The 132,438-nt window shown below is 58.7% G+C and overlaps 10 protein-coding genes and 1 long non-coding RNA gene across 20 annotated transcripts; 6 read left to right on the plus strand and 5 right to left on the minus strand.

The window, feature by feature from the left end:
• Nucleotides 1-4,013: 4,013 nt before the first annotated feature.
• LOC102571142 (IgGFc-binding protein) lies at nt 4,014-18,086 on the minus strand. Its single transcript, XM_014603392.3, has 12 exons — nt 18,016-18,086; nt 17,511-17,664; nt 17,357-17,419; nt 15,409-16,650; nt 13,074-13,414; nt 10,918-11,491; nt 10,043-10,641; nt 9,062-9,629; nt 6,914-7,509; nt 5,911-6,481; nt 5,403-5,602; nt 4,014-4,491 (listed from the first exon to the last, which is right to left on the minus strand). Exons 1-12 carry the CDS (start codon nt 18,061-18,063, stop codon nt 4,333-4,335), a joined length of 5,115 nt encoding a protein of 1,704 aa, XP_014458878.1. The 5' UTR covers nt 18,064-18,086; the 3' UTR covers nt 4,014-4,332.
• Nucleotides 18,087-19,952: 1,866 nt separating this feature from the next.
• LOC102567399 (sulfotransferase 2B1) lies at nt 19,953-23,828 on the plus strand. Its single transcript, XM_006273306.4, has 6 exons — nt 19,953-20,320; nt 21,301-21,509; nt 22,245-22,371; nt 22,702-22,796; nt 22,928-23,108; nt 23,229-23,828. Exons 1-6 carry the CDS (start codon nt 20,185-20,187, stop codon nt 23,336-23,338), a joined length of 858 nt encoding a protein of 285 aa, XP_006273368.1. The 5' UTR covers nt 19,953-20,184; the 3' UTR covers nt 23,339-23,828.
• A 3,873-nt stretch (nt 23,829-27,701) lies between these two features.
• On the plus strand, nt 27,702-32,992 carry LOC102567166 (sulfotransferase 2B1). 4 transcript variants are annotated; one of them, XM_059718968.1, is made up of 7 exons: nt 28,384-28,631; nt 30,034-30,173; nt 30,281-30,489; nt 30,834-30,960; nt 31,156-31,250; nt 32,041-32,221; nt 32,441-32,992. In XM_059718968.1, exons 1-7 carry the CDS (start codon nt 28,465-28,467, stop codon nt 32,548-32,550), a joined length of 1,029 nt encoding a protein of 342 aa, XP_059574951.1. In that variant the 5' UTR covers nt 28,384-28,464; the 3' UTR covers nt 32,551-32,992. The 4 variants fall into 4 exon arrangements, with proteins under 4 accessions (XP_059574953.1, XP_059574951.1, XP_006273367.2 ...); XM_006273305.4 differs by having other exon boundaries at nt 28,407-28,659; XM_059718969.1 differs by having other exon boundaries at nt 28,580-28,663.
• A 10,078-nt stretch (nt 32,993-43,070) lies between these two features.
• LOC102566944 (sulfotransferase 2B1) lies at nt 43,071-53,795 on the plus strand. Of its 2 annotated transcripts, none has more exons than XM_014603395.3 (7): nt 43,071-43,185; nt 44,396-44,537; nt 44,665-44,873; nt 45,495-45,621; nt 45,780-45,874; nt 47,109-47,289; nt 52,591-53,795. In XM_014603395.3, exons 2-7 carry the CDS (start codon nt 44,402-44,404, stop codon nt 52,698-52,700), a joined length of 858 nt encoding a protein of 285 aa, XP_014458881.2. In that variant the 5' UTR covers nt 43,071-43,185; nt 44,396-44,401; the 3' UTR covers nt 52,701-53,795. The 2 variants fall into 2 exon arrangements, with proteins under 2 accessions (XP_014458881.2, XP_059574956.1); XM_059718973.1 differs by lacking the exon at nt 52,591-53,795 and adding an exon at nt 48,506-49,246.
• Nucleotides 53,796-62,729: 8,934 nt separating this feature from the next.
• Nucleotides 62,730-66,286, minus strand: SCN1B (sodium voltage-gated channel beta subunit 1). Its single transcript, XM_014603391.3, has 6 exons — nt 65,947-66,286; nt 65,119-65,285; nt 64,721-64,961; nt 63,924-64,065; nt 63,708-63,812; nt 62,730-63,399 (listed from the first exon to the last, which is right to left on the minus strand). The coding sequence occupies exons 1-5, from the start codon at nt 65,987-65,989 to the stop codon at nt 63,746-63,748; spliced, it is 660 nt and encodes a 219-aa protein (XP_014458877.1). The 5' UTR covers nt 65,990-66,286; the 3' UTR covers nt 62,730-63,399; nt 63,708-63,745.
• A 743-nt stretch (nt 66,287-67,029) lies between these two features.
• GRAMD1A (GRAM domain containing 1A) lies at nt 67,030-74,659 on the minus strand. 5 transcript variants are annotated; one of them, XM_059718904.1, is made up of 18 exons: nt 74,279-74,659; nt 73,980-74,163; nt 73,794-73,814; nt 73,317-73,401; nt 72,967-73,070; nt 72,785-72,880; nt 72,623-72,703; nt 72,414-72,514; nt 71,795-71,924; nt 71,211-71,670; nt 70,343-70,461; nt 70,095-70,237; nt 69,872-69,975; nt 69,452-69,619; nt 69,256-69,343; nt 68,110-68,217; nt 67,849-68,026; nt 67,030-67,701 (listed from the first exon to the last, which is right to left on the minus strand). In XM_059718904.1, exons 1-18 carry the CDS (start codon nt 74,353-74,355, stop codon nt 67,615-67,617), a joined length of 2,334 nt encoding a protein of 777 aa, XP_059574887.1. In that variant the 5' UTR covers nt 74,356-74,659; the 3' UTR covers nt 67,030-67,614. The 5 variants fall into 5 exon arrangements, 4 of the variants coding, with proteins under 4 accessions (XP_059574887.1, XP_059574886.1, XP_059574888.1 ...); XM_059718903.1 differs by having other exon boundaries at nt 71,211-71,667; nt 71,795-71,927; nt 74,279-74,658; XM_059718905.1 differs by having other exon boundaries at nt 67,906-68,026; nt 71,795-71,927; nt 74,279-74,656.
• A 3,733-nt stretch (nt 74,660-78,392) lies between these two features.
• LOC106737549 (ly6/PLAUR domain-containing protein 5) lies at nt 78,393-83,490 on the plus strand. The gene is made up of 5 exons (XM_014603397.3): nt 78,393-78,555; nt 78,801-78,932; nt 80,664-80,840; nt 81,226-81,372; nt 82,643-83,490. The coding sequence occupies exons 1-5, from the start codon at nt 78,489-78,491 to the stop codon at nt 82,870-82,872; spliced, it is 753 nt and encodes a 250-aa protein (XP_014458883.2). The 5' UTR covers nt 78,393-78,488; the 3' UTR covers nt 82,873-83,490.
• Nucleotides 83,491-87,557: 4,067 nt separating this feature from the next.
• PSMC4 (proteasome 26S subunit, ATPase 4) lies at nt 87,558-92,771 on the minus strand. The gene is made up of 11 exons (XM_014603388.3): nt 92,664-92,771; nt 91,862-91,960; nt 91,501-91,687; nt 90,902-91,048; nt 90,569-90,678; nt 90,368-90,461; nt 90,020-90,187; nt 88,732-88,808; nt 88,427-88,595; nt 88,079-88,134; nt 87,558-87,731 (listed from the first exon to the last, which is right to left on the minus strand). Exons 1-11 carry the CDS (start codon nt 92,697-92,699, stop codon nt 87,618-87,620), a joined length of 1,257 nt encoding a protein of 418 aa, XP_014458874.1. The 5' UTR covers nt 92,700-92,771; the 3' UTR covers nt 87,558-87,617.
• A 3,698-nt stretch (nt 92,772-96,469) lies between these two features.
• On the minus strand, nt 96,470-104,716 carry LOC102567870 (retinitis pigmentosa 1-like 1 protein). Its single transcript, XM_019489745.2, has 7 exons — nt 104,498-104,716; nt 103,355-104,243; nt 100,364-101,391; nt 100,149-100,275; nt 99,106-99,606; nt 97,087-97,244; nt 96,470-96,742 (listed from the first exon to the last, which is right to left on the minus strand). The coding sequence occupies exons 1-7, from the start codon at nt 104,600-104,602 to the stop codon at nt 96,734-96,736; spliced, it is 2,817 nt and encodes a 938-aa protein (XP_019345290.1). The 5' UTR covers nt 104,603-104,716; the 3' UTR covers nt 96,470-96,733.
• Nucleotides 104,717-104,816: 100 nt separating this feature from the next.
• On the plus strand, nt 104,817-110,197 carry LOC102567632 (uncharacterized). Of its 2 annotated transcripts, XM_014603387.3 has the most exons (7): nt 104,819-104,909; nt 105,332-105,923; nt 106,197-107,209; nt 107,365-107,491; nt 107,700-108,194; nt 109,174-109,331; nt 109,495-110,197. In XM_014603387.3, the coding sequence occupies exons 2-7, from the start codon at nt 105,353-105,355 to the stop codon at nt 109,501-109,503; spliced, it is 2,373 nt and encodes a 790-aa protein (XP_014458873.1). In that variant the 5' UTR covers nt 104,819-104,909; nt 105,332-105,352; the 3' UTR covers nt 109,504-110,197. The 2 variants fall into 2 exon arrangements, with proteins under 2 accessions (XP_019345292.1, XP_014458873.1); XM_019489747.2 differs by lacking the exon at nt 107,700-108,194 and having other exon boundaries at nt 104,817-104,909.
• Nucleotides 110,198-121,688: 11,491 nt separating this feature from the next.
• Nucleotides 121,689-123,372, plus strand: LOC132245848 (uncharacterized). The gene is made up of 2 exons (XR_009457578.1): nt 121,689-122,846; nt 123,238-123,372. It is a non-coding gene; the product is annotated as an uncharacterized LOC132245848 (long non-coding RNA).
• The last annotated feature ends 9,066 nt before the right edge of the window (nt 123,373-132,438 follow it).

Here is a 132,438-nt window from a genome sequence, read left to right on the forward strand (position 1 = left end):
GACTGGGCAAGACTTTGGTCAGAGATGTCCTCCAGTGGCATGGTGTGGGGTGGTCCAAAAAGGATTTCCATCTGTAATCCCAGCCCAAAAACTAGTTCCTTATTGGAGCCTATATATTTAGTACAGTGGGCATGGGGGGGCTGTCAGCTGGCAATCTGGCATGCGCAAACTGTGCTTTAGGCTGGGCAGGTCTGCACTCACAGTTCTTCAGGACAGTTCCCTGGTGGCATTTACATGAATTTTGGGGTGGCCCAAGAAGTATTTTCCCCCATAATTCCATCCTTATCTGATCTTCATTTAGGGCTCTGTACTTGAAAGAAGATATTATTTTACATATTCATTAGCAAATATGCCTAGCTAGTGAAATTCTCTGTCCTTAGAATGTGTTATTCCTGAATAACATGCTTCTCTTTGGTACAGATTAGCTTGGAAACAGGAACTGGAAACTGGGAATAAGAAACTGGGAATGAGAAACCGACTTCAGCCTCGTGTATGTGTGTGGGTATGGGATGTATGTGAAGTGTGTCTGGCAGGGGTGAGGTGTGTGTGGGTACAGTGGGGGTGTAAGAGTGGATGTATGTGGGACCTATGTTGGAGGTATAGGTGGTGTGTGTGGGTATGGTGGGGTATGTGGTTGGGGTGTGGGGTGAGTGTGTGAGTATGATGTGTAGGGTGTTGGGGGGGCTTTCCCCTCCGCTCTGTATGACATGGCTAAGTCTAACCCCTCTGCAGGTAGGGGAAGGGGAGGGTGATTCACACTGCCCGCTGCAGGAGAGCAGCTGCTGCCCACGGGCAGCAAGAGAAGCCCCTAGCAGGGGAGGGGGGAGCTGAGCCTGGCCTGGCTGCACCTGGCCTCTTCCGCTCTCCTGGTCTCTGTCCCACACCTGCCCTGTGGGCTACAGCCAAGCCAGCGCTGGCTTCTGCTACTGCTGCTGCCACTCCTGCTGCTGCTCCTACCTCACCTGCCTGTTCCGTCTCTGTCCAGCCAGGCTTCGTGAGCATCCAAGCTCCTTCATGTCCCCCACCACCATCCACGTGCTCCCCTGCCCAGCCATGCTTGAGCAGGACCAAACCAAGGTGCAGGCAGAGCCCACCCCACTCCCCTCAATGCTGGAACTTCGCCTCCCTCCCTGCTGCTCCCAGCGCTGCAGCAGGGCCAGGAGAAGGAGTTGTTGGAGGCTGGGAACCCAGCAGTTCCCTGGGCAGCGGCAGCAGCAGCCTGCCTGGAAGCTGTGTCTGCTGCTGCCCCAGGCAGGCGCAGATGGGACTCAGCCCTATGTGAGCTCAGCAGGGGCAGCAACTGGCAGGGCTGGATACAATTAGTTGGTGGGTGCCAGCCTGCAGGCTGGATCCAATCAGCTGGCAGGCTGGATCCAATCAGCTGGCAGGCTGGATGTGGCCCATGGGGCCATATTTTGCCCACTCCTGTTTTAAATCCTGAAGCCTTTCCCCATATAACCCAAAAGGAACTGGAGAGGCTGAAGGCCACACTAGAGAAAGGAGACCACCTCACTGTGGCAGCAGCAAATGCTCAAGAGATGCAGGATCCCATAGAAAACATTGGTCTCCCTGTTGCCATCACATGGATCCCAAATTCTGGCAAGTCGTCCTCCATCAAGGCCGTCCACAGTCTGGACTACGAAGACAAGGGTGACTGACATAGGAGTGAGAGAAACTACATCTGAGCCTGCTCCTGTCCCCCACCCCCAGTACTCCAAAGTGAAGCTTCTGCTTTGTGCCCACCTCAGTGCAGCTGGGCTGCAATCCTCGAGGCAAACCAAGAGAACTACAGTAGCAGCGTGTGGGTGGGAGGGGTGGCATGCACACAAGTTTTCCTTGTCTCAAGGTGGTCCTTTATCAAATACGATTCTTCCAAGCTGCGGGACACTCTTCTGGACAAGTGCCCCAGTCAGACGTGAGCAGAGGGAATAAGAGTGGGAACCAGGACTCCTTGTTCCTGGCTTGGCTGTTCAAGGAAAACTGGCTAAATGTGAGAACATGGGGCCTGGAGGGGTCAGCCTCTCCTTACAAGTCATGCCCCCAGCCCCTGAACCATCTCTGTTGCCCTCTGCTGGACTCTCCACCTTGTCCACATCCTTTCTTTAGTGGGGGGCTCATAACTGGACATGGGACGTCCAGTTATGTGGCCTCACCAGTGCTGAATAAGGGGGAAGACTCACTTCCCTCCATCTGCTAGCAACATTCCTACCAATGCAACAGCACGTAAACAGTAGACAATCAGTTGGTTGTCTTCTTAGCCTTCATTAGCCTTCTTTGCCACAAGGTCACACCGTTGGCTCATATTCAGCTTCTTGTCCACTGTCACCCCCAGGTCCTTTTCCGAAGAGCTGCTTAGTCAGTCAGCCCCCAGCCTGTACTGGTGCATGGGATGTCTCGTCCTAAGTGCAGGAGTTTGCACTTATCCTTGTTGAACCTCACGAGATTTCTTTGGACCCAACCCTCCAATGTGTCTAGGTCACTCTGAATCCTAGCCCTGCCCTGCAGCATATCTACTCCTCCCCGCAGCTTGATGTCATCTGCAAATTTGCTGAGGGTGTAACCCATCCCATCTTCCAGATGGTTGATGTTCAAACTGCTTTTAACATTTTGAATATAAAAGGCCAGGGCAGTCAGGTTTGGGTGTTCTGGCCCTGTCTTCTAACACTATAAAGTTCCTAAGGGGGTTGATACAGTAACAGAAAGTTGAGTGAATGAAGCTGAGAGCTTAGGGCTCACCATGACTTGTGCAACTCTAAGAGGAGGGGATCCCCAGCTCAGGCAGCATAAGGGGAGGCTCCAGATTGGGATGGCATTGCATTTTACCACGCAACCAGAGAGGGCTGAGGGCTGATGATATATGGATTCCTTGAGTGGGTCCAGTCTGAGCCTGTTACCCACTGGGTCCTAAAGAGCTTGTACGGTAGGGTGCTGGCAGGTCAGGTAGGAGCCTGCATTTCCCAGATCCTGAAAGAGCTGAGCCTGCTTCTAGAACTGCTCCAGCAATGGTTGGCTGCAACAAAGAACAACAGTGGAGCAGGGCCCCAGTGGCAGGGAGACAAGGGAAACCTTGGGTTAGGAGCTGCACTAGCTCTACAGACTGCACCGTGCACCCTGCCTGGGACAGAGCAAGAACCCTGAACCTACTGTTAGCAGTGAGTTGAGGGGGCACTGATTGGTGACTGCGGGCTCTTCCATCTGTCTGGCCCTTTCCCCCTTTAACAAATCCCCTTATAGTTTGCTGTTGCTTGGGAGTGGGGCAGTTTGCTCACATGGGAACACCCAGGCAGAAATGATTTCCCAAGGTTCCTGCGTGGGGGCTCTAGCTAAGATAATAAGTTTGTGTAACAACCCCCCTGCTCTGCCCCCAAGGTCAACTGGGCTCTTGTTGCTGCCAACTGATGTCTGGCAGAAGGGTTACATGGACAAAGACCAAAAGGCATACAACAATTTGGGAACAAAGAGGCCTTGAACTGCTGGATGATGAAACCACAGCCCTGAATGTCCAAACCAGACCCTGGACTGCCTGGTCAGTAGGACGGGGAGCAGGACTCACTGGCAGCGACTAGTGCATTGCTAGCTATGGGCATGTGCACTTAGCTGCTAAATAAACCTACGTGTGTGGAGTGGATCTCCTGGCTCTTGAGCTGTCTGTCTCTCACAACCCACTGGTTCCCTAGTCTAAGGGTTCCCCAAATCCCAGCAGAACCATGCAGGGGGTGGAGGTGATGGCTGCGGGACATGATGCTGCCCCTGAATCTAGAAAGCTGTTACAGATCTGGTCTCAGATCCAAGGAGCATGAGGCATCAGAGGGCATGTGGAAAGGCCAGGATCTCTGCAGGCACCTCTCTGCCAGCTCCCTGACAAAGCTGTGTTTCTGAGACCCCCCTGAATGGTCTGGGCTGCATCCTCATGCACCTCACCCTTCCAGCCACCTCCGCCTCCTTCTTCCCTCCCCCAGACATGCCCCTTCTGTAAGGGCAATACCAAGGAAAAACTTGCTCAACTTTGCCTCTTTCCAGAGAAGCTGAGTGGCTTTGACCCTCCTGTTTATTCTCCTAAGGAAGCAAAGCTGAGTCAATATTAGCAGGGCCAAACCACCACCCCTGAATGAGTGCAGGAGGCATCTGCTGTTTGCACAAAGGGTCAAAACCCTGGAGACAAGACCTTTCCGTGTGGCAAGCAGCCAGCCCCAATTGCAGCTTTGCTGAGGGTTGGTACAATGTGGGGTGTCACTCCAGAGGGCAAAGGCACAGGCAGGAGCAGGAGGGGAAGCAGCAGGCAGTCATGGAGAGACTAGTAGAGGTGATGCTGCTCTCCTGGCTAGAACAGGCTCACGGTGCCAGAGTGGCTCCCTTCCGGCAGGCACGCACGCCATTCTCCATGGCACAGGTCTCTCCCAGTGCGCAGGCCATGCTTTCGCAGAGAAGTATGGCCCTGTTGGTGCAGGTACAGGCCTCTGAGCAGTTGGCTGATAGGACTGTGTCCAGGGACTGTGGGGAGAGGAAAGAGAGGCATCACTGGGGTGAGGACACCAAGTAGCTCACAGCAGAGCAGTGCAAACACAAGGCAAGTGTGTTCGGCAGCCAAACTGAGACCTAAAGGGAAAAGACAATTTTAGGCTGTATCAAAGGGAAACGACCAAAAAAAAAATCATTTAATTTTGGATCAACACCAAAAGAAGAAGTTGTGTTTTATTTGTGAGAAAGGTTGTTCGCTCGTTAGACTGCAGTTATTCAGGAGGCAGGTAGAAATGCACCTTCACAGACCAGCTAAATGAGATGCATAGAGAGAGAGCACAAGCTTTTGTGGCCTGAAGCTCTCTGTACATCTCACTTCAGCCCTCTCTATATACATTATTTAGTTAGTCTACCAAGAAGCATCTCCATGCAGCCTGCTTTCATTTCTGAGTCACGTTACCTTTTCAAAAGCCATTTTTCTTTGCTTAAGGTCAAGTAAATAATATTTTAAAAAGGCTTTGAAACAAAAATGTCAAGGGCTTCACTGGAAAAAAAAGGTGAAGAAGAAAAATGTCAGGGTTTCCACGAGGACCGAAGCCACCTGTCTAAAGTGTTGTGGTGCTTTTCAAAGTTTCCCCCTATGTCTTTTCTGGCTGAAGCCCTTCACATGTTCCACCTGGATCCCTGAAAGGTCCCCACCTCCAGCAGCAAGTCACCCAGGCCACAGGCTCCCTTGGCCAGAGGCCTCATTGTTCAGAAAATCTGGAGGGTGTTCAGAGCTCAGTTTCCAGCGGGGTCCCAGACTCCATGTGGGACATGGGGCAAATCATGGCACTGCCCTGAGGCACTGCTTTGGAGTCATCCGCTGCCCCGTGCCCAGAGGAAGGATACTCCCTGCCTCTCCCTTGTGCTGGGACCAGCCAGGACAGCCCCTGTGCACATACCTGAATATATCTTCTGCCATGGAAACAGCCACAGCCCTCCGGAAGCATGCACTTCTCCCCATCGAACAGTGTCCCTGCTTCACACTGGCAGCCTTCGAAGCACTTCCCTGTGCACGGGGGCAGGCTGACCAGGCTGGCGCAAGTAAGGCGGCAGGAGTGGGTGCAGAGGTTGTAGTCGCTTCTGCTTGGGCAGCTGAGGGCTGGAGGTGATATCTATGAGATGCAGAGCTCAGGGACATGGGTATGCCCTCACACCCCCTCACCCTGAGCCTCTGCCCAGTCCGGTCATGTCATCATGGTTCTTGGTGGCTAGCTGAGACACTCTCTACTGCTACCCAACCTCCTGTAGCTCGAGGGGACCCAAGGTCAACCCCTGGTGCTGACCCCATGGGGACAAGCATTCCTCTTGCCTTTCCCTGGCATCTGGTTCTGAACCCCCAGCCCACTTTAAGGACAGCAAAAGCAAAGCCAAGAAGCAGGGAGTGTGGGGAACAGGCTGGAGACTCACGGCAGAAGGAGGTGGATCTCCAGGTCCCGATCTGGGCTCCAGCAGCCTGGCAGGCAGCTGCATAGGCCTGGAGGCTCCGGCAGAGGGTCTCCCGTGCCCCGTCAGCAGCACACAAGTCATAGAGACAGTAGCCAAAGTAGGCAGCAGGGCTGACCAGTGCGTGACAGTGGCTGAAGGGCCCAGATGCAGCCTGTATCAGTCCACAGGAGCCCTCAGCCCGGTATGGTGCTGTCCGGGCATCATCGCACATGGGGCATCGCTCACCGCAGCCATCAATGCATGCAGCGCCATCGCTGGGCACCTTCCATGAGGCCCCAAACTCGTCCACGCTCCGTGCACTCGTGCCATCGGGCAGCAGCAAGTCGTCGCTCTTGTCGTCATTGAAGTTACCACACAAGCCACACATGTGGCCCTGGTAGGTGCCGGGGACGGTCACCAGGACATAGGAGGAGGTGTCGTACAGGACACGGAGCCCAGAGGCTGTCTGGACGATGATGTTGTTCCCCTCTTGATTGGCCCAGAGCTCGTTGTTGTCTGACACGAGCGGTAGAGTGTGGAGCTCCCCGTCCACCTGTGCCAACGGGAGGGGAATGTGCCAGTCACTGGCAGCTGCGACATGGCCTGAGACAAGGACTTACCATCACCCAGCACCCCTGAAAGCAGCACCAGGTTACAGTGCAGACCCTCCAGCCAGCACAGGTCACTACCCAGGGATTGGGCTATCAGTAGCGTGAAGGCATGGCATGTGCCTCAGGCACTGCCCAAGGGAGGACACTGAAATAGAGCTGGGTGTGTCTCCTGTTCCCATCCCCCTTCCCCCTGCACCCTGCACCTTCTCTGTGACAGCATGGAGGGCCAAGCCACAAGGTGTAGGAGAGGCCAGGGCTTTGGTGCTGCTGTGGGAGAGCTCACCTCCTTTTCCAACTGCTGGATATCAGGGACAGGGTGCTGATGGCCACCCAGGGACAACTCCAGCCACTTCGGCCCCACTGCAAGGACTTACCGTGACTGTCCACCGTCTTCCCTGCTCCATGATGACAGTGTAGCCCTGAACAGAGACCAGCACCGACCCAACCAGGGCCACGCGGCCATCTCCAGGGCTCTGGTTCTGCACCACCACAGAGAAGTTCCCCAGTCTGGCATTCCCGTAGCACACACGGGCCAAGGTGTAGGTGCAGGACCCCTGGAAGTCAAAGGTGCGGCCATCGAAGGTGAGGTAGTGGGAGCTGCCAGCCATGGTGCACTCACTGTGGCGGACTGAATAGCAACCCAGGGTGCCCCTCTCCATGCGGCACTCCTCACCGGCACCACAGGGGGCTGGCCGGCACACGACGGCCCCGCCGCCCTCGCAGCGGCACCACTGCTGGCACGTGGTGCCGATGAAGAACTCCTGCCCATGGCTGTAGTAGCGGCCCTCGTGGAGGCAGCCACACTGCCCAGCCGGCACACACTGGTCCCCACTCAGGACGAACCCGGCGTCACAGAAACACCCTTCAGTGCAGGGGCCGGCACACATGGCCGCAGCGGGGAGACTGTGACAGGTAGCTGGGCAGCTGCTGCCACAGAGCTCGTAGTGCGAGTGCCGGGGGCAGGAGGGGCCTGCAGGGGAAGCAGGAGAACTTGAATGAGCACCCGCCCAGCTGCCCTCCAGACTCACCTTGTCCTCTCGCATCCTGGGAACCTTCCACGGCTCCTCCCAGGGCAGCTGGAGCCCAGGCTGAGCTAGTCTGGGCCAACCCCAAGGTTTCGGGGGGGTTTAAGGACAATTTTTCGTGTTCCAAGCCAAATCAGCCACATCAATTCCAAATCCGTGAGTCATTCAAGAACCATCAGTGGCCCTACTACCAGCAAACATCCACCACCCCACCTGGGGCTGCAGATGCTTCCAGATCATTTGGTGGGCATCATATGTGCAGGCCCAAGCTCAGAGGCTTGGGGTTCGGATACCCCCAAGTTTTGCTTGCCCTCAGCCATATAGCAGCAGGAGCAAGCTAGGGAGGAGTCTCCCATTTCCATAAAGTGGGCATAAAGCCAAGATATTCCCACTAGAAATGAAAGTGGGAGGGTAACTGTACATTACCTCTGCAGGTACTACCCCGTGCTAGAAAAGTGGCTATCTCAAGGTTGGCTTTTGTTTTGTTTTGTTTTTTAAAATATATATATTTTATCTATCTATCTATCTATCTATCTATCTATCTATCTATCTATCTATCTATCTATCTATCTATCGAGATATAGATAGATATAGATATATAGATATCTATAGAGATACACACACACACACATCATCTAGCATAAAACTTTGCATCACGCACCTAAAACCATATTAAGAAACTGCACACCCATTACAATAAATGCACCCACTCCCCTGCACCCCCACACTCCCACCCGCTGCCCTTCCCTAACCCAATCACAGGTCCACAAAGCCCTGGGCCCTCCCTCAGACAGTCAGCACCCTCAGCTGCTTCCTAGGACACCCTCTCTGCTCTCCTGCCAGGGTGAGCCAACTTTCCCCTTGAGTGTGGGGTTTGCTATCCCCTGATCATCTGCATAGCTCACCCCCGCACTCCCCCAGCATAGGTTCAGGCCTTGCTGCTCTCTAAGCTGCTTCAAAGACTGCAGCATCACAGAGCAGGTCACATCTGGTGCAATCCCTGCCTGAGGCAGGGTCTGCCATGTCCAAACCAGCCCAGACAAACCCAGCATCTAAAATGACCATCAACTCTGATGCAGCACCAGACATCACCTCTGAACCTGCCACAGGGAAAGAAGGGGGGCCACAGCCGGCAATGTCCTGCTGCTGTGAAAGGCTGTTAATAGGTGCTCCAGAGACCCCAGGCCAAGGCTGTGCACCCACTACAGTGGAAGGCAAAGTCTCCCAATCTGGATGAGTCTGACTGGGGGGAAAATGCCTTCTGGACCCCAAATCTGGCATTGGTGTGACCCTGAACAGAGAGGCAAGACCCTCTAGCCAGGACCCTGCAGGGTTGATCCCAGCAGGAGCATTAGCACAGCGCGGTTCCCATCCCTACTGCAGCCAGTACCCAGTGCCTCTGGGGGAGACTTAAACCCCGCAACACATGGAGCAAAAAGGGGGCAACCAGCACAGCCCAACACCCGGGGGAAAGCCATTTGGTATTAATCCACTTACTGCAGAACTGCTCAGACCTCCAAGCACTCACTGCTGCCCCAGCTGCCTGGCAAGCAGCTGCGTAACTGGCTATCATCTGGCACATGGGTCCCATCCTCCCACGGAAGAAGCAGTAGTCATACACGCAGTCCTGGAAATAGCCCTCGGGTTTCACCTTGGCGTGACAAGCCCTGAAGGGCCCGTTGTCTGCTAGGATCAGCCCGCAGTCCACCTTCTCTCTCCTCTGCTTCCTCTCCATGGCTGCACGTGGAGAACACACTGGCTCACTAGGCTCCATGCACCCTGGGGTCTCTGCCACCTTCCAGCTCTGCCCAAAGGCTATGGGGTTCATGGTGGCTCTGCCATCCTTCATAGCCTGGTCGTCAGCCTTGTCCCCATTGAAGTTCCCACAGAGGCCGCACACAGTGCTTGCATAAGTGCTGGGCATGGTGACTGTCACTCGGCTCTGCCAGTCGAAGGTGACGGTGAGGCCAAAGTCAGTCTGAATAGCAGCTTCCGGCCCCTTCCGGACCATGATAAGTTTGGCCCCTTCAATACTGTAGGGCAGGTTGGTGAGCAAGCCATTCACCTGTGAGAAAAGGCCCAAGGGTCAGAGACTGACATCTGGCAGCCTCCTGGCCACAAGTCCCAGCACTGCAATGCAGCCGCTTCTGGGGTGTGTGGACTACTGGACGTCTGGGGTTGCTCCAGGGTGATACGGCACAGCGTTTGCTTGACTAAGGTTTGGGTAAGAGAAGAAGAGGGAAGGAAATGACGTGAGCTACTTGAGAAAGCCAAAGGAAGGTGGATTGGAAAGAGCCCGGGCCAAGGTGGCCAGGTCATCTCCATGCAGTTAGTGCTGTGACGCTAGACAAGGCTCATTTGAGACAAGATGGAGCTCACAAAGGGGATGAGTGAAGAGCACCTATTAGGAACACCTTCATATTTTTACCGTAGTAAGTAAGGTTTGTGACACTTTAGCCCCCGCACCCAGGAACTCACCAGGACTCGTCCCGGATGCTCACGGCTGATGGTGATGTTTACCCCGTAGACTCTGACCACCACTGCTTTGGTGAAGGACACAGACATGAGGCCGCGGTTGTCATTCTGCACCAGCACCTGGAAACCCACCAGGTCTCCGCTGTCCTGGCACAGCCCCACAAGCTGGTACAGGCAGCTGCCCTGGAAGTCAAACCTGTGGCCATCGAAGCTGGTGTAGTGGGGGTCCCCAAGGGATGTGCAGGTGCTGTAGTTGGCAGGGTAGCAGCCTTGGATTCCCTTCTCCACCCTACACTGCTCCCCACGTCGGCAAGTCTCCTGCTGGCAGTTCACGCGCCGGGTCTGGGGGTCGCAGACGCAGTGTCTGCTGCAGGCGTCATCCCCCCAGAACTGCTCGCCAGGGCCATAGAGGCGCCCCTCAAACTCACAGCCGCAGCCGGCCTGGGGAATGCACTGCCCAGCATCCAGCACAAAGCCATCCTGGCACTCACAGGTCTCCACACAGGGCAAAGAGCATTTTGTTGGGGCTGCCTGGTCATTGCAGGTGGTGGGACAGGCTGAGCCGCACAGCTTGTACTGGCTGTTGGCTGGGCAGGGCAAGGCTGTGGGAGGGACAAGACAGCAGGGTCAGGGCGAGTGCGTGCTGCTCCTGGACCAGGACACACCTGGGTATGGAGCCACTGAGGCTACGCTGGGGGCTCTGCAGCAGAAGTGTCTCCAGGGACATCCCTGAATCATCAGAGAGCACCAATCCAGGGCCCTAGAGATGGGAAAGCCCCATCACCTGTATCCCCCAGCCCAGAGCAGGGTGTTCCCACCAGCATCTCTTCCACCCCCAGAGCACCCTACAGCATTCCCCTCCCCGGGGTCCAACTCACAGCAGCCCGCAGGCGTCCTCCAGTCAGTGACAGTAATCCCCGCTGCCTGGCACTCTTCGGCGTAGCTCTTCAGTGCCTGGCACAGCGACTCCTGGCTCCCATCAGTCATGCACAGATCGTAGACACAGTTTTTCAAGTAGCTCAGGGGGTCAATCACAGCATGGCACTGGCTGAAAGGGCCACCCACCCCCTGCATAAGCCAGCTGCAGAAGGACTCAGCCTGGTACTTGGCAGCCACATCTGGGGGACAGCTCTTGCAGGGCCCGTGGCAGTCATCCCAGCAGAACCAATCCCCATCGGGAACTTTCCAGCTCTTCCCGAACTCCACGGGGTCAGGAGCCAAGACGCCAGCTGGGGTGGCAAAGTCATCCTGGGGGTCCCCATTGAAGTTCCCACAGAGGCCACAAACGCTCTCCGCAAAGCTGCTGGACAGCTTCACGCCCAGGAAGCTGTTCCAGTCAAAATAGACGATCAGGGAGAAGTCGGTCTTGATGAACAGGGAAGTCCCGCTCTGGTAAGCCCTGAGCTTGCCATTGTGTAGGGTGATGGGCAAGCGAGAGCGCTGGTTGTTCACCTGGGATGAAAGGAAAACAGGCTCTGTCAGTGCACATGAAGGACGGTGGTGCCTGCAGGGGCAATGGGCCACAGCCCAGAGGTACCAGCCAGCATCACAACGCACATCTGGCACCAGCCGCAGGCGGCCAGACATTGCCAATACAACGCATGGCAGCTTGTACCATCCAGTTACCGAAGGGAACCAGGTTCAACTGACATTTTACTCATGCTGAACCTTTCTGCTGCTTAAGAAGAAACTTCCGAGACCAAAGCAAAGGAAACGTACGGTTTCCTCTCAACAATTTCATTTTGGTTTTCAGTGGCAGCCTTTTTGGTTCCCCAACCATTGCTTTTTCCCTGCACTCTTTGCAAGAGATGCAGTGAACGGGGTGATGTTTTGAATGCATCTTTGCTGCAGTTTGTCTGCAGTTTTCCTCCCCATGCAGGGGCAGGAATCCCAGCAAGCTGCTTCAATGCAATATACAACCAGCAACCAGCAATATACCACCACAATAAATCCTAATAGATCAGTGTATCAGGGTACTGGAATGTGCCTGCTCCTTTAAGTGGGGAGACAGTCTGGGAGGCTGCTTGCAGGTGGGGTGGGGAGGGTGGTAATTAAGGACTCACCTGACCCAGCTGCAGCTATATAAGACCTGAGCCTGAGCAGTCAGGCCTTGGGAGTCATGAAGTGGGGAGCTTTCAGAAGCAGAGCTCCTGAATAGTGGCAGAAAACCCCTCTGCAATGCAGGGAGCGAGGGAAGATACCTGGGGCAGAGAGGGACTTAGTTGTATGGGTGGGTGGCTCTGGTTTATGTTAAGCCCAGGGAAGGCTTGAGTGCCTACCAGAGTTCAGGAGGGTCTGTGAGCCAGACCAGGGGTCTGACAGCTTGGAGAGAGGGGCTGCGCTGGGGACTGGGGGTCTGGAGCCCAGAGAGGGGTTGTGTGGGGACCGGGGGTCTAGAGCCCAGAAAGAGGGGCTGTGCAGGGGACTGGGAGCCCAGAGTCCAGAGAGGGGGGCTGTGCGTGGGGCTCCCCAAGAAATGGCGGCCCGAAGGAGACTTGAATTCATCTAATCTGAGTGGTTGAAATCAACCCGGCTCTGGGCTGGGCGCCAGGACCCCTGGGTTCTGTGCCAGGTCTGTAAGTAGATCCAGGTCTGTAAGAGGAGCAGAGTCTAGCTCAGGAGTGGGCAAAAAGTGGCCTGTGGGTTGTATGCAGCCCGCCAGGCCATTCTATCTGGTCCGCGGGGCCCCTAAAAATTTAGAAAATTAATATTTCTCTGCCTCTGGCTGCCTGTCATGCAGTCCTCGATGGCTTGCCAAAACTCAGTAAGTGGCCCTCCACCCAAAATAATTACCTGCCCCTGGGGCTGATTTAAACAGGGAAGCAGGAAGCCTGGGTTGTACCCCAGAGGGAAGTGGGGCCTAGGGGTGACAGCAGTGGATGTGGAGCCAGGGTCTGCCCCATGAAGGACCCGCTGCATGTGGCTAAGGTCAGCTGCCTTCAGCAAAGCACAGTAAGGATGCTGGGGGTGGAATATGCCAGGTAAGGCTGACACCCCACTTACTCCTTCTCTTTTACAGCCATGCCAGACTCACCCGTACAAACCCAGTCTCATAGCGGACCGCCGAGATGGTGAAGTTGTAGACCCGGACAGTGACATAGCCCACATAGGAGACGTGTGGGTTTCCCCTGTTCTCATTCTTCACCTCGACCGTGAAGGCCGGAAGAGCCCTGTCTGCAGTGCAGGTCTTTACAATGGTGTAGGTGCAGGTGCCCATAAAGTCGTAATAGTGCCCATCAAAGGTCTGATAGTGAGGGTCTCCTGAAAGCGAGCAGCTGGCTGTGGACTCTGCCACGCACACTGCAGCACCATTCACCACCTGGCACTTCTCCTTCTTCCTGCACTGCACCGTGTCACAGGAGGGTTTCTGGAAGGCTGGAAAAACCGCATTGGAAAGGGAAATAGTTCAGAGGGCAGAGAGATCCCCTGTGACATTGCACCCCCTGCACCTCCCCACCAGGCACCGTCCTGCCCCTATGGTGCCCAGTCCTGTAGGGAAGGACAACCCAAGCAGTCATAGGTCTAAAAAGTATGAGCTAGGACTGTATGGAGGTAACCCGAGCTAGGACTGGGTCATGAGGATGGACTCAATAGAAACAGAAGATGGAAGTTGGAAGTCACTGGTGCCACCAGATTAGAAGCTATGGAGGCAAATGTCAAAACCACTAGTTCAACATACTGGTGGAAATGAGGATCCTGATTAAGCAGCTTGATGGAAGGGTGAGTACAAGATGGATGGATGGATGGATGGATGGATGGATGGACGGGGATGCAGATAGATAGATGGGAGGAAGGAAGAGAGGGAGGGAGGGTATGGCTTGGGATGGATTGAAAGAGCAAGGTGTAAGATGGGTGAAGAGACAGGGGCTCACACTTGACCCTCACTGAGGCAAGCTGTAGAAATCTCTGCCATCCTGGTTTGGATGAGGCAGGAAACTACAGGTGATTGTTGATAGAAATATGCATGCGAGCTGTTGGCGAGAGCAGGGAGCTGGAACATAGGGGTGGTTTCCCCTGGAGCCTACTCAATGAAAAGCCTGGGAAAAGGGGCAGCCAGTTCTCATTTCCTCTTCTTAGTGGTGGCAGATGACAGAACAAGGAGCAATGGGCTCAAGTTGCAGCAAGGGAGGTTTAGGTTGAATATTAGGAAATCTTTCTCATGAGGAGGTTGGTGAAGCACTGGAACAGGTTACCCAGAGGAGTGGTGGAGTCTCCGTCTTTGGAGGTGTTTAAGACCTGGCTAGACAAAGCCCTGGCTGGGATGATGTAGTTGGGGCTGGTCCTGTTGGAGCAGGGGGTTGAACTAGATGTGACATCCTGAGGTCCCTTCTAGCCCTATCCCATAGGTGACTGGTAGGGGGTGTGTGGGGGTGCATGTGCCTCCCTGACAGGGCTGGTCCCCCCCCCTTCCCCCATGGCTGCCGCTGATGCCGTCAGCAGGGCCAGTGCCCCCCTGGCAGGGCCGCCACTGCCACTGCCATGGGCAGCTTCTGCGAGTGCTTACCAGCCCTGCCCCCACCACCAGCACCGGCTTCTCCGGGTGCTCGCCAGCCCCATCCCCACTGCTGGTGCCGGCAGCGGCCTCTGCAGGTGTCCCCCCAGATTCAGGCGGCACCAGTCACCCATGCCTCATTCTCCATGCTTCTGTGATTCTGTGAAACGTGGCAGCAGCTATTGCTGCCAGATGACAGCACCAGGTTGGCATAGCCCCCCCGCCATAGCCAAAATTCCCCCATCCACCTATCTTGAAATCTCAGGCCTGGCTTCAGGTCGCATCATCTCTAGAAATGAGAGAAGCACTGACACTCCCAGCTGCCAGAGACATGGAGGGTTGTGACATCCTGGCCAGAGCCAAAAACACCCTTTGCTTTTTTCAATGAAAGGCGAGGTTGTCACATAACTCTCATGACTTCAGGAAGTGGGGATTTAAGGGGGGAAAAGAAAGGTGCCTGGAGTGTTAGAACCAGGAAGCCCAATGCCGTGGCTGGCCTGCATCACTGTGTCCATATAGGGAAGTTCACCCGCATTTTAAACGCAGAAGAGATGTTCCCACAGGGGCAGGGAAGGGGCAGGAACCAGCCTGCACTGGGCAGAGCCCCAAGGACATTTGGCAATGAGCTTCAGTGACACAAAATGGGTTTGGATTTAATTCCAGGAGACGCCTCCTCATGGTAAGAGCTGCAGGCAGTGGAAGCATATGGGTGGCGGGCATCTCCATCAGTGGATGGGCACCTGGCTGGAGTGGGCTAGGAGTGCTAGTCCTGCCTCTCTGGGACTGCACCAGCCTTGTCAAGTCATTCCTAACCCCATAACACCAGCACCACCCTTCCAATAGGGCCTCAAAGCCACCCTGTGCCACATGGACTCACCATCAGTGCAGATGCCCACCGAGCCGTACGAGTCCAGCTGGGTAATGCCAAAGCTGAGGATGCCGAAGGCTGCACTGGGGTGCTCTATGCTGTGGCTGCTGAAATCCCTGCCCAGGCTGTAGGTGCCCCAGAGATAATCCGACTCCTGGATTGTGTGCCACCGGGTGGATCCCAGCAGCCCCTTATCCAGTGTGATGGCCCATACATCCTTTGTCTTGGCCACCAGGGCCACGTAGTTGGTGAACCCTGCCAGCCCAGTGCTGCGGAAGGATGAGCAGAAGCTCGTGATGGGTGGGACATTGGTGAGGAATGGGGAAAAGGTGACGTGGTCCTTCATGCCCCCCAGAGAACAGTAGAGGACCTGGACACTGGCATTGGCTGTGATGGAAAGTGCTGTGGACCCTCCAACGGCCAGCTTGGCCACCTCCCCGGCTGCCACATTCTGGGTCCCAGGGACTTTCCCGCTCCAGTGAGTGATGGCAGTGGGCTGGGATGCTGCGACGTAGACTTGGTTAAGCTTTGCCTCGCTGCTCCCCAGTGGGGGCAGGATGAAGGAGAAGCCCCAGCTGGAGACAGGCAGGAGCTGCTCGATGACATGACTCTGTGTGTTGCCTGACTTCACACAGCCGTGTCCAGACAGGACTGCCACGGGCCGTGAGGAGAGGACCACCGAGCCGGACAAGTCGGCCTGACTTTGCAGCTGAATGGCCTTGTAGGGCAGGAGGTCGATGTTCACCGTGTTCCACGAGTTGTAGGTAGTCCCGTAGATCTTCACCGGGCCCTTGGGGTGGATCTCCACTGTGGTGCCTTCAGGCCCGGCCACAACAGTGAACTGCAGCCAGGAATCTGGCGCTTTCTCTTCAGATGTGGGGGTGACCACATAGTACTTCTGGCCCAAGCTCTCCATAGGGTACAGCACCGTGCTTTCAGAGGACTGGTCTTTCGAGCTTACAGAGAGGACATAGACCATGTGGTCAGCGACCACCACAACTGTTCTGTCGAAGAAGCCTGTCCCCACCATCTCCGTGGAGTCTGGGAGCTCGACGGTCTGGGTCTCGCCCTGGTGGAGGGTGAGGACCTTTTGAAAAGCCATTCCTTTCACTATGACAGTGACCGTCGTGGAAGGGGCGAAGCCAGTGACGAGCAGCTGGAGGCTGACCCGGGCCCTGGGGCTCTGAGAGCACTGCATCTCTGGGAAGGCAGTAAGGAACTGCTTCCCCATGGGGCTGGGGACTGAGCCAGCTGTGGGGTAGAGATGGGTGGAGCATTTATATTAGCCCCCACCCCCATGACTCTTCTGGCACGCCTTGCTCTCCACCCATGGCCCCCTTGCACACCCAGTGGCACCAGCGCCCTTTGCTCCCAACCTCCCAGCACTGGGGTGCCCCAGCTCTGCTCGTGGCCGCTGTTCCCAACCTACCCCCACCTCAACCTCCTTCGCACCAGCTCTGCTGGTGCACCTCCCCACCAAACGGCTTTGCACAATTTCGGTTTGGAAATGAGATGTATAACTCTCAGAGAAGACAATGTTTCTCTAAGCAAAACACTGGAAGGGCTTCAAGCTGGGGCTGGGTCTCCTTGTGCAAACAATAAAGGCCACAACATCGAGCCCTGGCTCAGCCCTGCTGCTGCCCCCATGCTGGGCATGGAGGTGAGTCTAGGGCAGGGTGGTTGGGGTCTGGTAATCCCATGGGCAGTGCTTTTAGCCATGGCATGGTCCTGGGTGTCGTTGGTGTCTGTCTCTGGGGGTGTGACGAGGGATTTGGGGAGTCCCTGTGTAAGGAGTTGCCTTTGAACACAGAACACTGGTCTGTAGTCCAGCAGGGACCTTCCAGCCCTGTGTTCCCAGCCCCCTACCCTCTGCTACCTTGGCTAAGGCTCCCCCAGCTCCTCACACCAGTCCTGCCCCACTTTGAGTCCGCCCAGACCCTGCTCCATTCAAACTCACCGCACGGCACCAGTCCGGCCCAGAACAGCACCAGCAGAAGCATCCTCATTCCCAGTGCCATGGCTGGAAAAGGAAGGACCAGGAGAGGGGTCATTCTTCAGAGAGGGGCCAGGGGTGGCAATACGGTGCCAGGAGATGGGGACACCTACATTACCTTGCAGTTGAAGGGAGGGCAGGGTCATAACCCCTGGGCCCCGTGCCCGGAAGACGGGGTGCAGAGTCAGCAGGGGGTGAGCTTGCAAGGACTGTTCCCACCTCAAGGACGCTATCTCCTCTGTGCAGAGCAGGCAAAGGGAGTCCCCTGAGCCCTGCGGGAAGGAAAGCTGTTCACTTACCTGCCCTGGGCATCTGGCAGGCTGGGACAGGTGCCCAGGAGCTCATATAGGAGCTGAGACAGGGTGAACAGCTGGCAATGAGGGAGGGGTGCCTGGTGCCGGATCCCAGGTTCCTGGAACAGCCTGGGGCCAAGTAGAGAGAGGGGGCAGAGGCCAGGAGTTTCCTCTTGGCACTGCCATGCAGCTGGGAGCTCCTGCTTGGAGGGAGAGTGCGAGGGAGGAGGGAGAGTGCGTGGGGCCTGTGGCTAGGGCAGAGGGTCTGTGCCAGGACAGGCACGCAGCTATTTCATGACTCCCCCAGCCCCATGATCCCCAACACCCAACCTGGTCCTTCCACGTGCTGTGCAGCTGCCTGCACAATCCTAGCACCATGGAGCTCCTCGACCTGGACTCTGGCCAGCTGGACTCTGCCTCCCCAGACAGGGTGGTCACCAGCCAACATCCCCCAGTGCAGTCCCTGGCACAGGGCCCACAGGCCAAGCAAACAGGCAACAGCCACCTGTTCCCTGAAGCAGGTAAATCACACATAAGCCTGGAGACAGAGGCTGTCTTGTGACTGCACGGAGACAACTCCTGGCCCTGGCTGGCTCACACAGGGCTGAAGCTGCCTGGAGCAGGGCTTGCACAAGCCCCTCTGTTCTGGGACTCTGCAGCCAGGGGTCACCCTATCTCTGTTAACTCTGGTGTTCAGGTGAGGGACCTGCCTTACTGCTAGCTCCCACATCTGGAGGCTATGCCAGGCTAGAGTCCAGCAGCCCCAAGCCTGATGTTTGCTCTTTATCCCTATTTTGGGGAGGGACCTGGACAGCAACCTTGTGCTGTGCGGGAGCTGGGCCTGGGCTGCTGGACTCTAACTTTGGGGTCCCCGGGGAGGATTCCTGTTCAGGACCAGGAAGGGGAACTCTGGGCAACATGACGGACTTGAATGTCTGTACATTGGGATGGGGAACAAGGGCACTGCACAGTCCTAACCGTTTCTATAATCCAAACCACATGGACAGGGCAGATCCAGAGCAGAGAGATGCAGTCGTGCCCCTCTTTGACACCTGCTGTGAAACCAATGGTCTGTTAATGAGGTCAAATATTTTCATTAGCATCTACCTGATTCCTGGTGATGTTTCTTCTCGTCCCAGGGATTAATGACCCTCTCTCCTTTTTAATAGTCTCAATGTTGTATTAATCAAGCTTCCCTTTCTTCTGCAGCATTGCTTTGCCAGCCATTCCCTTTCATCTCCCCCTCCTATGTCCCAGCCTGCAGATGGCTTTTACTTTGACCTAAAATCCTTATCTCAGGTACGTGCTCATGTTGACTCAGCTGATCATTAACTTCGACTTGGAAATGACGGGCTTAAAAGTGCTGTTTGCGCTCTGAAGTTCAAGGAGGTTGGACTCTGTTTTATGAGTGATGTGCATTTAACTACCATGATTATGAGACCAACACAATTAATAGACCATAAAATAATCATATTTAAAATAAAACAAAATCTATGAAAATCTACTTCATATCAAAATGCCACACTGAGGCTGATCATGTCTATCTCTAGTGGTATGTCTTTGTATGGAAAATGAATGTGTTTTCCAATGTTGAGCATTTCTTACCTGTAAAGATCAAGGGAAGTCATCACTGGTTTCAATTTAAAATATATATTTAAAAAAGCAGGACCCAGATGACCGGGCCCATCTGGTTGCAATGCTGACAGTCAAACTTTCTGGAAATAACTTCCTGCTGAAATAGGGTGATAGGACTGGGGCATCTCCCTGCTGCTCCCAGCACTCCCCCCTGAAATCCTGCCCTGCCCCAGCCATCTGGGAGTGAAAAGCCGGATATACAGAGCTGGGACCCCACAGAGGTGAGGTCCCAGGCTGTGGCTGGGGACTGCTGGCTGGAAGGTGGATGGGGGATGGAGGAGTCTGACCCCCAGGTGTGGACCCCCACTGCAGGGAGCCCCAGGCAGAGCAGGGGAAGGGGATGGGGATGGAGATGGGAATGGGGATGTGGCCAGGGGCTGCAGTGGGTGACCCCTGTTCTGCCCCTGAGACAGCAGGATGGGGACACAGGGACAGGGAACTAGCCGGTGCACTTCTGATGACCCCAGGACTGTGAGGGAGATGTTTCCCCTGCTCATGGTCCAGCCCAGCACCAGGCCACTGTCAGTGACGCTTGCCTCAGGCCCTGGCGGTTGTTTGCTCTGCCCAGGGTCCAAAGGTGAGGGCTGAATCCCCTCGCTTCCCCAGGGCAAAGTCCACTCCGTGGCTGTGTAGTCACCCTTTGAGTGGCACTGGGCAGCTCCAGGCTGGGGACAGAGTAGGGCTGGCATAGACTGTCACCCCCCTCCCCCTCTGACCCAACAGGGCCCCAGGACTACACTCCTCCGTCCATCCTGCCGCTGTACACAGCACAGCCCACCCCACAAAGCCCTGCCCAGAGCCCTGCTGCACAGCACTCACCGTCCAGTCAGGCCCTGGGGCCCCGTCTCTGCATCTCAGGGCACGATGGCGACTCAGTACTTCACCTACAAGGGTGTCCTCTTCCCCAACCAGGAGTACTCTCCCGAGACCCTAGACTACATAGAGGACCAGTTCCAGGTGCGGGATGATGATGTCTTCAGCATCACCTACCCCAGATCAGGTAGGGAGCAGGCTGGAGAGCATAGGTGGAGGGAGAAAAAATTATTTGGGTAACCCCCCCCCCTCCCCCCAGCAGGTAAGTCTGTGGGGGAAGGGGTGGGGGGAGGGGATCGAGGCGCCCGCAGTGAGGGATGGAGTGGGCAGGGGCTGGGGTGAATGAGGACCCAGCCAGGCTGGGTGGTGGGACAATTAGAGCCCGGGTGGCTCATCCAAGGGCATGGGGGTGCTGCTGCTGCCACGCGTACCCCGGTGGAGGCCTAGGAGGCATGTGTCCCCCCATCTGTGTGTAGGGTGGAGGCAGATGTTGCTGTGTGCTGTGCTTTGCACCTTGCTGCCTTGAGAGCCATGCGACACCACGTGTGTCCTGCTGTGGGGTGGGCAGGGGGCATGGTGCAGCCTGGTGCCAGCAGGCATATTGCGTGTCACCATTCCCAGGGCGGCTGCAGTGGGGCGCAGAGTCCAGCATGCAGCGGCAGCTGCCTCTGCTCCATGCATAGATCGGGGGACATGTGCTTCTGCCGGGGTGCGCACAGCAGCAGGAGCCCCCCCACATGCCTGGACTCCGATTGTCCCACCACCTGGCCTGGCTGGGGCCCCATTCACCTCAGCCCCTGCTCCTGCCCCACTCCGTCCCACACCATGGGGACCTTGATCTGCATCTCCCCCCATCCCAGCCCCTTCTCCTTCGCAGAATCTGCTGGTACTTGCCTGCTGTGCTGGGTAGCCAGTGATCCGCACGTGGGGCTGCGATCCTGGCTGGGTGTGGGGCCCACACCACCCCTGCTGCAGCTGCCCAGAGCCCGTGCCCGGGCTGCCTTACAGCCCTACCTGCTGCCCCACATTTAGGAGGGCTGAGCCCTGTTTGCCCCGGCCTTCCACCACCTGTGCTGGGTAAGAGCCCGGATGCCTGGGCTCCAGCCGAGCTCAGGGAGGGGAATGGGGTGCAGTGGATGCAGGGCAGGGGTAATTCCTTTTCCCCAGGCACCAACTGGATGCTGGAGATCCTGAGCCTGATCCGCTGCGATGGGGACCCCAGCTGGGCGCGCAGTGTGCTGAACTGGAATCGGGCCCCCTGCATCGAGAGCAAACAGGGGCTGGAGGTGGCCCTTAAGTACCCAACGCCACGGCTGCTCAGCTCCCACCTGCCCCTCCAGCTCTTCCCCAGGTCCTTCCAGGGCTCACGGGCCAAGGTGAGCGGGGTGGGAAGGGGGCTGCATGTTGGGAGTGAGGGTCCTGGCTCTCTCAGGTCCAACAACCCCTGCATACATCACAGCTCTGTCTCCAAACCAGCCCAGGTCCCTTCCCCTGATGCCCTTCCTGGGGGGCTCCAACACCTCTGCTTGGGTTTGGTGACCACAGGGCCTAGACTTGCACCCACAGCTCTGGATAGGATGTCTGCAGGGTGGGCACAGCGTCACCCCGGTCTCTGCAGGAAACACTTCACCCCATCCAGCCTGAGAGGATGTCCCACAGGACCCATCCCAGGGGGTCCCAGAGGAGCTGCACTGTGACCCCCTGCAACCTGACACCCCTGGTCACCACCACCTGCTGCCCACCCCATCACCCAGCTCCTTACATGGCACCAGTCCCTGTCATCTCCCAGTGCTTCCCCATGTCCAGACAGATGGGACTCATTGCATTGCTCTTCTCTTGTGTGTCAGGTTGCTGGGCTGGGGAAGCCCCCAGGGGAGCCTGACTCCACCTGCTCTGGGTGACTCCAGGCTTTTGTGGTCCTTTCCTTTGCCTCTTGGAGCTGCCCAGCTCACAGGAACAGGCCTGGATGGGCCCTGGACAGGCTTTCCCTCCCACCCACAGGCACATGCCCCATTGCAGGGCCCTGGGCAGGTCCAGTCACCTCAGGGCACATGGAGGGCAGGGTTCGCAGTGGCTGTAGGAGGTGCTGAGCCCTGTTCCCCATTCCCCAGGTCATCTACACCCTGCGCAACCCCAAGGATGTGCTGACCTCGCTCTACCACTTCTCCAAGGCCCTGCGCCTCTTCAAGGACCCCGGGCCTGTGGACGCCTTCCTGCAGGACTTCCTCAGTGGCAGCCGTGAGCAGTGCCAGGGGGTCTCTCTCTATGCCCAATACATGCAGCCCTGTTTTACCCTGGGTTTCATGGGAGCACCCACTGCATTCAATTTGGGAAGCCCCCTCTCCAACACAGCAGGGTAACAGTGCCCCTGCTCCCCACCCCAGAAGCCCCAGCTCTGTCGAGCGTCTCCAAAAGTCTTTGCATGTCACCCAGCACCTCCCCGGGAGACTCACCACCACCACTGGGGACAGGCCTCCAGGCTCCTCTCACTCTCCGGGCAGGCAATGGCAGGGTGGACTAGTTCTGCAGGCTGTGGGCTACTTTTACAGCTGCTCTCTCCCCATGCAGTCTCCTTTGGCTCCTGGTTCGACCACGTGGCTGGCTGGCTGGGCCTGCAGGGCCAAGAGAACTTCTTCTACATCACCTATGAGGAGCTGCAGCAGGTAGGACCTGCCACAGCTGGGTGAGATGCACTCAACCAGCCCTGACTCCTTGAGGTGCAGTCCTGGGTCTGAGCCCATTGGTACAAGTTCAGCCCTCCCCACGTCAGGCAGAGCTGTTCTCTTCCCCCCAGGACCTCCGGGGCAGTGTGGGGAGGATCTGCCACTTCCTGGGGAAGGAGCTAAGCGAGCAGCAAACATCCTCGGTGGTGGAGAACGCCTCCTTCCAGACCATGCGGGAGAACCAGATGTCCAATGGCTCACAGATCTCCGACACAATCATGGATCACCAGAAGGGGCAGTTTCTTCGGAAAGGTGGGCACCAAGCTGGATGATGGGGAGCTACAGGTCAGGAGTGAGGAGCACCGGCAGAGCTGGGGCGCCCCAGGGGTGGCACCTGAGGTCTGGGCTCTTACATCCTGCCTGGCTCCGCAGGAGTCTGCGGGGACTGGAAGAACCTGCTGTCGGAGGAGCAGAGCCATCGTGTCGATGCCATGTACCGGGAGCGGATGCAGGGGCTGGGCATCACCTTCCCCTGGGACTGACACCCCCCGACTCCTCTGTTCAGCCCCATCCCAGGTCTGAGCCTCCACCGCCCTCCCCTGGGGAAATCACCAGCTGCTGGAGTCTGTGTGAGTGCACAGGGGCCTGGCAGCTCCCCGACAGCCTGCCCCAGAGAGGCAGCTGGTCTGGGTTTGCCTCCCGCCATCCCCATCCGGAGCTCTGGGTCCCTCCCCAGCCCCATTCAGGTCATCCATCAGGAACCAGCAGAGTCAGCTGCTGGCAAAGGCAGATGGATCCTGTTTGAACGCATGTGACATGCACAGCACAGGGCTGTAGGGTGGGACACGGCACTAAGGCATCGTCATCTCTGTTCCTGCCGGCGTGGGCATGACTGCCAGGCTGGATCTGGGGGGCAGTAGTGCAGTTGCACCCCCTTAGACTCCTGCTTCCCCCAGATTTTCTAACTGCTGGAAGGGGCAGAGGCGTTGCTGTTCGGGTACTGCCGAGGGAATAAATTGATTTTGTGGCTCATCTCCCTGATTCCTGCTAATCTTTCTCTACTCCACACATCTGAATGACCCCCTCTCCTTTTTAGTGCTCTTCATGTTCCTCTAATCAAACTATCAATTCTCCTGCAATTCTGCTGCCTGTTTCCCAGTCCTGGGCATGTCCCTCTTCTGCTATATTAGTTTTAGCTCTAGTTAAAAACCTGAACTCTGGTGTGGTCCTATTAACTCAGGCATAGAAATGACTGACAGTGAAGGGTTGGAGGCTCTATCAAGACACTTGAAAGCCTGGATTTTGTTTTATGAATCTACGTAAGAGATGTATCTATTATTAGAGTGACTATGGGACAAATGACACCACATCATTTTCCACTTTTTGCCCATTTCTTGTGGGGTTTTTTTAAATTGGATATATAATCTAGCAAATTAATGCACGGACTAATGACTGTATTGTTTTTGGTTTGGTTGTCTAACCCCCAAAGCATATTAGGAAAGCTTCTAGTCTATCTTTAACTGGAGGAAAATCTGTGCTGTTTTCTTTGTGAGGATGCAGCACACCTCCTGCACCCCACCTGCACTCCTAGATCTGCCTATTTGTAACTGTCCTGTGCAAATGTCCCCAGAGCACCTCCTGCCCTGAGCAGACCCCATGGCCCCCCATGGGAATTAACTGGGTGGCATTGGAAGGGCCAGAGAAGCCTGAACCTCACTTCTGGCAGTGGTACCTCCTCTCACGGGAGCCCCCTGCCACCTCACTGTCCTGGACCCTCTACCTCCTCCAGCCAGCCACATAGCAAGGACCCAGGGCTCACAGGTCTCAACAGCCCAGGGCTGCCTGTAATACATGCAGAGGGTTGCTTCCCTGCAATTTTAAAATAAATTGAAAATATACTTTGCATAAATGTACCACGCTGTTTCCGCTCAGTTCCCTCAGCCTTTCCTCACAAGTCACATGACCCAGCTCCTGAACGCTCTTTATTGCCCTCTACTGGACTCTCTCCAATTTGCCACATCCTTTCTGTAGTGGGGGCCCAAAACTGGACACAGGACTCCAGATGTGCCCCCCCCAGTGCTGAATAGAGGGGAGGAGTCACTTCTCTTGATCCACTGGCAACACACGCACCAATGCAGCCCAGGATGCCATTAGCCTTCTTGGCAACAAGGGCACATTGCTGGCTCATATTCAGCTTCTTGTCCACTGTCACTCCCAGGCCCTTTTCTGCAGAGCTGCTGCGCAGCCAGGCAGCCCCCAGCCTGCACTCATAGATCCATAGATTCATAGATGCTAGGGTCGGAAGGGACCTCAATAGATCATCGAGTCCGACCCCCTGCATAGGCAGGAAAGAGTGCTGGGTTCAGATGACCCCAGCTAGATGGTTATCTAACCCCCTCTTGAAGACCCCCAGGGTAGGGGAGAGCACCACCTCCCTTGGGAGCCCGTTCCAGACCTTGGCCACTCGAACTGTGAAGAAGTTCTTCCTAATGTCCAGTCTAAATCTGCTCTCTGCTAGCTTGTGGCCATTATTTCTTGTAACCCCCGGGGGCGCCTTGGTGAATAAAACCTCACCAATTCCCTTCTGTGCCCCCATGATGAACTTATAGGCAGCCACAAGGTCGCCTCTCAACCTTCTCTTGCGGAGGCTGAAGAGGTCCAGGTGCCCCAGTCTCTCCTCATAGGGCTTGGTCTGCAGGCCCTTAACCATACAAGTGGCCCTTCTCTGGACCCTCTCCAGGTTATCCACATCCCTCTTGAAGTGCGGCGCCCAAAGCTGCACGCAGTACTCCAACTGCGGTCTGACCAGCGCCCGATAGAGGGGAAGTATCACCTCCTTGGATCTATTCGTCATGCATCTGCTGATGCACGATAAAGTGCCATTGGCTTTTCTGATGGCTTCGTCACACTGCCGACTCATGTTCATCTTGGAGTCCACTAGGACTCCAAGATCCCTTTCCACTTCCGTGCCACCCAGCAGGTCATTCCCTAGGCTGTAGGTGTGCTGGACATTTTTCCTCCCTAGGTGCAGCACTTTGCATTTCTCCTTGTTGAACTGCATCCTGTTGTTTTCTGCCCACTTGTCCAACCTGTCCAGATCTGCTTGCAGCTGTTCCCTGCCCTCCGGCGTGTCCACTTCTCCCCACAGCTTTGTGTCATCTGCAAACTTGGACAGAGTACACTTCACTCCCTTGTCCAAGTCGCTGATGAAGACATTGAAGAGTATCGGTCCTAGGACCGAGCCCTGCGGGACCCCACTGCCCACACCCTTCCAGGTCGAGACCGACCCATCCACCACGACTCTCTGGGTGTGACCCTCTAGCCAATTCGCCACCCACCGGACTGTGTAGTCATCCAAGTCACAGCCTCTTAACTTGTTCACCAGTATGGGGTGGGATACCGTATCGAAGGCCTTCCTGAAGTCCAAGTATACGACATCCACCCCTCCTCCTGTGTCCAGGCGTTTCGTAACCTGGTCATAAAAAGAGACTAGATTAGTCAGGCAGGATCTGCCTGCTACGAACCCGTGCTGGTTTCCCCTCAGCATGATTTGTCCTGCCGGGCTCTCACAAATGTGAGCCTTGATAACTTTTTCGAAGACTTTGCCTAGGATGGAGGTGAGACTGACTGGCCTATAGTAGCCCGGGTCCTCCTTCCTCCCCTTCTTGAAAATGGGGACCACATTGGCTCTTTTCCAGTCCTCCGGGACCTGGCCCGTGTGCCACGAGCGTTCAAATATTCCCACCAGTGTCTCTGCAATGACGTCGGCCAGTGCCTTCAGCACCCTCGGATGGAGCTCATCCGGGCGTGCCGACTTAAAGGCATCCAGGTCCTTCAAGTGACTCTGCACCATCTCAGGGTCTACGCCTGGCAGTCTGGCACCTTGCTGCTGCCTCTCTACAACCCCAGTGAGAGACTTGTCGTGCCCCTCGCTTAGGAACACTGAGGCAAAGAACTCATTGAGGAGTTCAGCCTTGTCCCCCCTGTCCATCACCAATTGTTTCTGCCCATTTAGCAGGGGTCCTATTCCTCCCTGGGCCTTCCTGGGCCACTGGTGCATGGGATTGTTCTGTCCTAAATGCAGGACTTTGCACTTGTCCTTGTTGAACCTCATGAGATTTCTGTTGGTCCAATCCTCCAATTTCTCTAGGTCTCTCTGAATCCTAGCCCTACCTTCCAATGTATCTACTACTCCCCCCATCTTGTTGTCATCTGCAAACTTGCTGCAAACTGGCACTCTGCCATCTTCCAGGTCATTGGTGATGATCATGAATATGAACGACTCCTGAGGCTGGGGGGGCATGGCAACCTTCCGCAGGCAGCAGCGGTATCCACCGGGGTGCATGGCAGCAAGGGAGGACTAGGAAGATAAAAGTAACTCTGGAACAACAGAGGGTGAAGTTCTAGCTTTCAATCTCCATCCATAATAATCAGGACTAACTATTTAACCCTATAATTGCCCAGTTACTACACATGGAGCCAGTCATCTCATTACAGAAGGCAATCACGTTGGTGAGGCATGACTTGCACTCATGGTTCAAATTATACTTTGACTCTTGCGGAAAGGCTGCAAAAAAAATGAAATTGGCTCATCGATTCACAATTTCACCTAAGTGAAGGAGCAATCTGATCAGAGACCCCCCCGGCCCCAGGTTCTGATTTTCAAATCGTACAGGGGGGGGATGTCATCTCTTATGGGGGGGTGGGGGGGCTCAGCCTCCCCCCCCCCAGCTCCCCCTTAATTCACACCCTGCTTGCACTTGGTGAATCCATGCTGACTGTTCCTAATCACCTTCTCCTCCAAAGTGCTTAGAAATGGATTTCTTGAGGATCCGCTCCATGATTTTTCCAGGGACTGAGGTGAGGCCGACTGGTCTGTAGTTCCCTGGATCTTTCTTCTTTCCTTTCTTAAAGATGGGCACTATGTTTGCCCTTTTCCAGTCATCCAGGACCTCTCCCGATTGCCGCAAGTTTTCAAAGATGATGGCCAGTGACTCTACAATCACATCAGCTAACTCTCTCAGCACCCTTGGGTGCATCCCATCCAGCCTCATGGACTTGAATATGTCCAGTTTTTTAAATTGTCCCTAATCTGTTCTTTCACCACTGAGGGATGCTCCCCTCTTCCTGCAACTGCGCTGCCTGGTGCAATGGTCTGGAAGCTGCCCTTGCCTGTGAAACCTAAGGTGAAAAAGGCATTGCGCACTTCAGCCTTTTCTCCCTCCCATTACTAGGTTGCCTCCCCCCACCCCCTCCATTCAACAAAGGACCCATTTAGGAAAGCTCAATGAAAGTCACCTCTAGTTTCAACTTGGAAGTTTTAATTCTTTAAAAAATACATGACCTGGGTGACATGGCACCCCTGGATGCTATTCTGACTGTCAAATGTCTCTGGAAGTAGCTTTCTCAGCAAAAACGTCCCCGTTGCAATGGGATGATGTGATAGGAGTGTAGTGACCTCCTGAGGAGGAGGGCAGTTCCTGACAAACTGAACCGGTTCAGAGCCAACAGTGGGTCTGTCCCTGCGCTGGCTTGGCCTGGAGCCATCCAGGGAGGACCAGAGGTTGCTGGGGTAAGGGGCTGAGGGGTGCAGATGTGGGGCACAGCGGCACAGGAGTAATATGTTGTGAAGTGTGTATAATGTGGCTGTGAATGTGTGCCCGCCTACATGTCCCATGACGAAGCAGGAAGAGATTCCATGCATGCCTATCAAGCCAAGCCGCTGGTGGGAAGCGGAAATAAAAGGAAGCTGGAGAAAGCAGCCGACTGGGATAAGAGCCGGGGAGACGTGCAACCAGACTCAGGCTGCAAAGGCAGCTCTGGACCTGCAGACCTGTACGGGGCACCTGTGGGACGACAGCTGGTTTGTAGGAGATGTTTCTGGAGCTGGGGCTGGGAGCGTCACATGTTAAATGAGTGCATTTTTGGGGCCAGCTGTCACAACCTGTGCATGCAACACTGTTCCCTGACTCATCCGTGCCCTTTCTCTTCGGCCCCATGGTACCCTTATACGAAGTTGGCAACCCCAGTTGGCCCATTATGCATGCTGGAGTGCAGTGCCACGTGGGGTGTGCTGCAGGGGTCCAGCTGGGTGCTCGCACAGGGTCTGCCCCAGGCTGCTGGGGGACATGGAAGAGGCGGGAGGGCCTGGCCGAGCCATGGGGCCATGCAGGGACAGGGTGGGGGTGTGAGGGGTAGGAGTGTGAGGGCCGGGTTGTGCCGGGCTGGAGGGGCTGCAGTGCCACAAAGGGAGCAGGAGGCCAGTGGCATTGTCAAGGGATGAGCTAAGCAGCTGTCAGGGCCAAGGCCTGAGGGTGGGGTAGGGAATGGAGGGGACAGGTAGGGCCAAGCCTGCTGTGAGGGGTTTAGTCAGGGTGCCACAGGGGGACATGAAGAGCCAAGGGCTCAGGCCAGAGCATGAGGGAGAACAAAGGTGCCCACGGTGCAGCTCCACTGCCCCTGTTGCCCTCCTGCCCATGGTGCCCTCCCCTGTGGCTGGACAAGAGCCAGCAGGGACGGGCTTCCTGCTGGCTTCAAAGTCCTTCCCAGTCCACATGGGACTGGCAGTGCCAGGCAGGCCCCAAGGGCAAGGGGCACCCACAACACCACGGCCAAGGCAGGCCTGGCAGGGGGGCCAGCTGGGGCAGGGCTGGCTGGAGGGGTCAGGCTGGAGCTGCCCTCGGGCAGGGTCAGGGGCACAGTGCAGCCCTGGGCAGCCGTGCTGGCAGTAGGGCACTCAGAGCAGGAGACACTTAGCTGTGGAGGTCTCCAGCTGCTGCCCAGCTCAGGGACCTCTGGGGTCGGCACAGCACTGGGGTCCAGGCCAGAGCCCCCGGGAGATGTAGGACAGAGCACCTCTGGCCCCAGACCTGACACTCCCTGCCTGCTCCAGGCTCCCCTGGCTGAGCGCAGGCATGGGGAGGGACCAGGCTCCCTTCTCCCTGCCCAGGCTGAAAATCCAGCCCTGCCTGGGGTAAAGACTACTAGTCTGCGACACTGGAGGCCTCTACCTGGGGACCTGGTGCTGGGGGATGCAAGAGCTGCCCTGAGGCATGGTCACCCCATGCCCTCTCAGCCCCCTGACCAGCCCTGTGGTTTCTGGAGGCACAGCTGTCCCATGGGGTCCTGCAGCCAGCAGTGCCCAGACCCCAATACGCCTGATCCGTGCCCTCCATCTGTGCAGCGCGGGCTTACGGCTACCCCCAGCCCCTGTGCCATGTGGTGCTGTGTGTTGCAGGGCGATGGCCACGCAGTACTTCCCCTACAAGGGCGTCCTCTTCCCCTGCTTTGATTATTCCCCCGAGACCCTCAGCTATGTGGAGAGCCAATTCCAGGTGCGGGATGATGACATCTTCAACGTCACCTACCCCAAGTCAGGTAGGGACCAGACTGGAGGGGAACCCAGGTGCCTGGGCTCCAGCCGAGCTCAGGGAGGGGAACGGGGTGCAGTGGGTGCAGGTCAGGGGTGATTCCCTTTCCCCCAGGCACCAACTGGATGCTGGAGATCCTGAGCCTGATTCGGTGTGACGGGGACCCCAGCTGGGTGCGCAGTGTGCTGAACTGGGATCGGGCCCCCTGGATTGAGACCAAGACTGGGTTGGCAACTACCCTGAAGTACCCACCACCCCGGCTGCTCACCTCCCACCTGCCCCTCCAGCTCTTTCCCAGGTCCTTCCAGGGCTCACAGGCCAAGGTGAGGGCCAGGGCTGTGGATCTGGCATGTGGGGCACTAGCAGAGTGGGCAGGTGGCTCCAGCTCCTCTGTGACCTGGCGAGAAAGAGTCAGCTTCCCTGTCTTGTCCAGTTCAGCCCCAATCTCTCCCCCACACCTCTGGGCCAGGCCAGGCCCTGCAAGGCTGGACCAACCCAGCTTGTCCATCAGAGCAGTCCGTAGAGCTGCCCAGTCCCTCCTGGCTCTGCTCTGAGCCCATCTCCTGAGACTGGGAACCAGCCTTGCCCCATGGGGCCAGACAGAGTCTCCCCTTACGGCGCTGACATTGTCCCCAGACCCCACCATGTCCTCCTTGCCTCTCCCCAGGTCATCTACACCCTGCGCAGCCCCAAGGATGTGCTGACCTCGCTCTACCACTTCTCCAAGGCCCTGCGCCTCTACAAGGACCCCGGGCCCGTGGACACCTTCCTGCAGGACTTCCTCAGCGGCAGCTGTGAGCAGTAGCGAGGCCCTGCTCGTGCCCAGCAGGGCTGCTGTGGACCCCGTCCCCGCGCCCTGCCTCTCGCTCCAGCTCTCCCCGGCCCCTCTGCGGTGGGGCTGGCTCCTGTCTCACCCAAGGCGGAAGCTGGGGCCAGGCCAGGCGGCTCCAGGTTGTGGGTGCCCCCCCAGATTCTGCCTCTCCCTGCAGTGCCCTACGGCTCCTGGTTCGACCACGTGGCTGGCTGGCTGGGTCTTCAGGGCCACAAGAACTTCCTCTGCATCACCTACGAGGAGCTGCAGCAGGTATGACCAGGGGATGCCCTGTGTGGCCCTGTGGCTGTCGGGGGGAGGTGCCCTGGGCCAAGGCTCTACGGCTGTTTCTGGTGCAATGGAAGAGATACCCCCGGAGGCCAGCACAGCCCCTCCCCAAGGAGCCCTCCGATCCCCTTCCCCTGCCCCATTTGCTGCTCTGCTTTCTTCTCCCTGCCCTGTGCTCCCTATCCCATCTGCTGTTCTGCTTTCTGCTCCCTGCCTGGTCTGCTGCTCTACTTTCTGCTTCTTCTCCTACCTAATTCTGAGCTGTCTGCCCCCTTCTTAATGTGCCCCATGACACCGGTGCCACCTCTGGCCACCCCTAGAGGGAAGTACAGGGGACAAACACCTGGCCTTGGGGGGTGGATGTGGCCCGCAGCCCTGCCCATATGGATACCAGCCTGCCAACAAATCTGTGGGGTTGTTCAGTGGTCGGCATGGCCCTCGGTGGCCAGGGGCACACAGGGAGTGCATGGACACAGCCCTCACTGACCCCATAGCCCTTGTACCGCCTCCACCACTCTGTGCCCTGGGCAGATCTTCCCAGGGGCAGGAAGGTGTCTGAGGCCTGGGTTTCCGGTGCTGCTGTCAAATGTGTACCTGGGTTGTCCCCACCCTGGCCATGTGCTTCTCCATCACAATAGTTCTTTCCCTTGACAATAAATTAAACTTTCTCTGTTGGGCCCTGCACCCCTCTGCTCATGCCCTGGTTCTGGCATCAGACTGAGCTCTCCCTTGAGGGTTCAGCCCTCTCCAGACTGACCCGGCCTCTCCCCTCCAGGACCCATGGGACAGCGTGCGAAGGATCTGCCACTTCCTGGGGAAGGAGCTAAGTGAACAGCACATCTCTTCAGTGGTGGAGAATGCCTCTTTCCAGACCATGAGGGGGAACAAGATGTCCAATGTCTCACAGCTGCCAGACGAGTACATGGACCACTCAAAGGGGCAGCTCCTGCGGAAAGGTGAGCCCCAGGCAGGGGCCATGGGGGCTACTGCTCAGGAGTGAGAGGCATTGATGGGACATGCCTGGTCTGGCAGGGTCAGGGCTGAGGGGCAGAGCTGAGGGTGTGGAAGCCCAGGACTGGGCCGGAGGGGGCTGCAGGCCACCACTGACCTGAAGCTATGGGGGCCCTGGGGTGTGACTGGGGTCTGGTCTCTCATGTCGCTCTGTGGCTCCTCAGGGGTCTGCGGGGACTGGAAGAACCTGCTGTCAGAGGAGCAGAGCCGTTGTGTCGATGCTGAGTACCGGGAGTGGATGCAGGCGCTGGACATCACCTTCCCCTGGGACTGATGTCCCCATGGGACGCAGCCTGTGCCCATCCCCATCCCCCAGAGGAATCACCAGCTACTGGAGTCTCAGTGAGCATGCAGGGGCTGGAAGCTCCCCCAGGGAGGTGCCAGGTCTGGGTTTGCCTCCCGTCTGTCTGGGTCCTTCCCCGGCCATAAGAGTATCCACCAAGAACCAGCAGAGTTGGCCACTGGTGAATGCTGGTGGACCCAGCACATGGCTCCAGCTGCTCCAAGCCTATCGCACATATGGCACAGTGGGTTTGCCCAGCCCAGCCATGGGCCATGGCCCTGACACAGGCATCACCAGCACCAGTGTCTTGTGCCGGGGTCCCCACAGCTTCTCCTGCCCTAAGCATGAAGGGAAGCCCTCGGGCTCCACCCTCGGACTAAGGGACTTGCTTTGTGCGATGGGGCCTTGGAATAAAGAGTGTGCCTGACTTTTATTTTTTTTTAGAACAATGGTTTTATTGGAAAGGTAAACAGACATTTAACAACCATTTAGATAAGGCAGAAGAGACGCAAGACATCCTCAGGCCCAGGGTGGATGGTGTAGGCCAGACCCCAACACCTCAGAGCCTTTTTCCACAGCTCAAGCCCACAATTTCCTACTTCCCCACATTTACAGTTATTGATTAATACAGTCACTTATTAATGGCATGCATTTATTCACAACCACATTGGGTACACAGTTATGAAAGGGGTGGATCCTGGAGGCCTTCTCCCCCAGCTAAGTAAGGGATTTACGATATGACGCCTTTGCATCTAGCATGGCCTGGGGTGTTATCACTTAGGCTTGGACCCTTGACAAGGAGAGCTGTTCCTCTGGTTCTTCTTCCCACATCCTTGCCGTGAATTAGGTGTTTTTCCTGAATCTGAGGTTGTGATGACAAAGGATTTTACAGACTTCAGCAGGCTTGTTGCAACCCAAGAGGGCCACAACGTGAACAGGTCTGCTATGGCCATTATGGCTGTGGATAACGGGCTTTAATTGCTTCATATGTGTCACTATAGTCAGCTGCCTAAGTCAGTGCTTTCTTGCCTCTGTCAAACAAACCCTGCAGGCCTGGCTTTCCACCAGGTTACCCAAACTTCACTCCAACCCTTAGGGAATGGAGGCTGTGTCCAAGACGGGGGCACTTGAGGCAAGGTCTCTGGTGTGCTCCTTACAGAGCAGACCCCAGACACCCCCATGTGTCTGGGTGTCTGGACACCCTCTCCACACGGCACCCTCAGGATCTCTCCCCCTGTGTAAATGCCTATCCTGCTGGTGTCCCTTCAGGTGACTGGCCTGGTGTGTACCAGAGCCACAGGTGCTGGGCCTGGCTGAGGACAACTGCAGCCTGCAAACTCCTTGGCCGAGATTCAGGGAACTTACTGGCCCTGGCGGCGTGAAGGGAGCCAGCAGGAAGGCAGCCTCTGGGCTGGGGTCTCTGCACTTCTACGCCTGGAGAGCCCTGAATGTCTGGGATGTTGGTGCCCAGCCAGGGCTGGAGCTGGTCACACTGTCTGGAGTCAGTAGCCTCTGCTGCCTGTGCTAAGACCTCTGATTTTGTGCCTCTTTGGAGTGGGGACAGAGGCACTATCATCCCCTCTGCACTAGCTATGGGCGCTCCCAGCCAGGGTTCAGGTCTTTCTGCTCCTCCAGAGCCCCTTCAGCAGTGCCAGCAGACACAGACGGTGCATCGTGCACATCCTACTCTCCTGGCCCCAGGCACTTCTCTGTATCGACTCAGAGAATTTGCTCCTTTTTATCCATGGGTTTAACCTCTGGAAGCTGTGTGCCCACCGGGCTCACCCCTGTCCCCGTTTCTTTCCTGCTGTTACTACTCAGGACCTTTCCCAGAGCTCTTCTGCAACACGTTGCACTCATGCATTTGCTGCCTTTTCTGCATGCATGTAACCCTCCCCCAGCACCAGGGTCAGGCGCTATACCAGATTCAAATCCTCAGGGTGTCAATAGCTTTGGGCTGTCCCCCAGGTAGCTCGGCTGGCTGAGGTGTCCCGCCAAAGAGGGGGTGTGTTCCTCACTCTCACCTTCCCAAGAATCCACCCCCGCCTAAGTAACAGATAGGGGTCTTTATTTTAGCTCTAACTATTTACAGAAAAGAACAGAAAAGACTAGTAACAAATATAATACACGTATATACATAAGTGCATTACATAGGTTCAACAACACCCATCAAAACCCATAACCAAAATATTATCTATAAACCCAACATTAGTGAATAGTCCATCCAACAAGTAATCCCACATACAACAGCCCTATCAAGATATGTCCATTCACAGATTATAGACTCTAAACCTCAGTTCCACTAGGAATTCAGTTCACTCTAATAAAAATTAATGGCAACACTGCTGTTGCTGTGAGTGGTCACCAGATAGCAGTGTGCTCCTATAGGCACCTGAGAAGTAGGGTGCACATTCCCAGTGCTTTCTTTCAAACAGAAACCTCTGTCTGGACAGCAAAAACAAGCACCTTACAAGTACTACGAGGTTAAATGCCTCCCCACCTTCCCTTTCCTTGTGAAACTAGGGCTGCTTAATAGACATTGCCTCCCTTTACTGGCAGGTCTCCTGTTCCTGCAGCCTAAACTCTCCCATGGCCCTGACCCAGCCGCAAGCACAGACTCCCCTTTCCCGGGGCACTTGAGTCCTGAGTTTGCACAGCTCCTCTCCAAGGTAGGGGACTCAGCTCCTTTATGAGCACCACAGCCTGTCCATCTTTCCTGGCGTGTTGGCTTTCCAGAGCAGGCTTTCCATCCCCTCCCTGGGTGGAGAGACTGTCTCAACCCTCTCCCTCAAGTTGGGAAACAGCTCCTTCCCACCTCCCTCTTTCCCACTGTCTCCTGTGTTTATATCCCACACGCAGCCAACCAGACCCCTCCGTTGTGTTTGCAATCCAATCAGCTACATGCAGATTTTTAGGCTTGCACCTTTTTAGAGGTCCCACATGCAAGCCCCTTCCTATCCTTTCTGAAAAGGCTGTAGCATTGCTTCCCTGATCAGCCTGCTGTCTCCGCAGCTGGGCAGCTGTTACGTGCACATCGGGGGATTTGGTCTTGCAGTAGAAGAGAAGATGCCAAACAGAAGGGCCACACCGGGGTGGGAAGAGGGGCCCTGTTCTGCTCTGTGCTGCGTGTGTCACCGGCCTGCCCGTGTAATGTTCTGTGCAAGTTCATTTTAATAGAAAGGTGTGACAGCAGATGGAGCTGACAACTGAATGTGACATGAAACTACAGCTCCTGGACAGCCTGGAGGCAAGGCAGGAAGCAGTGAAAAGCCCAGGAAAGCTGCAGCAGGGCACAGGTCTGAGTGGCAGGGCGAGAGCAGCCAGAGGCATCAGAGCAGCGTGAGACCAAGGATGGCTGGACTGTGGCAGCAGGCCCGAGATGTGCAGATGGTAACTGAGAGCACTCTCAGGACTCAGGCTGGTTCAGTGGCGAACTGACCGCCGGGAGGGCAGGAAGGGGCCATTGCCCCCAGGGACTGGCCCTGGAGTGGGGCACCAGCTGGGCCCTTCAGAGACCTTATTGCACGACATGACTTTAAGTACTGCTATGAGAAGGATGGGGAGGCTGCGGGGAGAGAGGGTTGCAAATGCAAGCATTGGCTCCCAGGCACTGGAGACCCATGGTACATCACAGGGCTGGTTTAGGCACCTCTGGAAGTCTGGGAGGACACGGAGTTACTGAATGTTTGCACCACGGGGCCAGCACATGCTCTGTTACCAGTCCCCAAGTGAAAATGTCACTGTATACCTCTTGTTATCTGTTATTTAATGCATCACCTCCCCTAGTATCTCACAGCCGGTAGTCTACTCAGCACCCTTTACTAGGGACTACCAGGACTGGGATGATTGGTATGACCAGTATAAAAAGGCAGCTGACCTCAGTGGGTGGGATGGCACCACTGAGCTTGAATCCCTGAGCCTGTTGCTTACTGGAAGAGCCAGGGAAACCTACTGTGGGCCCAGCCAAAAAACCAGTGCTTGATAAGGGCCTTCAAGAATGCTCTGCAACCTGAAGATCTTGCTCGGGACCGTGCCATTTTCTTTAACCATAAGAGGATGGCAATGGAGTCGGCACAAGAGTTCAGCCCGGTCCTAAGGTGTGTAGTCATCAAGGCATCTCAGAGGTACCAGACAGGCTGGCTCCCAACCACTTCGTCAGCCATGCCTTCACTGGGGAGTCATAGGGTTAATTTTGGCAGGAAAAGTCCCAGAGTCTGGATGAGGCCATGAAACAAGCCATCAAGACAGCTGGTAAAAAGCTGGGGCTCTAGGTACCCACAACACTGAGGCAAGGGTAGATGGACATGCCAAGGAGGAAAAGTCAGCGGTGCACGTTCCAAACATCACCTTCGCAAACACCAGGGTGAACGGCACCAGCTCAAGAAGTGTATGGAGGCCTAGCCCTACGGCAGACCTCCAGGCCTGTCTAGGCCACAGCGACTAAGGTCCCATTCAGAGGCTCTGCTGGTGCTGCAGCAGCCCTGGTCACTTCTGGAGGGAAGGCCCAGAGAGAAGGCAGCATTCTGGGTGGGGAAACTGAGGCAGGCAACAGAGAGGGACCCATCCACAGCTTGTAAACCCAGGGGCCCACAGCATGAGGTTGTTATCGGTGTCATATGCCTAGAGTGAAAACTAGGAAGGGTTCTGTGCCATTTCCTCCTGGAGTCAGGCGCCCCACAAACCTTTGTATGCAGCTGGAAACCGGGACAAGCTACGGCAGGGACCTTCAACCCCATGGCCCAGTGGTCAAAGCAGCCAATGGGAAAGCGCTCTGCTTCTTGGGAGTATAGCCATGGACTATCGAGGAATGTCCATTCCTTGTGGTGACAGGTGCCCATCAGGACACCTCGTTAAGCACTGGCTTTCTCAAGAAATTCCAGGTCACTATGACTTTTGCACACTGGTCTTGTTCCCTTCTAGGAGGGTGTTTCCCCTGTGCATCCCCGAGGCCGGACTGGAGCATGGGAAGTCTCAGTGGGCACAAATCTAACAATCTCTCCTCAAAGCAAGACCAGCTGAAGAGATGGTGTTGGGGAGATGCCAGGGGCTTGCAAGCCTCAGGAAGCATTAGGATTGCTGGTGGCAGCTTCAACCGGCAAAAGCCGCAGCGGTGAAATGCCAGTGCGAGTTGCCTGTGTATTGACAGAGCCTCACGTCGCCAACCAAGGTACCATAATGGGGACATCTGAGCTCGGAGCAGCCATGCAGCATTCAGACCCGGGGTCAGAGAACTCAGTCACTACAAGGGTACTGAGCTCAGCCCAGAACCAGCACCTGGGAGAACCAGGGGGTCACCTCCCGTGTGCAGCTCCCCGGTCACACATTTATATTCCAATTACTGTATGCACAGTTTTGGTTCGTCAGCCCAGCTCGCCCTTCTGTTGCTGCAGTGGGGGAGGAGGAGCAGTGCAGTGTGGGATGCATGGAGGACCAACCCAACCCCTGCCATGGAGCGCGTAGTATCCACACGTACCACTGGGCCACTACACAGTAAACTCATTCCAGAGCTCTTAATTTTCCCAGCTGTGCTGTTGAATCCTCCAAGGGGTTGCTTTGATCAGGTCCCTGCATCTTACCCTCCGGGGCTTGTCATGAGAGAATGTTTTTGTCTGCAGGGAGATGCCTGTCCTGGTGCCCTGTGGTATTTTGCCTGCAAGCATTAACCAGCTCTTGTGCTCCAGGCAATAAAGTCGTTCAGTAATAAAGGACTTCAGGCTAGGGGAGTTCAACCTGCTTCTATCATTTTCACTCTCCTTTCCATAAAATATCTGACTCCCATTTTATGCTTTCTTTGGAGCGCCATTGGTTGGAAAGGAGCAGACTTTTGCATCTTCCAGGTTAACCAAAGTACACCGGTATACCTGTTCCATCTATTTTGGTTAGTCTATAAGGTACACATCCTCCACTTCAAGCTAACACCACCAGCTATGTCTCTGCTTAAAGACTAAAAGGTGCAGAAAGCCTCCAAGAGCTGCTTAGCATCTGGGGGGTCTGGTCTGTGGGAGCTTCCCCTGACGAACATACACATCTCCTGCATCATCCTTGCCCACCCCTCCACCCTGTCTACTTGTCCCCCCTCACTCTCAGTTCTTCCCTGTCCAGTTTCTTCTCACCACGAGCTCCCCTCCAGCTCCCCATGGTCCCCTCCCAGCCCATGATCATTTCTAGACCACATTTGTTGTGTCCCCTGATGCCACCTTATCACGACCTGTCCTGGATTTGGCCGAAGGGCTCTGGCTTAGGGCCCCCAGCCTTAATGCCATCTTCCTGAGCACCCCTGGGCCAGCCCAGGTGAAGGGGATCATTGCTGAGCACTGCACATGAGCTTCATTTCTTTTATTGGCAAGCGGGGATGGACCTGGCAGCATGTGGTGGCTGACGCATGTGGCAGTAGGTGCCCCTACCTGCAGGCTCTCTGTCACTTCAGTAAGATTCATAGATTCATAGATGTTAGGGTCGGAAGGGACCTCAATGGAACATCGAGTCCGACCCCCTGCATAAGCAGGAAAGAGTGCTGGGTCTAGATGACCCCAGCTAGATACTCATCTAACCTCCTCTTGAAGACCCCCAGGGGAGGGGAGAGCACCACCTCCCTTGGGAGCCCGTTCCAGACCTTGGCCACTCGAACTGTGAAGAAGTTCTTCCTAATGTCTAGTCTAAATCTGCTCTCTGCTAGCTTGTGGCCATTGTTTCTTGTAACCCCCGGGGGCGCCTTGGTGAATAAATCCTCACCAATTCCCTTCTGTGCCCCCATGATGAACTTATAGACAGCCACAAGGTCGCCTCTCAACCTTCTCTTGCGGAGGCTGAAAAGGTCCAGGTTCTCTAGTCTCTCCTCGTAGGGCTTGGTCTGCAGGCCCTTAACCATACGAGTGGCCCTTCTCTGGACCCTCTCCAGGTTATGCATCATAGTTTCTGGATGCTGGCTCCCCACCCTTGGCTGCAGGGTTTTTTAAGGCCTGGTGCTGGGTTGCTTTTCAGGCACCAGAGACTGCAGGAGTCTGGACGCCAATGAGGCCTAAGTGCAGCCATGCTCCAGTGGGTCTTCGTAGACATATGATTCTCATTCCCAGGGCAGTGAATCCATGAGTGCAAAGCCTCCTGGGTCTACTTCATGATTGTTCTTTCCCAGTGTTCAAAACAGGGGAACTGAGGCACGCAGGATTACAGAAACATAAACACTTTACCCAGAAATACTCCAACCAGTCCCATCATCTACCACGGGATCCCTCAGTCGAAAGGCCTGGTCCCTCCACCTCTGAGCCCCCAATCACTGTTCTCACATCCTCTATGGGGTGTCTGGGAGCTACTTGATTGTGAAGAATAAACAGGGTCAATATGGGATTGGCCTTGGCCTGGACACACAATAATCCTGCTTCTTTGAGCCTTTCCTTCTAAGCCATCCATGAGGGGGAAGCATTATATGGAGGGGACCGGGAGGGGTCAGGGCTGAGATGCTGAGGGACTTGTGGGGAGAGGCTTGTGGTATTTTGCCAGGTGAAATGGCAGGAAGGGAGAGGTCAGGTCAGAGGTATGATGAGCTGAAATGAGGGGCTGGGAAGGTGCGGAGGAGGGGTCTGAGCCATGTCAAGCCTAGGGCTGTGTATGGGGGGGAAGGAGGTGCTGGGTGGGCCAGTCCCTGGGTGCTGTAGGAGAAACTGGGGTGATACAGGAGAAACTTGGGGTAAATATGGAGGGACTGGGGGCTGCAAGTGCAGGTCATGGAGGCTGGGCGGCTGGAAGGGCCTGGCCTGGGGCTGTGGGTGTCATGAGGGGCTGTGGAGGCTCTGCCCAGGGTGTTGCAAGGGGACATGAAGGGCTGAGGGGTCAGGCCAGGGTGTGGGGGGAAATGAAGGGGCATGAGGCTCCAGTCGGGGGGCTCAGGGGTCCTGGCAGGGCTGGGAGCATCCTAGTGGCCATGGCAGGTCTACCAATGCCAAAGTGGCACCCATCTCTGTGGCCACCTTCTGCCTTTCCAGCTGCTTTCTGCACCCAGAAGGGGACACTGCCTCTGGTCTGGGGCATGGGGGGCTGATGTGAGCGTGCATCATTGGAGGGGGTATCCCAGCATGCACCACTCCTGCTAGCCCTGAGGGGTGAAGGACCAGCCAGGGGCTGGTATTTGGGGAGGGGGACTGATGCGCATAGACCTGGTTTAGATAGGTGGATGCTGAAGGGTCAGACTAAGACTGGTGACAGCATGCACATGCCATGTGCTGCACACACACACTGAGATGTGCACACATGGGTATGCACACATGCACCACAGACCCCTCCCCACCCCTTGACACAGGAAAGTGCCCAGATGCACCTGAAGCGATGCCCATCAAACACTGTTGGTGCTGCACAGTGACAATTGCTGCTGCCATAAACACTGGTTGTGGTGTAAAGTCTCTGGTCTCTCGAGAGCCTTCTCTGATCAGGGGACAGGGCCCGTGGATGGGGGGAGACCAATGCATGCAACATGCCTTGACTTTAGCCAGGCTTTTGACTTGGTCTTTTATGAGATTCTTTTTCACAAGCTAAGGAAATGCAGGCTAGCTTTATTTGTTCATATGGAAGGACAAAACAAGCTATGAACAGCCTAGACTAGATGAAGGCACCGTAAGGTGGATACATAACTGGTTGTATCATTGTTCTCAAGGCTGCATCACTGTCTAGTTGGGAGGAGGTGTCAAGTGAGGTCCCCCAGGGGTCTGTCCTGGGTCCAACACATTCATTAATGAGGTGGATGATAGGATCGAGTGCACACTTAGCAAATTTGCAGGTGACACCAACGTGGGTGGAGTTGCAGACACTGTGGATGGCAGGGCTGGGGTCACGAATGACCTGGACGGATGCAGAAATGGTCCATGGTAATGAGATGAAATGCAACAAGGACAAGTGTAAAGCCCTGAGCTTGGGATGGAGTCATCACAACACAGATGCAGGCTGGGAAAGGCAGAGGCCAGGCCACAGCACTGCAGAGGAGGACCTCAGGGTCTCAGGAGAAGCAGAACTTGAGCCAGCAGTGTGTGCTGGCCTCACTGGCCCATTGAGCAATACCTGCTGCTCACACAAAGGCATTGACATGAGCAAGCCTCACCAGCAAAACTGACCATTTGTGAACTCCTCACATTAATGCAACTTGGCGTGTGGGCCAGATGTGCCTCCCTACCAAGGGATGCAAGAGAGAAACGACAGTACAAGGTAGGATGGTCCAGTACCAGGATGATAAGGCTGGAACAGGAACAGCCAGGTCAGGAGGTGAAACAAGCCCATGGTACAGGGCGGTTCTAAACATTCAAGGTGCAAAGGGAATGCAAAATGTCATCTGTTTTGATCAGGAGAATTGGAAAGCAGGGGAACTTTGTAGTGGCCTGGAGGAGCCTGCATGGCGCTGTGCCCATGACTTGTCAGGTACAAATGCCTCAACTCCTGGTCTGATGCACTGGTGAGACCAAAATGTGCTAGGGCCAGGCTTGTGAGCAGTAAACCTGGCTGAATCGTAGCCACTGAACTGAGCCTGTCATTCTTTAAGAATGCCCCAGCCAGAGCTAGCCCAGACCTCAGGCATCTTGCACTCCCCCAGGCTCCTCCATCTGTACCTGACCTAACCCCACGGCTGCCCCATGCCCAGCCTGAGCCCCTTGTTTCGTAGTTTCATAGTAGCTAGGGTCAGGAGGGGCCTGAACAGATCATCTAGCCTGACCCCCTGCCATAGGCAGGAATGAATGCTGTGTTCACAAGACCCCAGACAGGTGATCATCCAACCTCCTCTTGAATATGCCCAAGGTCAGGGCGAGGACCACTTCCCTGGGAAGTTGGTTCCAGATTTTGGCCACCCTAACTGTAAAATATTGCTTTCTGATCTCAAACCTAAACCTATTCTCCATCAGCTTATGACCATTGTTCCTTGTCACTCCAGGTGGTGCTGGGGAGAAAAGGGCTCTGCCTATTTGCTGTTGATCCCCCCTGATGAGCTTGTAGGCAGCCACCAGGTCCCCCCTCAGCCTCCTCTTGCTGAGGCTGAAGAAGATTTTCCCCTTGTTAGCTCACTCACCCCAAGTCACCCCAGCTGGGACTTAAACTCACATCTCCCACATGGTAGGTAGACACTCTGGTGGCTTGTCTTGGCCTGCAGGGAGTCTGGGGGCTTGGGGCTCCTCTGTAGTACAGCAGGGGATGGGGGTGCTCCAGAGTCTGCACCCCCAACCCCATGCATCCTGCAGGGCAACACAGGGCCCCTCCCTCTGGGCACCCAGGAGCAGGGTGGCTGCGGGGGTCACAGCTCTGGCAGGTGCTTGCAGGCACCAGGAGCCCTTTGGGCATAGCAGACCTTGACCCTGGGTGTTCTCGGGTGCAGAGGCTGGGAGCAGGACTGTCTGGGAGAAAAGTGAGGCAGGGAGAGAAGCACGCCCCTCCCAGTCAGGAGCTGCTGCAGGATGCTTGGAAGGAGTGGTGGGGGCATGGAGGCTGCCTTTTAGGGAGGGGCAGTGGGGGATGGGCATCGTGGCAATAGGGGAAGGTCACCACCACAGGGTTAATGTTGGCGCCACCCCTGGGGAGTGGCAGGGTCAGGTGCCAGGTGCTGAGTACAAGGTACAGACTAGACAGAGGGGCTGGGGCCAGGGCAGTCTGCAGCTGGTGAGTCGTTGGCAGGGGGTGCAAATGGGAGGCATTTAGCCGTGGGGGTGCCCAGCTCCAGCCCCTGGGCCTGTGCAGCCCTGGGGACCAGGTCCTGCCAGTGCCAGAGCCAAGGGGTGCGAGGGGCGTGGGGAATTGGCCCCCTGTTCTGGAAGCTGGTGAGGTTTGTGGCCCAGGACCAGCCCAGCCCCTGTAGCCCCTTCCCCCTCCCTGGGATTTGCTTTGCTCCCCTCCTGCCTGCTTCTTCCAGCTGCAAATGCAGCCATAGCCAGGGCGAAGTCCAGCAGCTTTAACAGCTGTCTGGGGAAATCCAGGCACCTCCCCCAGAAAGGCTCAGGGCAGCTAAACATAAAGCCACTGATAATAGCTGAGAGATCACGATATGGGGATCCCTGCGTACAGCCAAACACCCCTAGACCTAGCCTGGTTTGGACAGGGAGGCCTCACGCCCTCGCTCCCGGGATGTCCAGCCTTGCCCCATGGGGAGGAAGGGCCAAGCTGCAGCCACGACCTCCCAGGAGTCTGGCAGGAGGCTGCTCTTGGGGTGACCGGTGTTGGCTGGACCCTGGACCCCCAGAGGTGCCTTCACCAGGGGGAGGAGCAGAATGACTCAATTCAATGCAGCAGCCCAGGTTGGTCCTGGGCTGGGGAGACCTGGAGGGTGGGAGCTGCACTGGGTGGACAGTGTTACCACAAATGGTGCTGCCCTGTGGGGAGCAGCTCTCGGCCATGGAGGCTTTCAGAAGCTGGAGCCTGCTGGAATGGCCTCCCCTTTTCTCATTCAGATTCATAAAGTGCAGTCCAGCGTTCGGCATCTTTGCAGCTCACCCCATGCCACCTTAGCACTTTTTTTCATGTTTGTGTTAATGACCCCAGGGCTGTGATACTAAAGGTGCCACTAACAGGGAATCCTGGGCAATGAGGGCTGCAAGGGACCTTGCACATCTAGTGCAACCCCCTGCTTTAAGCAGGACCGGCCCCACTAGACCATCCCGGCAGGGCTTTGTCGAGCTGTGAGTTGCAGCCAGGAACACCTGGAAGCCAGTGCAGTCCCTGGAGCACAGGTCTGTGTGCACCTGGAGACCCAGCCCTGGGAGAACACAGGCACCGTGTCCTGCAGCAGTCACTCAGCACTCTCCTGGTCCCCAGAGCTGCAGCCCAGCGCCCTGCTGCCAGCCACCCAGTCCCAAGACCCTGGCTTATGTTGCAGGGCACGATGGGCACTGAGTACATCACCTACAAGGGCATGCTCTTCCCCCGCTTGGACTACTCCCCAGAGACCATTAGCTACCTGCAAAGTGAGTTCCAGGTGCGGGATGACGACGTCTTCAATGTCACCTATCCCAAATCAGGTAGGAATTGGGCTGGGGGCAGGGGTGGGGAAAGAAGCCTGGATGACTGGGGTCCAGCCCAGCTTGGGGAGGGAGCAGGGGGCAGGGGATGAAGTCTAGGGGGGATTCTCAACTGTTTTCCCCCCAGGCACCAACTGGATGCTGGAGATCCTGAGCCTGATCCGCTGTGATGGGGACCCCAGCTGGGCGCGCAGTGTGCTGAACTGGGATCGGGCCCCCTGGATCGAGTCCAACAATGGGCAGGAGGCGGCCCTGAAGTACCCACCACCCCGGCTGCTCAGCTCCCACATGCCTCTCCAGTTCTTCCCCAGGTCCTTCCAGGGCTCACGGGCCAAGGTGAGGGGCAGTTGGTGCAGGTCGGAGCTTCCTGAGAAGAAGGGGGTCTCCTCAGTATAGGTACAGCAGTGTCTACACTGTACATGTGGATGTACTCTGCACATCCAATGTTGGGTCACGAGGGATGATATTCAACAAGATCAGGCCCAAGAGGATCCTGGAGGGGCTCCCTTGAGCCTGGCACTGCCCAAGCCCCAATCCTTTCCCCACACTGCAGCTTCACCCACAGGGAACAAGCTGGATTTTGCCCTTGGGGTAACCTTGCACCCCCAGGAAATCTTGGTCTCCCCAGACCTTACAGAGGAGCCCTACAGCCATATGGGAATTCACTCCCAAGGTCCACAGTATTTGGGAGCCGCCGTTTCCATGGAATGAAACACTCGAAGGTGTCAGTCACTCAGGGATGACTGCCCATCCAGGCCAGGATGGGTGGTGTGGCTTTTAGAGCAGGAGCTCCAGCCCCTTCCCATGCAGTGAAATCCATAACTAGGATAGAAGAGAGGTTATCAGGACCACGTTGCCAGGCACTCAGGGACCATGGGGCACATGGCAAGGGCAACCCTAGCAGGGACCATAGGAAGGTTTCCCCTGCAGGCACCAACCCCAGGTTCTCTTTCCCAGGTCATCTACACCCTGCGCAGCCCCAAGGACGTGGTGACTTCCTACTACCACTTCACCCACATCATGCATGCATTTAAGGACCATGGGCCCCTGGACGCCTTCCTGCAGGATTTCCTGAGTGGCAATGGTGAGCAGTGCCATGGGGTTGCTCTGCACAGCCAGAGACGTGCAGGACTGTCCTTTCCTGCAACCGAGGGAGAACCCAGGTGTCCTGGCTGCTCTCTGGGAAGGCTGGGGCTGGGCAGGGCAGCTTCAGGTGATTGCAGCTACTTCCTCTCCCTGCAGTGCCCTACGGCTCCTGGTTTGACCACGTGGCTGGCTGGCTGGGCCTGCGAGGCCAGGACAACTTCTTCTACATCACCTATGAAGAGCTGCAACAGGTACGCCTGCAGGCACAGCCAGCCTGGGCCCTGATGTCCATCATGAGTCCCCAAGGCTGCTTCTGGTGCTATACAGGAGGCCAGCCCAGCCCTGCCCAACCCTGGCAGGGAAGGTGTAAGGTGCTGGGTGAGACACGTACCCATGGAGCCCTCCTCATAGCCACTGGGTCCATCTCCCCCAGGCACCCCACCACTCTGCAGGCCTGATACGTGGGTTCAACCCTGCTCCCTCCTGTCCCCTCCTGGGTGTATCTCTGGGTGAGACATCTTCAGCTCCCTGAGCAGTGCAGGGCCAGGGGGAAGCTGAGACCTTGGCAGTGACCAAGCCAAGGAGCTTCCTGAGAGCCAACGGGGCAAGAAATGCTGGAAAAGACAAAGTTCTGTGGCTTTGCCACCTGATGAGTCATCTGGGCAGCACAGACCGTCCCTCCCAGGGACAAAACCGTGCAGACTGGCTTCTGCACAAGGGTTTTCATATCCAACTTGATGTCGGAGTGAAAGGAGGAAACAGACAGAAAAAGGTGCTGAGCTAGTGCTGAATCAGTGAGAACTTGGGGAAATAAGGCAACTGGGCCCATTGAAACAGTTGTGACTGTAAAAGAAAGAGACCTCCTTCTTTTCAGTGTGTGAAAAACCATAATTCACCTGACCCTCCTCCCTCCCTTTCTGCTTCAACTGTCAGGGGCGTTTTAAGCCTCCCCTAGGGCCACTGGGTGCTGGCTGCAGCCCAGGTTGGGGATGGGGACTGGGCTGTGCCAGTGGTCCTACTGGGACCCACCCTGCAGGGTCCTGGCTAGAGGGTCTTGCCCCTGTGCTCAGGCTCAGCCCAACACCATACTGTGGGCAGGAAGGGATTTCCCGCCTGCTCAGACTGGTCCAGACTGGGGGGCATGGCTTCGGCCTGGGGTCTCTGGAGAGTTCATGAACCACCCCCACCCCTAGGCAGCGGCAGGACATTGGTGGCCATGGCCCCACTGCTCTCCCAGGGGCAGGGGCAATGGTGATGCCTGGGGCTTTGTCGGGGTGATGATTGTTTTACTAAGGGCTTAGATGATGGCTTGTCTGGGCTGGTTTGGACAGGGCTGATCCTGCCTCAGGCCAGGGTTAGACTGGATGTGACCCTGCAGGTCTCTGACAGCCCAGCTTCTTCATGATTTTATCACTTCCTGGCCCCACATGAGCCCCCTGACACACTCATGTCTCATGCACCCTCTGATCCAGTGTCTCCCCCCAGGACTTGCGGGGCAGCGTGCAGAGGATCTCCCGCTTCCTGGGGAAGGAGCTGAGTGAGCAGCAGATCTCCTCGGTAGTGGAAAACGCCTCCTTCCAGACCATGCGGAGAAACAAGATGTGCAACTTCTCGGAGGTACCGGACGAGTTCATGGACCACTCGAAGGGGCAGCTCCTGCGGAAAGGTGAGCTCTGGGCTAGTGCACAGGAGGGACGGACCTGCCAGAGCTGTGGGGGGACCTGGGCCTGGGTTGCCAGGGGCTGCAGATCAGGAGTGAGGGGCACCCCAAGACTGCAGGGGCCCTTGAGACTGCATCAAGCTCAAGGCAGCTCACAGCAAGCATATGGAAGAAGATAAAAGGTGCCAGTGACACAAAGACCAATAAACTCACTCTCAGTGAGGCCCCCAACTTGGTGGTGGTGCCAGAGGATTTCAGATTATAGGGTCAGAAGGGACCTATTAGATCATCAAGTCCGACCCCCTGCCCTGGGCATGAGAGAGCGCTGGGTTCAGGTGACCCCAGCCATGTGCTTTTCCAATCTCCTCTTAAGTACCTCCAAGGAAGGGGGCAGCACCACCTCCCTTGGAAGTATACAGGCAGTCCTCGACTTACGGCGATTCACACTTGCGGTGCTCCACCATTTACACCCATGTTATTACTTATGGCACTGGATCCAAGCACTTACGGCGCTACAGGGAAACTTACAATTAGAAAAAGAGGGCAGCAAAACAAATCTCCCTGGATCAGTTCCTCAAAAAGCCATCAGGTGGCCCTAAGTCTCCCCAAAATCTCCCCAAAGAAGCCCTTCTGAATTCCATGACCCCGATGAAGGTGTTCCTTCACCTTCTGGTTGAATAAATGTTATGTGGTTAGTTACTGTATTGCCCTGTTTAATTGATTTATATACAGTACTCTTTAGAAAGCTTTGTACTGTGCAGTGTATATCATTTAAAGTTGATTAAATAGTTGATTTAAATATAATGTTTATGGTCATTTCTATAAAAAGTTGGGCATCAGGCCCTTGATCAGGAACGTAACCCCCCATTATAACATTGTTTCTATGGGAAAATCAGATTCGGCTTGCATCATTTCGACTTACAGCGCCTTTTCCAGGAACATAACCTGCCGTAAGTGCGAGGACTGCCTGTATTCCATATTTTGGCAACCGTCACTGTAAATCATTTTTTCCTGATGTCCAGCCTAAAGTTGTTCTCCTTCAGTTTGTGGCCATTGCTTCTACTTACCCCGATGGGTGCCCTGGTAAACATCATATCCCCTATTGCCTGCTGTCCCCCCTGATGAGCTTGTAGACGGCCACAAGATCACCTCTCAGCCTTCTCTTGTGGAGGCTGAAGAGATTCAGGTCCCTCGATCAGTCCTCATAGGGTTTTTTCTGTAGGCCATTAACCAGATGGGTGGCCCTCCTCTGAACCCTCTCCAGGTTATCTACATCCCACCTGAAGTGCGGCACCCAAAACCGGACGCAGTCCTCCAGCTGCGGCCTGACCAGTGCCGCATAAAGGGGAAGTATCACCTTCCTAAACCTGTTTGTGATTCACCTGCTTATGCAAGGAAGGGTGCGGGTATAGCTTTACCTCCTGCCTCACCACACTGGTGACTCATGCTCCTTCTGGAGGCGACTCCGACTCCGAGATCCCTTCCCGCGGTTGTGCTACTTAAAATGGTCCCTCCCAGGCTGTAGGGGTGTTGATGATTCCTCCTCCCCAGGTGCAGCACACGACACTTACCTTTGTTAAACTGCATCCTATTCTGTTCCGCCCACTTCCCCAGCCTGTCCGGACCTGCCTGGATTTGCTCCCTGCTCTCTAGTTTGTGTACCTCCCCCCATAGTTTGGTGTCGTCAGCAAACTTGGACAGGGTGCTTTCTACTCCCTCGTCCAAGTCACTAATGAAGATATTGAATAGCACCAGTCCCAGGTCAGAGCCTTGGGGAACTGCGCTGCCCACATTTCTCCAGGTAGAAACCGACCAATCCACCACCACTCGCTGGGTGCATCTCATAAGCCAATTTTCCACCCACCAGACTGTGTAATAATCTACATTGCAACTGTTTAGTTTATTCAAAAGGTTTGGGTGTGGCACTGTGTCAAAGGCCTTTTAAAAATCTAAGTATATTACATCTACCTCTGCTCCTTCATCCAAGCATTTTATGACCTGGTCGTAAAAAGAAACCAGGTTAGTCAGGCAGGATCTGCCTGCTTTGAACCCATGCTGGTTGCCCCTTAGCATTATTTTACCCGCTGGTCCCCACACAAATGCGACCCTTAACAATTTTCTCAAAGGTCTTGCCAAGGATAGAAGTGAGACTAACCGGCCTATATTTACCTGGTTCCTCCTTCACCCCCTTCTTGAAAATAGGGACCACATTGGCCCTTTTACAGTCCTCCAGGACCTGTCCTGAGCACCACGAGCGCTCAAACAGTCGCTCCAGTTGTTCTGCTATGACTCCAGCTAATTCCCTAAGTATCCTAGGATGAAGACCAGCAGGGCCTGCTGACTTAAATACATCCAACCCCTCCAGGTGCTCCTTTACTAGGTCAGCGCTAACAATTGGTGGGTTGGTATCTCTCTTGCACTTACCTAAAGTCCCATTGGGATGCATGCTTGTATCCGTGTCCAGGAACACAGATGCAAAGAAATCATTTAGGAGCTCCGCTTTGGCCATCCTATCTGTTACCAGTTGCCCTAGTCCATCTTGAAGGGGCCCTATGGTACCCTGCACTTTCTTTTTGCTTCTTATGTATTTAAAGAATGACTTTTTGTTATCCTTAACTTTTGCTGCCAGCCTAAGCTCCATTTCCATTTCTACTTTGGCTCTCCTCACTGCTTCCCTGCAAGCAGACCTGGCTGCCTGTTCCTCCCAGCAAATGTCTGGGAAGTTGAGGTCACCCAGGACAACCAGGTCCTTTGAACGCGCTGCCTCTGAGAGCTGTCCCAAGAATTCCAGGTCTAACTCATCCCCCTGGTGTGGGGGTCTGTAACAGACCCCCACTACCGAGTCCCTTTCTCTCCGACCCCCCTGTAATCTGACCCATACTACCTCAATTTGCCCTTGTTCTAGGCCCAACTTAACTACAGAAGATGTATATTGCTCCTTAACATAGAGAGCAAGACCCCCCCCCTCACTTTTTTCCCCCTATTCTGTCCTGTCTGTACAGCCTGTAGCCCTCAATGCCCACTGCCCAGTCGTGGGTAGGGTCCCACCAGGTTTCTGTTAGCCCAACCAAGTTGAATTCTTTGTTTGCAAGCAGGAGTGCAAGTTCCTTCTGCTTGTTCCCCATGCTCCTAGCATTAGTATGGAGACATCCAAGACCCACAATAGATGCCCAGGATCAGGGTGGGTGGCCCTGTTGCAGATCTGATGAGCTGCCCCCATAAGATGTGCAGGGCCTGGGCTATGCAGGGACTACTAGGTCCAACCCTGCAGCTTAGGGCACCCCTGGAAGGCTATCAGCACCCAGGGCATATGCAGGAGCATTATGCTCGTGTGCCCCTGGAGACCAACGGTGGGCAGAAAGCGGCTGCTGCATTCTGCACCAGCTGCAGTCTTAGGGGGGCTCCCTGGGCTCTGCCCACCTCTGTCCTGTCTGGATTCAGCTTCGACTTGTTTGCTGCAGTCAAGCACTGGAAAAGGGAGGAAGGCTGCAGGGCTTGGGCTGGGTGACAAGGAGACAGGGCTGGGTGTCATCGGCTTGCTGGTGGCCCTGGAGCAGGAGACCCTTTGCTCTGCTTCTAGCGTGACAGGGAGGCTCAGGGCACAGCAGACAGTCTCTTGCCAGGAGAAAGAAGCTGCAGGCAAAGGTGATGAAGAGGCAAGTCAGAGCACTATGCACCTGGGGATGACAGTGGACAAGCTGAATATGAGCCAGCAGTGTGCCCTTGTTGCCAAGAAGGCTAACAGCATACTAGGCTGCTTTGGTAGAAGTGTTGCCAGTAGGTCCAGGGAAGTGATTATTCCCCTCTATTCAGCACTGGTGATGGCACATCTGGAGTCCTGTGTCCAGTTTTCATAGATTCATAGATTCATAGATGTTAGGGCCGGAAGGGACCTCAATAGATCATCGAGTCCGACCCCCTGCATAAGCAGGAAAGAGTGCTGGGTCTAGATGACCCCAGCTAGATACTCATCTAACCTCCTCTTGAAGACCCCCAGGGTAGGGGAGAGCACCACCTCCCTTGGGAGCCCGTTCCAGACCCTGGCCACTCGAACTGTGAAGTTCTTCCTGATGTCCAATCTAAATCTGCTCTCTGCTAGCTTGTGGCCATTGTTTCTTGTAACCCCTGGGGGCGCCTTGGTGAATAAAACCTCACCAATTCCCTTCTGTGCCCCCGTGATGAACTTATAGGCAGCCACAAGGTCGCCTCTCAACCTTCTCTTGAGAAGGCTGAAAAGGTCCAGGTTCTCTAGTCTCTCCTCGTAGGGCTTGGCCTGCAGGCCCTTAACCATACGAGTGGCCCTTCTCTGGACCCTCTCCAGGTTATCCGCATCCCTCTTGAATTGCGGCGCCCAAAACTGCACGCAGTACTCCAACTGTGGTCTGACCAGCGCCCGATAGAGGGGAAGTATCACCTCCTTGGACCTATTCGTCATGCATCTGCTGATGCACGAGAAAGTGCCATTGGCTTTTTTGATGGCTTTTGGGCCCCCTGCTACAGAAAAGATGTGGCCAAGTGGGAGAACTGGCAACAAAAATGGTTCAGGGGCTGAGGAACATGACTTGTGAGGAGAGGCTGAAAGAACTGGGCTCATGTAGGCTGGAGAAGAGGAAACTGAGTGGGAATTTAATAGCAGCCTTCAACTACCTGCAGGGGGGTTGCAAAGAAGATGGAGCTGGACTGTTCTCCGTGGTGGCAGGTGACAGAACAAGGAGCAACCGTTTTGAGTTGCAACAAGGGAAGCTTAGGTCGGATACTAGGAAAGTCTCTCTCACTAGGAGGTGCTGGAACAGGCTGCCCAGAGAGGTGGTGGAGTCTCCATCCTGGGAGGTGTTTAAGACTCAGCTAGATAAAGCCTCTGCTGGGATGGTCTAGTTGAGGCTGGTCCTGCTTGGAGCGGGGAGGGGGGATGGACTAGATGAGACCTCCTGAGGTCCCTTCCAACCCTCATCTACCATTTGAGGCCTTGGGGTGAAAGCGAGACTCACAATGTCCAGAAAGCTGGCAGAGAGCTGCCAGGCAAACACACACTTAAGGACCTTCCCCAAAAGGGGGAGTTGGAAACCAGCCGCAGCTGTGTGGGAGCCAGGACCAGGCCATGGCTTTTGAGTAGCAGGCAGACAACCGCTGATTTAGAGGGTCTGCCCCCCGCCGCCCTGAAGAGAGGCACTGACGGTCCCCCAGGGCTCTTCAAAGCCAGGGTAGGCAGGGTCCAGTTCAGCACTGGTCACCCACACAGAGCTGTCACAGTGGGTCTCTGGGGGGTGCCCCAGGGACTAGTCTCTCACCTATCTCCTGGCTCTGCAGGGGTCTCTGGGGACTGGAAGAACCTGCTGTCGGAGGAGCAGGGCCGCCGCATCGACACCGTGTACCAGGAGTGGATGCAGGGGCTGGGCATCACCTTCCCCTGGGACTAACATCTCCTCTGTGTGACCCCAGCACAGGTCTGAGCCCCCGCATAGCCCAGAGTGGAGCAGGGAACAGCAGAGGGGAGCTGGAATGGGGGGTGGGGGATACCTACACAAACAAGCGCACACGCACACACACACACACACACACACATGCATGCACATACAAGCACACACGTATGCATGCATGCACAAACATGGACATATATGTACACATGCTCATACACGTGCAATGCACAAAGGACACCCTGGAATGTGTATATACATACATGCATACATATGCATATACATACATGCATATGCACATGCACACATGAACACCCATGTACACATGCACATGCACACGCACACCCACACCTACACATTTATATGTGTACACATGCACATACACACACACATTTGCGCACATGTGCACACACACATCCACAAGTGAACATGTGCATGCACATACAAGCCCACATGTACACATACATGCACACATGTACATACACATACACATGCTTGCACACATGCATGTGCATGCACAAACACATGCACATACATACATGTGTGTGCACATGCAGACAGACACATACACATCCATGCATATGCCTATACTTATCCACACACACACAAACACACACATGCACTCGCATGTACACATGCATGCATGCACACACACACCCCCCTACCCATGCACACATATACGCATACACACACACAGGCACCAGGAGTGTGGGCTGAAGCAGAAAACTGAGTGCCTCCCCTCCCACACCTGCAAGACACCGCTACTAGCAGGGGGAGGCCGGGACATGCCAGCTGCACCCATCTCTCCCCTCCATGCCCCTGCTGAGCAAGCCCAACTGAGTCTTCATCTTGGGGTCAGGCCCAACTTGGGGCTAAGGCCCCACACCAGCACCCAGGAGCTGCAGCTTCCATCCCCAACCAGGACCCTGCCCCTCTCCCCTTACCCAGGCTGTTTTTTCAGGCCTCCCTTTGTGGGGCGAGGGTTCACAACCCAGGCCTGCCCCCAGGCACCCTCTCCTGTTCCTTGCACAAATTGCACTGTTGTTTCCGACTGGGGCATTAACAGCATCATGCCGAAGCTGGCTTGCGTGCCACTCAGCTTTGCCGCCTCTCTGTCTTATGACGTGGATGCACTCGCCGAATTTTATTTGTTCTAGCGTCAGCCAGAGCAAGCATGGAAGCAACAGCATGGCGCTGCGAGGAAGCCATGGGGAGGGACGGCTTCCAACTCTGTCTTTTAAGAGGAGGTTCAAACTAGGTGGAAGGTAGCGAGGAAGCCCTTTGACCCTGTTGACACAAGGTTCATAAACATCCTGGAGCCACAGGGCCTCATGGGACCTGTGGAGGTCACTGGTTTGAACCCTGCCTGAGGCAGGATCAGCCCCATCCAAACCAGCCCAGACACATCCACATTGCAGCCTCTTACCAAAACTACTGCCCAGCTCTGTCTGAGTGAAGGGGCTCCTGTTTCCGGGGTGAGTGCCCATCCCTGTGCTCCGGGCTGGGTGACCGTCCATCCAGGTTTCACTGGGGCTGTTCCAGATCAAACGCCTGTCCCAGGTGTCCTGTCAGTTGGGGCCACTAGACAATGATGCACCGGGGGAAGGGTTTCAATGCCCCCGCTCCAAGCAAACCTACTGATCTCCTTTGCTGCACACCCCACTGCTGCTCTCTCACGTGCTCACCTGAGCCCAGAGAGAGCTGTGCGCTCAGGAGAGCAAGGCAGGGAGACAAGGTCCCATGTGCAGCCCAGAGAAACATGGTATTGCGTATTGCTGGGGCCAAGACCCCACTCAGCCGCCTGCTGCCTCCTCCGTGTTCTGGGATTCAGCCTCTGGGACATGCATGCACAGCCAGTGCGGCGTGTCTCCAGGCTTTTCAACAGGCCACACAATTGTGTGTCCACACACTGGGAGCACAGAAGGGCAAACAGACGTGCCAGCACACTGCCTGCACAGCCAGGCCGGTGTCAGACACAGCAGGACCTCCCTGGGTGCTCTGACGTGGGACGTGGCCCTTCCGTTTGGCACTTTCTTTTCTATTGCGAGACCAAATCCCCCAATGCACGTGCAGAAAAGGCAGTGAACGCCTGAGTGCAATGTGTTGCAGAAGACCCAGTGAAACTCTGGGAAAGGCCCTGAGTAGTAACAGCAGGACAGAAACAGGGATGGGGGTGAGCTCAGTGGGCACACAGCTTGCGGGGGTTAAAGCCGTGGCCAAAAAGGAGCAAATTCTCTGAGTTGATACGGAGAAGTCCCCAGGGCCAAGAGAGCCGGGACGTGTGTGATGCACTGTCTGCATCTGCTGGCACTGCTGAAGGGCTCAGAGGACTTCGGAGAAGCAAAGACCTGAGCCCCGGCTGGGAGCACCCATAGCTAGTGCAGAGGGAAAGTAGCTTGAGCTTTGGCTAATTGCCTTCCAGGGAACCCGAGGCAGAGCCCTTCATCCAACAGCTGCTATGAGCCTCAGAAGAGCCAGGCAAGGAAACTAAGCAGGTTATTGGGAGCCATGGGGGGCAAGGGGGAGAGATGCCTCGGGGAGCTGGGCACTCTCCATCCTTGGAAGGGCTCGGGAGGAGGCTGGACCGATGCTGGTGGGGGTTGATCTCGGTGCAGCGAGGCCTGGAGCGTGCAGTAAAGAGTGACAGATGGCAGCCAGGAGCTGCCCACCCACACGCGCACAGAGCATTAGGGATGACGAGGAACCTGAACCAGCAGGTGTTGGCGAGGACCATGCACAGCAGAGCTACCCACTTCACTGGGAGGGTTTGGACAGGGCTGATCCTACCTCGGGCAGAGGCTGGAGCCAGTGAGCTCTGGAGCACCCTCCTAGCCCTGCTGTTCTCGGGGGCCCTGGGCCTGGCTGCTGCAGGTGAGGGTCTGAGGTGGCCATTTAGGGGATGCCTCAAAGAACCACTGATATGTAAATGCAGGGAGCTGGAGTCAGTGGCCCTGAACCCGCCTGCCTCCCGGGCTCCTATCAGTGGCAGCAGCCATTGCAGGGCACTGCTGCATCTGCAGCTAAATGCCCCATCTCTCCAAGGAACCTCAGCCCTGCTCACAAGGGCTGGAGCACCCTGGGGCCCTCTACAAGGAGGACAAGGTGCCCCGCAGTTGCCCTGCACCGACTCCCCTCTCAGCCCACAGGGACTGGAAACCTAGTAAACGAGCAGTGCAATAACTGGCTAAAAGCACCATTAGACCCTGGAGTCCAGAATGAATGAGCAACAGCTGAACAGGGGGCTCCATGCTCTGGGGGCAGCTGGAAGCAACTCAGCCAGTTAATGAAGTAATGCTGATCCCCTGGCGCAGAGCCAAAGCATGAAGCACAGGACTGGTCCCCAGCTCCAGTGAAGCACCAGCTCTGGAAACCTGAGTGGGGCACGGGGTTGCCAGCCCTCGCAGGCACTGGCTAGACCATCCCTGCTGTGCTTCAGTGAGGGGCGTGCCTCGTTAACCCTTCTGCTGCGCAGCAGAGCTCCCCTCCTCCCCAGCCCCCTGTTTTTGGACTCGTGCCTGGGTTTGTCCCCAGATCCTAACCCCCAAAGCACCAGGAGCTTTCCAGACAAGAGATGGACGATTGCAGGCCTGAGGCCAAGATAAAGTCAGCCTGTTCCCCTCCCAGCACCAAGGCAGTTGGTTCCCCCATCTCAGCTTTAGCAAACCAAATATTATGTAATATTTAATCAACCATCAACCAGATGGTTGATTAAATATTACATAATTGGTAGGGGCATCTGTGTGTGTGTGTACAGGGGAGAGGGGCAGGGGTGCAGCGACAACCTCTGCCGCTCAGGGGAGGCAAGGGAGCAGAGGCCAAGAAGGCTGCTCCTAGGCGTGCAGAAGGGGCCTTGCCATGGCAGTGTGGCTGGCACAGGGCTCCTGGGGGTAGGGGGGAGGATGGCCACAGAGGCCCCCGGGGGAGGGCAGCAGGGTCATCCCCCCGGATAAGCCACACGTGGCTCCATGCTGCTCCCTGGCTGGGCCTCTTGGCTACACATTCCCACCCTGGGCCTTGCCCCCAGTCCTAAACCCTGCCCCACTCCTCCCTCACCGTGGGGACCTCAATCTGCTTCCCTCCCACCCCCCTATGTACCCCCATAGACATTCCCCCCTTCACCTGCACCCTTGGATGAGATGCCCAGGCTCTGATTGTCTCACCACTTGGCCTGGCTGGGGCCCCCTTCCCCCCAGCCCCTGCTCCTGCCTGTGCCCCACTCCCTCCCTCTCCATGGGGTCCTCGATCTGCACCCCCCAGCCCATTCCCCTTCACAGAATAGATTGATACTTACCTGCTGCGCTGGGCAGCCAGTGATCTACATGCCTGGCTGTGATCCTGGCTGTGTGCACGCCCTTCCCTATCCCTGCTGCAGCCACCCAGTGCCTGCAGCTGGGCTGCCTTGTGGCCTTACCCACTGCCCCATGTTTCGGGGTTTGAGCCCCATTAGCCCTGCCTCCTGTCACCTATGCCTGCAGGGAGCTGCTCTCCATGCTTTCTGGGTGAATTCCTGACCATGTGCATGTGCCCCTGCATCCCACTCCCCCAGCCCCAAGCAGGCTGGATTGCAGCCAGCCTGGAAGGGGAACCTGCCATTTCCCACATTTTTCTCTTTGAAAGGAAACAATCTGCATTTTTTCCCATGGTAAATGGAAAAACCAGCTCCCTGGTGATGACCCACCCACCTGTACCCTACTCATCAAATACAAGCTCTGCCCATGGAGCCCGGCCTTCTTGCCAGGCACTGGAAACATGCAACCCACTTTCCCAGCTCCTCGTAGAGCAGATCTGGGTCTTCCCTCCCCGTCTCTTTACAGCTCTGCCTCAACTCCTGTCTCCCGGTAGCTGTTGGGTTGGGTTTCACAGCATCACTGCCCTGCCTCCTTCACTCAGACCTGGAGCAACCACAAGCCCCTGCCCCTCTCATAGTCTGAGCTTTTCTAGGCCAACTGCGACAGTGCACAAAAAGCTGAATAGGAGCTAGTAGTGCACCCTTGTTGCCAAGAAGGCTAACAGCATCCTGGGCTGCATGGGTAGGAGCGTTGCCAGCAGATCAAGGGAAGTGATTCTTCCCCTCTATTCATACCTGGAGTCCTGTGACCAGTTTTGGGCCCCCCACTGCAGAAAGGATGTGGACAAGTTGGGGAACTGGCAACAAAAATGGTTCAGGGGTTGGAGCACGTGAGTTGTGAGAAAAGGCTGAGAGAACTGGGCTTGTTGAGTTTGCAGAAGAGAAGACTGAGGGGATTTAATAGCAGCCTTCAACTCTCTGCAGGGGGGTTGCAAAGAGGATGGAGCTGGGTTGGTCTCAGTGGTGGCAGGTGACAGAACAAGGAGCAATGGGCACAAGTTCCAGCAATGGAGGTTGAGGTTGCAAAATACTCTCTCACGAGAGGGTGGTGAAGTACTGGAACAGGCTACTCAGAGAGGTTATGGAGTCTCCCTCCTTGGAGGTTTTAAGGCCCAACTAGACAAAGCCTTTGCTGGGATGAAGTAGTTGGGGGCGGGCCTGCTTGAAGCAAGGGGTTGGACTAGCTGTGACATCCTGAGGTCCCTTCCAACCTTCATCCTCTATGACTCAATGGCTGTGATTCATAGGAAGAACAACATGGGTTTGCTGAGTGCTTGGACACAGCCTTCCAACAGCTTTGCAAAGAGTGCGCCCTGTACTGCAGCGACTCAACTGGGGAGCTCGTGGCACCCTTTTAGGAGCAGAAAAAGCACGGACATCTCTCTCCCAGGGGCATCTGGCTTCCCAAAGGTAGCTCCAATGGGGATATCAGAGAGTAACTAAAGGAGCAGCAAAGAGAGTGAGACATTGCGGGAAGTGCAGGGAGCATTGAAGAATACCACACAGGCGATCAAATGGAATGCATCTTACAGATGAAGCCAACAAACAGAAAGACTAGAGCAGGTGAGAGCCACTGCAGTTCAATGGGGAAGTGCAAATATAAAACAGAAATGTTATTCGAGAAACGGATATCACGTCTGAATGAGGGGACAGGACAGATCATCCATGCTGCGAGCTGCAGGCAGTGCCGCAGTCAGGCAAACCAAGAATCATTTCAAGGGCCACCTGCCAGAGCCATAAAACAAAATGCATGCACGTATATCAAATCGGAGAGGAAGGAAGCTGGCCAGGGATTCGGAGCTGCCACTGGACAACTAGGACATGAAAGCACTCAAGGAGGAGAAGGCAGCTGAGAGAAGCTAAATTAATTCATAGAAATCCTAGAGCCATGGGGCTGGAAGGGACTTGCAGAGGTCACATCTAGTCCTAGCCCTGCCTGAGGTTGGATCAGCCCTGCTCAAACCTGCCCCAACAAACCATCATCTAAACTCTACCTAAGGCTACCGACAGCCCTGGCACAGCACCAGACATTGCACCTGACCCTGCCACTGGTAAAGCAGGGAGACTGTGGTGGCCAACACTGGTGGCAACAGTGGTGAATATACACTCCAGAGGTCCCATGCCACCCGTTACAGAGGAAAACAAACCTCCCCAGTCTGTACCAATCTGACCATGGGGTAAAATTCCTTCTAGGCCCAAAATCTGGCATTGGTCTGAGAGGGGCTGACCCTAGGGGTGTGCGGGGCCCAGGGCATATCAGCTTGTGGGGACCTGTGCAGGGGGGTGGCGAGCAGCTGGAGCGTGAAGCTGGCTGTGCACGATGGCCGTGTGGAGTGGTGGCACCTTTTGCACTGTCCGCAGGACTTCCCAAAGGGACCCAGGGTGCTTACCCCAATTCTCCCCTCCCCCGCAAGGGACAGCTCTAGGTCTGAGCTTGAGTGGAGAGATAAGACCCCCTAGCTAGGACACTGTGGGGTTGGTCCCGCCAGGAGCATTGGCAGAGCCCTGTCCCCATTCCCAGCCCAGACTGTAGCAGCACCCAGCATCTCTGGGGGAGGCTCAGAGGAAAAAAAAAACCCTGACATTTGCAGGGCAGCAGCTAGGGAGAAATTCCTTCCCAGCACCATGCAGCAACTGGCACAGCCCAGCAGTCTGGGACATCCCTAGATCAGAGCCAGGGCATCACTGTGCCTCAGTCACCTATGCCCAAGAGTCCCGGAGAACCCAAACCCCAACCTGCAGGTCCACTGACTTTGGTGTGTAACTTAGCACAAAAACAGCCTCTGCACCAGGGGCTGGAGGGTGGCCAGCGTAGCACCAAGCCTTGCAAGGGCTCTGGAGGGGACCCAGGGGACTAGGGACAAGTGAGCGCAACTTTGCAACCTGGCAAAAATGATAGGAAAAATAGAGTGCACGTGTGGGTCATAAGGGAAGGTCATGCCTCACAAACACACTGCAGGTCTCCAGCCAGCTTGTGCATATGCTGCATGCAGGATTTGCAGAAGCTTTTGACAAAATTTTGCACAGGAACTAAGCTGGCCTGACCTCTGTGGATTGAGGGGAACAGGAGCAGTTTTAAAGGGTCCAGTCTCCCAGGGGAGGGAGCTACACCGTGGGGTCCTTGTCCTCCACGAGGTAGTGCCGAGGGCTGACCTGCTCAGGAATGGTTTGGAAAGGGAAGGGAATAGCGAGGGGCCCGTGGGTGCAGGCAAGACGCAGTTAAAAAGCCCCGAGGGGCTGTGAGGAACAGCACAAGGATCTGGGAAGGTGAAGGAATGGGCTGCACAACAGCAGCTGAACTGGAACAGCATGAGCGAGCCTGGCTGTTTTGGAGCAGGGTCTGCTGGTCTATTGGGACACTGCACTCCAACGTCTCCTCCTTCAGAGAAGAAAACCCCATGCCTCCTTCTCTACAGCTGACCAGGAATGAAGGGGTTCCCAGAGATGGGGAGCTATGGGTCCCCAGAAAGCCAAGGCCTGAGAAGAGCAAGGTCTCCAAGCCCAAGGCTGCCCCATGTGTAGCCACACCAGGGCTGGCAGCAGAGGTGTCCTTGGGATTGCGGAGAAGGTGGAAGAAGAGCTTTCCCTCCTACTTGGAAAGAGGCAGTTGATGGTTTTTGCATCATTAATATAGTTTCTGATATATTTTAATGCAAGGGGTTGAGCATGAAGACACCCTCCTCCTCCAAACTAAGGGAAGATGATGCTAAACACTGAGCTGCTTCACTCACCGGCCTTGCAGAGCTCGGCTATGGACAATGAACGAGCTAGGGCTAGTCCTTGCGGACACGGGTTTCAGCCCCAATGCATAGCTCACGTACCTGGTCCTGTTTCCATCAGCAAAGTCCTGGCGTCTGGCCTCTCAAGCCCAGCTCTAGACAAGGTGACTTAGATCTTGTGCTTCATGATGGAGGAGACAGAGGCACCAGAACCAAGAAGGCTGATGTGTCCTTCCAGGGGGAGAGTCCGATAGAGGCCCTTGCTGCCCCCTTCTCAGGCCAGGAGCAAGGGAAGAGCATGCAACCCCAGTCCTCCCCACTCCTTCTTTCAGCTCTGGTTGGCCTGTCCCCATCCCTGCAGCCAGCCCTTGGGTGCAAAGCCAATACACCCCAACGAGCTGTGGGGGCAGGAGGTGAGATCCAGTCTGAGCCTGATGGCACCTGCAGCCCAGCAGCAGGGTCATGCGCTGAGGTCCGTGAAATTCACCTCGCCCAGGACCTGGCTGGACCAATGCAGAGGCCTCAGGCACATCGTGGAGGCTGGAGCAACCAGCTCCTCACACTGTTTTCAATGCTGGCTCATGCATCCTGGCCTTAACCTATGCCAGGAGAGCCCTGAGATGGCTCTGATGGATTTCCAGGCAGCAGCCTGGGCTTTTGGGGCCTGAATAATGCATGAGGCGTTTGGAGGCCAGGAACACGGCGGCTTCCGGCCAACGCTGCAGGGAAAGGATGAACCTCAGGGGGGGTTGGGGCTGGGTCCTGCAGAGACCGAGCTGGGGCTGGCAACCCGGACAGTCCTGGTAGGAAGAGTTTGCTACATCTCCTTCTCTGCCCTGGTCACAGTGAGTATCAGCACGTGTCACTTCCCTATGCTTAGGGTATCGTCACACGTCACACTTAGCACATGCAGTCCCATGGCAGCACTGGCTGTGATCCCACTCTACATCGTGCAGGAGCCAGTCCTAGGTCTATGACTGGCTCCCAGGCTGTGCTAATTCTGCTCCTAGCCCTTCACCTCCCCCAAAAAGGCCTGACTTTGCTGCACTACAAAGGCATGTTGCACTGCTTGGACACTGCCACTGTCAGTGCAAGCCCCTGCAATGTGTTACATATATCTCACAATTGGCCAGTCAGCTGTGCAATAAACTGAGACCAACCAAAGGTGCAAAGTAATGGTCACACCCTGAAAATGATTGTTCTGCTGAGCTGGGCCGGAGGGAGCTGGGGGAGGGGGCACTTCTCCCCCTCCACCCCAGCCCAAGGCCTTGCCCAGCCCTGTCTCCCTGGGGCAGCTGCCGACCCCAGCTGGGTCCTGGCAGCTTCAGGGCAGGGTGTGGTGGGGGGAATGCCCTGCAGGCATGGACATCAGGTTGACATGGGCCACTGGACACACGCAGACACACATGCATGCATACACACACATGACACAGGCGTATGGGGGACACGTGTGCACCCCCCCAAATGCATAAATCTGGGGGAGGGGACACAAACTCACACATACACACATACACAATGCAGGCATCTGGGACACACACACAATGCAGGCATCCAAGACACATGTATACAGACACAAGTCGCAGGCAACCCGGACCCATGCACATACAGATGTACATTCGCAAGCACAGGTGATGCAGGCATTCAGGGCACACGCAGGACACAGGCATCTGGGACACACACACACACACACACACACATACATGCACGCATAATGCAGGCATCCAGGACAGACATACACATGCACACACAACACAACAGAAGCATCCAGACACACACAACACAGGCATCTGGGACACACACATACGCACGCATAGCCCTGCACACCCTGTGCCCATGATTCTGGGCTGGGAGGGGGCAGAGGTGTCGCTGCCCCTGTCTCCGCTCCCCCTACGTGCTCCCTCAGCTGGAGCAGGACCAGTCCCCCCACCTTGTCCCCCCAACCCAGCCAGGACACGGCACCAGCGCTGAAATCCAGTCTCTTTATTGCATGAACAATCCCTACTGTACAGCGCCGGGTGCCCGACCGCCCGTGGGTCTGAGGATGGGCCGGGCCGGGGCCACGTTCCCTGAGGAGCCGGGCCGGGGTGGGGGCCAGGCCAGGCATGGGGGCAGCTGGTGTGTGGGGCTCTGCGGCCCAGGAGCCTGTCCCCCACCCCTCTGCAGCCCGGGCCAGGGGCTGGGGCTGTTCTGCCCAGCTCAGGGAGGCCCAGCAAGGCTGAGGGAAGCCCCAGCTGCAAGGACCACCTCTGGACCCACCCTTTTGCCCCGGTCTGAGAGCGCTGGTGTGTGCGGGGCAGGAAAGGACAGGGGAAATGGGCCAGGGCCCACAGCTGGCTGGCGGCCTCCCCTCCTCAGACCCAAAAAGTGCTGGCGGTGCGGTCGGCACAGCGACCCGAAGCGCGTGGAAATGTGCAAACGAAGCGAGCGTGCGAGGGCCCAGCCGGGGGCGGGGGACGGGCGCGGGGCCGGCCCTGCCACGCGGCGCCCACCGGCCAGGGAGAGCGCAGCGATTCACAGCAGCATGCTTTGCTAGGAGCGGGCCCAGGCATGCAGGGGGCCGGCATCAGCCTGGCCTGGGCTCCGGGCGGCTCAGCGCTGCGGGGGCATTCGTCCGCTGTTGGTTGCGGCCACAGGCCTGGAACAGAGGTGGGTGTGTGGTGTCGCTTGGCTGCTCCCTGCCCCAGGCAACAGCAGGAGGCTGTTACCCTCACCAAGGGCAGTGGCAGCAGACTGTTACCTTCGCGGGAGGGGCTGGGATGGACAGGGGGAAAGAAGCTGGTCCAGTGCTGAGAGTAGTGGGCTGGGAGCCCGGATGCCTGGGTTCTATCCCAGCTCTGCGAGGGGCCTGGGGTCCGGGGTCTCTCTCGGACAGGTGGGCACTGGACTCCGGGGGGTTAGAGCAGGGGGATCTGGGGGCCCAAATGCCTCCCCCTGGTGTGGTACCTGCTCAGCCAGGGCCTCGTGCTTGGCGGTGCCCACGACTACTCGGCCACCTGCACGCCAGTGCAGTTCTCCTTGCTCTCCGAAGTGATGGCCAGGTACTCAGATCTGCAGAGACAGAGCCGTGAATAGGGGCAGAGCCAGCCTAGCACCCTCGTCCATGGGTAGCCAGGGCTCTTCTGGTTTGGGGGTGGCTCCGGCCCAGGCCCCAGCACTCACGCATTCTCCTGTGCAGCGGCCTCAGTGGCGGCTGCGATCTTCTTGTAGCAGTACACCATCTCGGCCACCAGCCAGATGGTCAGCACCACGATAAGCACGTACATCATGATCTCCGAGATGATGGAGGCGATGTCCCGGTTGGCTACAGGCGCATGGAGGGCAAGAGCAGATGAGCCTGGCTGGGGACCCTCGTGTCCCCAGCTCCCAGCTCTGGGAGCAAGTAGGTGGCAGGGACACGGCAAAGGCAGGACGTGTTAGGGGTGAGGGATCATGGAGCAGCACTGGGTGCTAGGCAGGGGGGATCTGTCTAGGCTAGGCCTTGCGGGGGCTGCTGCTCTCCGTCTGGGATGCTAACCAAGCCTGGTGCAACCATGACCCTAGGTGCTGGCTGGGAGGGGTGCAGGCATGCGCATGCATGTATATGTGGGGGGCACGTGTGTGTGTGCGCGCAAGCATTTGTATGCAAGCATATGCACATATGTATGCATAGGCTTGTGTGTGCATGCATGTACACAGGTGTATGTCTGTACATGTCTGTTTGTATGCATGTGTGTGTGAGCACAAGCATGTGCATGTGTGCATGCATAGCTACATGTGTACATACAAGCATGGGTATGTGTGTGTGCATGCAGGTATGTATCTCTGCAGGTGTGTCCATGCATACAAGCCTGGGTATGTGCATGTATGTGTATGGCTGTGCATGTGTGAGTGCAAGCGCATGCCCATGTGTGTCATGGGGCCAGCCCTGGAAGCAAGCATGGCCCTGTGTCCGTGCCTGTGGCAGCACCCACACTCACCCTTATCTACCACGGTGACGTGGATGGTCTTGTTGATGACGGTGTTGAAGACGTAGCCGTCAAAGGTGAGGTTGCGGTCCACACGGCACAGGTACTCGCCGGCATGGTCATAGGTGACATTGAGCAGGAAAATGGACAGGTCCTGCAGGTCCCGCGTGCTCTTGCTGCCATTCCACACCACCAGGTTCACAAAACGGTCATCCAGCACCAACAGGTCCGTGTCAGGTTCAAAGCGCAGGATCTGCACCCGTGGAAGAGGGGTGAGGCTGGGGGACCCTCTCGGGCCCCATGGGGAGCCACCCCTATGCACACGGATGCACATGTATCATGGGAAGGGACACTGCGCGCACACATGCACCACGGAGGATGCCCGCCCGCCACACCACACAAGGCCTCACTTTGTCGAAAGAGTCAGCACCCTTTTGCTTGAAGTACCACTCAGTGTAGGCCTCGGCCGTGGTCTCACTGCGCTTCTTGCACGAAATGCATTGGATCTTGAAGGTCTTCCCGGTCACGGCCTCGGTTTCTGAGTCTACCTCCACGCAGCCCGCCCAGCATGATGCCACTGCAGGCACACAGGGCTCATCAGCCTCCCACCCTGGGATCTGCCACCACTACCCACGCATGTCCCCTGTGCTGAGTGGTACCTGGGACCCAGGCAGGGGCCAGAGCAGCAGAGGGGGAGAGGAGGCAGAAGCACGTTGACTGGGTGGGTGCGTGCGTGCGTGCGTGCGCGTGTGTGTGTGTGAGTGCATGTGTATGTCTCTGTGTGGGTGTGTGTACATACAAGTGTGGGCAAGTGTGTATGGCCATGTGCATGTGTATCTGTGTGTGTACATCTGTGTGGGTGCAAACAGGTGTGTGCACATCTACATGCGTGTGCATGTCTAGGCCAGTGTGTGCAGGTGTGTCAAGGCACCTGTGGCCTGCAGCCAGGTGACACAGGCCCCCCTTGCTGCCCGGGCGGTGAGCGGAGCTGGGGGCAGGGGGGGTCAGACCTGCGGGACCCAGGGAGGGGCGAAGGGGGCAGCGGGTCGTGGTCGGGGCGCAGGCGGGCTGGGCCGGGCGGAGGGGGCGCAGCCGGGGCTGCTGCTCCCCCCAGGCTCCGGCCGCCCGGGGAGGAGTTGGAGGAGGCTCCGGGCCCGGGGCCGCCCGCCCTGCCAAGGTCACGGCCGCCGCGTCCGGGGCTCCCCGCCGCCCGGGACCCCGCGCCCCGCCGGACTCACCCAGGACGAGCGGCAGCAGCAGCGCGGGCCCGAGCGGGGCCATGGCGGGCGCGGGCGCGGGCGCAGGTGCGGGCGCTGCTGGCGCGGGCTGAGACAGACGATCCGCGCCGAGGAGCCTTGAGGAGGGTATTTATAGCCGCGGCGCCTCGGCACGTCCGGCCCGGCCGGGGCAGGGGCTCAGCGCCCCCGCGCCCGGCTGCGCATCCCCGCGGCCGCGCTCAGGGCATCGCCGGGCCGGGACCGGCGTCGGGACCGGGACCGGGACCGGGACCGGGATCGGGGCTGCGGAGCCCGCACTGCGGAGCGGGGCCGGCGGGCGCGGGGGGCGGCGCGGCGTGATGCATTGCAGCACCGGCACCAGGCGGGGAGGCGGGGCGGGCGCCGGGAACCCCCCACCCCCGCACGGCTCCGGCTCCGGCTCCGGCTCCCCCCGGGCACCCGCCGCCCTTCGGTGCCCTCCCGCCCTGCAGCCCCCGGTCCCCCCGTAACCCGCCCGGTGCCCCGCACTCCCGCCCCTGCTCCCCTCCGTAACCTGCCGGGGCCCCGCACTCCACCCCCACTCCGCAGCGCGCCCCCTTCCCCTTCAATCCCGCCCCTGCTCCGCCCCCCCCCCCGGTAACCCTGCCGGTGCCCCCCACTGCCGACCCGCAGCGCCCCCCTTCCCCTTCACTCCTGCCCTGCAGCCCCTGCTCCCCCTCCCCCAACCCTGCCGGCGCTCCGCACTCCCACCCTGCCACCCCTGCCCCTCTGCAGCCCTCCTGGTGCCCCGCACTCCCGCCCCGCAGCCCAGCCCAGCCCCTGCCCCCCACTCCCCACAGGCACCATCCGTTTGACCCACGGCAGCGCGGGGCACTCTGGCTGCCCGGAGAGCCCTGGGCAATGGGAGCGGTGACCCTGATTGGGGGGGGCAGGGGGGCCCTCGCATCACCCCAGCGAGCAGCTCCGCACCGCCCTGCCCCCTCCCCCCTGCTCAGCGCTGCTCCCCCAGCCCAGCCTCCCCCCACACTGCACCGTGCTGCTGTGGGGCCAGGACATGCATGGGCTCTTAGCCTCCACCAGCACACATGGACGCAGACACGCGGATCCTGGTGGCACCTCTGCACCCTTTATTTGTCTCTAATAAATAGCACCTGTGGCACAGCCGACCCCTGGCCTCTGACCCTTGACCCCAACCCTAAGTGGGGCCCTAATACTGACTCCCAGGCCAAATCCCCCTTGCACAGGGAGGACGTCAGACCCAGCCCCCCCAGGCACAGCACAAGGATGGCAGCGCAGGGGGGATGCAACCCAGGTGTCCCAGCCCCTGGCTCCTCTTCAAGGAGAGGAACCTAGATCTCCCCCCCCACCCCCCTGAAACCAGGCATCCTGTTCCCCCCACCCCAGAGCTGCAGGGAGAACCCAGGTGGCTGGGCTTCAGGCTGGGGGATGGTAGAGGCCTCACCCCCGTGTGTCCCCCAGCATGGAGCTGCTCCCTGATGGGGGACTGGAGACCCACAGTGGTTGCCTCCGCCCTAGACCAGCTGGGGTGGGAGGCAGGGGAGCAGCAGGCACTCCCCAGTGTCTGGGTGGGAGCAGCTCTGCACAGCCCAGCCACAGGGGCAGGGGCCAGGGGGTCCACGCCCCGGGGCCGGCAAGTCCCAGGCCTGGCTCCGGCCCCGGGGCCCATCCTCAGGAGAAGGTGCTGTCCTGCTGCGGCTCCAGTTCTGGCTCAGCTCTGGCGATGCCCTGCTGCAGCTTCTCCAGGGACAGCTTCATCTGTGGGCAGTGGGCACAGTCAGTGGGAAGGGGAGAGTTGGCTACGAGACCTGGGCCCAGGTATTGGGGCCCCCAGCTTTCACCTCCCCGGCCCTGCTACCCTCCGGGGCCGGAGAGAACCCAGGTGTTCGAGCTCCTGGCTTTCACCTCCCTGGGGCTGGAGAGAGCCCAGGCATCCAGGCTTGGCCCCCCGTCCCCCAGCACCTCGTCCAGCAGCTCCACGGAGGCACGCAGGATCTGGCGCCACTTCTGCACCTCGACGCGCTGGAACCGGCGCTGCAGCTCCAGGACCTCAGCCCACTCAGCTGCCGTCTGTGGCAGCTTCCTGCAGGGTCAGAAGTCGGGGGTCAGGGGTTGCTGAGGACACCCCCATCCCCTCTGGGACCCCACCCTGCACCCCTGACGCACCCCTTGGCCAGGGCGTAGGCCTGCCAGGCCTCCACGGTGCGCGCCGCCTGCTCCAGTGCCCAGAGCCGGTAGAAGAGCAGCATGTTGAGGACGACCAGCACCACCAGGCTGCAGGACAGCAGGCATCAGCCCTGGCCCAGAACCCAGGCGTCCACGCTCCCACCCTGCACAAATTATCTTCCCAAACCGCACAGAAACCAGGCATCCAGGCTCCCAGCCCTTGCCCCCTCCCCATAGCCCCCAGTCCCTTCCCAGAGCTGCAGAGAACCCAGATGTCTGGGCTCCCAGCCCCCACCCCGACCGTCTCTAGCACCCCAGCCCCTACTCCCTTCCCAGAGCTAGAGGACGCAGGTGTTCGGGCCCCCGCCCCCCCCGCCCGAGGTGGGAATAACAGGTCTAGGGCTAGAATGGTTTGAGGGTCATTATTCCCAGACCCATCCCTTTAAGAACAAAAGTGGGAGGGGGGGTTAATTTGCATGCAGTGTCCTGATTGGCTGGTACCAGCCCCAGCAGCGGAAGTAATCAGTCTGTCATGCCTACGCTGGCCAACCAGGATGCAGCATGCAAAGCCGGCTGCCCACCCAGGTCTCCCTCACAGAGGGGGCTGGGGGGACACAGGGCAAATGGGGGTAGGAACAGGAGAGACTTGGGCTAGAGGGGGTCAAAGGGCAGGGGTTACTGGGGACAGGGTGCGGGGGAGTCACTAGGCTCAGGTCACATCATGGCAGGGCAGATCAGGGGGTGCAGGAGTCATAAGATCAGGGTTGGGTAGTCACTGGGGTCAGGGTAGAGATCAGGATGAGGGCGCACAGGGGTTGTGGGGTCAGGGCAGGGCAATCACTAGGGGCAGGTCAGGTGGGGGTCACGGAGTCAAGAGGCAGGTGTCCAGTACCTCACACAGATCCTGAGGGCACAGGGGAAGGAAGGGAGCGACATGAGACAGCTCCTGCGCCCCGGCCCAAGCCCCCCACCCCCTACCAGGGCAACTCCTGCCCCAGCTGTGCCCACCTCCCCTGCTCCAGCCCCAGCCCCGCCTGGAGTTGCCCAGCTGCATTACCCCCCGCCCAGCACTGTCTGGGCTCCGCAGCCATGCCAGTGCCCCCCCAGCTCCAACCCCAGTCCTGTCCCCCTCTGAACCTCCCTTACACCAGGCTGATGACGAGGATTATGGTGGAGACGCTGTGGCCTGGCCCACGCTCCAGCACCTGCTCCGTCAGCCGTGCCGACAAGCTGCCTATGGCAGGGGGAGGACAGGTGAGGAAAATCCAGTGCCCCACCAGCTCCCCACCCCCGCAGGGCAGCCCCCACTGCCCTCCAAGCCCTAAGGGCTAGCACGGCTCACCAGAGGGGTGCATGGTGCGCGGTCCACCCTGGGCACCAGCCCCAGGGGCCTCGGTGTGGTGGGGTGGCCTCCAGGCCAAGGCGCGTTTGCGGCGCCGCAGCCCCCGTGGCTCCTTCCCACAGCCGCTCTCCTCCAACAGTGCCTTCTCAGCCTGCGCCAGGGCCAGCTCTGGGGGGACACAGAGCCACGGGGGTGTCAGCGGATGGCATGGAGCTGCGGGCTGTCCAGAGAACGGGCTCCCGTGGGACACAGATGGGGGCTGCCAGAATGAGCTCCACCCAGGAGCCAGCTCCACAGCTGCAGCTGGTTCCAGCACACCGACCCCTGGCTCCCACAGCACACACCCTCCCCGCTACAGCCTCCCTCCCCTCCCAGCACGAGGGCTCAGGCTCATGGGTGTCCCCAGGGCACGTGGCCTACCCAGGTGCTGGAAGTACTCCTCCACACCACCCCATGCGTTCTTCTCGATCAGTGCTTTCACCAGTGTCCAGGGCTGCTTGCGGTACCGGATCTCCGACGAGACCCTGCATGGGGGACAGGGCCCAGGGGTCACGCATTCTTGAGCCTTCACAGCCCCCCAGCTTGCACAGGGCAGGATAACAAGGGCAGTTCCCAGAGCTCCCTGCAGCAGCATGGCACTTACCGGAGCCGGGCCCGGCTGTGAGCCAGGGCACTGATGCAGTAGCGGTGCGTGGTGTAGAAGTAGTCCTGGTAGGGGATGCCCTGCGTGATGACCTCAGAGTCCACAGCGCAGGCTCCGCTCTGGGGGCCGGGGCGAAAGAGGTTCTGCAGGGGCCAGGGGGAGACGGGTTAGTGCAGCCATGGCACCAGTGCCAGCCGCCCACAGCGCTGGTGTCGGCGCCCTCCCCACAGCACTAGGACACTCCTCACCTGTGTCTCTATCACGGCAGCGGCCTTGGGGCCCAGAGGGTTGGTGACAGGGATGGTGTAGGACAGCACACGGCTCTGACGGCACTTGTTCTCGCCACTCCATGCTGTCAATGTCAAGTCTGTAGGGCAGGGGGGCATCAGGGTTGGTGGGGCCCAGGCCCTCTACCCCCCACAGCAGGATGGCTCTGGGGCCCTAATGGTGGCTGCACCTGCCCCCCAGCCCAGCCCAGTCCTCCTCTGTGCCGTACGGACTAGCTTATGAAGCACAAGACCCAGCAGGGGAAAGTGAGGTACATGTTGTATGTAAGAAATACGGCTCCCCATAAGGCCAGAGACTGGCTACGGAGGTATGCAGGGGCAAGGGCAGCACTCTTTTCAGGGGCTCACATGGATGCTGCTCCTCCACCACCCAGTGTCTGGCCCTGTGGGAAGCTCCCGGCAGTCGGACATGGCCTGATTCGGGGCTGCGGATGAACCCAGTCCATCAGGTAAGCCCACAGGCTTCAGCCTGAGTAGAGGGCTGGCTCCCTCACTGCTGCCACTCCGGGACCACCACAGAAGATCCTTTTTTTAATATGGGATTCCTATAGCAACCTGTGCATGGAGGTGGCGAGCTGTATCCCAGACAATACAGCAACCCTGAAATGGGCAGACAGCCAGAATGTGCAGTGGTGGTGCCGGGTGTGTGCCTCAAGAGCTGGCGCAACCCCCCCATGAGGGCCATCTTGCCCAAGTCACACAGCCCCCAAGCCAACTCTTTTCAAACTCTTGGGTCTGCGTCACCCAGTGCTCTCCCAACCTTCCCTCTGGAAGAGCTGAGAAGCCGGGCTGGCCAGCGCGGTGGAGACCCCCTCCCCTCCATGCCCACCTGTGAACTTGCGCTGGGCCAGGAAGTCCCGCATGAAGGGCGAGTCGCTGAACAGCATCTGCTGCAGGCGCTCAGCGCCGACGTGGTACACTGCATTGATCAGCAACCGCCCAGGCAGGTCCGAAAAGAAGGAGTCCACCTCAGCTGCGGGCACTGGCTCTGATCTGGGCCCAGGAGTCCTGGGTTCCCTCCCCAGCTCCGGGAGGGCAGCGGGGCCAAGCAATGAGTGCCCAGGAGGCCCATCGCCTTCATCGTGTGTGGAGGAGGAGGAGGCACAGGAGGAACAGGAGCGGCTCACGTCAGTTGGCAGCTCCTCACTGGGCGCCGCATCACCCAGGGAAGGAGCGGGGGTGGGCAGAGGGGTGTCCCCTGGCCCCTCAGGCTTGGGCGGGTCTTGCACTAGCGTCACTGTCTGTTCTGCTGCACCGACTGCTGGGTCCTCCACATCCTCCACCACCTGCTGAGTGGCCATGGGGGTCACCCTTGCCTTCAGCAGTCTCCCCACCCCCATCCACTGCTGGGGGGGGTCTCAGCATCCCCAGCTGCCCCCCCCCCGGTCTTCCCCCCACCCTGCCCTAGCTCACAGAGATGGTGCCATCGCTGCTGCTGGCTGGTGAGGGGGGGCTGTGGTAGTGGCCAGCACCCTGTGGGCCCGGCTCGGGACTGGCATCTGGCTGTGGGTCGCTCAGCTCGGGGTCGTCACCCTCCTTGGCACTGCTGTGGGGCAGGGCAACCGTGTGGGTTATGGTCCAGGGGGTAGCGGGGTCATGGGGTCACCCCAGGAAGGTGGGGGAAGGCAAGGTCACTGTGCTGGGGTCAAGGGAGGTAAGCACCAGGGCCTGAGGTCATGGGGTCAGGGGTCAACCCAGTAAGGTGGGGGAAGGCAAGACCACCAGGCCAGGGTCAAGAGAGGTCAGCACTAGGGGCTGAGAGCTCAGGGGCGCAGCTCAGCCCAGCATGGTGGGGATGGGGTCAAGGTCACCAAGCCATGGGTCCAGCAAGGACTACAGCAGTGGCTTTAGTAAGGGGGTCAAGGGTCAGCCTAGCACACTGGGAGCGGTCAAGATCACCAGGCTGGGGTCAAGCAAGGAAAACAGGTGGGGCAGAGGTCTCAGGGGCAGACTTCACCCCAGCATAGGGGGTGGATCAAGGTCATCAGGCAGGGTCAAGGGCAGACAGCAGGGTCAGGGGTCAGTCACTCACCCCAGGGTGGGGGCCACGTAGTCATCATCCTCGCTGGTGAGGCCAAGCTCGGCGCCGTAGCCCTGGTGCAAAATGCGCCGCAGCTCCCGTGGCGACAGTGTCTGCGAGCCGGGCCCCAGGTCAAGGCACAGTGGACCCGGACCCCGGCCCAGCCTGGCCTTGGGCCCCACACCCCTGGCCTCCCTCTCACCCTGCCCCCACTCCGGCACCTTGCCCAACTGCGCGTTAATCCAGAGCCCATGGATCAGGTCGAAGCAGCGGTCTCGGGCACCAAACGACGTGAAGAAGTGCTGGGGGCAGCAGGAAGGTGTCAGGGGGGTGTCAGGCTGGGGACGGGTCAGGGACATGGGCATGAAGCAGGGGGCTCTCACCTTCTCAGCCTTGGTGCAGATGAGGATGGCATTGGGGATGAGCTTGGCTGTTTTCTCCTTGCGCAGGTGCGTCACCTCCTTCAATGGGATGGAGATCTGTAGGGGAAGGGGCAGAGGTTAGGGGTGAAGGGTCAGGGCAGGTCTGGGGCAGGGCGGCTTCAGTGGGGGCTGGGACAGCTCACCGCAGTCTCCCAGCGGAAGATGTTGCTGTAGAAGCAGAGCCGCGTCTCAGACAGGTAGAGCCGGCCCTGGAGCAGGATGTCCCGCTGCAGCGCGCACGAGTAGTCTGCAGGGAGCAGACGCGTCAGCACCTGCCCGGGGCTGCGGGGGTGAGGTCGGGAGTGAGGGGCACCAGCTCAGGGCAGGGGGACTGCAGGTTGGGAGGAGCACTAGCAGGGTTGGGGGTTGTGAGCAAGGGGTACCAGCAGGGCTGGGGCAGGGTAGAGGGTTGGCAGTGCGGGGCACCGTGGGGCAGGGCGGGGTACCGCAGAGCTGGGGTGAGGGGCATCACAGGGCCGCCCCCCCCACACACCTACGAGAAGGCGCTCGGCCTCATGCAGCCCCTTGAAGATGCGGTGGAAATCCTCATTGCGCTGCTTGTAGGTTGGGCTTAGCACCTGCAGGGGGAGACATGGGGGCATGGGGGTCGCCCTGCCCTCCCCCCCATGCCAGGCCTTGCCCTGGCCTGGCCCAGTGTGTGGGGGGACAGCTCAGGTGTCATGGGGGTCAGGGGTCACTGTGCTCTGAGCAGGGGGCCAGGGGGTCACTGGAAAGTTGGGGGCGGTGCTCATTCAGGTCCAGGCTCCTTGGTCCACCCCACCATTAACCCCATCCTACTCAGGGCCCTGCTGTACCAGGGAGGGGGCAGGAAGCAGAGCCCAGGCCAACCCCCGACTCCACAGGGCCAGGGCAGGGTGTCAAAGGATCAGGGGTCAAAGGTCAGAGGATGCTGGACACCCCCACAATAGGAGGGGCCAGGGTGGGACTGGGTGGAGGGGGGGGCACTTACGCTGTACCAGCTCTGCACGCGCTGCAAAGCAAACATATGGCATCAACACCAACACACCCACCCCACAGCCAGGGCCCCTCGCTCCCGACCCACCGCCCCTGCCCCCCAGCCCGCCTGGTGCCCCTCGCTCCCGACCCACCGCCCCTGCCCTGCCAGTGCCCCTCGCTCCCGACCTGCAGCCCCCACCTTGTGATTGCGGATGAAGCTGCGCCCGGCCAGCGGGTAGTAGAGGGTGGCGGCAGCGGGGGCCGCGTCGGAGCCCCGGGGCTCGGCGGGGGGCTCGGGCGGGGGGCGCGGGGGCAGCAGCGGGAGGCGGCGCCGCAGGGCCGGGGAGCTGCTGGGGGAGCCCCGCGGGGAGCCCAAGCCCGGCCTGGGGGGCGGGACACGCGGTCAGGGGACCCGCAGCCCGCCAGGCTGCCCCCGCCCCGCCAGCACAGCGGGGGCACTCGGGGCCGTGAAGGGGGGCTGGGGTGCCCCGCACTCACCCGGCGGCGCGGTCCGGGCCCCCCCCGGCCGTCCCGGCCCAGGCGCCCGAGCCCAGCAGCGCACGGAAATTGTCCATGGCTCCGCGCCTGCGATGAGCGGCTCCGGCCTCAGCTGTGGCCCTGCCGGCGAGCGGGGTGAGTGCGGGCACCCGAGAAGGGGCCGCCCGGGCGCGCGGCTCCCCTCCGCTCTGCCCCCGCCCCGCCGGGCCCGCGTGCCGGGAGCGGCCCTGCGCTGGCGGCGGCACCCGGGCGTCCGGACCCCCGGCCCGGCCCGGCCCGGTCCCGGGCGCCCGATGGGGACGGGAGGGGAGGGGAGAGGAGCGGCCGGCGCCAGAGCCGGGCGGAGCAGCCGGGCCCGGCCCCGCTCACCCGCCAGCCGCAGACAACCCAGACAAAGGGGCCGCGGCCGGCCCCGCCTCACCCCGCCTGCCCGGTCCCGATCCCGGTCCCGGTCCCTGTTCCCGATCCGGATGCCAGTCCCGCCACGGCCGGAGCAGGAACGAGCCGCAGGCCCCGGCCGCTGCCGCTTCCCCTCCCACTCCGGCGCGCCGGGGGGGCCGGGGCCGCCCGGGTCCCTCCCCCGGGGGCGGCAGCGTGGGAACCTGCCGGCGCCCGGGTCCTCTCCGCCAAGGGTGTCGGCGGCGGGGAACGGGCAACCCGCACGCCTGGGCTGTCCGCCCAGCCACCGGGGCCGGCGCCCCCTGACCCCTGCTGCGCCCCGTGCCCCTGCGGTGCCCCCAGAGCCATGCACCAGCTTCCCCCCACACATGCCCGGGGCCGATGCCTGGCGGTGTCACGGCAATGGCGTCATGCTGGGACGCAGAGTTGCCTGAGCCGGTTCACATGACGGGCTGGGCCTGCTGCGGGCTGGGGTCGGACCACTGTGCCCCTGCGGGTCCCACTCTGCGCCGGCGTTTCACCAGCGTCGCTCATGCCCCAGCACAGAGCAGAAATAGCCACAGAGCCAGTGTTGCAGCTAGTTGCATGGCCACCCAGCCCATGCGCAGCCCCGGGCCCGGGGCTGTTCCTCTGCTGCTGACCTGACCTCTGCCTCCAGTGTGGGCAATGAGGGAAGCCCCCAGCTCCTCTCCCAGAGGTCCTGGGCAGGGACCAGGCCAACCCAAGACTGACATGGACCATGCCAGAGCCTGCCCCATGTCCAGCCCTGGGGCTGCCTCCTGCTTGCAGGCCTGCTGCCTGCCTGGACCTGGCTAATGCCCTGTTGCTGCCAGCCCTGGAGACAGACTGAGAGCTTGGTATCCCATAGGCTGTGGCCACAGCCTCCCTGCCTGGGAGCATCTTGCCCTTTGGTTCGGGCGGAAAGGTGTTCACACCTGGGCCCTGCGGTTGGTGGGGATGTGGGACAACCCGCCTCCATGTCCTGTCCCTGCAGCTCAGCCAAGAGATGGAGGAAGTTGGGACGTGCAGAGAAGGGCAATGAGGATGATGAGACCAGGCCTGTCTGACGAGTAGAGGGAAGCTGGAGCAGGGCCGTGACAAGCACTAAATGGGGAAGAGAAAGCGACTGAGGACTGAGTCTTTGCTCCCTCTCACTGCAGGGGCTGTGACGCACAACAGACCTGGCGGCTGTTTGGCGCGTACAAGAGGAAGTTCCTTTGCCTGCGTGTCATCGTGGCGCGACAAATGTGGCAGCCACATGTGTCACAGAAGGGGATGCACTCCTGGGGAAAGGGGCAGCAGCAGCTACGAGCATGGGGGCAATGGCCACGGGACCAGGGGAAAACCCTGCTTAGACCCCAGTCATGCTCGCTCCCAGGAGACTCCCTGGCACAAGGCAGGGTGCAGGTCCAGGCGCCCGGGCTGGACTCGAGGTCCCTCAGGAACTGCCAGCTCCTCCTTCCCATTGCTTCTTGGCTGCACCCGGGGAAAGCGCCATTCTCCTTTGAACAGGGACTGCCAACAGCCCCGTTGCACCCGGCCGGCTCCTCGCTGACATTTCTGGGACTGTCTGCTGAGTGTGGCCTCTCAGTGCCCCCCATGGCACTCCCAAAAGGGTCTGGGGGAACCCTAGCGCTATGGGGAGGCCCTGTAGTGTGCAAATCTCTCCTTGACCTGGGGTACCAGGACGAGCGCCGTCTCCCACTGAACTCCGTGTCTGGCTTTGTCGTACTCCCAGCTGCGGCTGCCAGAAGACACTGGGAGACCTGGAGATGGAGCCCACTGGCACCAGGGATCCTGCTGGTGCCCCCATCACTGGGCCCAGCTCCCAGGTGAGTCTGTCCCTGGTTAAAGCATCTTCAGCTGCTGCCTGTGTTTGCTTTGTAAGCCACTGCTCCAGGCAAACACCTGCCTTATCAGCCAGGCACCAGTCGCACGTGCCGGCCTGGCACAGGTCCAGCCGCCCGCCCTGCTCATGGGGCGTGGCCTGCCAGGAACCTGTCCTGCCCTGGCTCTGGTGGCAGTGCCCCGGGGCCTGTCTCCACCTGCTTTGCTGCAGTTTCAAGAACCAAAGAAGCCCTGACACGTGCTGGGCAGCCCAGGGCTGTGACCCATCTCTGCCCCCCCCACCCCCACCCCAGCCCATGCTTCTGGAAGAGGTTCCCCTTTCCCTGCAGCTCCTGGACGCGGCTGGGATGTGTGCGGATGTTCCTGGCAGCGTGCGGCCCTTGCAAGGTCAGGGCTGCAGGGTCTGGACCCTCGTGTGGCAGAGGCAAGACCCCCATGTCCCTGCCTGTCCCTCGGCCCCTTCTGGGGGCTCTGGATGCTCCTCCTGTCACTGCTGGTGGGCCTGGTACTGCAAACTGGGGCCTTCCCTTGGCTACAGGGACCACATGCTTGCAGGGTGTGCATGTGTGTGTGCATACACACTTGCAGGGGGCATGCACACATACCCACACTGGCAAGCATGTGTGCATGCGTGTATATGTTCATACAGACTTGCAAGGTGCATGTGTGTGTATGCATGCATGTGCACCCCTGCAGGGAGGGTGTGGGGGTGTGTTGGCACATGCTTGTAGGGGAAGGGCTCTGTGTGTGTGTTGGGGGGGAACGGGGGGTGCTGAATGCACACGTCTCCCTCCCCTCATTGGCCAGCCAAGGTTGTGCACAGCTCACACCCTGATCCTGCAAGTATGCAGGGGTGTGTGCACACATATACATGTACGCGTGCACATGTACACACACCCAGACATGCAATTTGACCTGCAAAGTCACATCCAGTTCAGCACCTGCCTGAGGAAGGATCAGCCCTGTTCAAACCAGCCCAGACAAACCCCGTGCCTGACCTCTGAGCCACGTGACCGTCAACCTGACGCAGCCCCAGGCATTGCCCCCACCCCTGCCCTGGGGAAAGCAGGGGGGCCACAACTGCTAATGTCCTGCAGCTGCCAGCAGGCTCATGGATGCTACAGAGACCCCAGGCTGAGGCTGTGCCCCTGCTGCAGCAGAAGGCAACTCCCCCAGTCCATACCAGTCTGAGCAGGGGGAAATCCCTTCCTGCCCCCACTGTAGCATTTGTTTGAGCCTGAGCACAGGGGCAAGACTCTCTAACCACCCAGCAGGAGCCTTGGCACAGCGCCCACACAGGGGTTGTATCCCTGCTTGGGGCATGGGGGTCTGTAAGGTATGCCAGGACTCCTGGGTTCTCTTCCCAAGCTGCCTCAGCCTCAGTTTCATTTAGCGTGCCCCCCACCCCAGGCCAGCCGCAGCTTAGGGGCCCTGTGATACCCAGCCCTTGCCTGCCGTCCCCCACCCAGCCCAGAGCTGGCTGCATCCCAGGTCTGTGACGCTGGACCTTGGCCCGGGCTCCCAGGGCCCAACCACAGCACTGGGAGGGAGGCTGGTCACAACAGGCCAATGTCTGTGACCAGTAGCACATGGGTCACAGCTGGAAGGGGGGGCTGCAGGTCAGGAGTGAGGGGCACCAGCAGGGCTGAGGGGAGCAAGGGGCTGTGAGTGAGTGACACGGGCAGGGCTGGGAGTGGGGCAGGGGCTGGGGGTCAGGAGTGAGGGGCAGCAGTAAGGCAGGGAGGCTCCTGCCCTGATCCCCCCTCCCTGGAAGTCCAGCACTTCCTGGCAGATCTATGTGTTGGGACGAATTCAAGAGGTGGCACCAGGGGAGGAGTTGGGGGTAGGAGGGTGGGGGGCGGAGACAGGAGCCGTATATAGATCCCCCTGCCCCAGGGGCCAGACCCCAGAGCAGACGCCTCCTGTTGAGCCTCAGGACCCCCTGGCAGGATCCGGCCCTGCGATGCCTCACCGCTGCCCCCCTCCCTGGGCCCTCTGGGGTCTCCTGGCCTCCGTGCTGCTGATTGAAGGTAGCAGAGTGGGGAAGGGGGCAGGGGGCAGAGAGGGGAGCCCGAATGCCTGGGTCCCCTCAACCCGGACACCTGGGGTCTCTCCAGCTCTGGGAGGGAGTGCAGGGTGGGGGTGAGAGGAGGGGGGACTGGGAGCCTGGATGCCTGGGTCCTCTGGGAGGGCAGTGGGGTCTGAGTGTACGAGCAGGCGGGTGTAGAGCCCGGACACCTGGGAGCTGTGGCCTCTCTTCTCTTCCATCCCGCAGTGGCCCTCAGCCTGGACTGCTACAGCCATGAGGGCACTTATGTACAAGCCTTGGTCCAGCCCAATGTGACCCGGGTGACCTGTGGGCCGACCCACAATGTGTGCGTGGAACAGATGCTGGCCATGACCATTGGTAAGGCCCTGCCTCAGTTTTCCCTTGTGTGTCCCCACCCCCAGCACCCGTCACAGCTCAGGAGCCCCAAGATACCCAGCCCTGATCCCTACCCCAGAGCTGGCTGCATCCCAGGTCTGTGACCCTGGACCTCGGTCCAGCCCCAAGAGCAGCTCTGCGCTGGGGCCCAGGTCAAGGGGTTGGGCCAACCAGAGCTGTAGGAGGGAGGACAGGGCCCTGTACGCAACAGGCCAATATCTATGGCTGATAGCACATGGGTAATGGCTTGGAGGCAGATTGGGGCTTCTGGTCTGAAGTGAGGGGCACTGGCAAGGCTGGGGGGGGGCAGGGGCTGTGGGTCTGGAGTGAGGGGCACTGGCAAGGCCCTGTGCCATAGCAATGTGGGGGGGGGGGCAGGCGGCCATGAGCGGGTTGACCGCCCGGGGCACTGAAGCAAAGGGGTGCCAACAGGCACTGCCCAGCTGGGGCAGGACGCAGAGCAGAGCTGTGATCAGCTGTTTGGGAAGGCACAGGGACAGGGAGAGGGCAGCTCCCATCACTGTGTGCACTCCCGGGCAAGCATGGGGGGGGCCTATGCCCCCCAAATCTGAACATGGGGCAAAGGCGGGCTGCCACTGCAGGCTTTGTCCTAAGCGGCAAACTTCCTTGCCACGGTACTGGGTAGGCCTGGAGCATGCAGGGTGCTGCAGGTCAAGAGGTCGAGTGAGATGTGGGGCGAGGTGGACACACTTGAAGGGAAGGAAAAGTTGCAACTAGATTTAGACAGGCTACAAAAGTGAGCAGATGAGAATAGGATGGGGTTCAACGTAGACAAATGCAGGGTGCTGCACCTGGGGAGAAGGAATCCACAGCATACACACAGGCTGGGGAGTTCCCTTCCTGAAAGCACAGAGGCAGAAACGGATCTCGGAGTCATTATTGACTCCAAGATGAACATGAGCCGCCAATGCCAGACCGCAGCCAGCAAGGCCAACCATACCTTGTCATGCATCCAAAGGTGCATCTCAAGCCGGTCCAGAGAGGTGATCCTCTCCCTCTATGCGACTTTGGTCAGGCCACAGTTGGAGTACTGCGTCCAGTACTGGGCACTGCACTTCAAAAGGGATGTGGCCAGCCTGGAGAGGGTTCAGAGGAGGGCCGCCCGCTTGGCAAGAGGGCAGCAGGACAGGCCCTATGAGGAGAGACTGAAGGACCTGAACCTGCTCAGCCTCAGCAAGAGGAGGCGGAGGGGGGACCTGGTGGCTGCCTACAAGCTCATCAGGGAAGATCAACAGCAAACAGGCAGAGCCCTTTTCTCCCCAGCACCACCTGGGGTGATGAGGAACAATGGTCATAAGCTAATGGAGAATGGGTTTAGCTTGGAGATCAGAAGGCAATATGTTACAGTTAGGGTGGCCAAAATCTGGAACCAACTTCCCAGGGAAGTGGTCCTCACCCCTACCTTGGGCAAATTCAAGGGGAGGTTGGACGATCACCTGTCTGGGGTCTTGTGAACCCAGAATTCATTCCTGCCTGTGGCAGGGGGTCAGGCTAGATGATCTGTTCAGGTCCCTCCTGACCCTAGCTACTATGAAACTACTATAAGAGTGAGGGGCACCAGCAGGGCTAGGGGGGCAGGGGCTGCGGATTGGGAGTAAGGGGCACCCATGAGGTCTCTGCTTCACCCCTGAGGTGGGGCAGAGACGTGGTAGGCTCCGTGCCCACACTGTACCCCCGATCCTCTGCCTGCAGTGGGGGGGCAGACGGCCGTGTTGCTGCGGGCAGGATGCAAGTCTGAGTATCACGTCGAACTGCAGGGCAGCAGCTATGGGATGTTGCCTTTTGTCTCCTCCTCGGTCCGCGTCTGCATTTCTGACCTGTGCAATGATCGGTTCCTCAACAGCAGCCTCCCCTTCAATGTCCCCCCAGGTACCACCGCTGCCTCGGGGGCACCGAGCTGGGGTGGGGGCAGGGGCTTTCCCTTCCCCATGTGGCCCTAACTAGCCTTAAACTGGGGTCCAGGCTGGGTCGGGGAGGGTGTTTCCCCACCAGGGGGTGCTGGATCTGGGCCCCAACCTAAGGCCCTGTCGGGGGATGGGGCAAGGTTCAGGCTTGGCCCAGGTGAGAGCCCCCCCAATAGTGGCCCATGGACCCCAGCCCACAGGGCCAGGGCTCCAACCCCCAGTCCCCACAGCCCAGGTCAGAGAGAGAACCAAGGCATCTGGACTCTGCTGGCTGGTGGGGGACAGGGGCCCCCTCCATCCCTGTCCAGGGGGGGCGGGCATTGCTCACTCAGCCCCTGTGCCCCTTACAGAGGCCGCTGCTAATGCCACTGATGTCCTGCTGTGCTACAGCTGTCTGGGCCTGACCCCCGAGAGCTGCTCGGGGGAGAACATGGACGTGGTCCCATGCCCCCCAAATTTCCCCCGGTGTGCCATCGGGATGGCCAGCGCCACCATCGGTATGGAGCCCTGCAGCCGGCAGCCAGGATGGCTGGGGTCATAGGAGTTAGGGAGAGTGAGCATTTTAATGTGGGGAGCAAGGGAGAGTGGGTGGAAAGTGTGGGGGGCTGGGGTGGGTGCGGGGTACATGGGAGGTGTTGGGATGGATGGACTGACCATTGGATGGATGGACAGACAGATGCATGGGTCTGTATGGGGATGGAGGGGTGGTAGGTGATGGGCTGGGCGAGGGATGTTGAGATGGTCGGATGGGTGAGTTGGGTGGATGGATGGATGGATAGTTAGATGGGTGAGTGAGTGCATGGATGGATGGGTGGAGAGGCGGATGGGTAGACCCCCGCTTACCGCTGCCGCACTCCAGCCACCGCTCTCTTGCCACTGCCATGCCACCCTAGCCACCAGGGGCACGTGCCATTCATGCACTCCACCCTCACCCCTGTCTTCCCTCCCAGCTCACCCCCATGCCATGCTACTCCAAGCCCTGCAGAGGACGGCTACCCCAGGGCTTCCCAGCCCACATGGCTGCTTCACCTGAAGGGCTGATACCATTGCTCCACTGCCACTTTCACTGTGCCCACGCCCAGCCTTGCAGGTCTTATCCTTTGTGTCGACCATCAGCCCCTTCCCAGCCTCAGTCTGTGATGGGCCTCCCTGCCTGGGTGCTTTCCAGCTAGGCTACACCCGGGGGGCCTTCCGGGTGGGCGTCTCCACCTGGGCACTTCACATCTCATGGCTACTCCTGAGCGCAGCACCTCAGCTTGCACCACCCACCCACGTACCTTGCCTTCACGGGCTCTCCCAGGTACCGCGTCCTGTCCTCTCCAGCTCCTATCTGTGCGCCTGGACTTTGGGCCCTTGGTCCTCATCTCTGGACCCTTTCCCCTGCCTACGCCCCTCTCTGAGCTATGGCCCCCTGGCTCCGATTTCTGGCCAGCTCCAAAAGTGACAGGAGCACATTAAGCACCTTGTCACAGTGTGGGTTGTTGAGCCAGGTGCATGGAGGGAAGTGTTATAGCTCTATGGTCAGTCAGTTGGAGGTCTGGGTGGGTGCGTGTCTGGTAGAAAGAAGGATGGATGGGTGGGCGGGCAGGCAGGCATTGGGGCTGAGCAGCCAATGGCTGAGTGTTGGGGATGACCTGGGGGTGCAGAAGGGAAGGATGGATGTCCTTGCCAATGGGGAGTTTGGAGGCCGGGTGGGTGGGTGTGGTGGGGGTGGATGGACACAAACCTGCTGACAGTACCTTCCCTGTCTCTGCTCTCTGCTTCCAGACGTGAACTACATGGCCTCCTTCTTCTACCGCTCCTGCCAGGACAGCGGCGCCGTTCGGAGTACTAGCAGCACCCGGACCGAACCCAACACCATCTGGGAGACCATCACCCGCACTGTCACAGCTGGCTGCCATGAGAGCCTCTGCAATGATGGGCCCCTTGAGCTCCCCACCCCACCGCCCAGAACCCCACACCCCAGCCTAGGGGACTGGCACCACGAGGGGGCCTAGGCCACCTGGGGCAGGGGGTCCCAATGCCCCCCGGGTGAGGAGTGCGGAAGTATTCCATCCCAGTCTCTTCCCAGTCTTTGCTATTAGTTTTGTTCCCCCCTTTGTCATTGTCTCCTCACCTATCTGTCAATAGTTGCCCCAGGTTATGGCTACGTGACCTCAAGCAGGTACAGGGGATGGTGAACCCAGTCTCTATTGTTGTAAGCACTGACCTCGTGGCATGGGGGCAGGGGCTTGAGCCATGTCACACCCTTAGGTGACCATGATGCTTTTTATATTGGTTGGTTAGCATCAAACAACACCTACCTTTTATTGGGTCTTGAAGATGAGGTTAAAAAAGCTATTTAAGGGTCTTTCCATCTTGGGGGAGAAGAGAGGCATCTTGAAACTCAGAGACACAATGCACTGCCTGTGTCCAGAGGAAACTCAATCAGCCTCTGAATGATCCTTGTGAGTAACTTTCCTGAAACTTATCTAGAAATATAGCTTACTATAATGTAGAAGCATAACAGAAAGCTACCAAGCTGTACTGTTTGCTCTGGGTTCTTTGACACTTCTATAACCTGTACCTTTCCCAAGCCTATCCTCTTTAACCAATAAAGCTCTCTACTATAACAAGCTCGGTGGTACTTGTTGGAAGGGGGATTGGGCATGTCTTTATGCTCCCTATGATTGATTGACTGAGGGAGGCTACTTTCTTTGCTTCAGGATTAAGGAAGCACCCCAAGTTCTCACAGTGGGTCAAGCACCCTCAAGGTCTATAAGGCCTGTGTACCCCAGGGGGCACAGGGCCCGAATACAGACCAGACTCCTGGGTGGTGGCATTGGTTACCCCAGGCTTGCAGGTGTGCTCCAGGAAGGGGGTCAGCCAGATGAGGCGCCCCAGGGGAGGCACTCGCAGTTTGTATTTTGGTAGGGCACTGTAAGGCAGGTGGCTCCGCACAGGAGCACCCCCTACTGGCCTGCCACAAGGAGGCCTCGTTAAACACAGTCCATAATGACCCACCCCAGAGCCAGCTGCATCCCAGGGTCCTGTGATACCAGCCCTGACACCCACCCCAGAGCCAGCCACATCTCTGCACCAGCCTGGGCCTCTGGCCTCGTCTTCTGCCCCTTGTTCATTAAAATGGATTTCCCTTGCAAGGCTGCACCTGCTTTGTACCAGTGACAGAGCACCCCCCCAGTGATGGTTGCATCTTGGTGCCAGACACGGGGGCTAATGGTTGGAGCCCAGAGGGCTGCAGGTCATATGTGAAAGGCCCTGGCAGGGGCAGGGGGCTGTCAGTTTGGAGGGAGGGTTACTGGGGGAGCTGGCTGTGAGGAAGGGGCACAGGCAGGGCTCTGGGGTCACCAGCTGGTCCTGGGTCAGGAGTGAGGGGCACTGGCAGGACTGGAGGGCAGGCGCAGGGGGCTGTGAGTCAGGAATGGAGGGCACCGCACCCCCCCTCCCCATATGGGTTGGAAGACAGGTCTTGCCTCTAGCCAAGAAGCAGGAAAGAAGCCAGGTGTCGAGCACCCAGCCCCCCACCCCCACCCCGTGCCAGTGGAGATGGGACCCAGGTGTTCTGGCTTCTGCCCCTTCCCACCCTCTCTTCTAATGGGGAACCCAGGCGTCCGGGCTCCCACCCCTGTCCTAGCCGCCCTCTCACTCGAGCAGGGAGAGGACCCAGACATCTGGGCTCAGAATACCAGGAGTGCTACCCCCAGGGCCACCAGCAGGGGGGAGGGGGGGGATCCTACTGGGTGGGGGCAGATCAGGGGGGCTGGGGCCAAGGCCGGAGCAGGAATCAAAGAGGGGGGCAGCAACACCCAGAACAGCTGCTGCAGCCGTGGCTAAACTGGTGCCCCCAGGGCTGTGCCACTGGGCTCCGAGCATGCCTGCGTGCATACGTGTGTGTGCACGCTCATGCCTGGGGCTGGCCCAGGCAGCCTGTGGGCATCTAGGTACGCACCGTTACAGCTTGGAAGTGTGCACACCCCTGTGCAAGTCTGTGCTCATGCATCCACACACTATTTCCCTCCCTCTTCACCCCCATGTTGACCCCACCCCAGCCCATTGCATTCTGGGACCATTTCCATGACACACCCCCACCCCACCCACACACACACCCAGCCCACCCCAGTGCATATTGGGAAGATTGGAAGAACACCCCTCCAATGGCCAAGCCCGTTGCATTCTGGGTTGCTTTATCTCCCTCCCCACACCCTTTGGATGCCCTAGTGCATTCTGGGATGCATGGGTGACCTTTCCTCCTCACAGTGGCACCCCCGTGCCTGCCCCAGAGCATTGTGGGATGCTTGGCATCCCTGTCTTCCCCTCCTCTCCCCCCCTCCCCTGTACTGACCCCCCAGCAGAGCTGTGGTGCTGGGTCCAGAGGCTCCAGGCACCCACCTTGCCAGCACTAGGTCAGGGCTTGGGTTTGCCCCTGCCTGCGCTAAGCCCCCACCACAAGGCTCTCTGGGCTCCTGGATCCACTGCTCTTACACCCCCCAGGAGAGAACCCAGGCGTCCGACCCCAGGCCCTGTCCCCCTTCCTCCATGAGCTGACCAGGGGCTTTGGTATCTAGCTCCATAGGCTTGGCCTGCCCCAGTGCCTGCATGCTGCGAGCAGGGGGCACGAGGGTGGCACAGCTCTGCCCCCCAGGCCATGCCTTGTTCTGTCTCATCTCCATCTTGCTGCCTCCCTGAGCACAGTAGACCCCGCACCTGGGCCTGGGCTGCACTTTGCTTTCTGGAGTCGGCCTGGGAGCAGGGGCACGATAAGGACATCCTCCCTGGTGTGGGGCCAGGGGCCCAGGAATATCGGGCTACCCCAGAGCCACTGCATCCACAGATGTCCCCCCAGCCCTGGTGCCCACCCTTGAGCCTGTTGCAGCCCAGGCCTGGTGTGGAGCCCAGTGCTTGGGGAGGCGGTGAGATGGAGACAAGACAGAACAGGGCAGGGGATGCAGAACCGCAGTACCCTCATCTCCCCGGCTTGCAGGATGCAAGCACTGGTGCAGGACAAGGCCACGGACATGGACACCAATGGCCTTGCTAAGCTCAGGGAGGAAGGGGAGCGCAGGTCGGATACCTGGGTTCTCTCCTGCTGCACGGATAGCAGCAGGGCAGGAGCAGCTGCGCTCGGCACTCAGTGCTGCCAGCCTGAGTTTGCTCCTGGCAAAGGGGCTCCCAGGACTCAAACTACTGTGAGAGAGATCAGAGAAATGTCATAGATAAGGGGCTGAGCGGGGCCTGTGCTCTCCCAGGCATCTAGGGTAGGCTGGGTACCCCCACTTGCTGCTCCATGGGCATGGGGTAGGTGGGGGCTGTAGCTCCCCTGCTTCGCCAGGGGTGGGGGAGAGGCGTGGGGTGATGGTGGGTGTAGGAAGGGGTTGGAGAGTATGTGGTAGGGGGTGGGGGGGTGGTCCTGAGCTTGACAGGGCTGATCCTACTGTCTCAGGCTGGACTTCGGCTGGACTTTGCCCTGGGGTTCCTCTCAGCCCCACTCTCCACCCCCTTGAGGAACCCAGGAGTCGGGGAGCATGGAGGTAGGTGCTTCTGCTGCCTTCTTGGCCTCCTTGCACCTGCTTTCTCTCCTCAGTCAAGTAAGGATGGTGATTGCAGCAACACGTGCTTCTGACACTGGAAGGTCTTTCATCGGGCACCGGCCATGACCCGGCTTGCAGGCAAGCCATCGTCACCGCTATCGCCACCCTTACATGACCTAGAAGCAGGTGTAAGAGCAGCAGAAACACCTCCCTGCCTGCTCAGAGCCCTTCTGGTGCCCACTCCTGTTGCAGAAGAAACATTCAAAACTACAGATCATTAAAAACCCCATAGGAAACAGGATGAGCTGGGCCCAGCATGGCCATGCTCTCAGACATCTGGGTCCTGCTGGGTGCCGCCTCTTGCTGCTCCATGGGCCAGGAGGGGGGTTACATATACATAATAAAAATAAAACTAAAAAAAATGACATTGTTTTAGTAGTTTTCTTGACAGAAATGTCGTTTTTTTGGTAAAAATTGCTCTTTCTGTCCTGCCAAAAAATACACAGGCAGCTGATGGGCTTGCCAACCTGTGCCCACGTTTCCAGGGCTAACCCAGTGTGATGGCCAGGCAGGCTGGAGCTGTGGCCTCACACAGTGGTCCAGGACTGTATGTACAGGGTCGTCTGCCCCACAGAGCCCTGAGGTCACGTCCAGCCTGGAGTCACGGCCTCGCACAAGTGCCTGAAGGACCAGAAAGACACACAAGCATGACCGCTCTGTGGCTGTTGCTCCAGGTGCCTGAGTGGGGCTGCCCTGCCATGTCCTCTCCAAAGGGAACAGTCACCACACCCAAGACATGCTCGTGTGTCAGAGCAGCTTTGCCAGCGGCCTGATACTGCCCAGAGCAGCACACACTGAGTGCTTTCCTCACCGAGGCTGGAGACCTGGACCAAACGCTGCATCCAGAGCTGGAGAGTCCACACGCTTCATCTCCCTGGTCCACACACTCCTTTCTTTATATGGCTTTCCTGAGCATTACACTCCCCTTGCCATGCATGCAAGGCTGGCCAGGCACATGCCCTCCAGAGCAGGGAAAGAGCCCTCCTCCCTGCCCTCTGCTACCAGCTCCAGGCATGAGGCCAGGCTGAGGGAGTCAGGGCTGCTAGGCCTGGCACCCCAGGGTAGCCCTGGGAACAGAGCAGAGCAGACTGGCACAGCGGGGACCCGTTTATTTATCCCCGACATACCAGACATGCCCCCCCTCCCCCTGTGGCTCATTTGTAGAACTCGTGCTCCTGCTCGTCCTTCTTGATGACGGTCTTGTAGGCCTTCTCAAAGTCCTTGGCCAGCACGATGTAGCGGTTCTCACGCACAGCCAGCATCCCACCCTGCCGCAGACACAGTGTCAGCCTGTGCTCAGTCTGGCCCCCGCATGCACATGGGGGCAATGCCCAAGCCAGCCCTGCTCTCCCTGAGGTCGACATGTGCTGCCCCCCATGGGTCTGGGCTGCCCCTGGGCCCAGTAACAGCCCCCACCCTCAAAGAAACACGTATGCAGAGGACATGAGGGGTCAAGGGCCCAGCAGCGGGGTCCACTGGGGGGTAGAGGGTGTCAGGGGTCCTTGCGCAGCAGCATCACCCCAGACCCCTGGGACCGCAGAGCCCTGTTAGCACCAGCCTGGGGCCTTTAGCAGCAGGACCCCCAACCCTCCGGGCAGGTGGGCACAGTGCTCACCTCCTGGCAGATGGAGTTGATGTCGGCTCCCGAGATCTTGTCCGGCCGGGCCACGTCTGGGGGTGGGGAGTGAGGGAAACGCTGGCACTGCAGCTGGCCCTGCCTGGCCCCCACAGCCAAAGCAATGGAGCATCCCTGGACCCAGGCCCCATCCCAGCAGTGTGTGGCCCTTCTATCATGCTCAGGCAGGAGAGGGTGCCAAGGACCCATCTCTGCCCAGCCACTGAAGCCTCCCCCTGCTCCCCTCATCACTCTTGCCAGCCCTGCCCCCTGGAGGGCTCTGTGCTGGGCCAAGCCACCCTGGGAAAGTGGCAGCCAGGTACCTCCGCCCCTGTCCCCAAAGGATACAGTCCTCCAGGTCCACCTCCTCCGACAGGTTCATCTTGCTGGTGATGGTGGAAAAGATGAGGCGCTTCTGGCGCCGGTCGGGCAATGGGAACTCAATTTTGCGGTCCAGGCGGCCGGGCCGCAGCAGTGCTGGGTCCAGCGTGTCTGCCCGGTTTGTTGCCATGATCACCTGGGCGGGGTGGGAATGGTTATGGTCACAGCCCCCACCCTGCCCCCTCAGCCCCCAACTGCCATTCCCCATTTCCCTTCCCACACCCTTCAGCCCCCCTCCCCTCCCTTCCCTTCCCATTCGTCCCAAGCTGCACCTTGACGTTGACGTTCTGATCAAATCCGTCCATCTGGTTGAGCAGCTCCAGCAGGATGCGCTGCACCTCCCTGTCAGCTGGGGACAGCGACAGGCCACGGATGAGCAGGTGTGGGGCAGCGCCAGCCCATGCCACCACTGTCCTTGCAGCCCGTGTCCACGGACCCTGCTCCACAGAGCAGTGGCATGTGGCCCGGGTGAGTGGTGGGATACGGGGCCGGGGGCGTGGCTGAGTCAGATCCCCTGAGTTTGCAGGGACCCCTTGGTCCTGAAGTTCTTCGCTGAGCCAGGCCTGAGTTGCTGCCCCCAGGCCCTGAACATGGCTACAGAGCAGCACAGGGAAAGAAAACCCATAGGGGGGACACGGGGACAGAATGGGGGGACCCAGGTACCCCAACACCTGGCTCCGTGATGGCATCAGGTGATGCTCAGAGGATGTGAGAGGGACAACTGCACCCTGCGCTTGAGCAAGGTGCCTGCAGTTCCTGCTCCATTCTAGCAAGGGGCCAACTGAGCAGAAGAGCACAGCACCTGCCAGCAAGGTTTTCAACAGAGATTTCTAAGGCTCTAGAAAGTTTCTAAGTCCTGGCAGGAGCTTCTGTGCCCCCCGGCTGGAGCTCTGCTGACCCCCAAGCACAGAGGTGGTGCCAGAGCCCTGCGCTGCACTGGAGTGCAACTCCTGCTCCATGGCTAGAGGCCTGTATTGCCTCCCTGGTATCTAGGTGTCAGACTATAGGTCTGATCACAACTTTGTATGCTATTGCTGCAGCAGGAGCATGGCCTGGGCACTCTGGAGTATTAGTTGAGAACCTCCTTCAGCAGCAGGCTGCTGGCAGCTGCAGCTCCCCTGCTTTCCCTGGGGCAGGGCTGGGGGTGATGCCTAGAGCTGTGTCAGGGGTGACTGTGTTGTGCTGCTCAAAGGTCAGACATGGGGCTTGTTGTGGCTCTTTCGGATAGGGCTGATCCTGTCCCAGGCATGGGTTGGATTAGATGTCGCATCCTCTGCACGTCCCTGCCAGCCCTGCAGCTCTGGGTTTCTGGGAGGACAGGGTGCTCAAGGGAAGCAGTTTCCCTGCTGCTATCTCAGTCCCCTCCTCCGTTACAGCGTAAACCCTGAGCCCTCTCCCCAAGAAGTGTTTTCCAAATCTCATAACTTGCTTAAGGCCAAGCAAGAGAGACTCGGTGCAATGCCCCACGCAGAGGGTCTTGTCCCCAGGAAAGGAGTAGAGGCTCTGCCCTCCTCACTGGTATGAAGGCCCCACAGCCCCCTACCCCCAGCCCCAGCTCACCCCCGGTCTGGGCATCAAAGCGCTTAGTGGCGATAGCATCGATCTCGTCGATGAAGATGATGGCAGGTGCGTTCTCCTTGGCCAGGCGGAAGACGTCCCGTACCATGCGTGGCCCCTCGCCCAAGTACTTCTGCACGAACTCCGAGCCCACCACCCGGATGAATGCCGCTGCACAGGCAGACAGACAGCAAGTCAGCCCGTACCTCAGTCATCAGCATAAACCAACTCTCCCAACACCAACGTGAAGACTCCAGCAGTCTGGGGCTGAGCAGCTCTAGCAGCACTAGCTACACACATCTCCCCCAGGCCCATCTGCCCAGCCCAGAGGCCCTCCTCCCGTCTGCTCACCTGTAGTATGATGAGCCACGGCTTTTGCCAACATGGTCTTGCCGCAGCCAGGGGGCCCGTACATCAGGACACCTCGCGGGGGGTCAATGCCAATCTGGAAGAGGCACGAGGCAAAGCAGCGAGCTTACAGAAGATCACTGATGGGCTCACTAGACATGCCTTGCACCTCCACTAGGCCCAGACACAGGGGACCGCCCCTACCTGCTTGTAGAGCTCGAAGTGGGTAAGCGGCAACTCCACAGCCTCGCGCACCTCCTGCTTCTGGATGTCCATGCCACCAATGTCCGCGTACATCACGTCCGGCTTCTGGTCTACATGCACAGGCCAGACTGCTGAGCATGGCTGCCCTGGGGCCCCCTGTACTCCCCTGCCTACCGGGGCTGCCCAACCCCACTTCAAACATAGGGCATACACCCCAAAGCCCCCATCACCTTGGAGCAGGGCAGAGGCACTGGCTGCATCTCCTGCCAGACCAAGGGCACCTAGAACCCACCCCTGCCTACAGCCCACCCGATGACAGGGAAGGGGTCGCACCGGAGGTGAGCATCATGATGCTGCTGTCAGCCTCGGGGGGCAGCACGTCCACCAGTGCGTTGCTGTGCTTGTGCAGCGCCACCGAGGCGTTGGGCTTCAGCAGTTCCCGGTCGATGGTGCTCAGGATCCGCACGTAGTAGTTGGAGCCTGCGGACGGGCCAGGGGGTTGCTCAGACCATGTTGGGGGTGCCCATGACCCAGCCCCCCAGGGCCAATGCTGTGCTGAGCTGCCCAGCTTGCACAAGGCAGACCCTGCTCTTTTCCACAGAGACAGAACAAGCACTGGGCAGTCCTCTGGCATCCCAGGATGCACTGCTCCCAGCCCGACAGCTGGAGGAGACCACCTGGTGATGAGTCAGAGCCATGCAGGCCCCTGGCAACTGCTCCCAACACGTGCCTCAGCGCCTCCCCTCAGCACCCGGGGCCGGATCTTGCCAGGCCATGTGGACTCCAGTTCCCATCATGCTCTGGGGCACGGATTCCAATTCGCATCATGTGCCAGGGCCCAGGGTAAAGGAGCAGGGGGACGCTGCCAGCCCCTGCGGTGCCCCCAGACCAAGAGCGGTGACCAGTCCCTGCCCCCCCACGCGTGGTGCTACCTGTGGTGGAGCCCACGATGGCCGTGTTCTGGTCGACGGCCTCCAGGAACTGGCCGATGACGAGGGGGATGCTCTGGATGCGCTTGACCTCCTCCTGCGCGTGCAGGAACTCCTTCTTCAGGTTCTTCTGCTCGTCCTTGATGTACTCCTCCTGCACCTCCAGGAACTCCAGCTCCTGCTGCAGCTTCTGGAGGGGCGGGCGCGGGGCACAGTCACACACATGGGCACGGGGACCCTGTGCCCCTTCCCCCCCAGTGTGCGGAAGCAGGGTCCATGGTCGCACACACGGACATAGGGACCCCTTCCCCTTCCCCCCAGGGCTGCCCAACCACAGCCGGGCCCCGCAGGAGCCCCCACTCACCTTGAAGCGGCTGTACAGGTCCTCCAGGTCCTCGGGCTCGGGGCACAGGAAGGACAGGCCGGTCTGGGGCCGGGACACGGACAGGGTGGGCGCTTCATCCTGGCGAGCACGACGGGCGGATGCGTCAGCACCGGCAGGTCGCAGAGACCCCAGCCGGGGACGCAGCCGCCCCGCAGACACGTAGCACATGCAATGTCCTGACCAGGGGGCACACTGGCTGCCATGGCCACGGGGCTTGTACGCACGCGTTGGTGTGACAGGGGTGGGGGGGCAGGCCCGAGCAACACAGTGCACGGGGTGGGGTGGACGCCTGGGTCCTTTGGGCAAGCAATTGGGGGGGGGGGTGAAGGGAAGGGAAGGTCTGGGGGGCAGGGGGTGTCCTGGATACCCGCGTCCCTCGCCAGGCCCGGCTGCGACTCAGCACCTGTGTGTGTGCGCACATGTGTGTGTGTGCACACGCGCCAGGCCTCCCAGCCCAGCGCAGGGGCCGTGTCCATACATGTTCTACACGGACACCTGCGCAGACTCGTGTGTGCACACACGCAGGTACTTGTGCGTGACTACACCGACGTGTGCGCGCGCACATGCAGACACACAAGAGCCCGCGTGCCTGGGGGAGTGCATGCACAGATACGCATGGGGGGGGGTGCCATAGGCGACTCCTCGGGGGGGAGGGCCCCGGGACCGGGGTGCCCTCGGAGCTGGGCCGGGCCGGGCCGGGCTCCCCGCCGCGGCTTGTTCCCTCCCGGGGCCGGGCCGGGCCGGGGAGGAGGGGGGGGGACAAGGGAGCAGCCCCCCGCACCTGCGCTTTCTCCGCCAGGATCCCGATCTCCTCCATGTCGCTCCGCGCCGGCTGCGTCACTGCCCCGCGGCCCCACGGGAAGGGGGCGGGCGCGGAGCATGCCGGGAGCGCGGGGCGGGACCAGCTCCGCAGCAGGCGCGGGAAGCCCCTCCCTCGCGCGCCCCGCCCCGCCCCCTTCCCGGAGGTTAGCCCGCTGCGGCAGGTTGGGGTCCTGGGCGCCCCCCCGCGCCGTGGGGCGCCTGCATGCCGGCGGGGGGCCCCGTTGTCCGGCACGCCGCCCGCGGGTCACACAACCCGAGGCCGCCACGTGCTTACAAGGGCGGGGGGCGGCGCCGCTAGAGGAGAGCCGGCCGCGCTGCCTGCGGCCCCGCGCCAGGGACGCAGCTGCCCCCGGGCTGGCCGTGCTGGCGTGGCCGGGCTCGACGCCCGCTCTGCGGACACGGGCGGCTCCTCCGCTGCCTGCTCCTGCGGCCGCACTGCGGGGACCCAGGCCCCAGGCCGCCGGGCTTGCGCGGGGCCTGCGCCGGGGATGCTGCCAAACGAGTTTGGAAATCCCCGAAGCCCCCGGCGGGCGGGCGGGGTGCTCGCCCTTGTCGGGCAGTCGTGGTCCTGGACCCACTCGCGGATTTGGGCTTGAACAGGAAACATTTCTGTGACAAAAAAGCCCGCGCGCTGCGCTGCGCTGCGCTGCCCGGTGCTGCGAGCCCAGCTCTGCCCCCGCCTGCCAGGCCCGGCTCCGCGCTCCATCTCGCCGCCTGCCCCTGCCCCTGCCCGTGCCCGGTGGCGCGGCTGGAAGTGGCACGGGCGCAGCGGGGGAGCGGGGCGGGGGTCCCGCGCCGGGTGCCTCCCCCGACAGCCCCGCCCCACCAGCCGTGAGTGCCCCGCGGGGGTGGTGAGGTGCAGCCAGGCCTGGGGCTGGGGGGTCCCTACCGCCCTCGTGCCCTGCCCAGGGAGCCCAGGCGTTTGGGGGCTCGGAGGTGTCTGGGGGGCAGGCGGCGGTGCACCCCCAGTGGGCACAATCTGCGCACTAATCCCCTTTCCGCTAGGGGGCTCCTGCCCAGCTAGCACCTGCCTCCACCTGCCCCCTGCCACCAGGCTCAGAAGCCCCCTCCAGGCCTGGCCCCTGGTCCGGCCCCCCCACCTCACTGCCCTTATGCAAGTGCATGCGTCGTGCCTAGAAGGCGTTCCAGTTTTCTGCTACTTTGTCCTCTTGATATGAAACCCAACACCGTTATGTCCTCTATAAAAATGGACATAAAGGCATCCGGTTTTGTATCAGTAGAGGACAGGGGACAACCTCTATGATGACCACCCTAAATTCATGCCCCGTCCCAGCAGCCCCCGCGTGCTGGGGCTCTGCACAACCCGGCTCTGTGCTCCCCCTGCGCCGCCCCAGGCCCTGCATGCAGGCACTACTGTCCCGTCGGGATCCTTCCCGCCTGGGCCCTCACTGGCCGCCCCCTGACAGGATACCGTTTAAACAAAAGAGGGAAACTCACCTTGACATGAGGACTGCATTTCCCTTTCGTGGTGTGAAACAATGAAACGGCTGAATTCATTGCCTGCCTTTGCATCTTTTTTACTTGGTCCCATAGTGTATCAGCACCAATATAAAGAAAATTAACATTATCGGCAATTGGGTTTTTTGCCTGATAACGTTGCCAATAAATACTACAGCCAGCCAGGAGCGTGGCCCTGTAGTGTGGAGGGCAGTGTCTGGATCAGGGACGGGCAAAGTCTGGTCCGTAGGCCGGATCCAGTCGGCAGTGGACTCCCATTTCCCAGCCGCCCCTGCACATGGCTAGGGCTGGTCTCAATGCTCAAGGCTGGGGTTGCCATGGAGACCAGCCCTAGCTGCGCTGGCAGGGCATGCAGCGCAGCAGAGCAGGGCAGGGGACTGCTTCTGCGTCAGGGCAAAGCTGCGATCTGTAGCCTGCATGCTCTGGGCAGGGGCGTGCAAGGTACAGACCGCGGCTCTGCCCTGGCTCCAGAGCAAGCTGCGACCATCGCAAGATCCCAGCAGCTCTGGAACAGCCCTGTGCCCTGCCAGAGGGCTGGGTCAGGTCTTCATGGTAACCCCAGCCTCACTATGGCAGCACAGCTGTGGCTGGGGTCTCCATGGAAACCGGGTCCAGCCATGCACAGAGGCTGCTGGGAAGTAGAGTCCACTGCTGACCGGATTGGCCATTTTACCCACCACTCATCTAGCTGGTAAGCGTATTGTGGGGGAAGGGGCGTGGGGGCAGACTAAGGCCCCTGCAGTGAGGGAGGGAGTGGGGCAGGCAGTGAGATTGGGGCAGACACTGCACAGCTGGGGCAGGGCATGGGATGGAGCCACGACTCATCTGGGGGGGTCACAGATTGGGGGCAGATCCTGCCACTGCATGCACCCCAGGAGGGCATAGGTGTGTGACCCCAGATGCATGTGGGGCAAGGGCTGGTTGGGACCAAGGTCAGCACCAGGCTCTTCAGCGGGAAGGGTGCTTGGGCTGGGCTGTGCTCAGGGCTGGTGGCAGCGGTGCTGGCTACGGGGCGAGCTGCAGCCACCCCATATTTCACCGTACCCCCTTCCCCTGTCAGTGCTGCCACCACACGCCTCTCCCCCACCTGTCCCAAGTGCAGCCCTGGCCCAACTCCCTGCCATGGAATCCAGCAATGCCCCCGGTTTCAGGCCACAGCAGCAGCCCGCCCTTGCTCACACACAGATCTGGGGAGCACATGCCCCCCATGCCCTTGGAGTGCATGCAGTGGTGGGCGCCACCCCGCCCCACTCCCTGTGCCCGCCAGAAAAACCGCTCACTGCTGTCCCACGTCCTGCCCCAGCTGTGCAGCACCTGCTCCTGCCCCACTCCCTCCCTCACTGTGGGGGGGGGCTCAATCTGCACCTCCCCACACCCTTCCCCCCCCAACAGACTTACCAGCCCTATGCTGCTCTTCAAGCTGTCAGGCTGCATATCGGCAATTGGATGGGTATTGGCCCATTTGGCTTGTTTCAAATTGGCCATCGGTATCAGCCCCAAAAAATTCTATCGGTGCACATGTACTGGGCTCCCCGGGGAAGGAATGAAGGGGTTTAGGAGGGTGTGAGCTTGGACACCTGGGCTCCCTGGGCAGGGAACGAAGCGAGGGGTTGGATGCTTGGATGCCTGGGTTTCCCACCAGGCTTTGACATGATTCAGCACCTCCCCCCAGGCCAGCATGACCCCTCCCATCCCCATCTGTGCCTTTTCAGTCAGGATCTGAAGCTTGTCTATTCTGGACCCATGCTCATGGCATCACTTCTGGTCCACCCCACACCTGGGCCAAAGCAGGGAATGGAGTGGGCTGCTGGGGATTGGCCTCAGGTGTATGATGGCAACTGGGGTCCTGACACTGAAACATGAAGGGAGCTGGAGTCCATGCCACCCGCCTCATCCTCCTGTGCCCACCCAATCCAGTCCCAGGACACCCTGGTTGTCTCCTGGCTCCAGCTGGCTCATGGGGGCAGGCTCTGCAGTGCAGTCACTCCATCCACCACAGCCCCCAGACAGCCCCTGGAGCAGGGCACGCAGGACAGGTCCCACTGCCTGGCTGGGTCTCCCTGCCAGTGGCATCCCTGCTCCCTCATCCTGGCTCACAGCAGCTCCAAGACAGGTACCGTGAAGCCCTGACCCCTGGGCTGGGCCAGTGCTGTGATACAGCTGTGATCCCAGAGCCCAGCTGGTGGAGGCAGGGGCAGCAGTCAGGTCAGGAAAGGGGGCTGCATGGGGCCCGCAGCAGTGCAGCTGGGAGCAACGTGCAACTGAGGGCAGTGCTGGGAGCAGCAGTCTGGGGCTCTGCGCATTGCTTTATTGAGACCACCCTGAGAAATGAGATAGGGAGAAGACAGAGGCCCAGAGCACTGTCTATCCTATCGAGACCCACGGCCTGGGCTGCAGACTCCATGGATCAGTCCCTGTCAGCCCACGCAGCTTGGCCTGACACTGAGTCAGTACCAGGGACTCCAGGTGGGGCCAGGCAGCTCTTCAACATCCGCTGGGGCTGATGCTCCGGTGGGTCCCATGGCGGTGGCAGCAACCAGGCACTGGGCATCATGAGAGCTGCAGTACAGGCATGGCATGAGCAGGAGCTGTCCCCTGGTTCTCCACCTTCGTGGTTCCCGATTGTTCCCCTCCCCAGAGGCGATCCCACGGCACCGCTGGGGCACCTACCCTGCAGGGGTTCGGCCCTGCCCCCGGAGCCATGCAGCCCTTGTGCTGAGACCCAAGGTCCTACTAGGGAAGGTAGAGTCAACACTCGCAGCACCCCCCTGGAAACAGAGATGCCTGAGCACAGCCCTGCATTCACCCAGCTGGGGGGAATCCCCACAATGAGAGAAGCCCAAGGCTGGACACACGGCTGCTAGGGCCCCATGAGTGCTGTGGCAGGGCAGGGGGGCACTTACATGTGTATCTGCAGGCAGCAGCTTTCCTGGGCCCTGGGTGACGTCTCGGGGGGCCTTGGTGGTTGGAAGCCTCCGCTCACTCAGCACGCGTGAGATGGTGCCCACCGCAGCTTGCAGGTCCCGCAAGGCAGTGCTGCTCAGCCCCAGCAGGGGGGAGGCTGTGGGACGGAGGTGCTAGGTAAGGCCACACACAGCTACGGTACACAGGAGCCCCCACTGCACCTGCCCACGGCTGCGGCACGGCAGGCTCTGGAGCCAGTTTTGCCCAGGGGCTGTGCATGAGGCCAGCTCTGTCCACCTTTGGAACCATGGACCTAGCCCACCACGTTACATGCTAGCCTCCTTTAGATGGGGAGGTTACAGAAAAAGGGGACAATTGAATTCTTGGGACAACAAATAAAAAACAAAGATGGGAGCACAGGTTAAAGGTTCAGAATAAGCACACCGAGTGGGGACACCAGGCAGAGTGCACTGGACAGCGCCCACTGGTCCTCAAACGTGTCCAAGGGGGCAGTGGACACTGCCCAGTGGTACTCTGCTTGGAGATGGGAACAGATCAGGGAAAGGAAGGCGGCCCCGCATTCCCAGGAGACTCTCCCAGCCAGAGCCTCCTTCCTGGTCACGTACACAGCCAGCTTGGCCAGGGCAAGGAGGAAGTTGGCCAGTAGGTCTCAGGCCCTGGTGGGGCTGCAGACAGGGAGCACAAAAACAAAAAGGTGAGGGGAGAAGGGCAGCCAGAACCTCAATAAGAGGTTCTGAAAAAGGAGATCCAGTGGCTGCAGCCCAGCACGCTCTAAGTAGGCACGTGCCAGGGTCTCCCTCTGCCCACAGAAAGGACAGGTGTTAGGGGCATCCGTGAAGTGCCCTGGAAATACGCCTGTGGCGACAGCTCCATAGAAGAGCCACCAGCTGAGGTCCTCAGTGGTGCACAGGACCAGGGTGGAATGCAGATTCACCCACCAAAGACCCACAGCCCTGCCCTCACCCAGGGTGTCCCACCACTTATGTCCAGGTGAGACCCGAAAATGGGATGATGGATGGTGCGGCACACAAGCGTGTAGAGCTGGCAACTATGGGTGTATGGAAGTGGGCTGGCTCTGTGTCCTTCTGCCTACTCAGGTGGTGAGCGCTGTGGGGCTCACAATGAGCTTTGGAAGGCTGAGGGAGAAAGGGCGGGGGGAGAAGGGGGACTGCCCTCATGCAGGACCTGATCAATGTAGGGGAGGGCAGCGGGGGAGTGGAACCAGCGCCTTGCTAATGGTGTCACAGCCACCTGGCCCCACTGGGACAGCGACAAGCAGATTCATGGAGATCTCCCATCCCCTGGGCAGCCAGCACCACATCTGGCTGGGCTATGCTCCAACCGGTGGGGGGGTGGCTGCATCCTGGCCCCTCAGAGACCTGACTCAGCCCATTGGACCTGGACCCTGCAGCAGCCCTCCCTGAGGCCCAGCCCTGGGCTCTGCTCCTGGCCCTGGCACTGCCTAGCTGCCTGGAGCAAGGGGGACTGCTTCTGTCCCCAGGGCAGCACCAGCAACGTGGGACCCTGCACCCAGTGCCACAGTGGCTCCCAACACCAGGGCCTGGCCCTGGGCTTTGCTCTGCCTCAGTTGAGAACAGGGACCTTTCCTGCCCCTGAACCAAAGCCTGAGCCCAGGAGGCCTGTGTGTGCTGTGGGGGAATGGGGAGCATGCATCTGCCACCAGGGGCTGGGGCAAAGGGGCAGGACCCTGCACCTGAACCCTGGCCTGGGCTGAGCTCTGCTGGAGCCAGCACTACCAGAGTCTGGGGTCAGGGTCAGCCCCAGCCATAGGCACAGACCAACCTGGCTCCCCGGGGTGCTGTGCAGCCCCCACCACATTCCACCCCACTGGAGCCTGGCAGGCTCAGCCCCTTGGGGAGCTGGGGTCAACCTGGGCCACCTCGATGGGGCAGCCCCATGACCAGGACAAGCCCCAGCTCAGCCCCACGACACCAGTACTTCTGGGGGTAATGGGCCACACCCCCCAGCCCTGGTACCTCTGGCCTCCCGCAGCTCCTCCTGCGCCGCTTCAAGCTGGGCCCGCAGCACGGCGCAGCCTTGGCACAGGCGCTGACCCCCGGGACAGGCTGCACCGCCCTCCGACCTCCCATTGGTGCTGCTGTCCACATCCCACGGTGAGCCAGGGTCTGCCCGTGGTGAGGGGCTGTCGGCCTTGGGGCTCAGGCACCGGGGGCTCCTTCCACAGGGGTTGGGTATCCTGTCCGCTGGGGGCTCAGCCCCATTTTCAGCCTTGCTTGTGTGGCTGTCCCGTGCTGTGGCTCCCCGTGGCGCCCTCGTATCCTGCCCCCAGGAGGTCCCATGCTGCTCCAGTGGCCGCCCCGTTGCCGCCTGCAGCTCTTCCGGGCTCCCTGCCCCAGGCAGTGACTCCAGGCCGTTCTCCGCCAGCCGGCTCCTTGCAGGTGTAGCCCTGCTCCTGCCGCTTGCCACTGTCTCTAGGCCCCCCATACATACCCTGGAGGCTGCAGGGCCACGTGGGTCTGGAATTGAGGAGGAGCAGAGCCGGGAGTCAGCACCCCAGCCAGCGAGGTGTGGTCAGTTCCTGCCAGAGAGGGCAGGAACCCACAGACCACACCTCGCCTCATCCCCTAACGTGTCCCCATACGCAGCACCAAGGGAAACAGCAATAGCACATGCTTGCTTTTTTCCCCCCCTTTCCTGTCACCCCTTGTCTCACCCTGTCCCGCCCGAGGTCAGGGCCCGGCCGCCTGGGCCTCCTGCGCCCTGGGACATCCCTGAGTCTAGCACCCACCTTGACTGCAGCACTGTGTCTGCCCCCACCGTGTGCACTGCCTGCCTGGCTGCCAACGGCTCATGGTCCCATTGCTCCCTGAATGTGCTGTCCCAGTACCACCCCTGAACCCCATGCAGCCTGCACCATGCGGATCCAGTGGCTCACCCCTTCACAGTTGGCCTGGGGGGAGCACAGAGGACACCCAGGCCACCCTCACCATGGCCAGGGACAGGCCCCGTGAACAGTCCTCTGCAGCCCGCTGGTGCCCCGAGGGGAAGAGCTCCTTACCCAGTGAGCCAGCACTTCTGTGATCCTCCTGTGTGACGCCCATGTTGGGTTCCCTCTGCCCCTGCATCAGGGGCACCTGCTCTGCAGTGCCAGGACCCATGGCCCCTCCACAGGAAGGCTCCAACACCTGGAACGACAAGGGGCTCTTCCTCAGTGCCTATAGCTTGGGGCGCCGGGGGCAGCTGCCCTGGGACCCGGGAGCCCCCCACACTGACCTGGGGTTGCAGCCGCCTGGCCTGGCACTGAGCTAGAAGGAAATCCTCGGCCAGGCCCACAGCCTCAGGGCCGCTCTCAGGTCGCTGCTCCCGCACCCAACGCTGTGCCTGCTCCGGCAGCAGGCTCAAGAACTGCTCCAGTACTAACCGCTCCAGCACCTGCTCTTTGCTGTGTGCCTCGGGCCGCAGCCAGCGTTGGCATAGCTCCTGCAGGCGGCTGTAAGCCTCACGTGGCCCCGCTGTCACCTCGTAGCGGAAGCCCAGGAAGCGCTGCCGTGCCATCGGGTCCTCTGTGCCTACTTTGGTGTCACCTGCTCCCTCGGCCTCTGCGTCACGCTGCTCCCTGGCCCACCATGCTGCGGCAGGCGCCGGGACTGGCCCTGTGGCAAGCAGGGGCCTGGGTCCCTGTGGCCCATCCCGGCACCGTGGTTGTTGACCATTCACTGGCTGCTGTGGCACCAACCAGCGCAGGATCTCATCCGCTGTCCAGTACTGCACTGCGGCTGGGGCCGGGGCCGAGGCTGGGGCCTTCCCTGCTGCTTCGGGCTCCCCTCGGAGCTCCACCGCATTTGCCTCTGTCTCCTTGCCCCGGCCCCTGCCCCGTACCGCCTGCTCCAGCAGCGCCTGGAACTGCAGCCCTGCACCCGGGCCCTCTGCCCTTGCCAGCTCCCCGTGCTCCTGCGAGGCCGGGGCCTGCGCCAGGGCCTGTAATGCCTCCAGCTGCCTCTGCAGCAGACGCTCCAGCAGCTGTGCCTGGAAGTCCCGCTCCTCACGCCGCATCTCTCGGTCATGCTGCATGAATTCCACCAGGCTCTGTCGCTCCTCTGCCCGCCAGGCGCTCACACGCCGTGCACGCTTCAGCTCCAGTGGGTGGGTGCGCCCATGCTTTGGTCCTGTGCCCCGCGCTGCCTCTGCTGGCCCCTCCTCCCGCGCCTTGCGCTTCCGCGCCCGCAGGTGGGCCAGCCGGTCCAGTGCTGACAGCTGCCGTGGCTCCGCCTCGGGCTCCATCGCCATGGAGGTAGAAGGGCCTGCAGTGAACAAGAGCATACGATGAACAACCACAAGGTTTGCAAAGCACCACCCAGAGCCCCATCACCCCCAACTGGACACGGAGAAGTGAGGGGGTACATCCCAGGCCCCAGCAAAGACTGTGCCCCTCTGCAGTACCAGGACAAAGGCCTCTGAGTGTGCAGTGCTCTCCCCAGTGCCCCAAGCGGGAAGCTCAGCTAAGCCGCCCATCCCTCCTCCCATTGGGCAAAGAGAAACCTACCTATCACCCTTCAATTACGCAGACCCAGCCCACCAAGTTTCATGCTGGCCTCCCTTCGGTGGGAAGGCTACAGGAAAAGGGGACAATGGATTTCTTGGGACAAATAATAAAGAAACAGAGTTTGGAGTGTTGATCATGGGTTCAAAACAAGAATGCCAAGCGGGGACACCAGAGCACACTAGACTGGCCCTCAGGTGAGTCCAAGGTGCCAGCAGACAGTGCCCAGTGATAGTCTGCTCAGAGACGTAAACAGGGCAAGGATAGGAAGGTGGCGACACAGTCCCCAGCGTCCTCTTGGCCAGAGCCTCCTTCCTGATTGGATATATGGCCGGCTTGGCCAGGGGGAGGTACCGGGGCTCAGTGGGGCCACGGATAGGAGATGCATAAATAAAGGGGTGTGACAAAGTGTAGCTAAAGCCTCAGCAGGAGGTCCTAGAGGCAGTGCAGACAGGTACCAGGTAGACATGCGCTAGGGTCTCCCTCTGCTCACAGCAGGTACAGGTACCCTGGGTGTCCATGAACTATGCCAGATATGTGCCTGTGGCCATGGCTCCTGGGGGTCCATGGAGAGGGGTCTCCCAGTCGCTACAAACACCTCTGCAAGGGACCCTGACTGCAGGCATGTCCCCGCTATGCCTTGGGTTGTGCCCACAGCGTGTCTGCCCAGCTCTGCTTCCTCAGCCCCTGCAGAGGGGCCATGAGGTGCTCAGCTCCTCCCACCCTGAGACAAGGCGGCTGCGAAGCAGGAGCCTGACCCACTCAGGCCAGCCGCTCTGCATCCCAGGGCAGACCCTGTTGCCAGAGGGGGCTGCAACCTGAGATAGTAGCTGAGGTCAACCTAAGGCAGCTTCGGGGACTCTCTTCGTGACTGGCCCACGGCACAGCCCTGATTCCATGTGGAGGGAGGCCATATGGTTCCCCCTTGGGATGCCCATGTCTACAGGCTTCCCCATCCCACTGCTCCTTTCCTGGCACTGATTCAGGACCCTGTGGGGGGACAACTCCGTGCTCAGACCCTGACCGAGCCACATGGTCCCGTGCTGAATGCAGAGGGGGTGTCATTGCACCAGCGCCCCTCTCACGCAGACTAATTAAGCTACTTTATTTAGTGTTTGTGCAAACAACCGCAGCAGGTGGTAACTCCCTAGCTCCTGACGGCCTCCCCTTCCCAGCCTGCCACTCCGTGTGCTGGGGTCCATCCTGGAAGAGGGAAGACGTGGCCTTCCCTGGCCACCTCAGGGGGTTGTTTTCCTGCCCCTGGTCCGTTCATGGTCTCTGGGCAGAGAATCGCAGGACAGCATCCCCTGGCTCACAGGATGTGTTTGAGGGCTGGCGGTGTCATCCAGAGTGTTCTACTTGGTGAACGCCTGTGGCGCACTCCTTGCGAACTGCCCTGAGTGGCCTATAGCGAGGAGGGTTATAGTTTTACTTGGGTCAGCCCAGGACTGACGCGGCCCTGCCCGCGGAGCTCCATGGGGAGACACATCCAGGGCAGAACGGGAGATCAAAGGGGCGCGCTACGCGCCTCAGCCCTGGACCCTGGTGCCAGCAGGCCCCAGGCTGATGGCTCACGCTGGGGCGGCCCCAGTGACAGCCGATTTCCCAGGCCAGACCAGGCAGCCACAACTGTGCATGTCATGGGATGCCTTGCCTGGGACAGACATGCCGAGCTCCGCTGCAGCCCCTGGATGCCAACTCCCCTGCACGCAGCAGGCACTCACCGGGCTCGGGGGGCAGCTCTTCCTCGGACGCCTCCTCCTCCTTGACGCGAACGGCCTGCACCTCGCCCAGCGCGTCCTGCCCCTCGGACAGGCCACAGCCCGGGTCCTCGGCACCCTGGCTCTCGGACGCGGCTGCCTGCGAGCCCCACTGATCCGAGGCAGACGCCTGCGACTCCCAGTGCTCAAAGGCAGCAGCGCCCTGGGAGTCCCAGGACTCGAAGCCAGCAGGCCCCCAGGCCTCTGAGGGAGCGGCACCCTCTGGCCTTTCCCCGGTGAGGGCCCCATCACCGGCCTCCGAGAGAAAGCCGGCGCCGGTGCTGGCGCAGCGCCGCATGATCTGGTCCATCTCCTCGTAGAAGGGGCAGCGCATGGGTGGGCGCCCGGCCGCGTTGTTCTCCTTGGCCTTGCGGTAGGCCACCTTGAGGCCCTTCATCTTCTCGCGGCACTGGTCGCCGGTGCGGTAGATGCCCAGCTCGGCCAGGCGCTGCGAGATGCCGTCGTACACCACGCGGTTGCGGCCGCGGGAGCTCAGGTCGTGCACGGCGGCCGCCTCGGCCCAAAGGGCGATGAGCACCTTGATGTGGTCGGCCGGCCAGCTGGCCGCGCGCTCCTGCGGCTTGTCCCGGCGCATGGCGGGCCTTGGCGGCCGGAGCTCGGCGCGGGGATGGTGCCGGGCGCCCAGGGGGCCCCGCAGCCGTGCAGGAGCCTCAGGCCTGGGCGGCGCCAGGCCGGAGCAAGGGGACCCCGGGGTGTCGCGCAGCACCAGACCTCTGCGTGGTGCCAGGGGCGTCCCCCTAGCGGGCCGGAGGAAGCGGGGGTGGCGGCGACGACGGGCCCATTGGCTGCGGGCGGGGGAGGGCGAGCGTGCCACGGCCGCAGCAGCCACCACCTGTAGGGAGAGGCAGACAATGGTGACCACCAGGACAGGCCCCGCCCCACGCCCCTCCCCTCACAGCCCCGCCCCTAGATGTGGCCCCATCCCCGCGATGCCCCGCCCCCTCCGATGGCCCCGCCCCCTCCGGGCCCCTCCCATCCCGGGGCCCCGCCCCTCCCCTCCCCCGTACCGCCCCGGCCGTCCGCGGAGCTGGGCCGCCCTGGCCCGACGGGCGCGGGGGAAATGGGGTCGGGCGCTGCAGCACCCACCGCGGCCGGGCCTGGCGCGGGAAGGGGCGGGGCCGGAAGTGCCCGCACGCCCCGGAAGTGCAGCCGGGGCGAGGGCGGCGCCGATTGGCCGAGCCAACCGCCCATCCGGGGAGGCGTGCGCCATTGGCGCCGGCTCCCGTCCGTCAGCGGGAGGCGGGGCCCGGGAAGGAAACGCGAGCAGCGATTAGGTAACTCCTCCCTCGCCCCACCCCCGTCGGGTGGCTATTGGTGGCGCGGCCAGTCGCTCCCAGGGCGCCGCTCGGCCATTGACTCAACTACCTGCCCCTCCCAGCCGGGGCCGGGAGGGGAAGTGACGTCATCCGGGGCGGGGCTGCTCGCGGGATCCGCCCCTGCACTTCCTTGCGGCAGCCGATAGGCAGCGACTGTCAGGCCTGGCTGGGGCTGCTGTCTGGTGCGCGGGGGTGGGGCCTGCTGTGGGGGCGGGTCTTGCCCTCAGTGGTTCCGGGTGGGGGCGGGGCCAACGCAGGGGCGGGGTCTGGGGCGTGGTCACCGGGCTGGGGCGGGGTATTTTAATAGGGCGGGACTCTGAGATGGGGCGGAGTTCTGAGGTGGGGGGTGTTTGGGGGCGGAGCTCTGAGGAGGCGGGGCAGGTGAATGGGGCGGGGCTCTGAGGGGGCTGGGGCAGGTGCATGGGGCGGTGCCCCAGCCTGGTCTGGGTGTGGGTGAGGGGCAGGGCGGGGTGGGGGTAGTTGTGCCCTGGCCTGATGAGGCTCTGTCTCTTTAGGGGGCGGGGCTGGGCCAGTGTGGGACGTGGGACCCGTGGGAGGCTCCTGGGCCCCGCACGCCTGCCCTACTCCAGGGCTGTCCCCACAGGTCCCAGCGAGGCGCAGCGCCATGCGGCGGGATCGGGCGCCGGAGCGCGCGGCCAGCTGGCCGGCCGACCACGTCACGGTGCTGATCTCCTACTGGGCCGAGGCAGCGGCCGTGCACGACCTGGGCTCGCACGGGCGCAACCGCGTCGTGTACGACGGCATCTCGCAGCGCCTGGCGCAGCTGGGGATCTACCGCACTGGCGACCAGTGCCGCGAGAAGATGAAGGCACTGAAGGTGGCCTACCGCAAGGCCAAGGAGAACAACGCGGCTGGGCGCCCGCCCATGCGCTGCCCCTTCTACGAGGAGATGGACTGCATCATGCGGGGCGGTGGAGGCAACGGCGGCCCCCGCGCCACCTTCTTCTCTGACACTGGCGATGTGGCCTCGGGCCTGGAGATGCCGGAGGGCACTGCCGCCTCGGAGCGCTGGGGCCTGTCGCGGAGCTGGGGCTGCCCGGCCACGGCCTCGCGCAGCTGGGGGCCGCAGGAGTCAGGCGCCTGCCCGTCCAGGGCGCAGGCTGCGCTGGGTGAGGTGTGCACCGTCCGCGTGAAGGAGGAGGAGACGTCCGGGGAGGAGCTGCCCCCTGAGCCCGGTGAGTTCCTCCGGGGCGCGGGTGTGCAGCGGTTCCTGCGGTCCCCTGAGGTTCCCGTTCTGCGCTCAGGATGCTGGGGCAACTCCACAGGGCAGCAGCACCACGCTGGAAGTCCACACTTGTCCTGACCCCCCATGACAGGCTAGCCCTTGCGCACAGTGAGGGCTGGGAGCTTGGCCGCAGCGCGGGCACAGGAGATCTGCAGTATGCTGCCGGGGGGCCATGTCGAAGGGCGGAGGTCTCAATGCTCTGCATACGCTCTTGACCCCACAGACCCGTCTGTGTCCGCGGGGGAGGAGACGGAGTTGGCACCGCGGCGCCTCACCTTGGCGCTGGACCGGCTGGCTCAGCTGCGAGTGCGGAAGCGCAAGGCACGGGAGGAGGGGCCGGCGGAGGCAGCGCGGGGTGCAGGACCCAAGCACGGGCGCTCTCACCTGCTGGAGCTGAAGCGGACCCGGCGTGCGAGCGCCTGGAGGGCGGAGGAGCGGCAGAGCCTGGCGGAGTTCATGCAGCATGACCGGGAGATGCGGCTTGAGGAGCGGGACTTCCAAGCGCAGCTGCTGGAGCAGCTGCTGCAGAGACAACTGGAAGCGCTGCAGGCCGTGGTGCAGGCCCCAGCCCCAGCCTCAGCCCCGCAGGAACGGGGGGAGCCGGTGGAGGGTGTGGGCACGGGGCTGCAGTTCCAGGCGCTGCTGGAGCAGGCAGTGCGGGACAGGGGCCACGGCAAGGACGTAGAAGTGGGCACGGCGGAGCTCTGGGGGGAGCCAGGGGCAGCAGGGAAAGCCCCCGTCCCGGCACAGTACTGGACAGCAGATGAGATCCTGCGCTGGCTGGTGCCTCAGCAGCCAGTGAACGGGCAGCAGCCGCGGTGCCAGGAGGGGTCACAGGGCCTCCGGCTCCTGCCTTCTGGGGGGTCAGTGCCCACCACGGTGTGGGGGGCTGGGGGGAAGCACAGTGCAGAGGTCAAAGGAGCAGATGAGGCTGAGGGGGGCGTGGAGGCCCCAACAGCACGGCAGCGCTTCCTGGGCTTCCGCTACGAGGCCGCAGCGGGGCCACGTGAGGCTTATGGCTGCCTGCAGGAGCTGTGCTGGCGCTGGCTGCAGCCGGAGGTGCACAGCAAGGAGCAGGTGCTGGAGCGGCTGGTGCTGGAGCAGTTCCTGAGCCTGCTGCCGGAGCGGGTGCAGCGCTGGGTGCAGGAGCGGTGCCCTGAGAGTGGCTCTGAGGCTGTGGGCCTGGCTGAGGACTTCCTGCTGCCACAGCGCCAGGCCAGACAGCTGCAGCCCCAGGTCAGCGCGGGGGGCTTGGACAGGGGTGGTACTGGGGGGGTGTTGTGCTTGTTGTGGCTGTGGTCTGGTAGAGGTGCCAGCCCTGTGCTCCCAGGTCGCAGGGTAGCCACCCCTGATGCCCCAAGCCACTGGCACTGAGGCCACTGTTGTTCTAGGTGCTGGAGCCTCCCTGGGGAGGGGCTGAAGGTCCTGGTGCTGCGGAGCAGGTGCTCCTGGGCCAGGAGCAGAGAGAGACAGACAGGGACCTTGCACAGGAGGATCGTGGGAGTGCTGGTCCGCTGGGTAGGGAACTTTTCCTCTTGGGGCACCAGGCTGGCTGTGGGCGACTGTTTGCAGGGCTTCTCCAGGGCCATGGCAGGGGTGGTCTTAGCAAGTAGCCGGGGTGTGGCCAGCACCGAGGAAGAGTCCTGGGCATGGCCCGCTCTGGTCCCCCTTCCTGCAGGTTTCTGCTTCCTCTGGGGTGCTAACTCCTGGCTCTGTTCCTCCCCAGCTCCAGACCTGCGTGGCCATGCGGTACCTAGGGTATATGCAGGGGGCGTAGGGACGGTGGTGGGCCGCAGAAGCAGGGTGGCACCTGGAAGGAGCCGGCTGGTGAAGAATGGCCTGGAGTCACCACCTGGGGAGCGGGGCCCAGAGGAGCTGCAGGCAGCAGCGGGGCAGTCGCTGGAGCTGCGCGGGGCCTCCTGGGGGCAGAATGCAAGGGCAACATGGGGAGCTGCAGCGCGAGGTGGTCACATGGACAGGGCTGAGCCTCCAGCAGACAGGACGTCCAGCCCCTATGGGAGGCCCCCCCGGTGCCCGAGCCCCGAGGCTGACGGCCCCTTGCCACGGGCAGACTCTGGATCACCATGGGAAGTGGACGGCAGCACCGAAGGGGGGGCAGAGGGCAGTGCAGCCTGTCCTGGGGGGCAATCCCAGTGCCAGGGCTGCACCGTGCTGCGGGCCCAGCTGGAGGCGGTGCAGGAGGAGCTGCAAGTGGCCAGAGGTACCGGGGTTGCGGGGTATGTGGCCTGTACCCTCAGAGGTACAAGCCAGGGGGCTACAGCCCATAGTCCCAGAGGTACTGGGGCCGGAGGGTTTGGGGAGGCTGAGTTGAGGTTTGTCTTGGCTGTGGCACTGCCCTTGGGGGGGCCTGACCTGACCCCAGTGTCCTGTATGGCTGAGTCCACCAGGCTCCAGTGGGGCTGGAAGGAGGTGGGGGCTCTACAGTGTCTAGGGGAGTCAGGTCAGGCTGTGCCCATGGCTGTGGCTGACCTTGACCCTGGGCCTGGCCCTCACCATAGGGTGCAGGAGCTGTGGAGCTGGCTCTAGCAGGGTTCTGCCCAGCCTAGTGTGGTGGGTGCGGATGCAGAGTCCTGCCCCTTGGCCCCAGCCCCTGGTAGCCCACACATGCTCCCTAGTACCCTGTGGCACACACAGACTCCCTGAACTCAGGCCGTGGTGCGGGGGCAGGGAGGGTCCCCATTCCCAGTGGGGGCAGAGCAAAACCTGAGGCCAGGCCCTGGTGCCAGGAGCTGCTGTGGTGCATGGTGCAGGGTCCCACGGTGCCGACGCTGCCTGGAGATGGAAGCAGCCCCCCCCTGCTCCAGGCAGCTAGGACATCCGGGCAGTGCCAGAGCTGGGAGGGGAGCCCGGGGCTGCTGCAGGGTCTGATGAATTGAGTCTGGGGTCTCCAAGGGGCCAGGATGCAACTCCCCACTAGGTTTGGGGCCCAGGTGATGCTGGCCCTGGCAGTGGCTGCCCAGAGGCTGGGAGTTGCCAGTGGGTCCAGCTGTCCTTCTGCCCGTTGCTGCCCCAGCGGGGCAGCTGTGATGCCATTAGCAAGGCGCTGGACCCTCCTGTGGCCCCTGGGCAATGCTGGTCTCCGTGCCAGCTGTACCACAGCCAGGGGCAGGTGTGTTAAGAGTTGGGGGTTCTGCGTGCTGTGGCTGTGTGTGGCCTCACCCGGTGCCTCTGTCCTGCAGCCTCCCCCCTACTGGGGCTGAGCAGTGCAGCTCTGCGGGACCTGCAGGCTGCTCTGGGAACCATCTCGCGTGTGCTGAGTGAGCGGAGACCACCTGGTGCCAAGGCCCCCCCGGACGTTGCCCAGAGCCCAGGTGCGCTGCTGCCTGCGGACACGCATGTAAGTGCCCCTTGCCATGCCATGGCACTCACAGGGCCCCAGCAACTGCGTGTCCAGCCCTGGGCTTTTCTCTGGGTTGGGGCTCGTTAGTGCAGCCCTGGGTGTGCAGGGCAGTGAGGTCCTGGGTGTAAGCGTGACGCTGCCTCCATTCTGCTCCCTGCAGGTCTCATGATGTCCGATCCACGGCTGGCTGCACCTACCACCCCAAGGCCACCAGGGAGCCCCAGTCTTGGCAGAACGGGGATGGACGTCAGGAACTCCTGCCACTCTTAGGGCCCCAAACTCCCCAGAGCTGGTGGTGCTGAGCACTGTGTTAGCGGCACCAAGGCCTGGATGAGTCACTGGTGTTGGGCAGCTGCTTACAGGAGCCAGGGGTCAGGGCAGCTGCAGGCTGAACCCCCACAGACCTGCTGCCAGGTCCTGGCTTTGGACCCCAGGCATGGTGGGAGCAGGAGGAGGGGAAGCCACTGCCTCTTCCCAAAGCAGCACAAGGGGCGCCAGTCTCTCCTTCCTGTTCTATGTTTGGGTTTTTAAGTCTCCGCCAGAGATGCTGGGTGCTGGCTGCAGCCCAGGCTGGGGATGGGGACTGGGCTGTGCCAGTGTACCTGCTAGGATCAACCCTGCAGGCTCCTGGCTAAAGGGTCTTGCCCCTACACTCTGGCTCAGTCCGATGCTGTGCTGGAGTCAGAATGGCACATGGCCCCAGGTCCCAGTGCCACCTCCAAGTCCTTTTGGGTCACTGACAGCGGGACGGAGACGGGGCTGATGGCAGGAGAGTGGTAGTGATGGCAGCCCCAGCCCTGCCCATCCAGGCTGTGACTCGGGGCCATGGGGCCTCAGCACTTAATAAAGAGTTTTGTCCTGGATGCCAGTACCTACCTACCTGCCTGGGGGCGTGCACTCAAGCAGGGCCGGGGCTGGGGCTGCAAAGCCTCCTGCTTCCTGCAAGGCTGTGCTGCATCTTATGGGGGCAGGCCATGGGTGAATGACAGATTTCTATTCTGGTTGCTGTGTGGGGTGGGGGGAAATTCCAGCCCCCACTTCCTGCTCTATGTGTAGGGGTTTTTAAGCCTCCAGGGGTGCTGGGTGCTGGCTGCAGCCCAGGCTGGGAAGGGGGACTGGGCATGCCAGTGCTCCTGCTGGGACCAACCCTGCAGCGCCATGGCTAGAAGGTTTTGCCCATGTGCTTGGGATCAGACTGATGGTGCACTGGGGGCAGGAAGGGATTTCCCCCTTGCTCAGACTGGTCCAGACTGGGGGGATTTGCCTTTTTCTGCACCAGGGGCACGGCCTTTGCCTGGGGTCTCTGCAGCATCCAGGAACTTCCTTGGTAGCAAGATGTTGGCAGCTGCAGCCCCTCTTGCTTTACTAGGGACAGGGGCAGTGTCTGGGGCTGTGTCCAGGGCAACTGTGTCACGTGTCTCTGAGGTTGGACACGGGGTTGTCTGGGCCGATTTGGACAGGTCTGATCCTCCCTCAGGTGGGACTTGGACTGGATGTGACCCCATAGGTCCCTGCCGGCCCTGCAGATCTAGGATGGACCCTAGCATTGACACGTGCTGGCAGGATTTTGGCCACAGGGCAGTCATGAGGCATCCAAGGTACTCCGGCCCCTTTGTGATGCAGATGGGACCCCGCACCGGGACAGCCCCATATCAGAGCCCGGCTCCCAGAATGGCAGGGAGGGTCTGGGCCCAGCTGAAGAAGGGCAGCTGGATGTCCTTCATGGAGCAGGAGATGACGTGGAGCCCAGGTGCAAGAAGGGGGAAGCACCTGCCAGGACCTGAACACAGCCTACCCCATCCCACCAACCCTGGCGCCTGTTGCTGCTCCTGGATGCCTTTTGCGCTGGGATCTGGGCTTCTAGCCTGGTTCTGCTTTGAGAAGAGGGTGAGGCTGTGAACGAGCTCCCACAGCCTGCCTGACCCAGCCCAGCCCTGTCTTCTCCCCACCCCTTCCCTTGTAGAAAAGACTCATGTCACCTTTCTCTTTCTGGGCACCAGCTGTTTCTGCCTGTCCCAGGCCTCCTGCTGCTTTGCTGGCCTTGGAGTGGGGCACAGGTGCAGGGTTCAAGCCCTGGTTCCACCCTCTCCCTCCTCCCCCAGCTCCAGCCCTCACCCAGGGACCCGCAAAACCTCCTGCCCTGGTGTCCCAGGGGACACCCACGTGTGTACAGCCACAGGATCTTGCAGAATCTTGATTCTGCGTGCACGTGTGTGTGCATGCATATGTGTATATGGGCTCCCCCTGTACACCCTGTACAGCCACCAGGGATGTGGGGCTGGGGTTAGAAGGAGCCCCATATGCCTTTCATCAGGGAGATTCAAGAGATGCACACAAAACCCAGGCATCTGGCACGCACATCCGCAATCCTTAGGGAAACCTTCCCAAGAAAGGTTTGGCTGAGAATGGCGTGGCTGTGACACCTCCCACCGTCCCATCTGCCCTGGCCTCACCTAGTGCCAGGGTGGCTCATGTGACTGGTCCCACGGTCCCTGCCCAGGCTGCTCTTCTCTTCCCCTCTAGGCTCAGTACTGCCACCAAGTGAAGGGCCATATGCTGCAGCTGGTGGCTCTGGATCAGTCCCCCAGGAAGCCTGGGTCTGCCAGGCTCAGCCCAACAGCTGTGGAGGGAGACCTAGCTGAGCTTCAGTGCCATGGCTCGGGGCCAGCCCCAGTAGCTGGCAGGTGTGCGTCTATCTTACAATCCAAAACTGGACACTGAGCGAGGCCTCAGGTGGCTGGACATCTGTGCACAGGGTTGTAGAACCCCATTTTTGAGGGCCAATTGTTCTGCTGCCTGAGGTGAGGATGTCCTAGGGCAATGTCTTGCATTGGAGCCAGGACATCGTTGGGATCCAGTCAGACAAGCGCTCTAATGTGAGGCCTTCATCATCACAGCTCTGGTCACAGGGACCAGGCACCACAGAGATCACAGAGTTCCTGTTCTCCCCGGTCCCCCATGCAGCGTGCCTGTAACACAGCACAGGGTGCTCCACTACTTGCAGGGGCCTGAGCAGCAGCAGGCAGCAGCCTGTAGCTGGCTGTTATCCCAATCATGCAATGCTGCCTGATTGGAAAACAAGGCCCACCTGTCATATAAAGGCTGGGCCCTGAACAAGGCAGCAGTCTGCTGCCAGCCAGCTAGACACTGCCCACATGGAACAGCTTGGAGGTAAGGGCTGGGGGCTATGGGGAAGGAGAAGCCCACACCTGGGTCCTGGGTATGACTGAAAGCTGCACCCTGCCAGGGTAGGGTGGCCTGGTGGGACTGTCTGTGGCAGGACAGTCCTGGAGAAATGCCAGGCCAGTTTTCTCCTTGGTGAAAGGCATATGGGGCTCCTTCTAACCCCAGCCCCACATCCCTGGTGGCTGTACAGGGGGAGCCCAGGATCACTGTGAGTGCTGAGGCAGGGCCCAGGCCAGGAGGAGGGACCTGTGGCAGTGCTCAGGCTTGCAGGTGAGCCTGGGGTTGCAAGGGAGCCGGGCAAGATTCCTGGCGGGGTGGGGCCCTGAGCCTCGGGGAGCTATTAAGGAAGCTCCCAGGCTCAGGGATAAGGGGGAGCCCAGTGGGGCTTGGGACAAGACTCAGAGCCCTGATCCCACAGGCGGGCTTGGAGGCCCAAGGTGCAAGCTCAGAGACCAGAAGGGGTTGGAGCCCTGAGAGTAGATAGGGCTGGGAGCCCAACCGAGATAAGTAGACTGGGTGTTAGGCCGCAGAACATCTGCGGGGCATGGGATACGATAAGGGGAGATTGGAGTTGTATATATAGGCCCTTGTCATCGGGACAGATAAATGGGCAGCCTCCTGCTGAGTGACATCTTTATAATTATTAACATCAAGGCGCGGCAAGTGAGGAGACGGGCAGCTAGCCCTAAAACAAGTGGGCAGGCCTATGTTTAGACCGGCCCCAGGATGCCCACTTGTTACAGTGCCTGAGTGGGCTTTCCCTGCCATTTGCAGCGGAGGGCAACAAAATGACCAAGGCACATGACTTGTGAGGAGAGGCTAAGGGAATTGGCTTATTTAGTCTGCAGAAGGGAAGACTGAGGGAGGATTTGATAGCAGTCTTCAAACTCCTTGAAGGGGAGTTGCAAAGGGGGTGGAGCTGGACTGTTCTCAGTGGTAGCAGGTGACAGAACAAGGAGCAATGGGCTCAAGTTGCATTGAAGGAAGTTTAGGGTGGATATTAGGGGAAATTTTCTCACACGGTGGGTGGTATAGCACCGGGATAGGTTACCCAGAAACATGGTAGAGTTTCCATCCTTGGAGGCTTTTAAGGCCCAGATAGACAAAACCTTGGCTGGGATGATGTATTTGGGGCTGGTCCTGCTTTGAGCAGGGGGTTGGACTAGATGTGACCTCCTGAGGCCCCTGCCAGCTATGATTCTGTGTTGAAGCTACTGTACAATCAATAATCAAACAGATGCATTTCAATTATTAGCAATAACAGTAGAAGGATTTGTGTATCAAGACTGGACCAAGAATGAAGACCTGCTTTTTGGGAAAGTCTGTGACAGTGGTGAGCGGTCACAGCGGAGGGTTTTGGCCTTTTGAGAACAACAGAGTCATACGTGGTCAACTGGAATCCAGCCACCAGTTAGAGCAATGTGGCCTTGTTAATCCAGGCTACAGTATCACCAGCCTACCCAGCACGGTGAAAATAATTCAGGACAGAACACGTTGCTTTCTTGGACTGCAAGGGAAGGAGATAAGAAATCATCTCTCCTCTCCCAGGACGGTACTTTTCACAAGGAAATGGGCCCAGCTCATGGGCATCCTCCAGTCCAATCCAGTTCAGTCCCAAAGTCTCTGGAGAACAAAGACACTTGGAGAATACCAGGCGAAATGTTGATTTAAATAGCCCACCTATAAATACTGGGTGTGAACAAGGGGAATCTTGGGAAGGCCTTAGCAAGATATCTGCTGCTACCCTGCTTCCTCCTGCATCTCCACCTGTAGACTTGGACACCCATTTTGAGAGCCTAGACCTGGCTGACACCATTTCAGAGTCCTTAGCATGGGTTGTGACCTTTAAGTGACCCAGTGACATAGGTTATATATAGCGTTCTGCATTTTCGTTTTTACTGAATTTCAGTGATAAATTACCTGATTTTTTAAAATTGAAGTTATTTGGTTTTTACTGATTTACACTCATTTTTCACAAGCCCCTTGTGCCTCCTGGGACTTGTGCAGCGGCGGGAGCTGCCACTCCCTCCCTGCGCCCCCTGGACAAGCCTCACCCTGCCCTGGCTGGGCAGTGCCTGGCTGGGTGTGTGCAGGGTTCCCAGGGGCTCTGTCCCCTTCAGCCCGTTGGTGCAGCCAAGGCTGGCCCCACCTTGGGCCACCCACTCCAGGCCCCCTGGGCCAGGGTTGAGGGGTGGCAGGTTCCCCCCTCCCCACCCTCCAGAGACTTTTCCACCGGGGGGGGAGGGGCATGCATGCATGCAAGCACTCGGCCCCCCCCCCCAATTATTAGTTTATTAGTTTCCCCGATTTAAATCAATCCATCTGTGCTCCCTCTTTAGTAAATGAATTGATTAATTCATTAATTTGGGGTAACACCCCAGGCAGGAGAGCAGGGGATATGTAGGGTGCTATAGCAGGTAGCTAGGCAGGCATGAACACAAGTGCATGTTCTTGTGCTCTGGGGTGTAAGCAACAAAAGGCTGGATTACAGGCCTGTCTCTTGACTCTCTATCTGACTTGGGTCATAGCAATGCTTTACCTGCTAAGAGGGAGTGCAGGATCACTGGAAAATAAGCTGTACAAAAAGGGTGATTGCTACAGGTATTTTTACTGTCTCTGAATCCTGCATCCAAGCTTGCAAAGAAGTCCTGGTTGCAGAAAGGCTGTAGTCTTGTCTCTCTAAGGACCAACCAGTACTGGGTTCTCAGTACCTGAACTGGGCCCTCGCCCGGGATGCTAGGAGGGGAGAGACTCAGGTGACAAGTTTAGGAAGAAAAGGACTGTGTTTACTCTGAGTCATGTTCCTGCCATTGTGACTGACTGAGCTGCCCCAAGTCATGGCACAGGTGGGCAGTAAACCATCGTGGCTGACCCTGGAAGAAGAGCAGGTGCTCCAGCAGTGTAGATACAAGTAATGTGGAAGAGTACATCTGCAAGGCAATAGGTGGCAAATAGGGCTGTGTGAAATGGAAGCGTTTCATTTTGACTAGCATTTCGATGTTTCAACAGAACAGTGTCTCGTTTTGACTTTTGTTTCATTTTGTTCCATCGAAACGTTTTGCCATTTCGACCCTGTTTCAACATTTCGCCCATAGAATATAATGGGGAAGGTTGAAACAGGCTATAACTTCGTCATTTCCAACTAGATTTGGATGAAACTTGCAGGAATGGTGGCCACTTCTGAGGGCATTATGCGTGCCAAATTTCAAGAAGATAGATTTAGGGGGTTTGGAGAAACTGCACCCCAAAATCCTGAGAGCAAAACTCACGACACATGTATGTGTTAAGCCATAGTCGGGTGAAAACTGCAGGAGTGGTAGCCTCTGAGGCAGCAAAGCCTGCCATTTTTCAAGGACATAGGTGCAGGGGGTTCAGAGAAACTGCACACAAAATCCTGAAAGCAAAACTTGTGTCACATATATGTGTTAAGCCACAGCATGGTCAAAATTGCAGGCATGCTAGCCCCTGCTTAGGCCACAAAGCCTGCCAAGTTTCAAGAAGATCAGTACAGGGGGTTTGGGGGAAACTGCACCCCAAATTATTGAAAGCAAAGCTCCTGTCACGTGTATGTGTTTAAGCCACAGTGGGGTCAAAACCATAGGGGTGGTAGCCCCTGGTGAGGCCACAAAGTCTGCCAAGTTTCAAGGTGATGGGTGCAGGGGTTTGTAGGGAACTGCACCTCAAGTTGCTGACAGGCAAAACTCATGATATAGATGACCCTGTGTGTGTTAAGGTGCAGCAGGCTGAAAACTGCAGGGGTGGCAGTTTTTGGCCCCTTGCTCAATCAATGAAACATCTATAACTTTGTTGTTTTTTGTCTTATTTCAATGAAACTTGCAGGGTGATAGCCCCTGCTGAGGCCACAAAGCCTACCAAGTTTCAAGGAGATAAGTGCGGGGGCTTGGGGGGAACTGCACCTCAAGTTGTGGACAAGCAAAACTTGTGACATGGGTGCTTGTGCAACTGTGTCAGTCTTGGGGCACTGGAGGGAGGGGGCAGACTACTACAGGCCTGGCTGCTAAGCTACTGTGTTACCAGTTACCAATTAATCATGATTCACTCAGGGACCAGCTCAATACACAGTACCTAGCTACTATATAATGAGTTAACGAGCATGAATTAACACTTACAAAACCAGAGACTAAGGAGAGGAAATAATCAATACAGACAATCAACGGCCCCAAGACAGAGACAGTCAGTTGCACGAGCACCCATGTCACGAGTTTTGTCTGTCAGCAGCTGGGGTGCAGGCCCCAGAACCCAGAACCCCTGCACCTATCTCCTCAACAGCTGGCAGGCTTCGTGGCTGCAGCAGGGGCTACCATCCCTGCAGCTTTCACCCTGCTGCACCTTAACACACACAGGGTCACTCATGTCATGAGTTTTGCTTGTCCACAGCTTGAGGTGCAGTTTCCCTCAAACCCCTGCACTTATCTCCTTGAAACTTGGCAGGCTTTGTGGCCTCAGCAGGGGCTAGCATGCCTGCAGTTTTGACCCTGCTGTGACTTAACACATACAGATGACATGAGTTTTGTTTTCAGGATTTTGGGGTGAAACTTGGCATGCTTTATGCCCTCAGAAGGGGCTACCATTTCTGCAAGGTTTATCCAAATCTGGCCAGAAATGACAAAGTTATTGGCTGTTATATGACCTTCCCCATTATAGCCTATGGGTGAAACATCAAAACAGTGTCAAAACAGCAAAATGTTTCGACTTGCCTCATTTTGTTTCAAGGCTGTTTCAACCATACCTGTTTCATTTCAATTTTGCTGTTTTGACCTCAAAACAGGTCAAAACAGCATTGAAACAAAACTGGTGGTGAAATTTTGCACAGCCCTACTGGCAAAGGAGGTCCTTGTGGGAGATGGGAACTTCTGGGTCTCCTGATTCATGGAAAACCCTGTGCAGGGAGCAGGAGGAGTGGAAAAGTCTGGGTGGGGAAGCTCCTCTGAGGGGAATACAGATCATGGCCGGTGAGCTGTCCTTCAAGGGCTTTTGGTGGTGGCACAAAGACCATCAGAAAAAGGAGCAAAGAAAATATGGGAAAGCAAAGAGGATGAAAGGTCACAAAGAGGGTCAGGCAGCTTCCTTAAACTCGGGAACCAGCAGCGGGAAGGAGAGGAGGCAGCACACGTGTGTCCCGCACGCACGTGTGCCCTTTTACCAACCAACTGACCGGAGGCGGCGGCGGCAGCAGCAACAGAGGAATTGGCAGCGGGGGCAGCAGCAGCTGATCCCCCGAAGGTAAGTGGGGCGGAGGGACCCGGCGCAGCTGAGCTGGATCCGGAGGGGAAGTCCCCCGGGTCCCATATAGCTGAGCCGGTAGGGAGCCGCGCTCCCGAGCCGCGCGGCGCGAACAGAGCGCGCAAACAGGCACGCTCTGTAAGAGCACTCCGGCGTTTGCGCGGGCGTTCGCGCCGGCGGGCGGGCCAGGAGGGCCAGGAGTGGGACTCCTGTAGGGGTAGGGCGTAGACACCGCACAGGTCTACAAACAGCAGCTTATAGAATGGTGTCTACGAGGAGTGCTGCTAGGGCCTCTGCCCAGGGGGACAAGGCTACCCGGGGCAGGTCTGAGGCCTCCACCCAGACCGAGCCCATGGGGGAGCTGATGTCCCCCTTCCTCCTGGCCTGTGGGGGATCCCCAGCAGGGCTGGGGGGGGCAGAGATTGGGGGCCCCCACACCTGTCCGGCAGGTGCCTGTCTTAGGGCCCTGGAGGCGCAGGTGAGGGAGCTCCGGGAGGAGGTTAGCAGGCTGAGGGGGATCAGGGAGGCGGAGGAGGAAATTGACAGTTATTTCCTTTCCCTGCAGGCCCAGGCACCCAAGGAAGAAGCACCCCGGGGAATACCCTCCACAGCAGAGTGGCAGACGGTCACAGCCAGGACCGGAGCAGCATGCAGCGAACCGGTACCAGCTTCTCCAGTCTGACTGGAGAACAGGTACGAGGCCCTGGCGACCCTGCAGGAGATGGAAGGGGAGGAGGAAACCCTTGGGCAAGAAGAAACACCACGTTCTTCACACGCCGAACAGATCAAGAGATCCATGATGACCCAGAGGAGGAGGCGACGAGTGCTCGTCATAGGCGACTCCATCCTGAGAGGTACGGAAGGACCCATCTGTCGCCAGGACCCCTCGGCACGAGAGGTATGCTGCCTCCCTGGAGCAAAGATTCGGGATGTGACAGAGGTAATCCAGGCCAGGATCAAGCCCACCGATTACTACCCCATGGTCCTAGTCCATGTGGGTACTAATGATGCGGCCAGGAGAACCCCCGATCACCTGATGCCGGACTACAGTGCTCTGGGCGGCGTGCTGAAGGAGTTCGGTGGCCAGGTGGTTTTCTCTTCCATCCTACCAGTGACCGGACGAGGAAGACGGCAGGAGAACTGCATCAGAGAGACCAACTGGCGGCTTTGGCAGTGGTGTCTCGAGGCAGGCTTTGGCTTCCTGGACAACGACCCGCACATCACAATGAGGGACATGCTCAGCTGGGATGGGCTTCACCTGTCCCCCAAAGGTAAGCGTGTGTTTTCTACTAGGTTGGCGGATCTCCTCCAGCGGGCTTTAAACTAGGCTCGTCGGGGGGAGGGGAGTACGAGGGCGGGGGAAGCTGTGGACCACCAAACCATGTGGCACCCACAAGGACAGCCCAGCCTGAAGAAGGAGAACATTGGGAACCTGAAAGCCATGGGGAGGCCAGCACTACGGCACAGGTAAGGAACAAGAAGGTAAGAAACAATGGGCCCCTTGGGACTCGGAGCGGGAGGGCAGCAAAGGCACCAGTCGCAGGGCTCAAGTGCCTATATACTAATGATAGGAGCATGGGGAACAAGCAGGATGAACTAGCGCTCCTGCTTGCACTAAACACCTATGACTTAGTGGGACTAACAGAGACCTGGTGGGATTCATCCCATGACTGGGCGGTACATATTGAGGGCTATAGATTGTACAGAAAGGACAGGTCGGGGAAGAAAGGGGGGGGGGGGGCTGCACTTTATGTCAGTGAGCAATATACATCAACCCTCATCAAGACAGAATCCAAGGTTGAGGAAGTAGAAGGATTGTGGGTTAGGCTACATGGGGGGCAAGGAGAAAGGGATTTGGTGGTAGGGGTCTGCTACAGACCCCCACACCAAGGGGAAGAAATAGATGCGGGGCTCCTGAGGCAACTCTCGGAGACCATAAAAGCTAAAGAGGCGGTAGTCATGGGGGACCTAAACTACCCGGACATCTGCTGGGAGACGCAGACAGCAAGGTCCCATCGCTCACGCAGGTTTCTAACTTGTGTACAGGACCTCCACCTGACACAGGAGGTGCATGGTCCCACTAGGGGGAATGCCATACTGGATCTGGTATTGGCAACGGGAGATGACATGATAGGGGACCTCCAGATCGGTAGCCATTTGGGAGACAGTGATCACCTAATAATAGAATTCAACATAAGACGGCGAGTGGGTAAGGTAACTAGTAGGGTGAAAGTGCTAGACTTTGGGAAAGCTGATCTCATTGCACTCAGGCGATTAGTCAAGGAAGCACTGCAGAGTAGGAGTTTTGATGGGATGGGTGCCCAAGAAGGGTGGCTGTGCCTAAAGGAAACGATCCTTCGGGCACAAAGCAAGACGATCCCCGAGTGAGGCAAAAAAGGGAAAGGGGCCAGGAGGCTTCCCTGGCTGACCAGAGAAATCCAGGGCAGCCTAAGGGCCAAAAGGGGAGCACATAAAAAGTGGAAACAGGGTGAGATCACTAAAGATGAATATACCTCCTCTGCTCGTGCTTGTAGGGAGGCAGTTAGGCGGGCCAAAGCTACCATGGAGCTGAGGATGGCAACCCAAGTAAAAGACAACAAGAAATTGGTTTTTAGATATATTGGGAGTAAAAGGAAGGCCCAGGGAGGAATAGGACCGCTGCTAAATGGGCAGAAGCAATTGGTGAGGGACAGGGGGGACAAGGCTGAACTCCTCAACGAGTTCTTTGCCTCAGTGTTCCTAAGTGAGGGGCACGACAAGTCTCTCACTGGGGTTGTAGAGAGGCAGCAGCAAGGCACCAGACTTCCATACGTAGATCCTGAGGTGGTGCAGAGTCATTTGGATGAACTGGATGCCTTTAAATCGGCAGGCCCGGATGGGCTCCATCCGAGGGTGCTGAAGGCACTGGCCGACATCATTGCAGAGCCACTGGCGGGAATATTCGAACGCTCGTGGTGCACGGGCCAAGTCCTGGAGGACTGGAAAAGGGCCAACATGGTCCCCATTTTCAAAAAGGGGAGGAAGGAGGACCCGGGCAACTATAGGCCAGTCAGTCTCACCTCCATCCTTGGCAAAGTCTTTGAAAAAATTATCAAGGCTCACATTTGTGAGAGCCCGGCAGGGCAAATTATGCTGAGGGGAAACCAGCACGGGTTTGTGGCGGGCAGATCGTGCCTGACCAACCTAGTCTCTTTCTATGACCAGGTTACAAAACGCCTGGACACAGGAGGAGGGGTGGATGTCGTATACTTAGACTTCAGGAAGGCCTTCGATACGGTATCCCACCCCATACTGGTGAACAAGCTAAGAGGCTGTGACTTGGATGACTACACAGTCCGGTGGGTGGCGAATTGGCTAGAGGGTCGCACCCAAAGAGTCGTGGTAGATGGGTCGGTCTCAACCTGGAAGGGTGTGGGCAGTGGGGTCCCGCAGGGCTCGGTCCTTGGACCGATACTCTTTAATGTCTTCATCAGCGACTTGGACGTGGGAGTGAAATGTACTCTGTCCAAGTTTGCAGATGACACAAAGCTATGGGGAGAAGTAGACACGCCGGAGGGTAGGGAACAGCTGCAAGCAGACCTGGACAGGTTGGACAAGTGGGCAGAAAACAACAGGATGCAGTTCAACAAGGAGAAATGCAAAGTGCTGCACCTAGGGAGGAAAAATGTCCAGCACACCTACAGCCTAGGGAATGACCTGCTGGGTGGCACAGAGGTGGAAAGGGATCTTGGAGTCCTAGTGGACTCCAAGTTGAACATGAGCCGGCAGTGTGACGGAGCCATCAGAAAAGCCAATGGCACTTTATCGTGCATCAGCAGATGCATGACGAATAGGTCCAGGGAGGTGATACTTCCCCTCTATAGGGCGTTGGTCAGACCGCAGTTGGAGTACTGCGTGCAATTCTGGGCGCCGCACTTCAAGAAGGATGCGGATAACCTGGAGAGGGTCCAGAGAAGGGCAACTCGTATGGTCAAGGGCCTGCAGACCAAGCCCTACGAGGAGAGACTAGAGAACCTGGACCTTTTCAGCCTCCGCAAGAGAAGGTTGAGAGGCGACCTTGTGGCTGCCTATAAGTTCATCACGGGGGCACAGAAGGGAATTGGTGAGGATTTATTCACCAAGGCGCCCCCGGGGGTTACAAGAAACAATGGCCACAAGCTAGCAGAGAGCAGATTTAGACTGGACATTAGGAAGAACTTCTTCACAGTTCGAGTGGCCAAGGTCTGGAACGGGCTCCCAAGGAAGGTGGTGCTCTCCCCTCCCCTGGGGGTCTTCAAGAGGAGGTTAGATGAGTATCTAGCTGGGGTCATCTAGACCCAGCACTCTTTCCTGCTTATGCAGGGGGTCGGACTCGATGTTCCATTGAGGTCCCTTCTGACCCTAACATCTATGAATCTATGAATCTTAAAAGACTCAGGGCAGCTGCTGGGGGAGCAAGGGAGAAAGGGCAGGACGAAAAGGCAGACTGGGCACAATGGGAGGAAGGGGACCAGGTAGCACAGGCCACCTGTGGGTGGATGGAAAGACACTGAGTGCTGGCCGCCAGTCAGGGACTCGTGAGAAATAGCTGCTCTCCAAACTTAAGAGTCAGCATCAAGGGATGCGTGAGGTTTGCTTTGGGCAGCCCCTGCTACACTGATGCCTTTATGGCGAATGGGGCTTCTTTAAGAGAAGGGGGTGAATGAAAGGTCTGGGGGACTGGTGAGTGTTGTTCTACCCCAGCCTTGCTGAGCCCCCTCTGCTGGATGCCAGCTTTGATTTATAGAGAACGAGGACTGGAAGGGACCTCAGGAGGTCGCATCTGGTCTAACCCCCTGCTTCAAGCCAGACCAACCCCAGCTACATCATCCCAGCCAGGGCTTTGTCGAGCTGGGTCTTAAACACCTCCAAGGATGGAGACCCCACAACCACAAAAGCTTCCTCAGCATGTTTTCTTCTTTCACTTTGCAGCTTAGTTAGACGCCACCTCATGTGAGTGGAAGAGGCACTCAGGAGCTGGAGAGAGAGCGAGAGAGACCCACTGGGTGAGAGAAGCAAAGGAGCCCATGGAGGGCCACACCCCAGCAGAGTCCTCCAGGGAAGGTAAGACACCTCCTTGCTCCCTGGCTGGTCTCTGTGCCGGCAGAGATGGAGCCAATAGAGAATGGACCTCTCAGTAGGCAGATATGCCCCAGAGGTCTCATGCTGACAGCAGCTTGAAGCTGGGATTTTATGGGGATTGTGCAAGGGGCCAAACACTCCCAGAAGCTGCAGATCACTTGCTCTCTGTCTCATCTCCCAACTCTCCAGAGGTGCCATTCATGTCTCCCGCTGCCCCTTCCAGCCACCCTGTGGCACATATGCTCCTGATCCCAGCATAAGACCCCAGGCCAGGCAGCCCCCTCCCTGTCTCTAGGGTCCCAGATCCCCAGACTCCCCATGTCCCACCCCGATCCCCTGTTCCCTCCCAACTCCATGTTCCTTCCCTGGACAGAGGTGATCCTGCCTCGAGCTGGGATTTGGACAAGATGACCTACGGAAGTCCCTTGCAGCCTGACTTTTCCGTGATCCTCCCCAACCCCCCACATGTGCCAGGTACAGAATTAACATGCTCTCCCTCTGGATTGTCTTTCCTCCTTGATGCTTGTCTAAATTATTTCACTTTTGCCTTCCGTGTGGTCCAGCACTCACCACCTGGGAGGTGAATGACTCTGGACCTGGTCTCTGACACACAGGAGCCTGTGTCTGAGCTCTGATGCCCAGGCAGTTGGTGCCGAGCAGTGAAAAACAGTGCACATAAAGGCATCTGGTTTCATATCAATAGAGGACAGAGGACCAGAAAACTGAATTGTTCTCTATAAAACTGGATGAATGGCCACCTCCCCCTCCCCACCTGCCAGCTCCCCTCGGGGAGCTCAGGTGCGGCCCCCTCATGCCAACCATGGCACATCCTGCCTCAGCTCCTGATGTCACCTCACCCTGCCCTGGCCTCACCCCTCCCACAGCATCGCAGGCCCCTGAGTCCCCTCCACAGACCCTCAGGCCTCACCTCGGGTACCCCCTTCATTACTAACCCAGCACCCCAGGTTGGACCCTTCCAGACCCCTCCTCTCACCCCTCCTTTCACCCACCAGGCTTGATATGCTCCATCCCCAAGCATCCTACCCCAAGGCTCCATGGGGCTGACCCCTCTTGGCTTCCTCCTTTCCCCCCACCAGGTACCTCACGTTCCCCAGGTCTAGGCACCTTCCCATCCACTCTATTCCCTTTAGGCCTTTACCTTCCTTTTAGCAAACCTCAGCAAAACCATTACAGCAAGATTTGGAGAATGGCTAGTGCGTGGGAAAATGTGTCTGGTCAAAATGGAAGGTGAAAACACGAAAGACCGCTCCCTGTTAAGTAACCATGAGGAATTTTCCAGGGCGGGGGGCACCCCTTGTTTGCCTTTGACCATCTCCTGACCAGAAATGTGCTGCCCCTTATTCACTGATTAGATCCAGGAGTCTGAGAGCAGAAATATGCTTTGTCAGTGCTCTACCTTACCTCCTGCTCAGGAGACTGGTCAAAAGCAAACAAGGTGTACCCTTGGACAAACTCTTCACAGCTGATTAGCAGGGAGTGGTCTTTCACAAGTTTTCTGGCCCTCTGCACCCGATGAATGTATTCCCTCGCACAATTACCATTCTCAAAATCTGGCTGTACTGGTTAGGCGGGAGTTTGTTCTCTCTCAATGTCCAGGGCAAGAAAATTAATATTGTAACGTTTAAAGCTGGAGGGGTTCTGGAGGGGTTCTTAGCATAACTTCCCCCAAAGGTATTACTCCAGATTTTAACTGTGGGTGAGAGTTAGACTCTTGACCAGTGAGACCATTCCAGTCACAACTCAAAAGTTTTATTAGGATAGGCAATAGAAAGACCAATTTGTATCGATAAAGAGAATGCTTACGTATCCTTGGAGTCAAGGGAGAAACAGGTCTGCTGCCCAGGCTCCTCTGTTCTCTTAGGGACTCTTGCTGGATCTTTGCTGATCTTCATAGAAGTTCAATCTTCCACCAGTATATCCCCAATATTTATAGATGGCTCATTTTAATATGCTAATAAATGGCCTCTAATTAGTTTTATTTACGTTTCTTTCTTTCACTGAAACTTGTGGAACTGGATTGAACCAGATTGTTTGTAGACCTGGAAGGTGTCAATTCATTGGTATTCATCTCCTTGGAGAAGTAAAGGGAGGGTGTAGTAGGGCACTGTTTTCGGGCCCTGTTGTGGTCCGTGCTGGTCCGTCAGACCAGAGCCCACAGGGAACTCACCTCTGGGCCCATGAGTTGTGATGCAGCTGCTGGAGATGCACGGCCAGCCTCCCAAAGACAGGCTGTATCTGAAACCGTTGGCCTGGGCAGTGTGCTGCCACGTGCAGCTGGAGTGGGTTCCTATTGGCTGCCAGGGTTCCACCAGAAGCCAAGAGAGGCTACCACAGGGGCAGGCAAAATACAGCCTGCGAGCCAAATCTGGCCCGCCAGGCCATTCTATATGGCCTGTGGGGCCCCTAAAAAATTAGGAAGTTAATATTTATCTGCTCCTGGCTGCCTGTCAAAGATGACAGGAGCCAGGGGGAGTAGGACCCAGAGGAAGCCAGCAACAGGACTGAGCAGCCCAGCCCCGCTCCACCCCCACCCATTTCCCTGCTTTCCGGCCAGCACACTGCTCTAGCAAGACGTGGCTCCTGGTTGCATTGCTGGGCCACAGGAGCACGGGGTCCGCTCCGGTATCCCGGGGCCAGGAGTGTGTGTGTGTGTCCATAGGGTGAATCCCACATGCACACCCCACCATACACATGTACCCACACCCCACCTCACACTGCCATACACACAGACCCCCACACCCCTCACACACCTCAGCCACCCTCCCCCTACATACAGCCCTCCACAAACCCCATACCCACCCACACCAGCCGCATCTTAAAAACTTCCAAGGATGGAGATGCCACAACCTCACTAGGTAACCCATTCCAGTGCTTTACCACCCTCCTTGTGAGGAAATTTTCCCTAATATTCAACTTAAACCTTCCTTGTTTTGTTTTGTTTTTTCTCTCCAAATTATCATTCCATTTCCCATCATCATTGGACATAATCATAATCTAAAGCCCCGCAGTGCTGGTCCGACAGTGCAACGTGAGATGCATACCAGATACTTCTTCAAGCATATTATTTTCGCTGGTTTTGGCATAGCAGAACCTTCAGAAAAGGGGACAATCTTCATCTAAATAATATATATAACTCACCTGAGTAAAACTTGATGAAAAAATGCTGTATTATGCTTCCCATAGCATCAAGCCTAATATAATAACATTGGTTAATGACTCAGTATTAGATAAAGTGAGTCTCATTGGCTACTACAGCAGCCAGCTCTGGGAAGGGGTGTCACAGCTGGATATAACAGAGCCCCCCACCATTGCGGAGGGTGTTGGGTAGTGCAGGGAGGCAGGCCAGGACTGTGACCAACCCTTCATCCATCCATCTTCCAACCTGTGGACAAGGACATCTGAGATGTAGCTGGCTCTGAGGTGGGCCATGAGGGGGCTGGGTTGACTGGGGTCTCCTCACCCAGGGGCATTGGGAATCCACAGGCTGGGACCCTCTGTCCCAGGTGGCCTATGCCCCCTTGGGTTGCTGGGCATCTAGGCTAGGCTTGGGGGGTGGGTCTGGGCAGCAGCGTAGGGGCTCCACTGGTGCATCTCGTGCCCAGTTCTGCACCCTGTCTGCTGCAGAATGGCCATCTTCCCCCCCATTGCAGGCAGAGGATTGGGGGGGGGCAGTGTGGGCACAGACCCCCCACCCAGTGGTGCCCCTCACTTCTGACCTGCAGCCCCTGCTCTCACAGTCCTACCCGGGCCCTTCACTCCCAGCCCCCATCACCCCACCCCTTCCCTGCCAGGCTCTGAGCCCCTGCCCCAGAGCCCCACCCCCACAGTGCCCCCTGGTGGTGTCCCCAGGCATAAGGGGCAGTCGAGACCAAACCCCCAGATTAGTGGCCAGGCAGTTCCAGGAGCCTGGTCACTAATCCCAGGTGTCCGCACTCCGTACCTGCCTGCTCTCAAACTCAGACCCCCCCTTCCTTCCTAAAGAGCTCTGGCATCTGGGTTTCATGCCCCCCACCACCGCTTTTACCCCTCACCCCAGGCAGGGAGGGGACCCAGGGGTCAGGGCTACCCTCTCTCTTTCCCCTGCCCCCTTCCCCACTTCTGCTACCTTCAATCAGCAGCACCAGGACCAGGAGACCCCAGAGGGTATTTGGATAGGGTGGCTGCAAGGCATCACAGGGCGTGAACCTGCCGGGGGTTCCTGGGGTGCAGCTGGAGTCAGCTGCTCAGGTCCTGCTCAGGGGCAGGGGGTCTATATACAGCTCCCGTCTCTGCCCCCTTCCCACACCAGCTGCTACCCCCCACAAACCTCTGCCCCGGTGCCATCCATTGGATCCAAACCAACACATGGATCTGTCTGGAAGTGCTGGACCCCGAGGGAGGGTCATCAGGACAGGAGCCCCCCTTGCCCTGCTGGTGCCCCTCACTCCTGATCTGTAGGCCCTGCCCCCCAGCCATGATGTATGTGATATCATACATGGGAGCAGGGCGTGGGAGATGGGAGCAAGCCTCCCACTCCTCTCTTGCTCCCTCCCCATGCTGTGGTTGGGCCAAGACCTTGAGCATAGCCCAGCCCAGAGCTGCCCCAGGAACCTGGGCCAAGGTCCAAGGTCACAGACCTGGGATGAAGCGAGCTCTGGGGTGGGGAGTCAGGGCTGGGTGCATCAGGGCCCCTGAGCTGCAGCTGGCTCTGGGGTGGGGGCGCACGGGGGGAAAGAGCCAGGCACAGCTCGGGGAATGGAACCCAGGAGTCGGGGGCCTTGTCACGATTCTACTTGGCTCCCCACTTTTCACCCGTGTGTCATTGCAGTGAGGCACCTGCGGCCCCCAGAAGTGGTGAAAGCTGCGAGACCAGGCAGATGCAACTAGGGTGGGGTCACGATCCTGAGAGAAATGGGCATTGGCAGCTATGGAGCAGGGAGAGAGGGGCATAGCCTCTACATCCACACAACATCAGAAGATGAAGCTAAACGAGTGCTGAGAGGCACAGTCCCCTCCCAGGTCTTGCACCTGATGGGTCATAGATTCAGTCCCAGATGCCCCCTAGAGGTCACATCTGGTCCAGCCCCTTGCAGAGGGGACGGAGCCTAGTCCACACAGTCCCATACAACTGGATTCTCCACCCTACATAAACCTGCCCTTGCCCCGGACACAACACAGGCTGCATACCCTAATAGGTGGAAGGGTGCTGGCCTTTGTGTGGCTGCAGGATGCTGCCTGTCTCCCCATGGGATAAGGCTGTGGCTGCTGATTACTGGGGTGTGCTATAGTAGGGGCATGGCCACAGTGCACCGATGTCCAGTGTGGAGGCTCAGCCCCTCCCAGCATGGCCCTGCCTCTTGCACCCTGCCCAGACTGGGCAGTCCCTGGGCACAAGGACCCAGCTCCCTGGTTGCATGACTAGGCTGCTCCATCTCACCCCCTGCACCGAGTGTGCCTAGTCTAAGCCCCATTTCAAACCCATGTCTGTGCCCTGAACTGAGCATGTCCGGTCTCAGCCCCATCTCACATCCATGTCTGTGCTGTGCACCAAGCATGCCTGGTCTTAGCTCCATTTCACACCTGTATCTGTGCCTTGCACTGAGTGTGCCTGGTCTCAGCCTCATCTCACACCTATGTCTGTGCCCTGCACTGAGTGTGCCTGGTCTCAGCCTCATCTCACACCTACGTCTGTGCCCTGCACTGAGTGTGCCTGGTCTCAGCCTCCCCCTGCCTGCCTGAGGCAGGGAATGTCACTGCTCCCTGGTAGCCCTGGCGCAGGGCTCAGGACAGACACTGGGGACCAGTGGCTCAACTATCCATGTTTATTCAGGCCAGCATTGCCGGCCAATCCTACTGTCCAGTTGTAGTGTTGACTTGACACATATCAGCTCAACGCTTGGAATCTCAATATCGCGCTGTTAGGCAGAAGGGCATGACACAAAATTATACACACACACAAGCTATACATTTGACACTATGGGCCCACTCGCATGCACATACACACAAACACACACTTCGTGGTGGCTGTGTGTTAACACTAGGGGGTACTTGGGGTCACTTGGTGCCTTGGGGTTATTTGGGGGTGAAGGAAAATCCAGGAGAGCAAGGTGGTGAAGGAGCAGAGCCAAGGGATCAAGCTGGGGCAGCAGAGAGAGCTGAGCCAGTCAAAGAAGCTGGGAGGAGCAGCACAGAGGTGAGGAAAAAGCTGAGAGCTGGAAGGTAAAAGTCAGAGGAGGAGGTGGCTGGGAAGTAAGGAGCTGGGAGACAGAGAAGCCAGAGCCTGCAGGGGGCAGAGAGAGAAGCTGGGAGACAGTGAGGGTTGGAGCTGGTGGCAGAGGGCAGAACCGGGGCTGAAGCCAGGAAGCAGGTCGGGGTTACTGAGAGCTGGGAGGCAGAAGGCAGAACTGGGGGTGGGGGGTGGAGCTGGGAGACAGCGGGGGTTAAAAAATCAGAGAGCTGGGGGGAAGGAGAGAGAGAGAGAGAGGGAGGGGAAGAAGGTCAGAGGTGCAGACAGCAGAAATTGGAGCAGGGCCAGGAGATGAGTAAGACAAAACCCAGCTCAGGGTTTCAAAATAACAGTTTTATTAGACATAGTTTCATAGTAGCTAGGGTCAGGAGGGACCTGAACAGATCATCTAGCCTGACCCCCTGCCACAGGCAGGAATGAATGCTGTGTTCACAAGACCCCAGACAGGTGATCATCCAACCTCCTCTTGAATTTGCCCAAGGTAGGGGCGAGGACCACTTCCCTGGGAAGTTGGTTCCAGATTTTGGCCACCCTAACTGTAAAATATTGCCTTCTGATCTCTAACCCAAACCTATTCTCCATCAGCTTATTACCATTGTTCTTCGTCACCCCAGGTGGTGCTGGGGAGAAAAGAGCTCTGCCTATTTGCTGTTGATCTCCCCTGATGAGCTTGTAGGCAGCTACCAGGTCCCCCCTCAGCCTCCTCTTGCTGAGGCTGAACAGGTTCAGGTCCTTCAGTCTCTCCTTGTAAGGCCTGTCCTGCTGCCCTCTCACCAAGAGGATGGCCCTCCTCTGAACCCTCTCCAGGCTGGCCACATCCCTCCTGAAGTGCGGTGCCCAGTACTGGATGCAATACTCCAACTGTGGCCTGACCAAAGTCGCATAGAGGGGGAGTATCACCTCTCTGAACCGGCTTGAGATGCACCTTTGGATGCACGACAAGGTATGGCTGGCCTTGCTGGCTGCGGTCTGGCATTGGCGGCTCATGTTCATCTTGGAGTCAATAATGACTCCGAGATCCCTTTCTGCCTCTGTACTTTCAAGAGGGGAAATCCCCAGCCTGTATGTGTGCTGTGGATCCTTTCTCCCAAGGTGCAGCACCCTGCATTTGTCTACGTTGAACCTCATCCTATTCCTGTCTGCCCACTTTTGTAGTCTGTCTAAATCTAGATGCAGCCTCTCTCTCCCTTCAAGTGTGTCCACCTCACCCCACATCTTAGTGCCATCAGCAAACTAGTACAGCGTGCTTTCCACCCCCTCGACCAAGTCGTTGATGAAGATGTTAAAGAGTGCAGGCCCAAGGACCGAGCCCTGGGGGACCCCACTGCTCACATCTCGCCAGGTTGAGTACAACCCGTCCACCACTACTCTCTGGGTGTGCCCCATCAGCCAATTTTTTACCCATCCAACTGTGCAGGCATCAATGCCACAGTCGCTTAATTTATTGATGAGAATGGGGTGAGAGACAGTGTCAAAGGCCTTCTTAAAGTCTAGAAAAACTATGTCCACAGTGACACCATCATCCAAGGATTTAGTTACTTGGTCGTAAAAGGCAATCAGGTTGGTCTGGCAGGACCTGCCCTTGATGAACCCATGCTGATTGCCCTTGAGCATGATCTCCCCTGCAGGGCCCCCACAGATGTGCTCCTTGATGATTGTCTCCAAGAGCTTCCCGAGCACCGAGGTGAGGCTTACAGGCCTATAGTTACTTGGGTCCTCCTTCCTCCCCTTCTTAAAAATAGGGACCACATTAGCCAGTTTCCAATCCCCCAGCACCTAGCCAGATGACCACGAATGCTCATACAGCTGGTCCAAGGGCTCCGCGATGACCCCTGCCAGCTCCCTCAACACCCTTGGGTGAAGGGCATCTGGACCTCCAGATTTAAAAATGTCTGACCCTTCCAGAAGATCCCTAACTACATCTGCACTGACTGAAGGCTTGATAGAGCTCTCCCCAAGATTGTCCCTACCTCTGGTAGGTGGGATATCCTGGTCCCTGATCAAGAAAATAGAGGCAAAGAAACTCTTAAAAAAAATACTAGCTTTCTTGTCTGGCGTGGCCACCAGATTACCGTTTGTGTCTTGCAGGGGCCCTACATTGCCTGGTGCCCTCTTCTTGCTCCCAATGTACTTGAAAAAGGACTTTTTGTTGTCCTTAATCCTGGACACTAGCCTGAGCTCCATCTCTGCCTTGGCCTTTCTAACAGCCCTCCTACACTCCCGGACTGAGGAGGAGTACTCCATCTTGGTGACAGTTCCTCCCTTCCACTGGTTGTACGCCCCCCTTTTAGTCCTCAGGCATTGCTGAATGCCCTTGCTGAGCCAAGGGGGTTTCTGAGCACTCGTACCCCGCTTGCTTCTCTCAGGGACTGTTATCCTTTGGGCCTGGAGGATCGCCCCCTTAAGGTATGACCATCTCTCATGGGCTCCCATCTCCTCTACCTTCTGGGCCCTTAGTGCCTCCCCCACTAGTCACTAGACAGGTAACACACTATACAGCCCCTGAAGTTATTGGTTCACACACACACACACACACACAAACAAACTCTCCCACACACTCACACAATGAGAGCACTAGAGGAAAGGCTTAATGGAGGGATTGAGGTCAAGGTGTGCAGAGACAGAGCTCAGGTCCCTTGCTTGGGGGAAGATGTGGGTGATAGCTAACTATCCCAGAGTTGATCCTTGATGGCCAGTCAAAGTCTTCTGCAGCAAGATGTTGTCCAGAGGGGGTTGCTGGCAGGGTCTCTGGGTGGATAGGTGGTGTGGCGTAGTGCTGGTCCAGGTGGAGAGGGTGTCCCAAGGAGGTCACAGTCTAGCACCCATTTTATAGGGGTGGGCTACCTGTGTCTCCTATGGGACTGGCAAGGGCCAGTCCTGTTCAGAGGAGCTCGTGCAGTTCCAGCTGTCCTCAGTGTCCAGTGGGATACAATGGTGGAGTTGCTGGTTCTCTTCTGTTCTTTGTTTCTATGTTGCTGGTTACTTGGAGGGTCTTTATCTTTCAAATATTGGGTCCTGGGAGTAGGTCTGTGGTTTCAGGGAGAGTCAATGCAAGGCAGTGGTCCGGTCGTTGAATTGGTGGTCAGGTCATTGAGCAGGAGCTATTTTTAGGCCTGCTACCGTTATGTCTCAAGCACCCTCATTCACTCTCATTCACCCAGTAACCAATTTACATGGGAGGGGTAGGTATGAGTCACAGCTACAACACAACTACAATAGGGCAGGGGTGGGCAATTATTTCAAGTGGAGGGCTCCTTACTGAGTTTTGGCAAGCCATTGAGGGTCGCATGACAGGCAGCCAGAGGCAGATAAATAGTAATTCTCTAA

The sequence above is a fragment of the Alligator mississippiensis genome, chromosome 15, assembly GCF_030867095.1.
Source record: "Alligator mississippiensis isolate rAllMis1 chromosome 15, rAllMis1, whole genome shotgun sequence".
Classification (NCBI taxonomy): domain Eukaryota; kingdom Metazoa; phylum Chordata; order Crocodylia; family Alligatoridae; genus Alligator; species Alligator mississippiensis.

Bases quoted from the DNA above. Each gene is read 5' to 3' on its own strand.
- LOC102571142 (XM_014603392.3), bottom strand. From the start codon at position 18,063: ATGGTGCTAGGATTGTGCAGGCAGCTGCACAGCACGTGGAAGGACCAG. The intron at 13,415-15,408 runs GTGAGTCCATGT...CGGTTTTTCCAG, and splicing joins GGTGGGCATCTGCACTGATG to CCTTCCAGAAACCCTCCTGT. The intron at 4,492-5,402 runs GTATGTGCACAG...CTCTCCCCACAG, and splicing joins ATGGCAGAAGATATATTCAG to TCCCTGGACACAGTCCTATC.
- LOC102567399 (XM_006273306.4), top strand. From the start codon at position 20,185: ATGGCGACTCAGTACTTCACCTACAAGGGTGTCCTCTTCCCCAACCAG. The intron at 20,321-21,300 runs GTAGGGAGCAGG...CCTTTTCCCCAG, and splicing joins CATCACCTACCCCAGATCAG to GCACCAACTGGATGCTGGAG. The intron at 22,372-22,701 runs GTGAGCAGTGCC...CTCCCCATGCAG, and splicing joins GGACTTCCTCAGTGGCAGCC to TCTCCTTTGGCTCCTGGTTC.
- LOC102567166 (XM_006273305.4), top strand. From the start codon at position 28,472: ATGACGAAGCAGGAAGAGATTCCATGCATGCCTATCAAGCCAAGCCGC. The intron at 30,174-30,280 runs GTAGGGACCAGA...CCTTTCCCCCAG, and splicing joins CGTCACCTACCCCAAGTCAG to GCACCAACTGGATGCTGGAG. The intron at 31,251-32,040 runs GTATGACCAGGG...TCTCCCCTCCAG, and splicing joins CCTACGAGGAGCTGCAGCAG to GACCCATGGGACAGCGTGCG.
- LOC102566944 (XM_014603395.3), top strand. From the start codon at position 44,402: ATGGGCACTGAGTACATCACCTACAAGGGCATGCTCTTCCCCCGCTTG. The intron at 44,874-45,494 runs GTGAGGGGCAGT...TCTCTTTCCCAG, and splicing joins TCCAGGGCTCACGGGCCAAG to GTCATCTACACCCTGCGCAG. The intron at 45,875-47,108 runs GTACGCCTGCAG...GTCTCCCCCCAG, and splicing joins CCTATGAAGAGCTGCAACAG to GACTTGCGGGGCAGCGTGCA.
- SCN1B (XM_014603391.3), bottom strand. From the start codon at position 65,989: ATGGCCCCGCTCGGGCCCGCGCTGCTGCTGCCGCTCGTCCTGG. The intron at 65,286-65,946 runs GTGAGTCCGGCG...GTGTGCCTGCAG, and splicing joins GCTGCTGCCGCTCGTCCTGG to TGGCATCATGCTGGGCGGGC. The intron at 64,962-65,118 runs GTGAGGCCTTGT...CCACGGGTGCAG, and splicing joins GTGCTGACTCTTTCGACAAA to ATCCTGCGCTTTGAACCTGA.
- GRAMD1A (XM_059718906.1), bottom strand. From the start codon at position 74,355: ATGGACAATTTCCGTGCGCTGCTGGGCTCGGGCGCCTGGGCCGGGACG. The intron at 72,515-72,622 runs GTGCCGGAGTGG...CCCGGCTCGCAG, and splicing joins TTAACGCGCAGTTGGGCAAG to ACACTGTCGCCACGGGAGCT. The intron at 68,218-69,255 runs GTAAGGGAGGTT...GCTGTCCTGCAG, and splicing joins ATCCTCGTCATCAGCCTGGT to CCTGGTGGTGCTGGTCGTCC.
- LOC106737549 (XM_014603397.3), top strand. From the start codon at position 78,489: ATGCCTCACCGCTGCCCCCCTCCCTGGGCCCTCTGGGGTCTCCTGGCC. The intron at 78,556-78,800 runs GTAGCAGAGTGG...TCCATCCCGCAG, and splicing joins CTCCGTGCTGCTGATTGAAG to TGGCCCTCAGCCTGGACTGC. The intron at 78,933-80,663 runs GTAAGGCCCTGC...CTCTGCCTGCAG, and splicing joins GATGCTGGCCATGACCATTG to TGGGGGGGCAGACGGCCGTG.
- PSMC4 (XM_014603388.3), bottom strand. From the start codon at position 92,699: ATGGAGGAGATCGGGATCCTGGCGGAGAAAGCGCAG. The intron at 91,961-92,663 runs GTGCGGGGGGCT...CGTGCTCGCCAG, and splicing joins TCCTGGCGGAGAAAGCGCAG to GATGAAGCGCCCACCCTGTC. The intron at 91,688-91,861 runs GTGAGTGGGGGC...CCGCCCCTCCAG, and splicing joins ACCTGTACAGCCGCTTCAAG to AAGCTGCAGCAGGAGCTGGA.
- LOC102567870 (XM_019489745.2), bottom strand. From the start codon at position 104,602: ATGGGCGGTTGGCTCGGCCAATCGGCGCCGCCCTCGCCCCGGCTGCAC. The intron at 104,244-104,497 runs GTGGGTGCTGCA...CTCTCCCTACAG, and splicing joins CCGCGCCAGGCCCGGCCGCG to GTGGTGGCTGCTGCGGCCGT. The intron at 99,607-100,148 runs GTAAGGAGCTCT...CCTCAATTCCAG, and splicing joins CAGAAGTGCTGGCTCACTGG to ACCCACGTGGCCCTGCAGCC.
- LOC102567632 (XM_014603387.3), top strand. From the start codon at position 105,353: ATGCGGCGGGATCGGGCGCCGGAGCGCGCGGCCAGCTGGCCGGCCGAC. The intron at 107,210-107,364 runs GTCAGCGCGGGG...CTGTTGTTCTAG, and splicing joins CCAGACAGCTGCAGCCCCAG to GTGCTGGAGCCTCCCTGGGG. The intron at 107,492-107,699 runs GTAGGGAACTTT...GTTCCTCCCCAG, and splicing joins TGGGAGTGCTGGTCCGCTGG to CTCCAGACCTGCGTGGCCAT.